The sequence below is a fragment of the Bubalus bubalis genome, chromosome 4, assembly GCF_019923935.1.
Source record: "Bubalus bubalis isolate 160015118507 breed Murrah chromosome 4, NDDB_SH_1, whole genome shotgun sequence".
Lineage (NCBI taxonomy): Eukaryota > Metazoa > Chordata > Mammalia > Artiodactyla > Bovidae > Bubalus > Bubalus bubalis.
The window spans coordinates 64,848,376-64,992,554 of record NC_059160.1 but is presented as its reverse complement, the minus strand read 5'-3'; the positions used below and the strand labels follow the sequence as shown (position 1 = coordinate 64,992,554).

Genomic DNA, 144,179 nt, shown 5'->3' with positions numbered 1-144,179 from the left:
CTGGAAAAGTTCCCGATCACCAACCCTCAGCACCATCCTCTGGCACAGTAACCTAAGTTGTCTCCCTGCTCATCTCATCCTGCCTCCCATTCACTGAATCACCCATTGTATTAGTCTGCTCAGGCTATCATCACAAAATATCACAGGCTGGGTGGCTTAAATGACAGACAGATACTTTCTCACAATTCTGGAGGCTGAAAGACCAAGACAAGGATGCCAGCATGGCTGGGTTCTGGAGAGAGCTCTCTCTTCAGGTGGCAGATGGCTGCCTTCTTACCACGTCCTCCAGTGGTGAAGAGACACCTCTGATGTCTCTTCATCTTCTTATAATGGCACCAGTTCTATCAGATCAAGGTCCCACCCTTGTGCCCTCATTTAAACAATCACCTCCTTACAGGCCCTGTATCCAATGCAGTCACACAAGGCCTGGGACTTCCATATGTGAATGGGAGGGGGATACAATTCAGCTCATACCTCCCGTGGCCTGGCATCCTTAATTACAATCAATACCCTGAGTGGGGAGATTGGCTGGTAGGTAGCAAGGCTCAGCCAACTCATCATTTTTGCCATTTGGCTCCTGAAGTAACTTCTCCAGGTGGCCCCTTGCAGAGACCAAGACAAATTTCTCAGGGAAATTGTAAGGGTTGATGGAGTATGGAAGGTGTCAGTTAGCCAAAAAACTTAGCCGTGATTATCTGAGCAAAAAATGGCTCTGATTGTGCTCTGACTGTGGAAGGATGAACACAGGGTTACCCTTCAGAGTGGATTGTCACCTGCATCCTAAGATCTGAGAAGCACTGGAAACGTCTTCTAAAAACGTTTATCTCATTGGCCTGATGCTTTCACCATTAGAGATGCATTCCATTGGCTTAAGGAAAGGAGGCCCAATGTAGCTCTCAGTTAATAGAACATGGAGGGAGAAGAAGAGACTGTTTCTTAATTGGGTCTTTTTGTTTGTTTGTTTTTGTTTTTATTGTAAGAGCTTCTAGGGAAGGAACAGCATTTTGCTCACTTTGAGCCTTTACTTCACCTACCATGGTGACTTGCACAAAAATGGTGCTCATTAAGTATGTCTTGAGTGACTGCATATTACCCTGAAGGAATTGAATTTCTTTCACTTCCACAAGCCAAGTGCTGAGTAAAAACTATTCTCTTCATTGTTCTCTATGTCTCTGAATATATTTGCCCATTTCATTTTCACTTCCTGAGCCAAACTGAGTGTGAATGCCATACAAGGTCAAGCAATAAAACAACCTAAGCAGTTACATATTAATACTCACTTATTCCTAGACTTCTCCCCCACTTTGTGAGTATGTTAAATAGAACACAAGTTAGTTCCTACTTGGTGTGCATCTGTATAACAGGAAGTCATTGTGGGCCACAGGATAATCACAACCAATATGCCATTCACGTTGCAAATAAATCTACTCTTAAGCATTCTAACCACTGATTCATTTATCGTATTTTCTGGTTGTTTTTATATCTGACAGCTAAAGTTTCTGCCTTCTTCAGTTTGTGGCATTAGAAAAATATTTCTGTTTTGATATTGCATCTCTTAGCTAGAGGAGTTGGCACTAAAAGAAAGGACACGTTAACATGGCCAGAAGAAGGCCTTGCCCCCCAAAGGCACAGACTCGGTGCTTCTGACAAGGAGGGGGCAGCAGGAGAAGGTGTCAGGCCATGGCCAAGGTGAGGCGATGCTCAGTGACTTGGACCCCACATCGAGCTCTTCTCTAAATGCTAGTTTTTGACCCATCTGGTTGAGAAGAAGGAACAGAATCTCCCTCAAATTAGCATAAGAAAAGCAGCTCTGTTCAAAAGGTATATCTCTTGGGGAATCCAAGGACAAAAAATAGGAAAATTGGAAAATCAGGACAAAAATAAAAACAGACCTCAGAGGACAAAACCAGAGCTTGTTGGGGACCCTCTGCAGCACAAGTTCCCTGACCTTTACACCAACACCACAGTAAAAATGTCTGGGCTCTTACTTCTGTCTGTCTCTGTGACTTAGTCCCTTCAATTGCTAAGTGTGGCCCTGGGACACGCATCATTGCATCACCTGAACTTGTCAGAATGCAGAATCTCAGGCCCCACCCCAGCCCTACTGAACCAGGATCTGCCTTTTAGCAAGATCCTTGGATGAGGAGAGAGAGATACATAGAGAGATAGAGAAATGATAGAATAGGTGGGCTCCTTGGCAGTGGACTGACCACCCCTGAGGCAAGAGGTCACACTTGATTGAATTATCTTTAGGGTATATAAACCAAAGGCCATGAGCGAGAAGAAAAGTGACGTATGTCAGGTAAATTGGCTTACCTGCATATTTGAAATGTGTTTCTGAGCTCAGCGGAGCCTGAGTACATTTTGAGTGTTTCGCCCCTGCAAGAGTCTCTACTGTGGGCTGTTACCACCTTTGTGCCCATTTCCTGAATTAGGCATCCCTGTTTCTCGGGTGACAAGCAATGTCAAGTGTCATTAGCAGAGTGAATGTTTGTGAGCACTGCTGTCCCACCAGAAGAATGCGCTCAACGCACACAGAAAATGAAAGAGAAAAGGGAGCTCTTTATAATTCTCACCACTTCAGTGATGCAGTAATGAGCTCTCACCACCTCTCTTCTTTTCTAAAATCCGAATCCTTCCAAAGCAGGATGTGCACTGATGCTTTCATCTTGGGTGGTGGTTTCTATACCTGCAGGTACAGAACAGAGCTCCATGTCATTTTCTCCTCAGGATTTAAACCTAACTTGAGGAGGCAAGCCTGTGGGTAGCTAATTAATAGATTTTTTTTTTTTTTTTACAATTGCATGTATCTGGAATTTTCTGATTAAATTTCTGAGCCAATTAAAAATGAGACCAAAAGATTAATAAGCGTTTTCTTCCTGCCTTGTGGAGTTGAAAACTGGCTGGGGAAGCCCCCAGGCAAACTCCTGAGTTGGGAGACACACCATAATAGAGTGGAAGATTGTGGGCACAAGGGTTCAAAATAGGCACTGTTTCTCCTCTTTCTCTCTCTCTCTCTTCCTCTCCCTCCCCTCTCCCCCACTCAGTAAAGCACTAATCTCTCTGTATCTGTGCTCTAGTTTTCAGCACACAGAAGCTTTTTTCTTATCTACTAACAGCCAGAAATACAGAACCCTCCCGGCGTCCCAGGATCACAGGATTTCTACTATACCCCAAAATTCCATTTTCTGTGTCCTGCCAGTCAACACATTCAATGGGTCCTGCTCCCTGGGGACAGACAGCCTGCATCCTGCCCTATCCTCCTGGGGCTCCTGCCCTGAGCACACCCTCTCTTCTTATCAGAAGAGGCATTGGCAACTCACTTTTGTTAAGAATGTTCAGAAGGAACCATGCGCTAAAGGGAGATTAGGACCTAACAGAGGCTCTCTCTGTGATCTCATTTTTATAAATATAAGGAGTCAGAGGGAAGAGAGCTTCAAAGAAAAAATGTACTAAAATGATGCCCAGAACAGCATCTGCAGGTTAATACTTTTTCAAACCGTGTAGTTCTAGTGGGTGTTTCCAACACATCCCAAGAGGAGGGCGCCTGACCCAAGATGGGCCAATCATAAAGTCTCAACCCTATCACTGGGATTGGCCCAGGAATAGACATGTGACCCAAGTCAAGCCTATCAGAATTTTACTCTGGATTTTTTTCAAACCTGAGAGGTGGAAAGAGTCTTTCCTCTCATCTTGGAAATGTAAATATGCCAGCAACAGCATACCCCAGGCACATGAGAAGCCAGTCTGAGCAGATGCTCAAAGGTGATGCTCAAAGAAGCCAAGACAAGCAATGAAGAGCAGGAGAGCCCTTACAATGCCCAAGTCCCTGGTGCCAGTTTTCCCCAATGCCCACTCTGGCCCTGCCCTTGTCTACTTTCCCTAGTTCAAGTTCAGTTTCTTTCATTTGCCACCAGGAGAGCACTAGCTAATAGGTCCAGGACCTCCACTGCTGCTATAGATGCTCTCAGTGAAACCCACTACCTCCCTTTTAAAACAGAAATGCTACCTTATGAACAGGCAGAATTGATAGAGTTGTGAAGATTCACATCACAATGCAACCAGAAGATTTAAAGGGATAAGAAAAGATGAAGAAAAAACAAAGACAACTGTCCAAGCATTTTATGTCAAGATCTAATTGCCATTTTACACAAGTCTCTATCATTAATGGAATATTCCTAGATTTTTCTATTTATATGGATTGCACACAGCACACTCACACTCACATCAACAGAGAGCATTCAGTAGTGAAAGTGTGTTTTAGTCGTTCAGTTCCGTCTGACTCTTTGCAACCCCATGGACTGTAGCCCACCAGGTTCCTCTGTCTGTGGGATTTCCCAGGCAAGAATACTGGAGTGGGTTGCCATGCCCTCCTTCACGGACTCTTCCTGACCCAGGGATTGAACTCAGGTCTCCTGCGTTGCAGGTGAATTCTTTACCATTAGGTCCTTGCCAACGCAGAGGATAGAGGACTAAACTGAACATCCCTTGAGTTCAACAGAGACGGTGAGTCAGCAGAGAACATGTGACTTTGGTGACCAGTCGCTTAACTCTGGGACTCTGTTTTCTCATCTGAAAAAGAACTTTAATAAAGAAGGAAATTGGGGGTGGAGGGGGTGGGGGGGCGAGCTGTTAGAACTAATAAACAGGGACTTCCTTGGCAGCCAGTGGTTAAGACTCCACACTTCCACTGCAGGGCCGCAGGTTCAATCCCTGATCAAGGAACTAAGATCCCACATGTTGCATGGTCCAGCCAAAAAATAAAAAAATTAAAAATAATAAAGTAAATTTAGAAAAAACTAATAAACTCAGCAAATAGCTGGATATAAAGTTAATACACAAAAATCGGTTGCCATTTCTGTACACTAACAGTGACCAATCTAAAAAGGGAATTATAAAAATAATTTCATTTAAAATATTATCAAAAAATAAAATACTTAGGAACTGATCAAGTAGGTAAAAGATTTGTACGATGAAAACTACATAATATTGCTGAAAGGAATTACAGAAGACATGAATAAATGAAAATATCCTTTGGATGTGATAAATTCATGGATTGGAAAACTTAATGTTGGAAAACTTAATTTTAACAAAAATGTCAGTATTACCCAAAGCCATCCACAGACTCAATGCAGTCCCTATCAAAATCCTAAAGATATATTTTTAAGAAATAGAAAAATCCATCCTAAAATTTATATGGAATCTCAAGGGAGAGTAAACCAAGGTTCATGCATTCTCAGGTCAACTCCAAGTCAGAACAAGCCCTTTGACAAAAATTTCTCAGGGACCTACAGCAAAGATGTCTAGGACTGTTTAATCCCAAGCAGGCATCACAATTTATTGTAAAACCAAATTTATTAAAACAGGATGGCACTGGCGTATGACTCAAGATAAATCCATAGTTTCGAGTAGAAAACTATGAAAAAAATCTTAAATAAAAGTTAACGTAGAGACTTCCCTGGTGGTCCAGTGGTTGAGAGTCTGCCTGCCAATTCAGGGGACACAGGTTTGATCTCAGTTCCGGGAGAATGCCACATGCCATGGAGCAGCTAAGCCCGTGTGTCAGAGCTACTGAGCCCATGTGCTACAGCTACGGAGGCTGACAAACCTAGACCCCATGCTCCGCAGCAAGAAAAGCCACTGCGATGAGAATCCAGTGCGCAAAAGTGAAGACCCTGTGTGGCCAAAAATAAAACCAAATAAATACAAATAATTTTTTTTTAAAGAATTCATGTGGCTTATTCCATAGACTTAGGTATAAATTCAGTTACAGCTCTTCTACTTGTCTAACTAATTGCTCAAGTTTCCCACCTTAGTAAGAAATTAGTAAGAAATTCATAATCTTCAGATTTTCCTTCATTCCAGCCAAATTGCTCAGGAACTGCAAGGGCCTATAGCATCCAAGAGAATTGGGGTTCAGTCTGCCACCCTCATCCTAGCAGAATGGGAACTGGATCTAATCAAGTCACTGTTTCCATTGTTTCTCATTGTAATACAGTAGTCTTACTGAAAAAAGGATCCTATCTATTTTGCCAGCTGTTGCTAACCCACTGCTACAATAAGATTTTTGTGGATCCAGGTTTCTGCATAGGCAGCTTCTTCAAGGAATACTCTTTGTGCTAAGTTCAGTCAAGAGCACCAAACTTCTTGGGGCTCTCAAGATTGCAGCTCCTAGTGGTCTGTTTTCTCCATTCCCCTTAGATCCACCTTCCAGGGTACCAGATAAACACTTAATAGAGTAGAAGGAGGCCAAAGGAGGTAGTAAATAATAAAAGACTTTTGCTGGCTTTTGTCCCCAATTTCTAGGAGATGGCCTCCTAAATCTTCAGAATTTCCTGATGATAGGAGTGTCTTTGGTATTCATGGTGGGTCCATCAGACCACACATCATTGTTTATGCTAACAAAGTGATTCCGTGGACCTCTAAGGTGACTGAGAATAGGGGCTGGCCATACCAGAAAGAACCAACTGTGTGATTAGAGGGCTGAGCTTTAAAACACATGCTATTAGCCCAATCTCTAGGTAGGGAAGGGAGACTGGAGATTTAGCCACATGCCAATGATTAAATCAACCATACCTATGTATGACACGTTGATAAAAACACCAAAGCATGGTGAGAAATGGCCATGGGACCTCTGAATTTGCAGCTGGCGCTTGAAACTGAGGGCACTCTTGTAGGTGACTGTGCTTTTCCCTCAAATAAATAGAGGACTTAGAAGTAACGCAGGCAAGAAAATGTGGCAGTAAAGATGGACAGTAGTGGACAGGTTCAAGAGACAGAGTGAAATCAATAGGACTTAATGATGGATATTGTCATACACAATCCTAAAATGCAAATTTTTAAAAAACAATGAGCTATCAATCTTACTGTTACAGAAAAATTTTTAAATAGGAATTATAAAAACATGATTTTTTAAATCATAACCAAATAATACCTATATGTATCACTGCATAATAAGGATAAGGAAAAGCAAATAACTCTAATCTTTATTTTCATGTGCACTATTTCACACAAATCACATCAGTCAGGGACTAATAGATATAACTTCAGGGAAAGCAAACTATAAACCATAATAGAGATTTGTTATTTTTTAAGTCATTAACATTATAATCTCGTGTCATCTATCAAAAGACTTGTCACTATCATACAAGCCTCAGAACTGTGCCTAATTGACTGAGTAGAAAATAGCTTTAAATTTCTATCATCTCCCTTTTTCTGTGGTTGAAATTTAAATCAAGCCAGTATTACAGAGCTCATCAATGAGTTTGCCCAAAGGAAAAACCTTAAGAGAAGCTTATATAATGAAAGAGCGAGCACAAGAGCCACTGCACACCACCCCCTACAAATGAAACCTGTAACAGGGGCTCAAGAGCTTGCTTTGTACTGTGAAGTTGCAAAAAATTGAGGACATAAGGTCTTTAAGCTGCAAAGGTCCTGGGACGCCCCCTGGTGGTCCGGTGGCTAAGACTCCACTCTCCCGGTGCAGGGGGCCTGGGTTCAACCTCTAGTCAAGGAACTTGATCCCACATGAGCAACTGAAGATCTCGCATGCTACTGCATGCCACAATGGAGATTGAAGATCCTGCATGCCACAAGTGAAACCCCAGGACAGCCAAAGAAGTAAATAAATATTGTTAAAAACACTCTACTTCTGCCAAAATAAAATCAAAGCTAATAGTCCTCAATGGCTTTGAGAATCAACTGGCCAAAGAGGCAGATGATCACATGTGTCGATATCCCATGGATAACAATCAACAGGAAAGACTGGAAAGGTAGGCACTTGAGAAATTGTTTCTCCACAATTAGGGGTATGGGGAACTGTAGGGAAAATGAAATGTTCCCTGTGCAGCTTTCTTTAAACATCTTTATTTCTGTCCCTGAGTAACCTGGATGTCTGCAAACCACACCAGCCCATGAGGTCACAGTAACAACACCCACATGTTGCTGTTTCCTAGCCTAGTGCTATTAGGCTATGCAGCTGCCACTTCAAAGCCTCTCCCATTCTGAGACTCTCCGCGTGTTGTTATGCTCAGACAGAAGTCTGTTCATATCCCCTGCTCCAAATGTCCACTGTCAAAGAGCCACTTGAGGGAGGTGTCCTGACCCTGCCACAGCTGCCCATGTCCTCATACTCTGAGGGCCACCCTGGGAGAATGGCCTCATGCCCAGTGCTGACACCCAGATTTCCAAGCAGGAGCAGCTGGTTCGCCAAGGCTCACAACATCCTTCATCGAAGTGATCCCTTCTCTTCTGCTGTCTCCCTCCACTGCTGCCTAAAATACATTTTACTTACTCTCAGAGTCAGACCAACAGCAACAGATGGTCATGCCAATCCCAAGCCACAAATCCCTCGGGAGCCCAAGCAGGGCTCAGTTCTGTGCAGACATGGGGAATAAACTGAGAGAGAGAGGGATGCAGTAAAGTATTAACACTTGATGAACCTGGAAGACAAAGCTTATACATCTATTCATTGTTCTAGGATTTCCATTTCTCTGTAGATTTGAAATATTTCAAAATAAAAAGTTAAAGAAACAATTTAAAAATAAAAGGACTACAGAAGATAGAAATCAAATTGCTTTAATGATTACATCCTAAATATGGTTCAATATATAGGGCTTCCAAGGTGGCTCAGTGGTAAAGAATCTGCCTGCAATGCAGGATATGCAGGAGACATGGGTTCAATCCCTGGGTCAGGAAGATCCCCTGGAGGAGAAAATGGCAACCCACTCCAGTATTCTTTTTTTTTTTTTAATTGAAGGATAATTGCTTTACGGAATTTTGTTGTTTTCTGTCAAACCTCAGCATGAATCAGCCATAGGTATACATTTATCCCCTCCCTTTTGAACCTCCCTCCTGTCTCTCTCTCCATCCCACCCCTCTAGGTTGATACAGAGCCCCTGTTTGAGTTCCCTGAGACATACAGCAAATTCCTGCTGGCTATCTATTTTACATATGGTAATGTAAGTTTCCATGTTACTCTTTCCATACATCCCACCCTCTTCTCCCCTCTCCCCATGTCCATAAGTCTATTTTCTATGTCTGTTTCTCCATTGCTGCCCTGTAAATAAATTTTTCAGTACCATTTTTCTAGATTCCAGATATATTGTTAGAATACAATGTTTATTTTTCACTTTCTGACTTACTTCACTCTGCATAATGGGTTCTAGGTTCATCCACCTCATTAAAACTGACTCAAATGTGTTCCTTTTATGGCTGAGTAATATTCCATTGTGTATATGTACCACAACTTCTTTATCCATTCATCTGTCCATGGACATCTAGATTGCTTCCATGTTCTAGCTATTGTAAATAGTGTTGCAATGAATAATGAGATACGTGTGTCTCTTTCGATTTTGGTTTCCTTAGGGTATGTGTCTAGGAGTGGGATTGCTGGGTCATATGGTGGTTTTATTCCTAGCTTTTTAGGGAATCTCCATACCATCTTCCATAGTTTACATTCCCACCAACAGTGCAAGAGCATTTCCTTTTCTCCACACCCTCTCCAGCATTTATTGTTTGTAAACTTTTTGATCATGGCCATTCTGACCAGTGTGAGGTGATATCTCATTGTAGTTTGGATTTGCATTTCTCTAATAATAAGCAATGTTGAGCATCTTTGCATGTGTTTGTGCTATCTGTATGTCTTCTCCACTCCAGTATTCTTGCCTGCAGAATCCAATGGACAGAGGAGCCTGATGGGCTACAGTCCACGGGGGTCACAAAGAGTCAGATGCAACTTAGCAATTGAGCGTGCACCTGGCACACACATATAGTTCATAATCATTAAAACGAGAATGGTGATGGCCTGGGCTAGGGCAGTGACAGTTAGCATAGAAGCTAGGTTTGAGAGAGAGATGTCTGGCTGGAAACAAGAGGATATGTGGTATGAGGGAGGGAGGAGTCAAGGGTGACACTATGATATACAGGTTGGGACAGATGATTCAAGAGGAGGACAACACATGTGGACACGGAACAGAGGAAGAGGGTGGGATGAATTGGGAGACTGGGATTGAGGTCTGTGCAGTGTCGTGCACAAAACAGATAGCTAGTGGGAACCTGCTATATAGCACCGGGAGCTCAGCTCGGTGCTCTCTGGTGACCTAGAGGGGTGGAATGGGGGACGGGGGGGCCCAAAAGGAAGGGACTACATGTATACATGTAGCTGGTTTGCTTCATTGTGCAGCAGAAACTAGCACAGCATTGTAATGCAACTGTACCCCAATCAAAAGTTAATAAAAGAAGAGGACAAGAAATCAATTCTGTTTGGACAGGACATCCAGGTGGGGATGGTCACAAGGCACACTGGACCATGAACAGAGCTGAATTTATGAGGAGTTAGGAGTCAGTAGAAGCTGGAGCCGGTGCATGCATCGGGTCCTCCACAAAAAGTAAGGAGAGAAGAAAGGGAACTGAGGACAATGCTCAGAGAGGCTGAGGGGAATCCCTCATTTCCAAGACAAAGCGCTCCATGTGAATCCCGCACTCTATGTTGTCTCCCTGTATAATTCATTCCTGGGCAAATTCCGCTCCTCATTAACATTTCTTCTTTCCTTAGATTGTTTTTTATTATTTCAGTTTTATTATGCTGGTACAAAAGCCAAGTACTCCTCCTAATAAATGGCCTTTTTCATCTGTTATATCACCCAAATGAATTCAAGTGCTTATAATTAGCAAGGTTTACATAACAGGTATAATTTCTTGATAATAAAGTCAGGCCATTATCGTTGGTTTTTCTTAATGGGAGCATTTTGTTTTTGAAATAAACAGCAGGCATTAACCAAAGATATCTGGATAGTAATAATATCCAACTCTGATCATAACCCGTTTGCTACTCTCTTGAAACTAATCATAATTCTACAACAAAATAAAAACATTAGGGGATTAATAAAAGCCATTTTATCAGACAAGGCTCATTCTTTCTTTAGTGCTATATTTGTCACACAAGGGAAAATTACTTTATTACATGGATAGCAATGCATTTATGACAAGGCACTTGAAAAATAAGTCTGACACTCATTTTGAAATGAAATTCCATTTCTTAGTAGTCAAAAGCCATGTAGTCATCAAAATCCCTTAAAGAGAAGAAAAAAAAAACTGCATGCTTTTAGTGCTTTTAAGGGCTTTGTTCTTAAATAAAAGGACTTAGTAGGTGCAAGAATTAACAGTTTAGACTGTTGATATATGGTTTAAGTTAAATCAGAAATGAAATTCAGTACTATGGTCATACCATATCAAAATAATTAGCAAAAGAAAGGATTTTTTAATTAATCAGTAATTTTATATAGGCAAGCAGATAATTTCAAGGAAGGGGGAGGGGAGAAAAGCCACTTCTTCACTTAGAAGATAAATGGATAAATCACTGGTCTTGTCACCTGTGTGTCACTGGCTTACCCCACCAGCCACTTAGGAAACGCCAAGGTTCTGCAAAGTATCAGCTACCCCACCCCAGTTCCACCCCTGCACAAGTATGTCTAATCAGGGTGGAAGAGACTACCCATCAGAATGGTCTCCCATTTCATAATACAAAGTTGTAACTGGAAAGCATCTGCCCAGCCTGGAAAACCCAGTTCCCACTCCTTTTGCACCTAGGTAGAAACTCATAACCCATTCTCACCGTGAAGTGTGCCACTTCTGGACCTGGGCTTTTAAGAAGGCAGGCATCTCTACTCCAGACTCTCTTTTTTCCCTCCTCCACCAGCTCAATGCAGATGACAACTAGGTCCAAGAGAACTGCAGAATCTCCAGGTGGCAGTCTCCTGGGCCCCTGAATCAACGCATGGAGAACCATCCACTCTCCACTGGCCTGCATGTGAACAAAATATAAATTCTTATTGCATCTGAGCCACTATGCATTTTGGGTATATATGTTGCAGCAAGTTATCCTTTGTAAGATACCAGAGATGACATGTATGTGCTGCTCATAGACAAGTCAAATCCACTGTCCAGTCAGCTATTGTGTACCATAGCTTTTTTCTATTTTCTGCCCTATTCCTTGAACATGAGGCATCCCATTGTCAACTAGGTACCACTACATCTACTGGGCTTCACTCTTCATGACCTCAGTCAGCAACATGTGCCGCTTCTGTTGGGATCACCAGACTGGCTGCCACAGCCACTGAGTACCCCTGCCTCCACTGGTACTTCTGCATAATCTGGGTACCGCATATGCTCTGACCTGACACCACCACCCTTTCTGTATGCTGCTACCTCTCCAGCTAGAGCCCATAAAGTACTGAAACGCCTCCAAGTTCTGTGAGGAAAAATAAGTGAGAGGGGTTTTGCAGGTGGCTCAGTGGTAACGAGTCCACCTGTCAATGCAGGAGATATGGGTTCAATCCCTGGGTCTGAAAGATCCCCTGGAGAAGGAAAGGGCAACCCACTCTAGTATTCTCACCTGGAAATCCCATGGTCAGAAGAGCCTGACAGGCTAAGGTCCATGAGGTCGCAAAGAGTTGGATACGACTTAGTAACTAAACAACAACAACAATGTAAGTGAGAATGTCTCTCCGTTTCAAAGTCATTTGGCTCCAAGCAACTGAAAGAGAAAACCCAGTTCATGGTGGCTTAAGCAATAAAAGCATTTTCTTACCTCATGTGACAAGAAGTCCAAATATGCTGAACTCCAGATTGGGTGCACAGCTCCCCAACACCATCAAACATCTTACTTCTTTCTATCTTGACTTTGTCATTCTCCTCCGTCAGCTTCTCATTCTGAGTTATCCCAAGATAACGGCCACCAGCCCAAGCAGTATATCCCCATACAACTACAGTTGGGTAAAACAATAGGAGACGTTTTTCCCAGAAGCCCAACTGCAGATATCTCCCACCATAACATTGGCCTTACATACATAGCCACCCTGACTCCAGAGAGCACTGGAAAAGGAAAACCCTGTTGAAAGGAATGAGATTGCCAAGGAACTTCCCTGGCAGTCCAGTGGTTAGAACTCTGGGCTTCCAATGCCAGGGGCACAGGTTAGAACCCTGGTCCAGGAACTAAGCTGCTGCATGCCCCACAGCTCAAGTGAGAAATTTTTTTTAAAAAAAAGGAATGATATTGCCATTCATGACTAAAACCCATCATGATTTTAGTCCCTAACTTGGTGCTGCCGGCCCCCCGCCAAAAAAAAATTGTGTTTACCATAAAGGAGAGAAATGGCTATTGGGGGTGGAGAGGCAACCCACAATGGCTGCCAGATTCCAATACCACCACACTGCCTCCCACACAGGCAGAGCAGTTGAAAGCTTCTCTGCCTTCTGTGTCCCACACCTGTGCCCCTGGGGAACCGGCCAGGTACAAGGTTAAGTGGGAGACATCTGCCCTCTAAGTTACACACGCACATTTGCTGGGTCTATGGCTTTGATAGTGGGTCAACCATTATTAAGCCTGTCTCTCTCTTAATATGATCGCTCACCTAGTCATAAAATGGCTTCCTCGCAGTGGCACCCCTCCAGTTTGAGAAATGAGCTCACCATACCTGTGTATAGTACACCTCATAATAGTCATCATTTGGCCTCAAGCCGCAGATTACCAGCTCAGTCATATCACTTCTCATTTTTGCCTTGACACAGCTGGGCTTCGAATTGACAAGCACATCGTTTTTGATACACAGAAAAAACACTGGTCAGAATGTGTTAGAAAAAAAAAAGAGCCTTCTCCAAAAAGAAAGTATCATTGGTGTTCAAGTCGCCTTAACAATAAACACTAATAATGACAACAAATTGTTTGTTCAATATTAACTGCATTTAACTGTGAGACAAATCAAAGATCGCCATAGGGAACACACGACTTGCTAGGAATGGTATGTTTTAATAATTCTGAGAGAAAAATTCTAATTCATCCACAATGTCAAAGGGTAACATTTCCCAGGGGAAATGAAATTGATCATAGCAAAGGAAAATGCAACTGAGTTAAATGCATTTTTTTTATGCTATTAATACTTTTATTCTACTTTTCTGAGTGAATTCCCAAAGTGATGGGCTCTTGTTGGCAAAAAACTCCAGAACAATCCGAGATGAGGCTTTCTGATCACCCACGCTTCATATCTGGGCCAATTCACAGCCTTTGAGACAAGACAGACAGCGCCGCTGACGCTAGGTTTCCAAAAGAGAGAGTGAATTCTTTAAAGCACATTATCTGTCGAGGTGGTAACAGGTAAGATGTCTTCGGGGCTTCAGTTTAGGTCGGTGATTTCTAATCTACATAAATTTCCTTGGAACTGACTGTAAACTAGTTAAATGGTTGGCTGGTGACAAAAAGATGAGGAAAATAATGCATGCATATAAAGCAGCACTAAAGCTTTGGAGGGATTTGTATCTGTTCTGTAATTATGTTGGCGCATGGGAAATTAAAATTCTTATTGGCCTCTCCCTTAGCTTTCTCCCTCCCTCCAGGCCCCCTCATCTTGTCCCCGATAAATGAGCTCTTGGAGGAAAAGGTAGTTTGAGGTGGAAGAAAGCAAAGAGAAAGATGAGAGAGCAGGATGAAAAGACAGCCCAGCGAGGGCCTCCCTGTTCCCCAGTGAGGCACGGGGCTCTCACACAAGCAAGAAAGGCTGTTTTAATTAAAACCTGTGGTCGGTTCAAGGAAGAAAGTAGTTCAGATGAATAGTTTTCCTCATACATCCCTCATTACAGCTTGCACTTTGGGCTGTTTATGTTATTTCTTTAGACCAGGGGTGAACAGGGATAAATCTAGCCCAGCACCTGTGTTTGTATCACCCTCAAGAATGGTTTTTACATTTTTTACGTAAATATCTACATATTACTCCCAGTTTTTCCTCTTAGCCTGCCAAGTCTAAACACTCTCTGGCCCTTTAAGAAAAAGGTTTCCGCTCTTTCCTCTAGTTGAGACCTCCAGGGGGCAGCACTGCTCAGTACATTCCTTTTCCTTTTTTTTAATCTCTTGGATTCTATAATGCCTGATGGTTAGATTTTTTTAAAGTTCCAAAAGAGAATCCTAAATGCAGGAAGACATTTAAAAAAAAGAAGAAGAAGAACCTAAGGCTTCAGTTCACTTCAGTCGCTCAGTCGTGTCCGACTCTTTGCGACCCCATGAATCGCAGCACGCCAGGCCTCCCTGTCCATCACCAACTCCCGGAGTTCACCCAGACTCACGTCCATCGAGTCAGTGATGCCATCCAGCCATCTCATCCTCTGTCGTCCCCTTCTCCTCCTGCCCCCGATCCCTCCCAGCATCACAGTCTTTTTCCAATGAGTCAACTCTTCACATGAGGTGGCCAAAGTACTGGAGTTTCAGCTTTAGCATCATTCCTTCCAAAGAATCCTAGGCTGATCTCCTTCAGAATGGACCGGTTGGATCTCCTTGCAGTCCGAGGGACTCTCAAGAGTCTTAGAGGTGCTAATTGGCTGGTCAAAAGTCGGTAAAGGGAGACACAGCAGACTCCTACCTCGGAAGAATCTGTGTCCCAACTTGGAGAGGATAGTAAGAAGTTTTATAGTAATGCTGCAAAGAGGGTGTAATCAGCTTGTGGACATACTTCTGATGGATTGGTGGTGAGGTAAGTAGGAGCCAGCATCACCAACCTTCAGGTTCCAACTGGTCTGGGATCTTGAATGCTTGTGGGCAGAGTACCATCCTTAATCCGTAAACTTCTCCCACCTGTAGCGGGTTTCAGAGATATTATAGTTCAGCTGCAAAACAGCTCAAAGATATTGCTGTGTGTATCCATTGATAGGCAAGGGCTTCCCTGATGGCTCAGTGGGTAAAGAATCTGCCTGCAATGCAAGAGACACAGCAGACGTGAGTTTGATCCCTGGGTTGGGAAGATCCCCTGGAAAAGGAAATGGCAACCCACCCCAGTATTCTTGCCTGGAAAATCCCATGGACAGAGGATCCTGGCAGATGGGCCACAGTGCAAAGGGTTGCAAAGAATAGGACACAGCTTAGCAACTAAACACACTTTCTAATAGGGAACCAAGACCATGCCCTAGAGTTGCACTGTTGTTTCTCTTGACTGTTTCTCCCTGGTCTCCCTCCCTTCCCTAATTAGCAACTGCTTGAATATGCCCATTGGATTCAGGGAAGGTCGTGGAGGCTGATTTTCCAAAAATCAAAAAAACAATGGACACAGGAAGGCTTTGTGCCCAGGAACCCCACAGGACCCTGCAAAGGGTACCTTGATGGAGAGAGGCCAATGCGTTTTTTAAAAAAGCAAACAAACAAACTAATCTTATTCCTAAGGAGAGGTACAGTTTGAGACTCAATCCCTGGGTAAGTGACAATCCTGACATTGTCCTAAATAATATATTTATGATTATATGGGCCTTTGGTGAGGCACTGAAAAACATGCTTATTGTGAGGCTCAAAACTGATTTATGATGTACTTAATGGTAAACTGAGAGAGGAGAAACACATTGAGAAAATAAAATAAATTTCTTTCATTATGTTTACTAAGATTTGCACCAGGGAGAACATAATTTGCTTGGTACATTTTATGCCCATTTTGAATGTCTCAAGTGATAAGAGTTTCTGACTCTTTCCTTGGGGGAGGTAGGGACTATCCCTAAGCTAATACTTTTCATTGTCATTCATGTTTTCCAGGCAATAGCTCAAGGTATAATAGGTTTACTCACCACTCTACACAGATGCTGAATTGAAACCTTTCTAATAATACCCAAACTGTATTCTAATTTTTTGCTATGCTTTCAAAAGCTTGGGGATATAAAACCTTGATGTGTACATTTTAACAAATATTGATGCTTTCTTTGGAATTTGGGAAGCAAGTGTCAATGGATTGGATATAACTAAATGAATTGGATAGAACTAAACACTTTGACCTGTCATCTGGGCAGTTGTGATTAGCCTAATTCTATTGCATAGGTGAACTGTGCTTTTATGTTATCTAGACAGTGTTAGAGAGAAACCCTTCATTCCTCTCCCGAGTGCTCTTTTGAAAGTCTTGCTGCTCTAGTTAGTTCAATGCTATTTATTTTTACTTGTGTTCATTACTTTAGTCCTCAGGAGTAATGTTCAGTGTTTAGCAACAATAAATTTTATTTCCCACGTGACAGCCTGGTTACAAAGCTGATACAAATCCCTCTAAATCTTTTGTGTCGCCTAGTATGCATTCATTATTTTCTTCATCTTTTTGTCACCAGCCAACCATTTAACTCGTTTACAGTCAGTTCCAAAGTAATTTATGTAGATTAGGAATCAAGAGTAGGCAAAGCCCTCCAGGCATCTCACTTGGCCCTCTCAGCTGTGGATTGGGGTCTTCCTCTATCAAACCAACCCCTCATCCAGCCTCTTCAGAGCTGCGATGCTGGCTTATTTAACTTCCAACTTCAGAACACACGCTCTCTAATCATAATCAATCGACCAACAATTATTTATTTCTATCCATGTAATGCTCTCCTAAGGAGTTGCTCCGGGTAAAAAGATCAATAAATAAAACCAAAATAAATGACAACAGATGGCAAGAAGGCAATATGAAACAAGTGATTTTTCAGAGTTGATTTAAATGCTTAGCTAAGCATTCCAGGAAGTCTTGTCATTTCAAAAGTGAGTGTTGTACATACAGGGTAGAGGGAATCAAGTGGTCCTCAACTAAAATGTCTCTCAGTGTTAATTTATCAAAGGGTGGACCAAGACAACCTACATTAAAATATACTTTGACTATTCAAGCTGTTTGGGACAGTTTATAAATATTAAAGTAAAAGTCAAAATGGAATTAGTATTGCTAAGAGAGCTCTCTAAAATAGAGCTGAGAGGCCACTAAGAAAATGTGCATGTACACATCTCGACTGGATGGTATCTGACCTTTTTTTTAATCAACAACTTATATTTCAAATCGCATATCTCATAGGAAAAAAGAACAGGGCATCAGGTCAGGCTGTATGAAAAATAATAAAATGCAGGTTTGTCCTGGTTGCTCTGTTAACACCTGGGACAGGCTCTCCCTGACATCAGGCACCACAGCAGCCTTGTCGGCTGCCCCTTGCCAGAAGCGCCCTGGGCACAGTCGGCACATCCAGGGGCCATCAGGAGCAGCAGCTCTTCTTGCAGGAGGTGTATCTGCAGGTTTCACAGCTGCAGGAGCAGTTGGGGTCCATTTGGAGGACAGGTGAGGCTGGGGGTGCAAAGCCAGAAAGCAGGCTCACTTGTCTGGTGGGAGGTGTGTTGGAGCCAAGGAACCCAGGTGCCCTAAAGGAATCGGACCTTTAGGCTGCATCATCTCATCACTGGCAACCAGACATCTACCCAGTGTTCCAGAGACTCAAGATATGTATAAGACCTTGACTGTAAAACAGCTCGTGACAGCCAATTTACTGCATCCTTACCCTGAAACAACTCATGGTAGCCATCCCTTAAGGACAAATATTTCCTTCCCTGTGTCAGACACGGTTTTCGGCTTTGTAAGCCTCTGACTCTTTCTCTTCCCCAGAATGTTTTCATTTTTACGTAAATCTGTGCCTCCAGAATTACAGTTCTTGTGATTCCAGATAAAGCTGTTTTCTTATTTGCAGCCTTCTGCACTGGGGGATGGGGTTGTTGCTATTGTTGACACTCCAATACAAAAAAATCTCCTTGTCCATTTAGGGTATATCAGAAATGGACAATGCAGTTTCTCTAAGGTAAAGTCGATCATCAAATATTTATTGACTTCAGGTCAGTTCAGTTGCTCAGTCGTGTCTGACTCTTTGTGACCCCATGAACCACAGCACACCAGGCCTCCCTGTCCATCACCAACTCCCAGAGTTTACCCAAACTCATGTCCATTGAGTCGGTGGTGCCATCCAACCATCTCATCCTCTGTTGTCCCCTTCTCCTACTGCCTTAAATCTTTCCAAGTATCAGGGTCTTTTCAAATGAGTCAGCTCTTTGCATCAGGTGGCCAAAGTATTGGAGTTTCAGCTTCAATATCAGTCCTTCCAATGAACACCCAGGACTGATCTCCTTTAGGATGAACTGGTTGGATCTCCTTGCAGTCCAAGGGACTCTCAAGAGTCTTCAACACCACATTTCAAAAGCCTCAATTCTTATGCACTCAGCTTTCTTTATGGTCCAACTCTCACATCCATAGATGACTACTGGAAAAAACCATAGCCTTGACTAGATGGACCTTTGTTGGCAAAGTAATGTCTCTGCTTTTGAATATGCTATCTAGGTTGGTCATAACTTTCCTTCCAAGGAGTAAGCGTCTTTTAATTTCATGGCTGCAGTCACCATCTGCAGTGATTTTGGAGCCCAAAAAAATAATCAGCCACTGTTTCCCCATCTATTTGCCAGGAAGATGTGACCGGATGCCATGATCTTAGTTTTTGGAGTGTTGAGCTTTAAGCCAACTTTTTCACTCTCCTCTTTCACTTTCATCAAGAGGCTCTTTAGTTCTTCTTCACTTTCTGCCATAAGGGTGGTGTCATCTGCCTTTCTGAAGTTATTGATATTTCTCCCAGCAATCTTGATTCCAGCTGTGCTTCTTCCAGCCCAGCGTTTCTCATGATGTATTCTGCATATAAATTAAATAAGCAGAGTGACAATATACAGCCTTGATGAACTCCTTTTCCTATTTGGAACCAGTCTGTTTTTCTATGTCTATTTCTAACTGTTGCTTCCTGACCTGCATACAGATTTCTCAAGAGGCAGATCAGGTGGTCTGGTATTCCCATCTCTTTCAGAATTTTCCACAGTTGATTGTGATCCACACGGTCAAAGGCTTTGGCATAATCAATAAAGCAGAAATAGATGTTTTTCTGGAACTCTCTCACTTTTTTGATGATCCAGCGGATATTGGCAATTTGATCTCTGGTTCCTCTGCTTTTTCTAAAACCAGCTTGAACATCTGGGAGTTCATGGTTCATGTATTGCTGAAGCCTGGCTTGGAGAATTTTGAGCATTACCTTACTAGCGTGTGAGATGAGTGCAATTGTGCGGTAGTTTGAGCATTCTTTGGCATTGCCTTTCTTTGGGATTGGAATGAAAACTGACCTGTTCCAGTCTTGTGGCCACTGCTGAGTTTTCCAAATTTGCTGGCATATTGAGTGCAGCACTTTCACAGCATCATCTTTTAGGATTTGAAATAGCTCAACTGGAATTCCATCACCTCACTAGCTTTGTTGAGAGTCACTGTTTACTCTGTCTTATGTTGAGAGCTGTAGAGAATGTCATAACTGGACTCAAAGAAGTGATGATTGAAGACCCCTTAATACAAAGTTGTCAACAAGAAGGCCAAATCCAAAAGGATGGAAAGTGTGGAGGGAAAGAGAGGTGTATCTATATATCCCTTTCTTCTCCCCTTTTATCCCAAAGCTTTCCCAGCCACCACCCATCAAATTAAACTTTATGTATTAGGACATGGGTGCCATTAGACCTTTTAAAGCAGGAATAGAATAAAGCCATTTTCATACCATTTTTTCATGGGGTTCTCAAAGCAAGAATCCTGAAGTGGTCTGTCATTCCTTTTCCAGCAACAAAACTAAGACACTTACACCTTGGAAGAAAAGCTATGACAATCTGAGAGAGCATATTAAAAAGCAAAGACAAAGTGATGTATAGTCAAAGCTAAGGTTTTTCCAGTAGTCATGTACAGATGTGAGAATTGGACCATAAAGAAGGCTAAGCACTGAAGAATCAATGCTATTGAATTATGATGTTAGAGAAGACTCTTGAGAGTCCCTTGGACAGCAAGGAGATCAAACAAGTCAATCCTAAAGGAAATCAGTCCTGAATGTTTATTGGAAGGACTGATGCTGAAGCTGAAGCTCCAATACTTTGGCCACCTGATGTGAAGAACCAACTCATTGGTAAAGACGCTGATGCTTGGAAAGATTGAGGGCAGGAAAAGAAGGGAGAGACAGAGGATGAGATGGTTGGATGGCATCACTGACTCACTAGACATGAGTTTGAGCAAACTCCAGAAGACAGTGAAGGACAGGGAAGCCTGGCATGCTGCAGTCCACAGGGTCGCAAAGAGTCTTAAATAGCATGAACAAGAATAAGGCCATAGAAACAAGAGCAACCAACTTTTCTTGTAAACAAGTTCTGGATGGCATTTGCAAAGCTCTGCCCAAATTTTTTATGGCTCTAATGAAGTAAGCCACACACACACAAACAAAACCCTGCCTCCAAATGAGACTGTATCTAGACCATGTTCAGCAGACTTATGCTTTATTTATGCCTTTTTAAAATTACATTATTAAAGAAAAAAATCTTTGAAAAGGCCAAATTTATAACTGTGTCCTTGTAGAAATTAGATCATGAGAAGTTGAGTCAAAACAAAAGATTTAAGACTGCCCAATCCAAAGCAATACAACCAAAACCTTCATCAAGGGTAAAAATTCACCCAAACAGAATTATGGTGTTGGGAAGATAAAACCTATATATCAAATTTTCTTACTGAAACAATTAGGATGTTTTGGAATTTTATTATATTTGACCATCTAGTCATTAGTTAAATATGTAATTTTTTAATCCACCATTATTTTACCATGCCTTCAAGTTTAAAAAAATATTGTGAGTCATGGTTTTCTTTTGAGTTAGTAATTAATCTGTTCCTATTGAAGCTGATTTTCCACACCTCTTTTCATACTGGAAGTTTCTTTCCAAATTATTTCATCTTCTGGACCATTCTAAATGGCAATTTGCCAGCCTTCATTAATAAACACCTAACAGTTCTCTCACCTCTTCATCAGGGATGCTCAGGGTCAGTGTCAGGAGAATGTGTGCAGTCTTTCCCCAGCTTCTGTGCTTTGATGGTGACTAGAAGCAGGCAGACTCCCTTGGCTAGTTTGCATGTTAAAGGTAGTACTGGCAGGTGTCTGGTTGAAGATCTAAAAGCTCCTCTCTTGTGTGTGCAAGGGCAAACTCTCTTCAGTGACATGAATTGACAATAAGAAGCATATTCAATAAACTTCAATAACCCTTTGTACCCACTTTTTTAAGCCAGAAAACCTGTATTAGAGAAAGTTTGGACCTAATGTTTTCTACCATGTCACTCTGCCCAACTTGCCTTAGTTGTCAACATAAAAGCTTTTAATGTGTCCCTGCTTCCTGATTCTACCAAACAGAGGCAGAAAACTCCAAGTCTGGTTTTTTAATTGTTTTTTCAATTCTTTTCAATTTCTAATTCCACTTGCAGATCACTCACTTGTTTTTTATACAGAGCAGAAGTGCTTGAATTATGCATAAAACCTTTTAAAAGGCATTTCTTCAGATAAAACACTTTGTATTATTAAGCATTGTAAAATTATTATTGCACATCACTTTTATTATGTAGCTCATTTTAAATGGGCCAGAATATTTTAATCATCCAAGAAAAGCCATAGTTTATAGCTTAAAATTGAAAATATATCTGCACATTTTTTCCATAAAATATGCATGCATGATTTTCAGCTCCATTTAACTAATGTGTTTTGGAAATATGTTACAATAGTAAATGCAACAAATCTCAGTTGAGGGAAAAAAAGTAATATAAAAAGTGTGATTAATAGCAATGTATACTTTTTTTCATTTTACAGAAGTCCCTATTTTGAAATATGAATCATTTTACATAGATAACCTCTGTATTTCTGTGCCGTTTATCTAAACTGTAGTATATTACAACTCTGGGTGCAGAATTGCAAATTACGTCAAAGAAACAGTCAAAACAACATAAATTACCCATAATGCACTTGCAAAGAAAATGTTGCAACTGTTAAAGAATTAAAGAATAATCCAAAAAAATCAGATCATGCCTACAGCCTGGATATAAGTAGGATCAGAAATGTAATACATTTGCAATTATATTATTGAAAATTATTTCTTAGTTGAACTAGTGATGTAAAAATGGAAACTGTGAGGTTATTTGGATTAATGATCTTCATAGTCAGATCCTGGTAAGCATCTAAAACATGTATGGCCCTGTATGTAAAACACATTTCCTAGATGGCATCACTTTTCTCAGATGTAACTTCACAGTAAAACTGAGCCAGTCTTTAAAACATGTATTAAAAAATTTGTATGGGAGCACATTTCCGTAAGACAAAATTGGTTTGTGGTTTCTACTGTAAGAAAGAGAATTACTGTGCACAGTATAGGAAGTCTAATTTTATGGTCTGCATGACTGGGTAGTAGCTAGAGTTTTCAGCTCCACCACACATGTCATGAATAACAATATGTTGAATTTACATAGCTATTTCCTCAGTGGAATTCCAAGACCACATAATCTCATTTAGACTCATAACATCTCTCCCAGGAACCATGAAGTAAGAAATATCTCCATTTTAAACAATGGAAAAGGAGGAGGCATATAGAGATTGAACCACATCTGGCACCAAAGAGATTAAAAAATATAATATTTTCCTAATAATGGCAGAACTTCCAACAATCCACTCAGAGAGATTCCAAGAGTGCAGACCCTGCTGACCACGCACAGGTGCCACACTTTCACAGTGGCCAACTCAGACCACTGCTGTAAAACAGACAAGCCTCAGTATTGGGAGAACCAGACTTACCCATTTTCAACACTGACCCCACACCTTTTTACACCCAGACCACTACCAACTACTACCACCACTCACACCACCTGTCCCTACCTCAGGATTGTGCTTAGTCGCTTAGTTGTGTATGACTGTGACCCTATGGACTGTGGCCTGCCAGCCTCCTCTGTCCATGGGGATTCTCCAGGCAAGAATACTGGAGTGGGTTGCCATGCCCTCCTCCAAGAGATCTTCCCAACCCAGGGATCAAACCCAGGTCTCCTGTACCGCAGGCAGATTCTTTACCATCTGAGATACCAGGGAAGCCCTGTGCCTTCTATTAATAGGGCCGAGCACTCATCCCTTAGTTCAGCCCTTAATGGCTCTGGTCTTCCTAGACTTTGGCTTCTGCAAACTAGATCTTGTTCCCTGCTCTTACTATTGATTAGCATATCTAAACACAAGACTCTCCTCCTCACCTTGGACTTCTGGGCCTCAGGTCTCCTTCCTGACTTCTCCTTCCACATGGGAGCTGTTGATCATCTTTCAGCCCAGCCTGAGACTCAACATTCCCACACATTACTCCATAGGCTAGACGCTAGCCAGCCCACCCTACAGTCTGGATCTGCATGGCCCCAGCTACCACTTGAGGGCAAGCGGTTCCTGTAGCAGTGGACTCTAACATACTTCTATATGACTGATGGCCTGAACACCGGGGTAAGGAGGACAGAATCGCAGACCTAGACCACAGGCAGCCTTTGCCATTCTGTGGCCATGGGTGTACTGCCCAGTGACCAGCCAGCAATGCTAGTCATCTTCACGTTCTTCAACACAGAAGGGACGTGAAGGCAATTAGTGGCTGGACAAACAGCTCCAAGAGGTAGGTTCTGCAAGCAATGAAATGTAGCAAAATATTAATACAATCTTCCTAGGAGATGCAGCATTGGGTAATTGTGGTCTTCTTGCTCAAAATCTAGCCCCAGGCCTGTATTGCTCTTGTAATCATTTACATCACCACCAAAACAAAACAAAAAACTAGCAGCATGGGGGGCTTTTCTGAGAAACAGACCAGTTTCCTAAGATGCTCATCTGATGTCAGTGAGCAACCTGCAAACCACTTTGGGACAAGCAGGATACTGCCTCTTGGGAAGGTAGAAAGGTCACTTTGACCGTTTGACTTGGCCTTAAAAATTATGCCCCATAAGTGCTGATATTTTTCTCTTGGTGCTGATCCTCCCTGGCCATTTCCTGACTTGGTTCCACCGTGTTCTTATAGCCTCTCACCATCACTCCAGACACTGCTCTGCAGCGCTGGTTACCAGTGAGCCAAGCCCCAGGCTGAACCAATTAGTGCCTCATCCATCTGAATACACTTAAGTTCAATGCCCTAGTGCCCTGGTCAGTAGCCTCTCCCAACTGAGCAATTGGTTTAAGTGATTTTCAATCATCACTGTCCATTTACACTCACTCCTGACCTCTCCAACCAAAAAGCAAAAATCTAAGAATTGTATGTTTCTTATATATTTTTCACTGAACATCTTATATATTTTTTCACTTAATATCCATTTCCCTTATTTTTTCTTTGGTACATAATTTTGTTCAGTATGGAAGTGAACCTAGCTGAAAAATTCTCCTTCCTGGACTCCCCTGCAGTTAGAGTGGCCCTGAGACACAGTTGCCTTTTTTTTTTTTTTTTTTTTTTTTGGCTGCACTGAGTCTTCATTATTGCTCAAAGGCTTTCTCTAATTGCAGTGCACGGGGTCTACTCTCTACTTGCGGTGCAGGGGTTTCCCATTGTGGTAGCTTCTCTTGTTGCAGAGCACAGGCTCTAGAGTATATGGGCTTCAGTAATTGTGGCACACAGGCTTAAGTTGCCCCCAGGGCATGTGGAATCTTCCAGGACTATGGATCAAACCCATTTCCCCTGCACCCACAGCAGAGTCTCAATCACTGGACCACCAGGGGAGTCCTGAGACCCAGATCTTAACTCTAGATGCAGAAGGAAGTCTTTGGAGAAAGCATCCCTTTCCAAACACCAAAGATAGAGGCAAACAGGCTGGGCGCTTCTTCCAGTATAGAATGTGTAGTTGGAGCCAGAGATAGAAAAGCGAACTCACAATCATTAGGCAACACACCTGAAGACAAACACTAAGGATGAAGAAGGAGTTGGGACTCTGATGCATTGTGTGGGTGCTTCCCCAGCCATGGACTGCCCACCTCTGGACTTCTTATAAGAAAAAATAAATAAAACCCCTGTTTGGTGAAGGCACTGCGGTCAGATATTTCTATTCTTCTATTACTTGTAATCAAATGCCTTCCTACCTTATACTTGCTTTCTTCTTTGCCCACGGAATTTCTACTAGACTGGTCTATAATTGTCACATCCTAATAGCCAAAGCTCAGGTCTTATTTTCACACTTCCTGGCTTTTTACTTTTTGGCTAGAAACATATGCAACATTTGACCTATAAGACTAAAGCCCCTTCATCTTTTGCAAAAGCACAATAATGATGAAATAAAATAATATTTAAGCATGAATACTTCAATTATACACCCTGGCTTAAACCAAGGGAACTGAAGTAACAAAGAAAGCAAATCATTTCATCAAGATTTAAAGAAGAGAAGATCAAGGTTTACATCTTCTCTTCATTATTCACTATTTGTACAGACATGAGCTACCCACTTAACTCTCTCCAAGCTTCAGTTTGTCTATAAAATGGAGATAACAATAATGTCTACCCATATAGTTGCCATCACTCAATGAAAAAGCAGACATATGAACAATAATAGTTATTATTGACTGTAATAATTATCTAAGAGTCTTTTCATCATGTGAATAAAAATGCATTTTGACCTATTTTCTTTTCTGAACATATTTTCTACAATTTTTATAATACCCTCCCCACCATTTCCAGAAAAAAGGATACGGTAAAGGAGTTAGAAGCTATCTTTCCTGTGAATGCTCAATTCTAATTAGAATCCTAAGAAGGATTCCTCCAGCTGTGGATTGGATGCATTGATAACACAATGCATCTGGGACACATTGATAATCCAGCCCATACCAGTGAAGCGCAAAAGAGCAGATACCCTCCCCCATGTATGACGTAAAAACCAAGCACCCAAAGCCACTAAAACTCAGAAAATTAGAAATTTTCTAGTGAGCACATTTTTTTCTAGTAAGCACATTCATTAAGAGGGGATTCTTTCCCTTTGTATACCATGAATTCATCTATTCTTCACCATGCCTTAAACAGAGATTATCCTTTATGTTATATGAGTGTGTGCCATATTACTACAATTTTTTGGAAACTATAGAAAAAGCAAAACCTATCTGTAAAATTTGTCTTCTTTCTCTTCCTCCTTTCATTTTTCTACTTATAAATAATTGACCATAAATATCCAGAAACTATAAAGATTCAGTTAGAATTTGATATATGTCTTATAAATTTACAGAAGAAAGTACCTGAAACCAAGGACAAAGGGATTCTTAAGGATGCTGAAAAGCAGTGCATGTTTCTAAGAATCTTCTCACAATGACAACAGCTCTCCTCAAGTTGTCATTGTCATTTCCATAATGCTTAGATCCTGAGATTTTAAAGTGCATGTATTGTCTGCAATACACAGCACCAGGCTGACGAGGGCTACAAACGTTTCCTTGTAGAGTTTGGGCTTTTGTCCCTTCTGTCAAGGTTGGTGAGTGTCACTGTCTTCCTTGCTGCCTGCGTTTCATGCAGATCTGGACATTAACTTCTGTACCAATTTCTATGAATACTCATTGCAACCTTGTTGATCATCAAGCCTGACAAGGTTAAACTTGAGAACGTGCAAGTCGGCTGAAAGCAGACTGGAGAAGTGTGCTCAGAGAAGTGTCTGGATGTTCCCAAGCCCGGGAAGAGAAAGTGTTAGTGCCTCTCCTCGCATCCCTGAAGCCTGAATCGAGCCCCTTGGACCTGGTCCCCAGCTCTGTTCCCCCTGGGGAACTGGCCCCGATTCCAGTCTTGTCACCTTTCCTGCCACTGAGTCACGAGCTGTGTGAAGGAAAGCAGGTCATTTGGAGTCTCGGACAGAGAGGATATTTGTGCAACTGCTTACCTTCTCTAAAATGCCATTGCTTTTTCTACTTAACAGCTTTAAAATGTAAAAATTAGTAACAATGTATGGGTACCTTCTCAAGTTTTTGGGCTAGGGGATAGAAGAAGCTAAACAGAATGACTCCTCCCCAGACCAATTTGTTATCAAGAGCCTTAAATATCTAGATCCTTCAGCACGACCGTCTCCCACCTCCTCCACCTCCTCCAGTTAGTGACTATACTTGCCTGTTTTCTTGATACCAGTCCCTGGGTGAAACAGCTGGTGTACTATACTACTGTACTTTTCAGAGTACTGTGCTGTACTCTGAACCCCATTATACATGGGGTTTTTTTGTTGTTGTTTATTTTTATATTTGTTTGGTTTTTATGTATTATTTGCATGAAAAGTATTGTAAACTTATTACAGTACAGTACTATAAAGCTAATTGTGTTAGTTGTGTACCCAGGCTAAACTTTGTTGGACTTACAAGCAAATTGGACTTAGGAATGTGCTCTTATTTGTTCGTATGTTGGGGACTACTATAATTATCATCCCCATTTTATAGATGAAAAGCTAGAGAGGAAAAGCAAATGCTTTGCCCAGGATTCCACAGCAAATGAACTACTAAGTGGCAAAGCTGGGAGTTGAACCTCAGTAGTCTGCTCTGACTCTCCCCAAGCGAGCCCCATGATCTTGGAGACTGTGGGGGAGGGGAGGTGACAAGCTTTATGAGTCCATTTGGGTATACATTTCAAGCCACTTTCACTAACCGAGCTCTAAGAATAATGAAGTTATTTGGTTACTCCAATCAGACTCCTGTGTCTATTTCTCAATTGTTTCAGAATTTAGATGGAAAGGGTTGCAAATTGCTTGCTCCCTCAGAAACCCCAACACTGACCTTGTCCACTTTTACTGAAGTAGGATAAAGGATTGAAATTAGATAACCCCGTCTTTCCAATTTACTCCAAACTGGGGACACTTAGCTCAGTTAGGGAGCATTCATGCTTCCCCTGTCCAGTGACTAGACTTTCTTCCTCAACACTTGGATCATCACTATATCAAGGACTCCCTAATTTCCCTGGTCCTCCAGCAGCCTTAGCCACAGCTCAAATTTCTTATATAATCTGAGTTTCCTTCCACTATGACTAAGTAGAGGAGGTGGGAGTCCCTTATTGATGGGTTAGCCCAGGTTCTCTGAGGGTCCACACACCCAATTACACATCTTACCCACCATTCAAGTTCCAAGTGCACTCCTCTTACTCCATGAGCACATGGCAGCCCCCTCTGTCCTCTCACCCCACTTCACATGTGTGTGTGCATGCTTAGTTGCTCAGTTGTGTCTGACTCTGCAACCCCTTGAATTGTGGGCTGCCAGGCTCCTCTGTCCATGGGATTCTCCAGACAAGAATACTGGAGTGGGTAGCAATTCCCTTCTCCAGGGGATCTTCCCAACCCAGGGATTGAACCTGGGTCTCCTGCATTGCAGGTGAATTCTTTACCATCTGAGCCACCAGGGAAGCCCACTGTAAACTTATAATCTAAAGCAAAAGCTTTCAACAATTATTTATTGGATACCATTGCACCTTGGAAATACCATTTGAAGTACCATTTGCTCTTTGGAAGAAAAGTTATGACCAAATTAGACAGCACATTAAAAAGCAGAGACATTACTTTGCCAACAAAGGTCAATCTAGTCAAAGATATGGTTTTTCCAGTGGTCATTTATGGATGTGAGTTGGACTGTGAAGAAAGCTGAGCACCAAAGAATTGATGCTTTTCAACTGTGGTGTTGGAGAAGACTCTTGAGAGTCCCTTGGACTGCAAGGAGATCCAATCAGTCAATCCTAAAGGAAATCAGTCCTGAATATTCATTGGAAGGACTGATGCTGAAGCTGAAACTCCAATGCTTTGGCCACATGATGTGAAGAGCCCACTCATTGGAAAAGACTGTGATGCTGAGAAGCATTGAGGACAGGAGGAAAGAGGGCAACAGAGGATGAGATGGCTGGATGGCATCACCAACTCGATGGCCATGAGTTCAAGTTTGAATTTGAGTTGGTGATGGACAGGGAGGCCTAGGGTGCTGCAGTCCATGGAGTTGCAAAGAGTCAGACACAACTGAGCAACTGAACTAAACTGAACCATTTGAAGTGAACTGAAAGTTGCTCAGTCATGTCCGACTCTTTGCAACACCATGGATTGTATAATCCATGGAATTCTCCAGGCCAGAATACTGGAATGGGTAGCCTTTCCCTTCTCCAGTGGATCTTTCTGACCCAGGAATCGAACAGGAGTCTCCTGCATTGCAGGCAGATTCTTTACCAACTGAGCTATCGGGGAAGCCCAAGTACCATTTATGCACCTAGAATTCAGCAGCAAAGAAGAGACAAATGTGGCTTTTCTGTGGCTGGCCTCACTTACAATTCATTCAGCCTGAGTTAAACAGCTGTAAGGGTATATGAATCTATATTTTTCTTCTCTAAGTTCCAGAAAAGCTGAGTGCCACTCAGGACTAAGCCAGAAATTTTTGGAAAAGTTTATTCTATGTTCAAAAATAGGAAGGCCCATACAATTATCCAGTAGATAATGATTTCGATTACAGATTTTGCCTTAGCTCTCGGATAGCTTTCATGGTGCCTACAAATCTTCTGATGTTGTTTGCAAATTTTTTGTGCATATACGTATGTGCATTTTACTCTGGAAAGGGTCTTTAAAATCTCCAGACCTCCATGAACCAGATAAGGTTAAGAAACCATTGCTTCAGAGCAACTGTGATGAATGGACTCCTAAGGGAGAATCTGGTAGGATTTCTTCACACTCTGAGTCCTGGGGCTCTGGTCATACCACTAAAGAGACATGAAGTCAACTTGATGCCAGGGTACCATGGGTACAGAACGTGCAACACTCTGGGTACCAAGCCAGGAGCACTATGGATACTGAGCCCACAGGGTCTTCTGTCTGTCCTTCTGCACAGCAACTACTGAAGGCATTTCTCCCAGGCTTTCTCTCCCTCAAAACTCCTCTTTCTGCTCTTCAATGTAGGGGAAGAAAGAGGTAGACAAGACATCACACACTGAGAGCATAAAAATCTGTGATTAAAATCTCTCCAATCAAAAAGAGGTTAAGTTTCCCTTTCACTTTATATTTTAATTTCACAAAATAAAATTTCAAAACCTTAGTGTAACTTTATTATAACTTAACTTGTAGCACAAAAATAGTAAAGAGGCAATGAAACATTATCAGTCTCTCAGTTTGGAGAGTCTTTTTTCAAATATCCTGGAAAGTTGTGAGGCCATATAAAAATTCATAATATAATGATAAACTCATCATAGCTACAACAAGTCATACCTTTGCTAAAATAAGGTGCTATATTCAAGTTTGGATAAATTTAAAAAATAACTCTCTTTCTGGCTTACTTCACTCTGTATAATAGGCTCAGTAACTAACGCATATATATGGAATTTAGAAAGATGGTAACAATAACCCTGTATACAAGACAGCAAAAGAGACACTGATGTATAGAACAGTCTTTTGGACTCTGTGGGAGAGGGAGAGAGTGGGATGATTTGGGAGAATGGCATTGAAACATGTATAATATCATATATGAAATGAGTCGCCAGTCCAGGTTCCATGCAGGTTACTGGATGCTTGGGGCTGGGGCACTGGGATGACCCAGAGGGATGGTACGGGGAGGGAGGAGGGAGGAGGGTTCAGGATGGGGAACACGTGTATACCTGTGGCGGATTCATGTTGCTATATGGCAAAACCAATACAATATTGTAAAGTTAAAAAATAAAAATAACTCTCCCACTTTCCTCAATTTTCTGTATTTTTCACCTCCTTCTTTATATTTAAATACCCACCTTGCTATACTTCTGTTGCTTTCTTAAATTGTATTTTTTAAATTGGTACATACATATATCTCCAAAGGGGAGAAAGACATGCTACAATTTGCACAGAATTTCACATGCCAAAACACAGCCTGGGGTTTCCTTTTTACTCTTAAAAAAGTGAAATATTAACTTTCTAAGTGAAAGCTTCACTTAGAAGGGTAGCTTGAAATTTATACACAATGACATCCTAAACAACCCACCAGGGTAAAAATGGTTGCAACCCACAGCTGCTACAAACTGCCTGCAATTCAAAACGTTCTCAAAGCTCTTCCTTCGCAGGACCTACATCTCCTAAAACAATCATTTTGCCAATCTTTCTTTTAAGGTTTTGGTTTATAGGATTGACTTAGAGTAAACCTGTGATAGGATGACAGAGAGTATGGTGTCCCTTTCCATTGAGAGCTAATGTAAGAGAGTTCACCATACGGAGGCGGGGGCACTGGGGGCACAGGCTGGCAGCAAACTTCCTCTTCAGGAGAAATCAGCTTTTCTCTGATGGGCTCTTTGGTTATGAAAGGGAAAGCACACAATAGCGTGATCAAGGACAAGACAATGAGAGAGCTGAATTGTTCCACACATTTTAGTGAAAGGAATGTTGAGTTGCCAGAAGCAAGGAGGGAATTGCAGATTAGAGAGGCAAAGAGAAGAGAGAAGGAGGAAGAGGAAACTGGCAGTTGGCAGAGGGCCAGGGCGCTGGACTTTTCAAAACAAGAAGGAAAAATAAGCAGTTTTAAGTCATCTGCTATAGGTATTTTGTTTCAATGCAATTCTCATTTTTAACCATAAAATTTTTATGAAATTCCCTGTTTTTGTGAGCAGTGTCTGAGGTAAATGAAGGCAAGTCCCCATGCTCTGCATTTTGATTGACTCAGGACATAAACAAGAGGACAGACACAGGAGTCGAGACAACAGTGAATTTAAAAATTCTGAGAAGCAGGAAATAGACCAATACATGACTAAGACCAAGTTCTCCCCTGGAAATTGTCAGAGGGATGCTGTGTCACTTGGGTTTTGTCAGACAAGCAGAACCACCACTTGGGATTTACTATGGGGATCGCCTCTTATACAGTAGTGGGAGCTGCTGAGGAATTCTGTGGAAGGCTGTTGGTCTCCTTGATTGTTGTGGGCCTGAGGTCTCTGTAGAGCCTCGGGACCATCGGTTGGAAGGAAGAGCTGGGCATGAAAAGGGGAGAGCAAGGACAAACTGGAGCCCTCCTGCCTTGTTACCTCTGACCTCTGACATAGGTGGTCTACAGAAGGAGCTGGTGCTCTTCACCACACATACAGAACCACACATACACCTGGCCAGGATTCCAAGAAACTGAAGGAGGTGATCCAGCAGGAGCTGGAGGAGCTATGGGTTTCGCTGCTGCCTTGTACTACCAAGATGTGCCAATAGATCAGTGACAGCATGCCTGAAACCCAAGGGTGACTGGTGGCTAAAGACCCTGATGCTAGGAAAGATTGAGGGCAGGAAGCAAAAGGGGCAACAGACGATAAGATGGTTGGATGGCATCACCAACTCAAAGGACAGTTTGAGCAAACTCCAGGAGATGATAAAGGACAGGGAGGCTGGGTGTGCTACAGTTGGTGGGGTCTCAAAGAGTTAGACATGACTTAGTGACTGACAACAACAATGATGGGCAATGGTGAAAGGAATCACTCCCAACCTTCACAGTGTTTTCCTGGACCCATGGATCCTAGTAATACAAGGAATAGCATTATACACTGGTCACTGATTTAAAGCATACACCACATCCTGGAGGGTTGGTGTTCTCCAGCTGTTCTCCAGCTGTTGCTTAACCTACAAGGTGTTGCTATCCAGCTGGCATGGAAAATAAATCAGCAAATGGCTAGTCTGGCATTCTAACAGACCAGTGACCTCTGGTCAATGAGAGACACAGTAAGATCAGTGAATTTCATTAGCATGAGTCCACGGCTGCACTTCAATTACTAGTAAATGAGTTCCTTGGTCAGGAGAAATGCTGTGGGAATACCTTGACATGAATCATACTCTGTAACTCCACAGATGGTGGTTTTGGCAAAAGCATTGACAGCAAGGAAAACAAATTCATATCAAGAGTGTCACTTCCAGTAAGAACCAAGTACTGCCTCTTCCAAGATGGATGTGGTCCAATGTACAATAATCAACCCATCACTAGGTCTCATCATCCTGGGGACTGGTGCCATGTAGTGGGGCTCAGAGTTGGTCTCTGCTATTGGCTGGTTGGGCACTCAGCAGTGGCTGTAAACAGATCAGCCTTAGTGAGCAGAAGTCCATGTCGTTGAGTTCATACATAACCTCCATCTCTGACTCCACGGCCACTTTGTTCATGAGCCCATTGGGCAAGGATGGATTGACTAGGGAAAGAACCTGATTGACGTCCACAGAGCAGGGCATCTTTTCCATCTGATTGTTAAGAGTCTCCTCTACTGAGGTTGCTCTTTCATGAACAGTCACATCTTCATGCCCTATGACCATTCAGAAAGATCTATCCACACCTCTCCTTGTCATCAATTTTCCGGTTGTGTTGCTTCTTAGGCAAACACATTCCAGCCCATAACGCTGACTGTCTTATCAAACCATTAGCCATGGTCTATGAATCAGCATGGATTTCCCAGGTGACACTAGTGGTAAAGAACCACTGGCAATGCAGGAGGCATAAAAAATGCGCGTTCGATCCCTGGGTCAGGAAGATCTCCTGGAGGAGGGGATGGCAACCCACTCCAGTACTCTTGCCTGGAGAATCTCATGAACAGAGATCCGTAGGGTCGCAGAGAATCTGACCCAAATGAAGGAACTTAGCATGTATGCATGGATCAGCAAAGAGCCATATCTCAAGGCATCTCTTCTTCCAGGAAAATAACTAGATGTACTCTTTGAATTACTGTCCAACAATAAGACTTTCCTTCACTACTGTACTTCAGAGCCACCTCAAGGGGGCTAGTAGTACTTACTGAGCTATCCGTTTTGGTTTGGGCCACACATCGTACAGATCTATAAACTGGGCCTGAATTTTATTCTTCCTCAGTCAACATTAGTCATGGGGAACTCCCTATGAGGCTATTCATATGAGTTGAGAAAACGGAAGCAAGATAGCAAGAGTGGGGGCCACGGGCATCTGTGCCACCTGTTCATTCAACTCACCTGTCCTTTAAGGACTTCTCAAGCTGTGCTGCAGGCCCAGCTTTATGATTTGGGGAGACAGCCAACACTCAGTTTATAACAGGCAGCTCAGGCTCATTTAATGGCCCATAGTTAAGTATTGAGTCGCTAGTAAGACCTAGTTATAAGCCATAAGCTGTTTCTCCAAAGAAAAACAGTCAACTACAAAAGATAGCAGAGTTTTGCTCCAAAATTCTGAAGGCAATATATGCTGTAGTTCACCTGTAGAGGCTGCCAAGGTGCCACATACATCTTGATTTATAGTTCAGTTCAGTCGCTCAGTCATGTCTGACTCTTTGCAACCCCTTGGACTGCAGCACACCAAGCTTCCCTATCTATCACCAACTCCCGGAGCTATGCCATCCAACCATCTTGCCCTCTGTTGTCCCCTTCTACTCCTGCCTTTAATCCTTCCCAGCATCAGGGTCTTTTCCCATCAGTCAGTTCTTCACATCAGGTGGCCAAAGTATTGGAGCTTCAGCATCAGTCCTTCCAATGTATATTCAGGACTGATTCCCTTTAGGATTGACTGATTGGATCTCCTTGCAGTGCAAGGGACTCTCAAGAGTCTTCTCCAACACCACAGTTCAAAAGCATCAGTTCTTCTGTGCTCAGCTTTCTTTATAGTCCAACTCTCGCATCCTTACCTGACTACTGGAAAAACTATAGCCTTGACTATGCAGACCTTTGTCAGCAAAGTAATGCCTCTGCTTTTTAATATGCTGTCTAGGTGGGTCATAGCCTTTCTTCCAAGGAGCAAGCGTCTTTTAATTTCATGGCTGCACTCACCATTTGCAGTGATTTTGGAGCCCCCCAAAAATAAAGTCTCTCACTGTTTCCATTGTTTCCTCATCTATTTGCCATGAAATGATGGGACTGGATGCCGTGATCTTAGTTTTTTGAATGTTGAGTTTTAAGCCAACATTTTCATTCTCCTCTTTCACTTTCACTGTAAAACTCTTTCACTTTCACTGTAGATCACTTTTTGATCTACAGAGACATGTCAGATACCATTGGATCCACTAGATCACATGGCAGAGTGCCCTACACAGCAACCTGGACTTATTTACAAAGATTTCTTTTTTGCTAAGGGATATTTTGGCCTATTTCTACAGTCACTTGAATATACACATGATACACAATCATTTGGGTTTTTTTCCTCCACTAATTTAAAACTTAAGTAAGGAAAAATGGACTCTTTGTTGTATGTTCCTCAAATACTCTAACATATGGGATGCGGGGACTCTGGCTTCTCTTATTTAAATAAGGAAAGGGCAGCTCCCTGAAGCAGGAGCTCTTCAGGACCCCCAGTGACACGTGTAAGATAATCTGACATGTGTAAGATATAGGTCCTAAAATGGAGGAAAGGGCTGAACCGTGAAGACCCTAAGACTACTTATCTGATGCCAACAATTTATCAGAAAGTAAAAAATTCAGTTAATTATCTCTTTGGTCTTTCTCACTGCACTAAGCACCCAGTTTGACTGATGGGCCCATCAGTCATTTTGGTCCCACAGCCTATAAATAACAATCCTATGCTTCCATGAAAAGAAGAGCCTTCCATGAAATGGAGAAACAGTTTGGCTGTGTGAACCCTATAATTTCAAACTCTTTGCTGCTTATCATATTTACTTTGTATTCATTGAGGCCAACCTGAACAGAAATGCTAATTTAACCCAGTTTAAAAAACAAAGTGGACAGAGATTTCACTTGAAACGGGATGATTTTTATTCTTGTCATCTCTGCCTCGGACACAAACATTTAATATTTAAATGTTACTCCGTGTGAGATCTGGACTTTCTGCATTTTGTGGCTATGACAGGATTCAAATTTGATTCCATCTTGTGTGAAAATATCATTTCAAAGTGTGTGCCCCAGGAGAATAACAAACCCAAGTCTTGGCATTTTTTAAAACGGACTTTTTTCAGAGGTCTCTTAAAATATGATTCATCCTGTCTCCTTCTAGACACCAGGAATTCAGCAATGACGCTTTTCATTTTCTCCAGAGCTTAGTTTGAATCTGTTACTAATGACTTACAGTAAGCAGAATGATTAATTACAAAATGAAGATTATTGTGTCTACATTTAACACATTAATTATAATATTTTATAATATGTTAACCTTGCCCTTTTATTCTAAATTTAAATGCTACATTAATTGTGTCTAATTATAATTAGACTAGTTAAAACCTATCTGTTGTTTTCCTTTGTTATTAGTATAATCCTAAAAACACCTGCCCACCATCTACTAAATACTAGGGTTGCAGTGATTAATAGTAACAAATCCTGTGAAATCACTTTTTATCCTTAAGCAGTCTGAACAAATTGGGCCATTAAAATATCTTCACTTAAATGCTACACTGCTCTGGAATGTTTCATAAGGTTGCATAAATTCTGTCACTTCATCCCATAATTCACATAACATGACAAATGCAGTGCAGGGTTTAACCACTTAGCAGCCGTGACTGACCATGGCTGGCAAAGCTTGGTGGTCATGTCGTTCATTTTAAAAATGTATAAAATTATGGTTTCTTCTATTTAAATATATTTTTTTTCTTAATTTTTACAATGCTGTGTTTGTTTCTGCCATACAACAACACAAATAAACCATAATTATACATACATCTCCCTCCCTAGCCTCCCTCCCCTGCCTCCATTCCATCCCTCCAGGCCATCACAGAGCACCAGACTGGGCTCCCTGTGCTACACAACAACTTCTCACTGGCTAACCATCTTACACCTGGTAGTGTATTTATGTTGATGCTACTTTCTCCATTTGACCCCCTAGCTCCTTCCCTCACTGTGTCCAAAAGTCTCTTCTCTACATCTGTGTCTCCATTCCTTCCCTACAAATAGGTTCATAAATATCATTTTTCTAGATTCCATATATATGCATTTCTACTGCTGCTACTGCCAAGTCACTTCAGTCGTGTCCAACTCTGTGTGACCCCATAGATGGCAGCCCACCAGGCTCCCCCGTTCCTGGGATACTCCAGGCAAGAACACTGGAGTGGGTTGCCATTTCCTTCTCCAATGCATGATAGTGAAAAGTAAAAGTGAAGTCGCTCAGTCGTGTCCGACTTTAGCGACCCCATGGACTGCAGCCTACCAGGCTCCTCCACCCATGGGATTTTCCAGGCAAGAGTACTGAAGTGTGGTGCCATTGCCTTCTCCGATATATGCATTAATATACTATATTTGTTTTTCTCTAACTTACTTCACTCTGTATAACAGGCCCTAGGTTCATCCACCTCACTAGAACTGACTCAAATTCATTCTTTTTTATTTCTGAGTAATATTCCATCGTATAAATATGCCACATCTTCTCTATTCATTCATCCGTCGATGGACATCTAGGTTGCTTCCATGTTCTGGCTCAAAATGGAAGACAATAATTGCAAAGTAAACAACTGACAAAGGATTAATCTCCAGAATATATAAGCAGCTCGTATCACTCAATATTAGGAAAACAAACAGCCCAATCAAAAAATGGGCAGAGGACCTAAACAGATATTTCTCCAAAAGAGACATGCAGATGGTCAATAAACACAGGAAAAGAAGCTCAGCGTCACTAATTATAAGAGAAAAAGCTACAATGAGGTATCCCCTTACACTAGTCAGAATAGCCATCATCAACAAATCTACAAACAATAAACGCTGGTGAGGATGTGGATAAAAGGGAACCCTCCTACACTGTTGATGGGAATGTAAACTGATATAGCAATTATGGAGAACAGTATAGAGATTCCTTAGAAAACTAGGAACACATCTACCATATGACCCAGCAATCCCACTACTGGGCATATACCCTGAAAAAAAACATAAGCAAAAGAGACATATGTACCCCAATGCCCATGGAAATAATAGTTTTAAGATTTTCCTTAAAGATGATTTTCTTTATTGATTCTTCCAATCCATGAACATGGTATATTTCTCCATGTGTCCTCTTTGATTTCTTTCACCAGTGTTTTGTAGTTTTCTATACATAGGTCTTTAGTTTCTTTAGGTAGATATATTCCTAAGTATTTTATTCTTTTCATTGCAATGGTGAGTGGAATTGTTTCCTTAACTTCTCTTTCTATTTTCTCATTATTAGTGTATAGGAATGCAAGGGATTTCTGTGTGTTAATTTTATATCCTGCAACTTTACTATATTCATTGATTAGTTCTAGTAATTTTCTGGTGGAGTCTTTAGGGTTTTCTATGTAGAGGATCAAGTCATCTGCAAACAGTGAGAGTTTTACTTCTTCTTTTCCAATTTGGATTCCTTTTATTTCTTTTTCTGCTCTGATTGCTGTGGCCAAAACTTCCAAAACTATGCAAACTAGTACAGCCACTATGGAGAACAGTGTGGAGATTCCTTAAAAAACTGGAAATAGAACTGCCTTATGATCCAGCAATCCCACTGCTGGGCATACACACTGAGGAAACCAGAAGGGAAAGAGACACGTGTACCCCAATGTTCATCGCAGCACTGTTTATAATAGCCAGGACATGGAAGCAACCTAGATGTCCATCAGCAGATGAATGGATAAGAAAGCTGTGGTACATATACACAATGGAGTATTACTCAGCCATTAAAAAGAGTACATTTGAATCAGTTCTAATGAGGTGGATGAAACTGGAGCCTATTATACAGAGTAAAGTAAGCCAGAAAGAAAAACACCAATACAGTATACTAACGTATATATATGGAATTTAGAAAGATGGTAACAATAACCCTGTATACGAGACAGCAAAAGAGACACTGATGTATAGAACAGTCTTTTGGACTCTGTGGGAGAGGGAGAGGGTGGGAAGATTTGGGAGAATGGCATTGAAACATGTATAATATCATATATGAAACGAGTCGCCAGTCCAGGTTCGATGCACGATACTGGATGTTTGGGGCTGGGGCACTGGGATGACCCAGAGGGATGGTACGGGCAGGGAGGAGGGAGGAGGGTTCAGGATGGGGAACATGTGTATACCTGTGGAAGATTCATGTTGATATATGGCAAAACCAATACAATATTGTAAAGTTAAAAAATAAAATAAAATAAATAGAATTAACAAAAAAAAAAAAAGATGATTTTCTTGTTTGGGTTGTCCCAGACTTTTTTTTATAGTCTCTATTGTAATAGTATTCAAATGACAGCCTGAAGGAGAAATGACTTTAAGCAAATCTACTGTGTAAGTTCTATCTTTTGACACATGCCAGAATGACCAGCTAATTCACACTTTAATTAGAGTTGGCTCTTTTGCTGTAGACCATTTATATGACTAAAAAGGTAATTAACAGAAATGTAGAAACATTAAGAAAAGCACTACTATGCCTCTATTTAGCTTTTGTTGTCAAAGTTTGTTTTGGTCAGAAACATAACAAACATTTCTGCTCTGTGCTAAGTAGTCCAAGACAGTGCCTAGAGCAAGATTTCTGGAATCAGACTAGATTTGAATCTCAAATTCACCACTTTACTTTGTGACCTTGAGCCACTTACTTAACCTCTCTGCTCTTAATTGTCTTTATCTGGAAATTGAGAAACATAAAAACACCTAGCTTGTGGGGTTTTTCTGAGGATGTAAGGCTTAGAACAATATTTGGCCTAAGGTAAATATTAATGTTAGCTAATGGCTCAGATCACAAACCCCTTATTGCCAAATTCAGACTTAAATTGAAGAAAGTAGGGAAAACCACTAGACCATTCAGGTATGGCCTAAATCAAATCCCTTATGACTATACAGTGGAAGTGTGAAATAGATTTAAGGGACAAGATCTTATAGATAGAGTGCCTGATGAACTATGGATGGAGGTTCGTGACATTGTACAGGAGACAGGGATCAAGACCATCCCCATGGAAAAGAAATGCAAAAAATCAAAATGGCTGTCTGAGGAAGCCTTATAAATAGCTGTGAAAAGGAGAGAAGTGAAAAGCGAAGGAGAAAAGGAAAGATATACCCATTTGAATGCAGAGTTCCAAAGAATAGCAAGGAGAGCTAAGAAAGCCTTCTTCAGCAATCAATGCAAAGAAATAGAAGAAAACAATAGAATGGGAAAGACTAGAGATCTCTTCATGAAAATTAGAGATACCAAGGGAACATTTCATGCAAAGATGGGCTCAATAAAGGACAGAAATGATATGGACCTAACAGAAGCAGAAGATATTAAGCAGAGATGGCAAGAATACACAGAAGAACTATACAAAAAAGATCTTCATGACCCAGATAATCATGATGGTGTGATCATTCACACTCACCTAGAGCCAGACATCCTGGAATGTGAAGTCAAGTGGGTCTTAGGAAGCATCACTATGAACAAAGCTAGTGGAGGTGATGGAATTCCAGTTGAGCTATTTCAAATCCTGAAAGATGATGCTGTGAAAGTGCTGCACTCAATATGTCAGCAAATTTGGAAAATTCAGCAGTGGGCACAGGACTGGAAAAGGTCAGTTTTCATTCCAATCCCAAAGAAAGGCAATGCCAAAGAATGTTCAAACTACCTCACAATTGCACTCATCTCACACGCTAGTAAAGTAATACTCAAAATTCTCCAAGCCAGGCTTCAGCAATACGTGAACCATGAACTTCCAGATGTTCAAGCTAGTTTTAGAAAAGGCAGAGGAACCAGAGATCAAATTGCCAACATCCTCTGGATCACTGAAAAAGCAAGAGAGTTCCAGAAAAACATCTACTTCTGATTTATTGACTATACCAAAGCCTTTGATTGCGTGGATCATAATAAACTGTAGAAAATTCTTAGAGAGATGGGAGTACCAGACCACCTGACCTGCCTATTGAGAAATCTGTATGCAGGTCAGGAAGAAACAGTTAGAAATGGACATGGAACAACAGACTTGTTCCAAATAGGGAAAGGAGTACGTCAAGGTTGTATATTGTCACCCTGCTTATTTAATTTATATGCAGAGTACATCATGAGAAAAGCTGGGCTGGAGGAAGCACAAGCTGAAATCAAGATTGCCGGGAGAAATATCAATAACCTCAGATATGCAGATGACACCACCCTTATGGCAGAATGTGAAGAAGAACTAAAGAGCCTCTTGATGAAAGTGAAAGAGGAGAGTGAAAAAGTTGGCTTGAAACTCAACATTCAGAAAACTAAGATCATGGCATCTGGTCCCATCACTTCATGCCAAATAGATGGGGAAACAATGAAAGACTTTACTTTTGGGGGCTCCAAAATCACTGCAGATGGTGACTGCAGCCATGAAATTAAAAAATACTTGCTTCTTGGAAGAAAAGTTATGACCAACCTAGACAGCACATTAAAGACCAGAGACATTACTTTGCCAACAAAGGTCAATCTAGTCAAAGCTATGGTTTTTCCAGTAATCATGTATGGATATGAGAGTTGGAATGTAAAGAAAGCTAACCACCAAAGAATTTATGCTTTTGAACTGTGGTGTTGGAGAAAACTCTTGAGAGTCCCTTGGACTGCAAGGAGATCCAACCAGTCCATCCTAAAGGTAATCAGTCCTGAATATTCATTGGAAGGACTGATGCTGAAGCTGAAACTCCAATACTTTGTCACCTGATGCAAAGAACTGACTCATTGGAAAAGACCCTGATGCTGGGAAAGATTGAAGGCAGGAAGAGAAGGGGACGACAGAGGATGAGATGGTTGGATGGCATCACCGACTCAATGGACATGAGTTTGAGTAAACTCCGGGAGTCAGTGATGGACAGGGAGGCCTGGTGTGCTGTAGTCCATAAAGTCACAAAGAGTCGGACATGAATGAGCGACTGAACTGAAGACAGATTGAGGGCAGGAGAAGGGGATGCCAGAGGACAAGATGGTTGGATAGCATCATCGACTCAATGGACGTGAGTTTGAGCAAGCTCCAGGATAGTGAAGGACAGGGAAATCAGGTGTGCTGCAGTCCATGGGGTCACAAAGAGTCAGACACAATTTAGCAACTGAACAACAATAAAGACAGTATGTGTGAAAAGTTTTGTAATGTGTAATAAGCTTTAAAAGTGTAAATCAATGTTAGTATAGAATTACCACTTTTATTGCATCTCTAAAACTGGGACCCTTGCCCTTACTTGGCAATAATAGAACAGAGTAGCCAGACTATGGCCTTTGGTGTCATGAAGACTTGGGTTTAAACCTGGCTCTGTCACTTACCAGCTGGGACCCTGAGAAAGGGTCTTAACCTCCCTAAGGCTCAGTTAGCCCATCTGTAAAAGGTAGATAATAAAACCTCTTAATAATACCTCAGAGGAGTCTTATAAGGATAAATGTATACACAAAGCATTTAATGGATGTATGACATTGTGTATTTTAGAAAGAGCTCAAGAAAGAGCCCATTATTACTTTTTATGACTTTATTTTTTACTTTTGTTGATGTCACACTTTGCTTCTCCTGGATCCTTACTCAATAGTCCAAGAAAATATACATTTCTGGGCAGCCAAGCACTCTCTTTTGAGAGTACACTTCATACAAGTGTTGTAGAAAGAGGTTTAGTTGACAAACAATAGGGCCTCTCAAAATATTAAGCTTCATCTATCTTGGAGAACCATTAAAAGCTAAGCAAGAAGCAAGGGTGATTGTATGAGTCCAGCCCACAAAGGGTCTCCAGCGCCCTGATCAACCTTTGCTCAACAAGCATCTGGCAGTTCCCAGCCTTATTACACCCACTGCCACACCCATTACGGATGACCTTCACGGGAGCACAAGAGTGAAGGCTTTGGCACAGATGGAATATGCTACACATGGTTTACATTCACCCTCCTCCAGCCCATATCATTACGTGAAGAAATAGTGAGTCCCACGTCCCTGTATGACCTCGTTGTACAGATCACTTTGAGTTTGCTCTAATTCCTAGTGAGTGATTCATTTTAAAACTTTTACCAGAACTTTGATAGGAACTATTATTAATCACAAATTGCCTGTGACCCACCTCAAAAAGGACAGATCTCTGTTGGGAACTGCTGCAGGTGAAGTGCTGCTCCAGGTGAGGAACACTGAAATCAGTTAAAAATATTGATGCTAAGTGTTATTAGTGGAAGTTGCAATAACCTTACTTAGCCTATCACCTGTATTCAGTTATGTTATAATTTCTAGTCCACTTTTTAAACTCTGTTTAACTACCTAAGTTTTTCCTTCAATGATCCAAAGTATTTAAAAGGACAGCATGTTTCAGAAGTAGTTTATTACATTTTCTTATCTCAAACATTCTTCATGGAGCTGCTCACAGTTATTTTGAATATCATGAATTAACTGCCACCAAGCTTTTATTAAACACTTTTCAGTAGGCATGATTTATAAAGCAACGTGTGTCAAAATATGTTCCCACTTTTTCTTCATGTAGTATAATTAAGATTGAAATATTATATTCACTCGCCAGCACATGTATGCTTATGGAGTTTATATTTGTGACTACTTCTAAAACACTTAGATGAGAAGGAAGTAAAAATGAAAGATACTTAATATAAATGGTTATTCTCAAAACATCGCCCATATTAAAGTGTCTGTAGATCTGGTGCTTATCTCAATGGGCAACCAACAGATGGAGTGTTCTGTCTGTCATATTAGTTTGGAGTTTCTAAACGTGCCTGGGGGAATTCCATTACTTGCACCAGCTGTACAGGTGACCTCCCTGCCTTCCACTTGCCAGATTCAGAATACAGGAGGCAATTTTAAGCATGATTTTAAAATACAACATATGCAAATATAACTGTACTTGACATATTTACTCTAGTGCCAAAAAAAAAGTTCTTTTCACTTTAACCCCTGGAATCATGGGATGTATGGTTTTCCATCTTCTGAGTCTTTCTGCAAAAAGCCTTTCTACGCTGGGAAAAATTTTAAAGATTTTTTTAATACCTATGGAAGGGGTTTTTTCCTGGTGGAAAACTTGATGAAGAGTTCTTATCAAACAGAATTAAATAATTAAAAAGTAGAATTTGGGAGACATCTGGAAGGCACTCTTAAGCTAGAAATGTCTTCCTTCAGAAGGCCTGAAAGGTCTCCATTAATTATGTGCTATTTGGGGTTCAGCAGTCTCTGTCTGGGTTCCTTTTTGTAAAATGCAAAAAGGAGAGCCAGGATTGAAACTCAGTTCCTTGCTGCAACACTCTTGCACTTTTCCCCTACTAAATACTGCTTCCATTACAGGACGGTCGAGGGGTTTTCCTAAGTGAGAGAAAAAAAATCAGTACATGAAAACACTGAGTCAGAAGAAAGGAAGACACAGGAAAAGGTGAAAGGACACAGATAAGGAGGCTGGGAGGTGTCAGAAGAATAAGGCCAGGATTTCCCTAGTGGTCCAATGGTTAAGAATCCACCTTCCAACGCAGGGGATGCAGGTTCGATTCCTGATGGGGAAACTAAGATCCCACATGCTGCAGGATCTGAGCTCCAAGCTGCAACTACTGAGCCCTCATGCAATAGACGAAGATCCTGCATGCCTCAATGAAGACCTGACACAGCCAAATAAATAAATATTAAAAAAAAAAAAAAAAATGACGTCAACTTCAGTTTTGCCTCGAGTGGGCCTTCACTTGAGTTTGACTTCTAAGAACTCTATCTACAATGTCACCTGGTAGTAACCCACTCCACCTTCGAGACCTCCTGTCTGAAATTTCAGTTCAGTGGTCTCTGTTTCTTTAACATGTATTACAATATGTCAGATCATATTAAATTAGAAATGGAACATCCAGCTATTTTTATTTGCTGCCTTATTGAGTAGATTATAAAATAACCTTCCAAAATATTGCAGTAGTGATGAGCACCCATAAAAGCAGTTTGTTTACCATTTCCCACTAAAAGGAAAAGGGCTTCTTGGATAAATTACTCATTCCAGGAAGACCGTTTTGATAGAAGCTTCAACAATGAATGAATGTGCATCACAGGTAAATAGAAGCCCTTAAATGCGTCCCCACTGGCTTAAAGGAAATCAGAAAAAATGGTAACTGTAATGGGTTGAAACTCACCAGTGCTAGGAAGCAGTGAAAAAGTGGAAATGCTGTGGAGAAACAAGGAGGAGGAAATGTATTTGTTAAAAGAAACCTTGTGAACATACAATCAAATGTACTGTTTTATCCTTGCTTAGCCCTTGTATCAAACAAACCAACAGCAAGAAGACATGAGGACAACTTGGATATGGACTGGACATCCGATGATGTTAAGGAATTGCTAATTCTACTGAGTGTGATCATAGCTCAGAGGTTATATTTTAAAAATAAAATAAACTTACTAGAAATGCAAATGAAAGTACAGGTGAAATGACCCAATTTCAGTAATTTGCTCTAAAATGCTTTAGCCAAAAAAAAAAAAAAGTTGTGGTAAAGGAAATAGATGAGGCAAAATTCACCACCTCTATACTTGTTGAATCTGGCTAATACGTATATGAGTTTCACTTTACTAATCCTTTACTTTTTTATTTAAAATACATATTTATACTTTTATTTAAATTATATTTAAATTAAGTAATTATTTAAATGTATTAAATTGTAGCTAAAGATTTACATTTTTATTAAAGCTTTTTACCCATTGTATTATTATACCCATGCCTACATAACACTGAAAAAGGGAATTGAGCAGAACTTTGTGGTTGCCAGCTTGCATGATGACTACTACTGACCCTTGCTTCCTGGTACTTACGCCCTTGCCCATTCCCCTTCCACATTGTTTCAGGGTTGGTCTGAGTGACCAACAGAACCAGTGTGATGCTGTGTGACTTCTAATGCTAGATAATAAAAGACATGTCTGCTTCTGCTTTGCTCCTTGGATCACTCACTCTGAGTGTCCTGAGGATACTCAAATGGCTTTATGGAGAGGTCTCTACAGCATGGAACTGAGGCATCCAGCCAACAGCCTATACCAGTTTGCCAACTGTATGAATGAGTCATCTTGGAAAAAGATCTTCCAGCCCCAGTCAAGCCTTGGATGGCTGTAGCACTGACCAACATTCTGACCACAGCCTCAGAAGAAACCCCAAGCCAGCACAGCCCGGCTAAACCGTTCTATAGAAGTCAGGGTTCCATCAGAGAAGCAGAATCAGTAGGCCATATATGGACTTAAAACAAGGCATTGGCTTATGAAATTGTGGGGGCTGGCTTAGCAAGTCTGAAGTCCATCGGGAAGGCAGCCCATCAGGAAGAAAGAGTCACAAGCAGACCTGCCGGGGTCCAGCCCTGGCTGATCCAGGGTATTCGAAGGGGAGATGGCGTCGGCGAGGATCAGGATACAATAGCTTCAATTAGATATTAATTAGAGATATAAAGAGTAATAGAATGAGGATAGCTCAGTAGGAAAATACAGTGGAGAAAAGAGGCTGAGTAGCTTGGTTTAAGCGGGAGACCAATAAAACGTCAAGACAAGAAGTTTGCACCACTTACGTAGGCTGCAGGCGTCCTTCCGTTCTCCCAAAGGAGAGGAGACACTGAGGCCTCCCCGGTCGGATCTTAGAAGCCCAGGCATAATTAGTAAGCATGGGGGGTTCCGCGCTCCTGATGGAGACTCAGCCAGAGTTTGAGAGAGAGAGAGACATGGGGAGACCAGTCGTTCAAGGAACTGATCCCAATTCTTTATTTTCCAGAGTCTGTTTTTATACACTGAGATGTTATACAAAAGTCACGCGGGGACAGCAGTCCTGACTTGTATTAAAGTCAGGTGCTTCATACAAATATATACAGAGGTCTTAGGGGTGTTACATCATCTTCTGGCCAGGGGGGCCTGCTGACAATTTATGACCCTCTCCTTGTGACAGTGGTCAGTCAACCAGAACACTTTTTTCTCCAAGGGTGATTATTCTTAAAACAGTCGCCACCCAAATAAAGTTACATTTCTATAGGATGAGGGTGTAGTGGGTTTTAGTTAAGGAAAGAATTTACTTAGCCTAAGGTCTAATGTGATTTATATCAAAGGTTAATACTTATTTCTTCTATATATTCATTAATGTGTGTAAGGGCAGGGGATGTGGAGTCTTAGCAACAAACATTGGCTCAACAAATGAAAAACCCTTCACCAATACAATTTCTAATCAGCCCACTATACTTATACTAATGGTTTTCTAACTTTTCTAAGGAACCTGTTTTTAGAAGGTTAAAGCATCTCGTGCCTCTCACGGTTGGGAGGCTGTGAGCAATCACATGTGGCCGGACAAGCCTGTCAGGCGGGCTAGAGAACCTTCAGAGGAGTTTGTAGGTTGAAACACTCCTGTCACGCCCAGAAATTATTATTAACTGGAGCTCTAAGTTAACTCCTTCTCCGAAAGAGGTGGTGGGGGACAGCCCCCCGTAAAGTCAGAGGTGTAGGTGAGAGCACAAAGTAGTAAAGTAGGCAGGCTCTGGTTATGGGGGTAGATGCTCGAGAATTTCCAGGGGGACTCCTGAGGCTCGATCCCGCCTTTGCGTAGGTCGAGCCTCCTTCCTCATGACCTTTGCCATGGGCGGAGTGCCTCACGCCGGCCCCCAACACAGACCGAAATCCCAGGCACACAGACCGAAGCTGTTCATTTACAGGCAGGAAGAGAAGATCAAAAGCAAATAGCAAGTAAGTAAGCAAAGCAAGCAAGGTGGAACTCCATGGATGCAGGCAGGGATGTCACCTACAGACGGAAGGGTCTCTCTCATGTTCATGTGGGCACACTCTCTCTTTTTCCTCCCAGCCCTCTTTCACCTAAGCCTCTTTTAAAAGGCCTTCCAACTGTTTGACTCATGCCCACAAAGGAAAGGATAATCTCCCTTCCAACTGCATAAATCAGGCCCACCCAAAATAATCTCCCTAACTTAAAGACAACCGATTAAAGACTTTAATTACATTGCAAAATCCCTCCCCAGCAGCATCCAGATTCATTCTATTAAATAACTGGAAGGAGGTGTATGCATGCTACAAAATGGTTATGCTTCTTCTCTATCCTCCAGCTCTCACAAGACAGCATTTCTACGTGCCCACCCTATCTGGAAACATACCAGAAAGGGAATTCTGAAGGACACAGTTTGGCCCAGCAAAGTCAACACACCCCAAACTCCTAACTCACTGAGACTGAGAAATATAATAAATGTTCATCATTGTTTTAAGACTTGGGTTTTGAGGTAAAGTGTTACCCAGCTGTTGAGAACTAATACTGGTTTGATGGAACAAGTTATTTGTAATCAAGTATAACAAGTGAAATGTCTAAGGTCAGCTGAGTTTTATTAGATTTGTACTTACTGAATTCACATAATATTTGCGAGTGGAGAATGTGCGGGGCAGTGATTATATGGGTCAGGTGGGTTTAGATACAGTCTTCATCAGAATCTGACCAGCAAAGTAACAAAGTACAGGAAGACATCTTGATTATCTCTAAAACATTTCATGAATCCTGAAAACTTGCTGGAGAATGAAGTAAAAAGACTTAGGAACCTACATTAATACAGCTTCTTTGACCCACAATGCCTCATCTCTGAAATGACCCTACAACTTCAGGGTGGTATTAAAAGGGCAGGTTCCATGGTCACACACATGTGGGTTCTTGCCTCAGCTCCATCCCTTACCAGTGGCCACTTTACCTACCTGCCTGCTATGGACTGAACTGTGTTCCCCTCAAATTATGTTGAGGCCCTAATCCCTCATACCTTAGAATGTGACTGTACTTGGGCCTTGACAGGGGTAATTAAGCTTAAAAGAGGCCATCAGGGTGGGCCCTAACACAGTATCACTAGTGTCCTTATAAAGAGAGAGACACCAGGGGCACATTCTCACAGAGGAAAGAGCCATCGAAAAGCCAAGGAGATAGGCCTCAGGAAAAACCACACTTGCAGACCCCTTGATCTTGGTCTTCTGTAAGAATTAATTCCTGCTTCTTAAGCCACCCTGTCTGTGGTCTTTGTTATGGCAGCCCTAGCAAACTAATACTGTATACTTCCTGAGCCTCAAATTCTGCATCTACAAAATAATACTTATAGCTCTAGGGTTTAGACCCGCCTTCAGCTGTCAGAGTCCTTGAGGGTTTGAAGACAGACAAAAATGTTTGGTCAAGAAGAACCTTAGGTTTTATTGAAAGAATAAAGACCAGCCTTGGGAGTCAGGCCATGTCGCAGAGGTTTTATAAGCCAGAATGTTATGATATTTTCCCAGTCTTATCAGAGAAAACACCCTTTCTCAACCGCTCATATAATAAAATGGGAAAGAAAAGAGGTTCCTGGGGATGTCTTGTCCAGGGGAGTTATTTTCTTTGACAGCCCATGATTTAAGAGAACCAATTTACATTCTCCATTGTTCTTTGAAGAAGGCAGTTACCTGTATTTTCCATGTTAGTGAGTCTGGTTCCTATCAGGGAAATGGGGGAAGAGGTTTTTGTTAATAAATAAGAAGGATTTCCTAAAGAAATTATTTGGAGCAACAGAAAGATAAAACAAACAGGCATTCCACCAATACCAGGCTATACATAGCTACGTAAGCCATTCTGCTCTGATGTCCTTAGGGGAAATGGAGAAAGAGGAAAAGAAAATTTTCCATCTATCAAATTCACTTCCAGCTCTAGTTTCATATTAAAATTTCTTGTGGGACTTCCCTGGCAGTGCAGTGGAAAAGAATCTGCCTGTCAATGCAGGGGACACAGGTTGATCCCTGGTCCAGGAAGATTCCACATGCCACAGAATAACTAAGCCCATGCTCTAGAGCCAGAGCACCATAGCCACTGAGCCTGTGTGACGCAACTACTGAAGCCCGCATGCCTGGAGCCCCTGCTCTGCCAACAAGAGAAGCTACCACAATGAGAAGCCTGCACATTGCAACAAAGAGTAGCCCCTGCTCATGGCAACTAGAGAAAGGCCATGCAAAACAACAAAGACCCAGTGCCACCCAAAGTAAATAAATCAATATTTTAAATTTCTTATGATTAAGCTCAACATTCAGAAAACGAAGATCATGGCATCCGGTCCCATCACTTCATGGGAAATAGATGGGGAAACAGTGGAAACAGTGTCAGACTTTATTTTTTGGGGCTCCAAAATCACTGCAGATGGTGACTGCAGCCATGAAATTAAAAGACGCTTACTCCTTGGAAGGAAAGTTATGACCAACCTAGATAGCATATACAAAAGCAAAGACATTACTTTGCCAACAAAGGTTCATCTAGTCAAGGCTATGGTTTTTCCTGTGGTCATGTATGGATGTGAGAGTTGGACTGTGAAGAAGGCTGAGCGCTGAAGAATTGATGCTTTTAAACTGTGGTGTTGGAGAAGACTCTTGAGAGTCCCTTGGATTGCAAGGAGATCCAACCAGTCCATTCTGAAGGAGATCAGCCCTGGGATTTCTTTGGAAGAACTGATGCTGAAGCTGAAACTCCAGTACTTTGGCCACCTCATGCGAAGAGTTGACTCATTGGAAATGACTCTGAGGCTGGGAGGGATTGGGGGCAGGAGGAGAAGGGGACGACAGAGGATGAGATGGCTGGATGGCATCACTGACTCGATGGACGTGAGTCTGGGTGAACTCCAGGAGTTGGTGATGGGCAGGGAGGCCTGGCGTGCTGCGATTCATGGGGTCGCAAAGAGTCGGACACGACTGAGCGACTGAACTGAACTGAACTGATTGCTTAATATCCACCACAGAGATTATTATGAAGATTAATACAGTAATATATAAAGCACCAAAAATATAGCCAATGCTAAGCAAATGCTCAGTCCTTTCTCCTTCTTAGGACAACAAAGTCAATTCCTTGTTCAAGTTTTTATATCCTCCCACCTTCTCCTATGTGTCACACACACACACACACACACACACACACCTCAGCCTGGTGTTTTTGAAGACTAAAAATGACAAGGCTCCACCAAGAAACTCTCTGAAGTGAGGGATTTCCAAGGGGCGTGTCTCTTCCCCCTGAAGGAATCCACCAGAAGTCTTCCCTGGAACGCCTGAATGACCCTGTCTCTAGGCTATGATCATTGATTTCGTTTCGATTCTGCTCTGTGGGAACTCTTCCCTCCTTTCAGCCCTGACTTGAGCAATGCCACAAAATGAGTCCTGCATGCTGCCCGTCCAAGCCAACAATGCTTCGATTAATATCTCACCGGTTTACCTCCAAATGCCTCTTTAGGAACACAGAAGCCTTTAAGCACTTTAACATTTGTTCTTTCCAGAGACCTGCTTGACAGACTTTTACAAGCACAGTTTAAATTAGGCAGGATCTTAGAGTCAATATTTTTTTCCCCTTTTCAGATAGGAGTCTTCTTTTCCTCCTGGCAAGGGAAAGGTTTGGGAACAATACATATTTGTTTGATCTAGGAGACAGAAGGGAATCTGAAATGTGTTTATGTCACCTTTTTATAAAAGCATTTAAACAAGGTGCTCAATACACAAAGAGATGCCTCCAGAAACTGAAGAGGGATGGATCTCAGCATATTTAATGTTAGAATCTGGCCAACAGTTCTAAAGGTTGATTTCCAAATCTCTGCCCGAGAATCATTTGTTTCTCTCTGTGCATGGATCCCATGAAGCCAGTGGACCAAAGAAGGTACAAGGATAATTGGGCAGCAGCACAACTCATTTCTCAGTTGGCAATATTTTAAGCCTTTAAAATCGTCAACAGCAACTGGCCTTTCCATTCCTCTTTTCCTCCTTCTGGCTGACGTCTGCACAGACTTTGCTGACTGTCCTGATGGGCCTAAAAACTCCATCCACTGCTTATAACCAGGAACAACACCCAGCGCAAACCATCTGAACATAAAAAAACCAGCCACCCAATAGCACGGGGTGTATTCTGGTAGCCAAGTTTCTGCCTAGTGGGAAAAACCTATTTTCAGCTTGTACTGCAATAGGGAGATTATTTATCTTGTGAAAGATGGTGAAATGAAACAGTCCTTCCATTTGGTCAGCAAGGAACCCTCCAAGATCTGAGCACTTAGGAAAAGACAGAACTCGGAGCTACACAAACAGTAGGAATTCCCAAGTTCAAAAGATTAAGAACACGCCTTTTGCAGAACTGCTTTTGAGGGAGTATATCCCCTTAGCAATACTGAAATGCAAACTTTGGCTTTTGAAACATTGATTCGCAGCTCAGGCAGCACATTACAAACTGGGGAGATTTTTAAATCTATATGCCTGGGACCCATCCCCAGAGATTTTACTGTTTAAAAAAAAAAGTCTCCACCAGGGATTCTGATACACAGCCAGAATTGAGAATGCACAGCCAGGTTTGAGAATCACTGACTTAGATTACGGAGAAAGTCTATAAACAGAGGCTGGATGGAGATCAGAACCCTGGCTGCAGGAAGAAACCTCCCAGAGCAGATCAGCCTGACAGGTCTGTAGAAAGAGAGCGTAGAAAAGTGGTCACCAGGTGCTGAAGGGTGGGGGATATATGGAGAGGTTGGCAAAAGGGTGGAAAGTTTCAGTTATAAGATTAACAAAGTCTGGGAATATAATGTATAACACGGTGACTACAGCTGATAACACTGTGCTGTATAATGAACATAATTGTAATTTTCTAAGAGTAGAATGTAAATGTTCTCACCAAAAAATAAGAGTTAACATGTAATTGATATGTTAATAAATTCAATGGGAGAAATCATTTTATGACATGTACATATATCAGATCTCACTTGGTATACTTTAAATACCTCGTGATTTTGTCAATTATACCTGAGTAGAGCTGAGGGAAGGGAGAAAAATAGCATACAGATACAATGGAATATTATTCAGCTATTAAAAAGAAGGAAACCCCACCATTTATAACAACATGGATAAGTCTTGAGGGCATTATGTGAAGTGAAATAAGTTAAATAAAGACAAATACTGTATGATATCACTTACATGTGAAGTCTAGGGGGGAAAAGAAAAAGAGAAAGAGAGTAGATTGAGAGTAGACTAGGGAATTGATAGCTTAAAAGTCATAAAAAGACACAACCAATGCAAATACATAGACCTGATTTGAACAAACCAATAGTTTAAAAAAATTTTACAAGGAAATGTGAATATTGCTAGATATTTGATGATATTAGGACACATATGTTACATTTTTAGGTCAGCAATCTTTCCAATAAAGGGCCAGATAGTGTTTTAGCCTGTTGCAACTCCTCAACTCTGTCTTTGCAGCCTGAAAGTAGCCAACAAAACAACACATAATAAATGGCTGAGGCTATGTTCTTCACAAAAATAGACAACTGCACAGATTTTGTCAAACTCTGTTTTACAGACGCATTCACAAGAGCTTCTGGATGAAAGAATATGATTGAAGAGGAGGGGAATGTGAGCAAGTGATATAAATGAAACAAGGTTAGTCTTGTGCTGATCATAAGCTGAGGACAGGTAGGTTATACCAGTGGTTCTCGAACTGTGGTCCCCAGACCAGCAGCAGCAGCATCACCTGCAAGTTTGTTAGAAATGCAAATTTCAGGCCCCACCTGAGACTTACTGAATCAGAAACTCTGGGTGGGGGTGGATCCCAGCAATCTGGTTTAACAAGCCCTCCAGCTGATTCTAATGCACGCTGCTGCTGCTGCTGCTAAATCACTTCAATCGTGTCTGACTGTGTGTGACCCCATAGACGGCAGCCCACTAGGCTCCCCCTGTCCCTGGGATTCTCCAGGCAAGAACACTGGAGTGGGTTGCCATTTCTTTCTCCAATGCATGAAAGTGAAAAGTGAAAGTGAAGTCACTCAGTCGTGTCCAACTCTTTGCGACCCCATGGACTGCAGCCCACCAGGCTCCTCTGCCCATAGGATTCTCCAGGCAAGAGTACTGGAGTGGGGTGCCATTGCCTTCTCCGCTAATGCACACTAACCGCTGCTTAATCCCAGCCACATTTCTGTCAGTAGCATTGAGAAGGGTGTCAAGCTGCTGGAAGTAGCTCAGGTGCCCGCTCAGAGCCTACCGCAGAGGCCCACCTCCCTGGCCTCTTGGGCCCTTGCTCTCCCCACCGTGGACACCAAAGGCACAGCCCAGGAAAAACCACAACTTCAGATCAGAAGAGGTGAGTGAAGATGCAATACTAAAGGTAAGGATGCAGTATCAGACCAAAACTGCCTCTGGGAATAGTCAGGGAATCAGGTCCTTGGAAAATGGGGGGAAGTAGGACAGAACACCCTGATAAGCAAGATTCAAGTGAAAGTCGAAGGTTCAGAAATCTTGGTTGAGACCTTCCGGGAGGAAGGACACAAGCGCCATCACACTGAACCTGTAGTAACAAGTGTACGCAACCTCTCTTGAAATGCTTCTTAGATTTATTACTTAACTCACAACACACGACTAGCACACACAGACATTTTTGTATAGTCCTGGGCTTTTTTGAAAAACATTATTATTAAAATAGGAGCTAACCCACAAAAGTTGTGGAAGAAACCGCCAGTCAATGCAGGAGATGCAAGAGATGTGAGTTCAATCCCTGAGTCAGGAAGATCCCCTGGAGAAGGAGACGGCAACCCACTCCAGCATTCTTGCCTGGAAAATTCCATGGACAGAGGAGCATGGCGGTTTACAGTCCATGGAGTCACAGTCAGACGTGACTGAGCACACACACACACACACACCAAAAGTTTATTTTATATGTACTATCAGCTGAACATCTTTATCAATTTTTCAGGGAAAAAAATCAGTTCTTTGATCTGAAAACACCTCTATTATCAAGAATGTATTATTTTGCAATATATACAAATATCAAATCATTACATTGTACACCTGAAACTAATATAATGTTATCTGTCAATTATTCCTCAGTAAAAAAAGAAGGAACATTCTTTCTCTAATACTCGGTTTTTTATAAGTATCAGGTTTTATTTTCCAGATTTTGTGACATTTCAACGATGATTCACATTATTTATCATGATGATGTCTTGAGTTAATTTGAGTTGGAAAATGTGCCAACTTTCTTAACCTTATCACCAGCAGATTTTTTAAACTTCTCATTAAGCCAGCAAATAGTTTGCTGTTGTTTTGGAGATGAGGTATGTGGAGCATGTCTCCACTATTCTTTAAAATTTATTCTAGCTATTATAGAGCAAAGATGCTCTCTGTGTGGCAAGACAGTCTGTAACATGCCATTTTGTTGCATAAATTCACTGCAGACTCGCGTTCCTCTACAACTAAGCTCTCCTATAATTGCATCTAAGTCTATCAATCACGTGTTCTAAAACTACTGGTGGTGACAAGAAATCTAGAGGAGGCATCCAAAATATAATATGTTGAATCTAATATAACTTGAGCAGAGACTACATCATTCCTACTTCTTGATCTCATGTGCCTAAATGCCTCTAGTCTAACAGGATTGAAATATACTATCAAAAGTTGTCATTTTATGTTCAGTATTCAGTATCTTTAAAAGCATATTTTCTACAGAATAAGTGATCTGGGCATATTATTTTCAACATGTATAATAAGATACAGATTCTCCTCTAATGATAAAATGAATTATTTTATCAGTTAAGATGATCTGTTAAGAAATAGAAATAATTTTATCAGTTAAGAAATAGAAACTGCCTGGGGAACTTAAACAGAAGAAGACTGTATGGGAAGAAGAGAGGGTAACTCACAAAATGAAACAAAATGTGGAATAAACAGATTCAGAAAGGGTAGGAACTAGCACAACCTCAGAGAAAACAGGAGCTAGCCAGACCTGATGATGGTCACTTTGAGAAATGCTGCAGAGGTAATAGTGTTGGCCATTTGGGGTCTTTATATCACTCTTTTCAAGAATGTAAATGCCTCCAGCCATCTGGCTTATGTCAGGAGTCATCATGTCACTAATCAATAGTCCATCAAAGCAAAGCTGGGGTGCTGTTAAGAAGGGAAATAGCAGATGGGGGCAAAAATGACAAACGTCTACTGAAATCATGAAATTTATTTATTTTTCTTTTTTTTTAATTGAAGCATAGTTGATTTTCAATGTTTTGTTAATTTCTGCTGTACAAAGTGATTCAGTTATACACATATGTACATTCTTAATATTACTTTCCATTATGATTTATCACAGGAGAGTGAACCTAGTTTTCTGTGCTATACCTTAGGACCTTGGTGTTTACCCATTCTACATTATAATAGCTTACTTCTGCTAACCCCAACCTCCCACTCAATTCCTTCCATCTTCCTTCTCCCCCTTGACAACCACTATGTCTGTTTTCTGTATCCATGAGTCTGTTTCTGTTGCACAGATAGGTTCATCTGTGTCGTATTCTAGATTCCATATATAAGTGATATCATATGGCATTTGTCTTTCTCTTTCTGACTTACTTCACTTAGCATGATAGTCTCTAGTTGCATCCATGCTGCTGCAGATGACATTGAAATAAGTCCCCTACATACAAATCTTCACATTGTGAACTTTCAAAGATGCAAACGTGTGTTCCATCAATGTCAGGTGTGAGTAAAATTGCAACTTGCCCTCCATCTCCTGTTGCTGATGATCCTTCAGCTCTACCATCTCCCACCTCCTCTCCCTCCTCTAGTCAGTAACTCTTCTTGCCCGTTCACTCGAGGCCAGCCCCTGTATGCCAGCTGTTGTACTGTACCACTGTGCTTTTCAAGGTACTGTTCTGTAAGATTAAAAATGTTTTCTTTATTTTTTGTGTTTGTGTTTTATATATTATTTGTGTGAAAAGTATTATAAACCTACTGTGCTTTGCTAAGTCACTTCAGTTGTGTCCTGCTCTGTGTGACCCTATGAACTGTAGCCTCTGAACAGGCTATGAACAGGCTCCTCTGTCCATGGGATTCTCCAGGCAAGAATACTGCAGTAGATTGCATTCCCCTCTCCAGGGGATTTTCCAGGCCCAGGGATTGAACCCGCATGTCTTACATCTAACCTGCATTTGGCAGGCAGTTTCTTTACCACTAGCTCCAAAGTGAAGTCGTTCAGTCGTGTCCGACTGAGCGGACACGAATCTTTGTGACCCCATGGACACCAGGCTCCTCCATCCATGGGATTTTCTAGGCAAGAGTACTAGAGTGGGTTGCCATTTCCTTCTCCAGGGAATCTTCCCGACCCAGGGATCGAACCCAGGTCTCCCACATTGTAGACAGACACTTTACTGCCTGAGCCACCAGGGAAGTCCCGGGGAAGCGGTATTATATAGCAAATTGTGTTAGCTGGGTACCTAGACTAACTTTGTTGGACTTACAAACATGCTTTTGGAATGGAACTGTTCTTATATAGGGGACTTTCTGTGTTTCATTCTTTTTTATGGCTGAGTAGTATTTCATTTCATATATGTACCACAACTTCTTTATCCATTCATCTGTTGATGGACATTTAGATTGTTTCCATGCCTTAGTAATTGTGAATAGTGCTGCTATGAACATAAGGATGCATTATCTTTTTTTTTTCACATGTGTTTTTTACAATTAAAGTTTTATCTGGATATATGCCCAGGAGTGGACATGGAACAACAGACTGGTTCTAAATAGGAAAAGGAGTAGGTCAAGGCTGTATATTGTCACCCTGCTTATTTAACTTATATGCAGAGTACATCATGAGAAACGCTGGGCTGGAAGAAACACAAGCTGGAATCAAGATTGCCGGGAGAAATATCAATCACCTCAGATATGCAGATGACACCACCCTTATGGCAGAAAGTGAAGAGGAACTAAAAAGTCTCTTGATGAAAGTGAAAGAGGAGAGTGAAAAAGTTGGCTTAAAGCTCAACATTCAGAAAACAAAGATCACGGCATCTGATCCCATCACTTCATGGGAAATAGATGGGGAAACAGTGGAAACAGTGTCAGACTTTATTTTTTTGGGGCTCCAAAATCACTACAGATGGTGATTGCAGCCATGAAATTAAAAGATACTTACTCCTTGGAAGGAAAGTTATGACCAACCTAGATAGCATATTCAAAAGCAGAGACATTACTTTGTCAACAAAGGTCCGTCTAGTCAAGGCTATGGTTTTTCCAGTGGTCATGTATGGATGTGAGAGTTGGACTGTGAAGAAGGCTGAGGGCCAAAGAATTGATGCTTTTGAACTGTAGTGTTGGAGAAGACCCTTGTGAGTCCCTTGGACTGCAAGGAGATCCAACCAGTCTATTCTAAGGAGATCAGCCCTGGGTGTTCTTTGGAAGGAATGATGCTAAAGCTGAAGCTCCAATTCTTTGGCCACCTCATGGGAAGAGTTGACTTATTGGAAAAGACCCTGATGCTTGGAGGGATTGGGGGCAGGAGGAGGAGGGGACGACAGAGGATGAGATGGCTGGATGGCATCACCGACTCGATGGATGTGAGTCTGGGTGAACTCCGGGAGTTGGTGATGGACAGGGAGGCTCGGCGTGCTGCAACTCATGGGGTCGCGAAGAGTTGGACATGACTGAGCGACTGAACTGAACTGAACTGATGCCCAGGAGTGGAATTGCTGGGTTATATGGTAATTCTATTTTTAGTTTTCTGAGGAACCTCCATAATGTTTTTCATAACAGCTGTATCAACTTACATTCCAACCAACAGTGTAGGAGAGTTCCCTTTTCTCCACACCCACTCCAGTATTTATTTGTAGAGTTTTTAATGATGGTCATTCTGACTGGTCTGAGGTGGTACCTCATTGTAGTTTTGATTTCCATTTCTCTAATAATTAGCAGCATTAAACTTCTTTTCACGTGCCTATTGACCATTTGTATTTCTTCTTTGGATAAATGTCTATTTAGATTTTCTGCCCATTTTTCAATTGGATTATTTGTTGTTGAGCTGTTTGAATTGTTTGCACATTTTGGAAATTAAGCCCTTGTGCATTATATCCTTTGCAAATGTTTTCTTCCATTCTGTGGATTGTTTTCATTGTCTTTATGGTTTCCTTCATTGTGCAAAAGCTTGGTAAGTTTGATTAGATCCCATTTGTTTATTTTTGTTTTTATTTCTATTGCCTTGGAGGCTGACCTAAGGAAACATTGGTATGATTTGTCAGAGAATGTTTTACCTACAATCACTTGTAGGAGTTTTATGATGTCCTGTCTTGTGTCCTGTCTTATGTTTAAGTCCTGAAGCCATTTTGAGTTCATTTTTGTGTATGGTGGGAGGGTGTATTCTAACTTCATCGATTTACATGCAGCTGTCCAGCTTTCCCCACACCATTTGCTAGGAAGAGGCTGTCTTGTATATTCTTGCCTCCTTTGTCAAAGATTAATTGATTGTAGATGTATGAGTTTATTTCTGGGCTCTCTTTTCTGTTCCACTGATCTACATGTCTGCTTTTGCGCCAATACCTTGCAGTTTTGTGAAATCATTAATTTTAAAATATAACTTAAAAGAAAGTCAACCACAATAGTTCCTCATTCAAGAAAAAGAGGCTGTCTATAATACTAAGTCTTTCATCTCTTTAATTCTGCTTATATAATTGAACAGACACACACACATACACACATACAAATATCTGTAAAAATTACAGATAAAGTGTGTTAAGTTTCTATTATATTTGACCTAATTATATAAGGAGTTCATCCATTCATTTATCCACAAATATTTAGGCACAATTCTAGGTACTGAGGATACAGGACTGAAAAAAAAAATGTAATCCTAGCCTCACTGTTGTGAGAAAGAGAGAAACAATAAACAAAATAAATAAGTAAATTTTGTAGCATCTTAGAAGTTGACACGTGAGGAATAAATAAGGAAAGGTTGATAGAGGATAGGGAGCGTCAGGTCAAGTTTCAAGTTTAAAGAGAGTGATCAGGAAAGGCCTCACTGGGACTTCCCTGATAGTCCAGTGGTTAAGATCCCACCTTCCTATGCAGGGGCACAGGTTCTATCCCTGGTCAGGAAACTAAGGTTCCACATGCCTCAGAGTGTAGCCAAAAGAATTTTTTTTTTTCCTTTAAGGAAAGGCTTGGACTTCCCTGGTGGTACAGTGGATAAGAATCCACCTGCCAATGAAGGGGACATGAGTTTGATCCCTGGTCCAGGGAGATCCCACATGCCGCACAGCGACTAAGCCCAGTGGGCTGGAACTAATGAGCCCACAGGCTGCAGCTACTGAATCTGTAAACCTAGGGCCTGTGCGAGAAGACAAGCCACCGAAATGAAAAGCCTGCATACCGCAACTGGAGAGCAGCCCCCGTTTCCACAACTAGAGAAAGCCGCGTCCAGCAAGATTCAGCACAACCATAAATATACATCTTTAAAAAGAAAGGCTTCACTGAGGTGACAATGGAGAAAAGCCTGGCAGGGAGTGATGAATTAAGTGAGCAGGTATCTGAGGAAAGTACCCCAGGAAGGAGCAGCAGGTATAAGACACTGAGGCAGGGGTACACTGGGGGCGTTCAAGGGCCACAAAGAAACCAGTGCCGCTGGAGCCCCTGGAGTGAGCCCTAGGAGAGGGGTTGCAGGTGAGGTCAGACTAAGAGTGTGATGGGGCCATGACAGGCCTTGTAGGCCACTGTGAAGACTGGCTTTTTCTCTAAGTGAGATGGGAAAATCACACTGAAGAGAATCAATGTTCCCACCTAAGAATTCATCTTCCCTCAAATCATTTTTCCATTTCAAAATATATCCAATAACAAAACATTCTTTCCTCCCTAGTTCTCAAAGCCTCTCTATACACATACTACAGAACTAAAAATCTCTGCAGTATCCAGGCACTGTCTCACTCCTCGAGCACTGCTACTCAACTGTATCTGTCAGTGTCCAACTGGGAGACAGAAATCACACAGTAATTTTAACAAGGAAAGTTTAACTGTAAGAGAAAATTAGAGCTGTAAGAGAAAATTAGAGTAATGGGGCATAACCAGTAAGCAGTGAAGGAAACTCAAAAGCATATAGGAATTGCAGGTATAAGGAGCAGTGACCATGCTTAGGGCTAAAATATAGGTTCCAAGGCAGAGCTCCCCTCCTCCTAGGGCTGAGCTGTGTATCTTGTCAGAAAGAGTACAGTCATCGCTCAATGGATTGAGAGGAGTTCCTGAGGGGCCGTCATTGTTGGAACTTGCTAGCAATCCACCCTCCAAAGTGCCAGAGGAAGCCATTCACAGGGAGGTGCAAAGCTGCGTAGGGAGCTCCCAGAGAAAGCTGCTGGATGCTGTTGGTTGTCATGCACTCATTGTGGAGCCAAGCACTGGAGGAATCATTCACTAAAGGAGCCTATGCTGGAGCAGCCACACACTGCGGAAACTGCATGCGTGCATACTCAGTCGCTTCTATCGTGTCTGAGCCTTTGTGACCCCATGGACTGTAGCCCACCAGGCTCCTCTGTTCATGGGATTTCCCAGGCAAGAATACTGAAGTGGGTTGCAATTTCCTCCTTCAGGGGATCTTCCTAACCTAGGGATTGAACCTGCATCTCCTGCGTTGCTGGCAGATTCTTTACCTGCTGAACCACGTGCAGAAACTGAGTACTGAAGAAAGCTGCACCCTGTGCTGCCAACCTGTAAGACAGAAGTCACAACGAGAGCAGACCCCTGCTGAGAGAACACTCTGGACCAGGACCAAAACAGAAAGAAGGAAGAAAGGGAGCAAAGAGGTGAGGAAGGAAACTAAAGGAGACAAACCTTCTCCCCTCTCCCCATCCAGTATCCCTCTAGTGCCCTCTACTGACAAGATTAACATCATGCCAGTTGGCACGGGAGAAATATTTCAAATATTTCCATGGTTTTTCCAGTACTCATGTATAGATGTGAGAGTTGGACCATAAAGAAGGCTGAACACCAAAGAATTGATGCTTTTGAACTGTGGTGCTAGAGAAGACTCTTGAGAGTCCCTTGCACTGCAAGGAGATCAGACCAGTCAATCTTAGGGAAATCAGTCCTGAATATTCATTGGAAGGACTGATGCTGAAGCTGAACCTCCAATACTTTGGCCACCTGACGTGAAGAACTGACTCGCTGGAAAAGACCCTGATGCCAGGAACGATCGAGGGCAGGAGGAGAAGGGGGAAACTGAGAATGAAATGGTTGGATGGCATCATTAACACCATGGACATGAGTTTAAACAAACTCCGGGAGATAGTGAACGACATGGGAGCCTGGCGTGCTGCAGTCCATGGAATCGCAAAGAGTTAGACATGACTGAGCAACTAAACAACAACTCCATTTTCATAGAGCAGGCAATAATGGATGGATTTGAAGCTGAAAAGCAATAAACTGATAACTGACACGCCCTCTCTTATGTGGCTGCAATATTCGCAGCATAACCTGTTGATGAACTGCACTACCATATTTTTCAAAGGGTTGCAACTTTCTAATGCAATGAACCCCCTCAACCAAAAAAATGTGAAACCATGTAAGTGTGGAACTCCAGGTTCTGAAAAATAAAGTATAGTCTATCCTTTCTGAAAACTTGGCACTTAGAAGATATCTGAATATCTATTTAGAGCACTAAAAGTTACCCCTGTTAAATAATGCCCTATATAAGTCTGATGCATGCTGTGGTATATAATCATACACTCAATTGATTTTATTCACTTTAAATTCTTGCCTCTTAGTATTTGCCTTTATTTCTTCTTTCTGAGATAAGCATGTAGTTATTGTTGTCCTCTTCTGCTTGGATGTTTTATGAATGAATAGCCTGGTAAGATATATCATAATGGAAAGAGCTTTGGTTCTCTTTGGGGCTGACCCAATTTTAAATTCTTGACTCCATTATTTTCTGGGTGTGTGGCTTTAAGCAGAACATTTAATCTCTAGAAGCTTCCATTTCCCCATCTCTAACTGGTACAATAACACCCACCTTGCAGAGTTTTAGAAAACTATCAGAACCATCTTCTAGAGTAATTGCCCCAGAAAAAGTACCTACTTTGAAATATGGCCTGGATCTATGATTTTTGCTGCTCTCATATCTTTAGAAATTTTATTCAACCACCCATGGTGAACACTGTAAGCATGCCAAGTTAATTCAAAGTTTCATTCCAAAGACAGTCACAAAGCATAAAATAAAGCTTTGTAAAATGGTCCACTAATTACTGCAGAATTTCTAAACAATATTCCAGAGTTGTTGAGGGGAAAAACACTAATAGGCAGAGACATCAAAGGTTAATAGATTAGATTCTCAGAAACATTAGCTGTCTTGCTGCCTCTCTCTGAATTTTGTTATTCTTTATAATGAGATATATTTTTAAGTGAAATTCACTGTCTTCTTAAATGTCTTGCTGTAATTCTATTCTCAACTTAAAAAGTCAAATAGCTTCTTTTAGGAAAACTATTCTTTTATAAAACTAACCACTTCTCTATTTAGAATGCAGCTGTTGACATCAGTTTAACAAATGGAATGAGATGCTGCTCTAAAGGACTGTGAAAATGAAAACCCAACTGGAGATCTGTACTCTTTGGGTGGAAACACCACGATGAACTCAGACTCAAGTTTCTCATTGCAATAAAGCTGTTAGAACTTTCATCTAGTTTAATCTAATCTCAATTTTCAAAAACCACAATGGACTTTCCAGACCATATGTTCCTTTGGTTCATTTCACATCACCACTTTCATATTCATCACCAGACATGATGCCAAATATTTTTTCTACTTTTTTAGAGTAGACATAGCCAGAGAGGAATGTAGCTCTTCCTTGGCAAAATGCTTCTGAAGTTTCCTCTAAGCCAGTTGAATTCTCAACACAAGATCTGACCTATGAGAATATAATGGAACCCAGGTGTTAGGCTAATTACTATTCAGCCATAAACGAAGAAAAGGGAAATATTAATCCATGATGCAAGTTGCTGTGTCATTACAGAATCCATCTTAATGAAGTTACGACCTCACTTTGCTCAGAGGTTAACTGTATGGATGGTCCCGTATTGACCAAATGTTAATGAGTTGTGTGTGTGGTAGCAGGTAAGCAGGAGATGGCAGAAGGAAACTACTATGATAGGTACATAATTACAATGGAAGTCATGTCTCTATAATGAACAGGATTCGTATCACATCTTCTCAGTCACAGCACAATTTCTCCAGCTCTGTTTATAGTAATCGGTGGGATTATTTGACAGCAAGATGACATTTTGACTTTGGAACAAATTTTTCTCATAGAAAGCACGATTACCCACTGATGTTGTGATATGCAATTAGACACAGCCATGCTGGGCAAGTTACATTGTTTTTAAATATGCAAATTGTAGCTATTCAGTCTTTATCTGTAGTCCTTAAGATCTAAATGCCATGGTCATATGCAATGGATGCATTTTGAATTTTTTTAATTGCCTATTATTTAAGTATGAAGTTTCAAATTTTTTATTATAGGAGTATTCTAGCTGCTAAAACTAATATCTGAGGTGGGTCAGATCTCTATTGTATACAGAGACTGTGTTTCAGAGAACATTATTTGGCTTATAGTCTAACTAAACCCATTTAACCAAAAAATCCATATTATAAAGGAATTTTATTACAGTATAAAATGTAATATGCTAGAAATACGTATGAATTCTTATGAGTCCAGTTGTTTTGTTTAAACTCACTGAGGCGTTAGTAATGTGCCATATTGAACATGTGAAAGACAGAAAACCTCCTTTTGTATGCTTTCCAGGCTTTACCAAATTCAGGAAGGGAATTCATTCTCTGGAGAAAGTGTGTGTGTGTGTGTGTGTGTGTGTGGTGTGTGTGTGCATGCACATGCATTCATATCTGTCTGCACATCACTGGCCCTTCCTCACAACCACCCTCCTTCCTTCTCAGAGTGTATTCAGGAGAAATCAGTACATTTTAACATTAAACAAAACACAATTAAATGGAGAAGTCTAAAATAAGTGATTTGCTATCTGCCATAGTCAAATAATTTAAGCATCTTCAGTGGGCTTCCCTGGTAGCTCAGACGGTAAAGAATCTTCCTGCAATGCAAGATATGCAGGAGACATGAGTTCAAGCCCTGGGTCAGGAAGATCCCCTGGAGAAGGAAATAGCAACCCACCTCATTATTCTTGCCTAGAGAATTCCACAGACAGAGAAGCCTGGCAGGTTACAGTCCATGGGTTTGCAAAGAGTCCGACACAAATACACAACTTTCACAACACAACATGAAAAATAAGATGAATGTATTTTCTTAGGACTTTTCTGGCAGTCCAGTGGATAGGAGTCTAATGCAGGGGGTGCCAGCTCAATCCCTGGTGGGGGAACTAAGATCCCACATGCCACATGGTGTGGCCAAAAATAAAGATAAATGGATTTTCCTTCTGTGGTTTAGGTGACATTTAAAATATCCTCAGAAAACACTGGAAATTTGTATTATTCTGTAACACATTACAAACATGCTGTTAGTCAAAAGCAAAAAAAATCCCACTAACTTCTTGGTATGAGAGTATCTGATTGCCAGAGACTGGAGGACTAAACTTCTGAAATATTCATCTGTAACAGGGATAATATAACTACCTCATGAGGTTTGCGCTTAGTCACTCAGTCGTATCCGATTCTTTGTGACCCCATGGACTATAGCCCTCCAGGCCCCTCTGTCCTTGGGGATTTTCCAGACAAGAATACTGGAGTGGGTTGCCATTTCCTTCTCCACCTCATGAGGTTTACTGTGATGATTTAATGAGATAAAGCAGGGGTTGATGAGCACAGTAAGGACCCTGAGTCCAATCTGGCCCACAATCTTTTTTTTTTTTTAACAGCCCACAACATAAGAATGGTTTTTACATTTTTTTTAAATTGGAGTACAATTGCTTTACAATGTTGTTAGTTTCTGCTGTACAACAGAGTGAATCAACTATATGTATACATATATCCCCTCCTTGTTGAGCCTCCCTCCCAGCTCAATTTTTGCATTTTTAAATGTTTTTATCCAAAGAATAACAGTATTTCATGATGCAAAAATTATAGAAAATTTAAATTTCAGAGTTCAACACATGAGCTGATATTGGAGCACAGAACTACTTGTTCATTTTGTATTGTCTCTGCTGTGTCCACACAACAGTAGAGCCAAATATTTGCAGCTGAGGCCTCACGGCCTGCACAGCCTGAAATGTTCACTGTGTGGCCCTCCGCAGAAGAAGCTGATTGACCTCTAAAATGAGCATGAAACTCACTTAGCACAGGGCACAATAGTAGGAGCTCAATAAATGACACTCACTGATATAAATATAGACTTGGCATATTAATAGTTATTATATAGACTAAAAATGTTTGGTTCCCCAAGTGCTGTTCATGTCTACAATATCCAGTGTAGAGTTCCAGCTCAAGAGAACAGCTGGTCTACATGGGACCCCTAAAACTTTCTCCATCCCTCCCCAATACCCCAGGACTTGCCCCTACTCACGTTATGAGCTGCAGAGTGGGTGGAGGGGCAGTTTCTGTGCACCCCACCTGCGGCTTTCTATGCTGGTTTGGATTGTTGCTCAGAACCCTTCCCTCCCTCCCCCAGCATCTCCACTGTGGAATGTACCTTGGAAACAGCCCTGTGACTCGCCTTGGAATAGAACATAAGCAGATGTATCATGAGCTACTACAGTCTTTGCTTTCAGAGAATTTACTCTAGACCTCAGTTACAAAGGGAGGAAAAGTAGTTAGAACCAGGAATAATCTATGAATGAACTGGTCACCTGTGAAATCCATCCCCAGTTCAAACTTTCCTCACCATTGGGGCCATTCCTGCCCATCAGATCATAACTTTGATCTCTCTCCACTGGCCAAGGTTTCCGTCTGATTAGGCCCAAGGTCAACCCCTCCAGCTCAGATGTCTGCAGCTCAAGTAGTTGCTGAGGTTTTATTTTTAGGTCTGCAAGAATACTGACATGGATAATTCACAAATAATAAGCCTCAGTTAAATGTATTCTTTCTGCCAGCTACATGGAAAAGAAAAGCTCTGGTGAAAACATAAAATGCAGTCAGCTAGGGTTACAGCTCATTTTTTGCATGGGATCAGCTTCAGAGTCTCATCTAGAATAGACTGCTCCAAATTCACACGTTTAAAAGTGAAGAAAGAAAGAAATTACATTCCTAGTCATTTCAGCAGTAAATGGTCTATAGACCCCCTTAACACTCTCTTGAGACCCCTAGGGTCACAGGCTCTAGGTAATTTAGAAGAAAAAAACTCAGATGGATGTGTTATCATTTATTGACACACTGGAGGGGGCCCACACATCACTCCAGGTAGGTTTCCTACTGGGCAGGGCATGTGCTCCTCACTAACATTTTTTAATAGCAAAAAATAAAGTATTCATGTCATTAAAGAACAGAGAATTCTGCTCAGAAACGACACTGCCTCTAAAGATTCCACACCACTAGAATTCTTGGCTCAATTAGGTAATGAAATTATCCAGATGCTTTTTACTAACACCACCTACCCTAATCAGACTTCCTTCATTCCTGGTTCATCTTTTAATAATATTTTTAACTTCTGTTGTTTTTTTTTTTAAACTTTTAATGTAAATATTCAAAGCCAATTCAAGTCCTATTTGGAAGTTACTTCTTAGGGAAGGGAGGAGCTACTTCTTTGCCAAGGGCACTTTGGTTGCTATTTTCTGTTTTCAAGAAAGGGTATATTTCCATGTCTTAGCAGTTAGACAAGCATAAATGAATAAATTAGCATTTGCCTACATTTAAATTTCATCATCTAAACTACTGGACAGCTGACTCCAATTGATTTATTATTGCTCAGAGTCACTGTTTGCCAATGGAAGCTAAATGTTATGGTAAAGGACAAACTACTAACCAAAAAAGTGATGCCTCTGTGCCCTGGTTTTGGAGCTTGGAACTCTTCCTGTGGCCTATGACTGAAAACTGGGTGATCCTGGCTTTCCTCTGCTGCAAGCCCTAATAAACCTGTATGGTAGCACAGCCCATTCTCAGCCATCTATTTGAGGGTTCAGGCTTCCATGGATTGTAAGACTAGGTTAGCCAAAGGCCAGATATGTCTGGGTATACTTTGCCAGCCCCCGAAAAAACTCAATGGCATCTCTGTTGTTTCTGAGAACAAAACCCACAATCCTTCACGTCACTCCTCCACTTTTGAGCAGCAAACCCAGCAGCCTGAATGTGCATGTGCTTTGATAGACTCTGCCCTTTCTCACCCACATGCAAATTTGTTGTTCTTCCTGGACATTCAGAAGATCATACCTCCCAGTCCTCTTGCAGTTAGATGGGGCTGTGTGAGTAGTTCTGGCCAATAAAATGTAAGAAGTGACTTGTGTCACTTGAAGGCTTAAGCAGTGAGTGACAAGACTCAGCAATCCTTCAGCCACTCTCTGCTCTCTCTCCTGTGCTGCGGGGCCAAGCTGAGTTTGTCAGACTGGTCCCAGAACCACTGTACGAGGCAGAGCTCCACCACCCTCCCCTACAACCTGTGCCCCACCACTGGCTACTCATGCTGGATGTGCTCCTTGAGCAAGAAAGAAGGCTTTCTGGGCTGGGCCCTGAGAATTGGGAGCTAATGAGTCACTGCAGCACAGCTGGCCTATCCTGACTAACAGGGTGCCAAAATAAAAGTTGCTCAATTTCAGCTCAATCCTCCCTAGCTGTTAATACGATAGCTACCACACTTGAGAGCTTTATCAGTGAAGGGACGTCTGTCTCAGGGGAACTTCTTTGTGTGATTCCTACATCAATGAGAAAAAAGTTTCCTTCACTTATTTCCTGACACTTAAGACTTGAGTTTAAAGGATAGATAGGATTTGTAAGGTGAAGAAGGCGAGTGAGCATGCCACACCAGAGAAACAGGATGACCATCATGGGAAATAGTATATTTCAATATGCACATTTCTTTGGTGAAAATAAAAGGTACTCAATTTCAGCTTAATCCTCCCTTCATAGTTGGGGGCAGAGGGGTTGGCATGTGAATAGTCACAAACCACAAGCATAGGTGCTCCATGGAATTACTCCTTAGAAAGAATTTCTTCCTTTCCACACTTGACTCCATCCAGCCAGGTTTCAAGGGTTTGTGTGAATGCCTACCCCCCAAAAGGGACTTGGATTAGGCCAAAAAGATCTGTTTCCCACTTGAATGGACCTATCCCTGGGCATCTACCACAAAGCTATCTGACAGTTTTGAAGGTGGAATAGAAACTTTTGAAGGTTGACAGCTTCAGTAATGGTTGGGGTGGAGGAAATGTGTTTTTGTGATGTGTGTGTATGTGGTGGTGGGCGTAAGCATATGTGTCATGAGAAACATCACTGTGATACTTGCCACTGTCTTGAGAGGAGCGATGGTGAGAAATATTGCATCACTCCTGAATTCCCTTAGGGGAAAAAAATCATATAACATTTTTTTAAATGGAAAAGTGTTAGCTTACATAGCTAAAGATAGAATTATATATAGAAAGAAATAAAACATTTTTCAGCACTTATTATGTTTCCGACACTATTCTAAGCACCTTCTATGCATTAGCTGATGGATTAGCTCATAACAACCACATGAGGTATGAGCTCTTACCATTATTTTATAAATTTCTAAAATCGAGGCATGGAGTGGTAAAGTATGTCACCAAGATCTCACGGTTTGCCAACTGGTGGAGCCAGGATTTGAACAGAGCAATCTAACTCCAAAGCCCACGCTGGTGTGAAGTTTGATACATACATACCTTGAGTTTGATTGATAGGTACAAACAATTGAGTTTCCCTTTGGTAACATCCTACCTCTGGAAATCATTCTACTTTGGCTACAGACAGCTTCTCTCCCTCAGGCAAAGGCTGAGTCCTCTACTATTTCTGCTATTTCTATCAAGCGTATATTTTGGAGGAAAAGTAAAATACTTTTTACTGTAAATGGTCTTTTTAAAAATCTTTATTATGAGCTCTTCAAATATCCAGAAAACTAGAGGAAGAGTACAGTGAACTCCTGTATGCCCATCATCACCTACCTCTTCACAATCCATTTTTCTCTCTCCAGTCCCTTTCCCCACTTGTTATGGCTTTTTTTTTTTTTTTTTTTTCCTTTTTTTTTCCATTCTGGCTTCTGCCTGCACCACACTGTGGAAACTCATCAAGGTTCCCAAAGACTTCCTTGAATTGCAGTCCAGGAGATGTTTTCCAAACTTTTTCAATGTCATCCTTCTGATTGACCTGAATCTCCAGACACTCCTGAGAAAATACTTCTTTTTTTTTTTTTAAATGTTAAACATATTCAATTTTACTTATACAGTAATAATACTATTTGAGAAGTTTGAGAAGCTCTTTTACTTACATTATCTGTTCCAAACAAAACTCTCAAACATAGCAAAATGCGCAGCTTTGAATCTTACACCATCAGACCAAACAGCTGCTAATGCCTCCTTGTTGGAATCAACCACAAACCCAGTCTTCCCTCCTCTTTATTCCTTGATGATTTTAACATCTGCCTCCCTGATGCTCTCTTCAGCCCTCCTCCTGATATAATTCTTGGTGATTTCAATATTCGTGTCAGTCCCTTGATCTTGATTGCTAATTTCATGGATTTCTTCCATCTGCATTTTCTTTTTTTTTTTTTTCATTTATGTATTCATTTATTTTTTTTTCATTTCATACATGATATTTTACATGTTTCAATGCCATTCTAATATATATTAATATGATAGCTACCACACTTGAGAAATGTATCTGTGCCAAGCACTTTTATACATCATTTAATCTTCAAAACAGTGTTGAGGTAGGTACTAGTATAGTCTCCATTTTCAAAAGGAGGAAACAGACTGGTAAATGTTCCTCACTTTGAGGAAATAAAGTGAGACATAGGAAGGCCAAATAAATTGACTGAGATTGCCAAAAGCTCAGCACTGGTGCCCAGTTGAATCTCAGAGACAGTTTTGGTGAAGTAGAAAAGAATAGCTTTATTGCTTTGCCAGGCAAAGGGGGACACAGGAGGCTCATGCCTCACAAAATTGTGTTCCAACCCAGGAGGATTTAATGAAGATTTTATAACAAGGATGGGGTTGCCAATAAGGATTAGGGTTCTACAGGACCTGCAGTCCCTAATCTCAGTCTCCTGAGAGACTGAGGAGTTTGGTCTCCTAATCTTGATGAGCTTCTCCAGTTCCTTTAATCTTGCCTCAGATGGTTTCTTGGCTGTTTCTCCCTTGATTAGTAATTGTTTTAATCTGCCCTTTGGAACTCGGGAATATGTCATAGAGGCTGGAGTCTTACCTACAAGAAATGGGAGACAAAAAGGCTTTCATGCCCAAGAGCCCCACAGGGTCCTGCTTGGTTTCAAGATCACACAATTAGCAATGATTAGAACATGGACTGGAAATGAGGGCTGTCTGACTCTGAAGTCCATACTGTTTCATACCATTCCGCTAGACCCTGAATCTCTCCCCTTCCTAGCTATAGGTATCACTGTCTCCTGGGGCTCTTTGTATCACTCTCATCTTCCTTTACTTTCTCCTCTATGGGCTTATCTTCTTTCTACCTTTGAAATGTTAGTGTGCCCTATGGCACCATCAAGCTCTTCTTCCTTACTTCTCTCATACTCTGTGATCTGAAGGACCTCATTCTTGCCAGTGCCACCCATATGCCAGTGACTTTCAATCTTTGATTCTAGCTCAAATATCTTGCAAAGACTCCAGTCCCAACATTCTCACTACTTATTGAACATCGCACATAGATGGGGAAACAATAGAAACAGTGAGAGACTTTATTTTGCGGGGCTCCAAAGTCACTGCAGATGGTGACTATAGACATGAAATTAAAAGATGCTTGCTCCTTGGAAGAAAAGTTTGACCAACCTAGACACCATATTGAAAAGCAGAGACATTACTTTGCCAAAAAAGGTCCGTCTAATCAAAGCTATGATTTTCCCAGTAATCATGTATGGATGTGAGAGTTGGACTATAAAGAAAGCTGAGCACTGAAGAATTGATGCTTTGAACTGTGGTGCTGGAGAAGACTCTTGAGAGTCCCTTGGACTGCAAGGAGATCCAACTAGTCCATTCTAAAGGAGATCAGTCCTGGGTGTTCATTGGAAGGACTGATGCTAAAGCTGAAACTCCAATACTTTGGCCACCTCATGTGAAGAGTTGACTCATTGGAAAAGACTCTGATACTGGGAGGGATTGGGGGCAGGAGGAGAAGGGGACGACAGAGGATTAAATGGCTGGATGGCATCACCGACTCAATGGACATGAGTTGGAATAAACTCTGGGAGTTGGTGATGGACAGGGAGGCCTGGAGTGCTGCGATTCATAGGGTCGCAAAGAGTCGGACACGACTGAGTGACTGAACTGAACTGAACTTCACCCAAATGTCATGCCTTCAATTTCTGAGCTAAATGAGAAAACAACTATTTTGAGTTGCTGCTTAGGCATTTTACAGTATTAATGACCCAGAGTCTGGACATTTAGATAAGGACCTGAGTTTAGAACTCCTGTGCTAAATTCCCTCTTGCTTTTCCTGAGGCACCTTTTAAAATGACTACTTGGAGTTAAACCCACATAAGGTTAGTGACCTGCACACCAACCGCCTTATACATCATAGTTTCTCACTGCCCTGTTCACGGGCTTCCCAGATGGCACTAGTGGTAAAGAACCTGCCTGCCAATGTAAGAGACACGGGGTCAATCCCGCGGTGCAGAAGATCCCCTGGAGAAGGGCATGGCTGCCCTCTCTAGTATTCTTGCCTGGAGATTCCCATGGACAGAGGAGCCTAGCAGACTACAGTCCATGGAGTCACAAAGAGTCAGACACAACTGAAGCCACTTAGCATGCATGCATGCATCCTGTTCACATGTGAACTGGGTCAGAGGGCTGCCCTTGCCCTGGCTCACTGCCTCCCTTTCCCTGTTCCTGGTTTCTGGGATCTGTAAGAAATCTTTCAACTTCCAAAAATTAAAAATAAAATACTGGTCACAGAGAGAGAAGGAATCATAACACAGCATCCACCCAGACTTCAATCAGTAAGACTTTACAATTTATTAGGACCAACTAGATGGGGATCCCTGAATTATTAATATGAAATTTATTGTCCTAAATACAATGACATCTAAGCACTAAGCATTGGCTTATCAATGATTCCAACATTCAGGCAAATGAAAGAATTAAAATATTATTTTAAAAAATTAAAAGATTTAGTTAAGAAATCAACAACATCTATGAATATAAAATCAAGTTTTTCTAAAAGATGTGACTCCAGTCCCAAAATAAATCATCAACTGTGAAACAGCCATAATACTGTTCCAACCAATGATTTTATGTTATCATAAAATCAAAAGAGAAGTAAGTACTTTTTAGGATAATAAGAAAATGTTAGCAATAAAGCATTACTAGAAAATATAGAATAGCATTCTGTTACCATGGGCTTTGTTTTTAGATCGATGATTTGATAAAAATTCATGTGTCCCTTTCTATTTAAAAAAAAAAAAGATAAAAAACCGACCACAGTAAAAAGCCTCTAGGTCCGTGCATTTTAGAAATTTTAGAAATAAAAATTTATTATCTAAAGGATGGCTACAGCCTTAGCCCATCCAAAGAGCTCCTCCTACTGTTTTTTTCAAAATATGAAAGGAGTCTGAAGAGAGGAACATTCACTAAAGAACCAGAGCATGACAAAATCGAGCAGCAAGCAAGAGCGTTCAAGCTTCTAAGTCAGAGCTACGTCTCCGATTCCTCAAGCAGAACAAGCCAGAGGCCAAACTCTGACACGGATGGAGCTCCCTGGGTTCCTCAGGGCCCTCCCTCTCCATAAGCTGCTTTGTTAAGAAACTCTGCTCACCTGCGACTTTACAGGGGCTTTCTGGCAATACTCCCTTAACTCCAAGAATGTGCCTACATGCTGAGTCATGTCCGACTCTTTGCCACCCTATGGACTGCAGCCCGCCAGGCTCCTCTGTCCCTGAGATTTTTCCCGGCAAGAATACTGGAGTGCCTCGCCATTTCCTCTTCCAAGGGATCTTCCCAACTCAGGGATCGAACCTGAGTTTCCTGCATCTCCTGCAAGCAGGCAGATTCTTTACCGATGAGCCACCGGGGCAGCCCCTAATTCAGCTCTAATAAGAAAATAGCATTGGACAGAGTTGTAGGAGATAATTTTTTAACAAAATCCCTCTTCTCATTGTCTCCAAACACTCCTTCAAGGGCAGTCTCTTTACTCTGCACACATTATCATCTTGAAGAAGAGACAAAGGTTGGATTCAGGCATAAAGCAATTATTTTTAAAATGAGTGGCCCCTAATAACTTTCTAATTTAGAATTAATTTCTAATTCTAATTGCTTAATTCATCTCTGACATTTTTGGTGAATGGGTAGTAGATTTTGTTTTTCAGCCTAAGAACCTGAGGACACACACCTGAACCATAAAGAATACACTGTAAATTTAGAAAATCTTGAGAAGGTGAGGAACAGGGGAGGAGAAAGACTATGAATGAAGACTTTTTCTCCTTACTTGATATAATTCTACATTTTTCAAAAATGTAAAGAATTTGAAAAATAAAAATGTTTTTATGTGTAACTTCTGAAATCTTATATTTTAAAGGATCGTCTAAAATTGTTTTCTGTGATCTGCTTACCTGTCTAAGTAGTGGCCTAGTTTCTCTAACTGGTCCCTTTCGTTCAGTCATTCCACACACCAGAGCCTTAGGTCAACTGTCCCCAGACCAGGCATTGCAAGGGCTTCACAAACTGTCCTCATAACAGGCAAACATTTGCAGAGCACTGACAATGTGCCAGGTACTGTCTCAAGAACTTCATCAGAACCATTTCATTTAATCCTCACCCAAGCATGTCAGTCCTAGGATGTACTTCCTCTCAAAGGAGGAAGCAAGGCCCAGAGAGATTAAAGAAATTGCCTGAGACTATTTAGCCGACAAGGATGGAGCTGAAATTCAGACCCAAGTAATATGGCTTCAAGCCACATCCCTAATCACTACACTCTGTTACCGCCCTAAAAATGAAAACACTTACTGAACCTGGGGGACTTACAACCTAGTTGGGTAGAAATGAAGGAACCCATCACAATACTATGTGATAAATGATAAGATAAAGATATACACAAATTTAAAAAGGAAGAAAACTTGACTGAGTGTTGTGGGGAGGGGTGGGGAGAGTCAAGGAAGGTTTTGTAGAGGAAGCCCCCAGCCCAGCCAAAGGCTGTCTCACCATGGAGCTAAAGGAAGGGAGAGTGACACACACCTGCTGACATCTGCCTTTGACCAGGCACCTGGTGAGTGTTCTACATGGTCATCTCACTCTACCCCACAATAGCCCCGTGAAATATGTGGTGTTACCCCGACTTCACTAATCAAGAGACTGATAGCAAAAAGGAAAAACAACTCACCTAGAATTGGACAGTTAGCAGGTGCCAGAGCCAAGCTAGCAACTCAGGAGATGCTCGTCCCACTCCCCACTCCCCCTCCACACACACACACACACACACACACACACACACACACACACACACACACAGCAGGAGAAGAAAAGGGAGGAATAGTAAGTACAGACCATGTGCAGACATACATTAACACATCCTTACACAGGGGAAACAGGCGAAGGGGGTCACCTGCACAGTGATGGATGGTACCAGACTTGTACCTACAAAGTGATCACTCCGTAATGTATGCAGATGGCAAATTATAATGGTGCACACCTGAGACATAAATCACATTTAAAATCCTGGCACAATAAATCACCATGTTCAAAGCCATGCAACTACGGACAGGACTCTCTTATAAACGGACTTGTGTCTGGAAAAGTTTGTGCAAATGTTGACATGTGGCTCCCCGTCAAGAAGGCATAAGGTGACAATTCAGACTACTGGACCTCGAGGGGCCCTTAAATCTAGAGAGAATATTATTTCTAGAGCAACTCTGGGTTTCCACAATAACGCAGGTTCTTTGAGAAGGTAAGTGTAGCCACAGAATGAAGTGTTGCCTTGTCTCCATGGCTACGTTGTCATTTCTTCAAAGACAAAGACTGAGTCTCGTCCTCTTTGTCATCCTGGCAAGGGCCTCACTCTTGTCAAGGTCACTCAGAATCTTTAAGAGACGAATCTAATGCTCATCTCTGTTCTCATCTCTCTCTCTCTCAGCAATAGGAGACACAGTGACTACTGAAGCCCATGCACTCTAGAGCCTGTACTCCACAAGGAGAGAAGCCACGGCAATGAGCAGCCCATGCGCTACAACCAGAAAGTAGCCCCTGCTCAACACAACTAGAGAAAGCCCATACACGGCAAAGAAGGCCCAGCATAGCCAAAAATAAACAAGTAAATAAATAAGATACTAGGACTTCAGCCATCATTTTCACCAGTATCCCAGCATCCAGAATGACGCCTGCCACATAATACGTGCTCAGTAGATATTCATTAGAGAAATGAATATAAATATTGAAGATAGGTTTGGGATTAACTGAAAGGTTTTGGTTAAGTGATGATTTCATGCTACAACTGGAGTTACAGGGGTTAAAAACATGAATCTCTGTTATAAACAAGTGATTACAGAGTCCCGAGTTGCCCAACTTGCTCTAACAAGTTTACATGAAATCTGGGACTGCAAGAGAGATGCTGGGAGAGATTGCAATCATTGACTCTGGATCAGCTCCTTCTCTTTTGCATTCTCAGTTTCTCAATGTAGGAAACAAGTTTAAATGATGAACTAGCCTGTTTCCTTCCGGCCCCCACAGTGCTCTTACATGAAACTCAGAGTCACCAAGGCAGACAGCCTGCTCATGGCACCAATTGGGACTAATATATGAATGATTCCATCTATATTGTCAGATATGTGTCATGTTCCCCTAGGATATGATGCAAAGTTATGTCATGAGACATACCAGTTATCATATGAAAAATACCCACATGGACATTCTCTGCAATTCCTAGCTCCATTGCAAGTTCCATTTCCATTTTCAGAAATGTCCACTATTTTTAGATATTAAAGCAAATCTCATAAGGAGGATTAAGGATTAGGGGTTATCAATGTAAAGAGAAAACAATCATTCTTAATCATGACTGCATTATGTGAAAAAATTACTTCCTTTCATCGGATTTTGGTTTAAACCGTTATACTGAAATTGGCTTCTGAAAAGTTGTCTTGGGTAACTTATTTATAGTCATGATATGGAAAAACACAATTTGCCTCTAGTATCCTATTATTTCTACATTGCTCTGTCATTTGTGACCTGAATAAATAAGGCTTGGCTGGTGATTTCATAGCATGAGAGGGCACTAAGATAGGTAGGGGCAAAAATAAAAGTCTTGCCTATTCTCTCCAAGATGATGAACTTGACTCGATGGAGATGCAAGTCATGGTACTTCCAAAAGCATGGCTATCCACCGGAAGCCTTTCCACATAGAGCCCTACTTCAAGGGATGTCAGGGTGAAGTAATGCAGCTGGCTTAACTAAAGGTGATTTGAAAGGAAAAAATCATTTTTTGTTATAGGCGTCTGCATACCTCAGGACAGTTTCCAGGTCATTTTTCATCATTTCACATTTCCCTTTGTACATCTTAACCACAAATGAACATTTCCTTTCCAGCTCCTCTATGAATGGTGCAACCATGAATGAGTTTCTCCCCTGCTGGTAGTATACCACATCACGTGAGAAGGCTTTAAAAGAGTCTTAGAGAAAAGGTGCCAGAATCCTGTGAACTGTCACATCTCTAGAGAAGAAAGGCTCCTGACAACTTGCCAGCCATCAAAATTAAAATTCCTGTATTTTGTAAACTCCAAATCATTTGACCAGCCCCCTGATATAGACATCTACATCCTTCATTTGCTTTGGTTCATCTCACAAATGACATGAAGATGAGATGCACTGATGAGCTGAAATTGAGTGTGTGTGTGTGTGTGTGTGTGTGTGTGTGCTTGCGAGTGAAAAGGAGAACATCTGTTTTCCCAGGGTGTGTCAAAGATGTATGATTCTTAACAACTTCTGCTAGGATCTGCTCATAATCAAATGTTTAAATGTCTCATCCTCCAAACATCTGAGCCATACTAAATTAATGAAAGAAGATGGTAATTGTTCGCTAGGGGAATGAAACAGAATGCCACATTAAGAAATCATTGGAAACCCTGTTATCCGTTAACACTATCCTAACTCCAAAAGTTGGCAAAACAATATCATAGGAATTCAAGCTATATTTTCATTCAAACTAAAGACATTTTACCTCCTGTCTAAACTGTAAAGTGTGAAAGTGTTAGTCACTCAGTCGCGTCTGACTCTTTGCAACCCCATGGACTATAGCCCATCAGGCTCCTCTCTCCATGGACTTCTCCAGGCAAGGATACTGGAGTGGATTGCCATTTCCTTCTCCAGGGGATCTTCCCGACCCAGGGATCAAACTCGAGTCGCTGCAGCAGGCAGATTCTTTACTGTCAGAGCCACCAGGGGAAGCCCCTAAACTGTAAGGTCCTCTACAATATGGTCTGAGTCATGTCTCTGGGTTCTAACCGAATGTCCTACAAACAGAAGGGGCTGGATACATGTTTCTTTAATATATTTTTTAAATTTATTATTGGCTGTGGTGGTCTTCACTGCTGCATGCAGGCTTTCTCTAGTTGCAGCAAGCAGGGCTACCCTCTGGTTGCAATGCAGGGCCTTCTCCTTGCATGGCTGCTTTTATTGTGGAGCACATCCGGGCTTCAGTAGCTGCAGCACGTGAGCTCAGTAGCTGTGGTACATGGGCTTAGTTGCCCTGAGGCATGTGAGATCTTCCCCGACCAGGGATGGAACCGTGTCCCCTGCATTGGCAGGCGGATTCTCAACCACTGGGCCACTCGGGAAGCCTGAGTATGTTTTCTGATGATGATAATAGCAATGATGAACTAACTCCCCTTAATTCCTGCCATGAATAATATTGCACATATTTACTCATTAGACCCATACTTCTCAAAACATGTTCCACCTGCCTTGTAATATTGATGGTTCTAAAAATGGAGGAACAGAAAGGGCTCCTTAGATTAATTAAGATTGTGAAATCTGGGACATCCCTGGCGATCCAGTGGTTAAGACTTTGTCTTCCAATGCATGGGGTGTGAGTTTGATGCCTCCCCGGAGAACTAAGATCCCACATGCCTCGGGGCCAAAAAACCAAAATATAAAATGGAAGCAATATGGTAACAAATTCAATAAAGACTTTAAAAAATGGTCCTCATCAAAAAAAAAAAGATTATGAAACCTGAGCTGGCACAAAGTTAAAGATTTTTCCTGCCACAGAATTTCTTAAGAAACTTTATAACACATTTGTGCATTGTGAAACTCTAAAAGAGGGTCAGAGTTAGCAATATTTTCCAAAACTGTTTAATGAGGAAACCTTATGAAACTTTGAAGGGCTCCAGTGTCTTTCAGAACAAAGTTTGGGAAATGCCGCCTTAGACTAATGTTCAATGAGTACTCACTATATGCAAGAATAGTGTCCATGGAAATCCATTCTTTCTCTCAGCCTCAGTTGTTGTTTTATCTGTAAAGAAATGATAATAACATCCACCGCACAGGGTTGTCATGAAAATAAAATCAAATCTATAAAAGGTCAAGTGAAGTGAAGTGAAGTGGCTCAGTCATGTCCAACTCTTCGCAATCCCATGGACTGTAGCCTACCAGGCTCTTCCATCCATGGAATTTTCCAGGCAAGAGTACTGGAGTGGGTTGCCATTTCCTTCTCCAGAGGATCTTCCCAACCCAGGGATCTAACCTGGGTCTCCCACATTGCAGGCAGACACTTTACCGTCTGAACCACCAGGGAAGCCACCTTACAAAAGCGCAAGCCTAGCCCAAAGCAGACACATAATGAGCGCTCCTTCTCTGTCGCATAGGCAGCACGGAGGGGAAATGAAATTGTCTTGAATTTAACTAGACCTCCGTACACCTTTTAGGTGTGTCCACATGAGGACAGAACTGTGACATGTGACACATTCTCTGGTTCAGGAGCCAAGTCAGGCCAGCCATGGCCATCTCCCACGCCAACTGGGATTTTCACATCCTTCACCTGATAAACCTCCACCTGCCACTGCCTTTGTTAATTAGACCCATTATTACTCACACAATCACACACACTTGCAGAGACCCGAGCATTCAAGCCGAAACAGAAAGCTCAGTACTTTCAATTGCCAACATGGGCTAAAGTGCATTGCTGTCAAGGATCTTGGGCAAAAGAAATGTATCATTTAGGGCTGAACAGTACACTCGTACTGCCTTTAGTTTCTAATCTGTATTAGCAACACTGCATGGCAAAGTGGACTGAAATAAATATTTAAATAAAATCAAAGTACCACAAAGCACTGCAAAAAACGAGCCTTTTATGAGTCGAAATTCATCCGTGATACTCTAGCGCCCTCTACTGACTATATTTTCCAACAGCTCAGACTGCTCCGGGCGGCTTTTTTGTGTTTTGCTTTGTTTTTTCTTGAGAACATGCGATGTTTCATTTTGATTAAATTCTTTTTACACATAAATTAGTAAAAAGTGTTAGTAAAATGGTACTTATCGTAGAATCGAAATACATGGAATTATTTAAAATTATTATCTCTTAACATTACAATCCTCACCTAAAGAGGTCAGTTCAGTTCAGTCGCTCAGTCGTGTCCGACTCTTTGTGACCCCATGAATCGCAGCATGCCAGGCCTCCCTGTCCATCACCAACTCCCGGAGTTCACTCAAACTCGTGTCCATCGAGTCGGTGATGCCATCCAGCCATCTCATACCTAAAGAGGTATCTTAATCAAAAACACTTAGAGATTTCCTGTTGAGCTGTAATCATGGAGTATATATTACTGCTGTTTAAATTGTAACGTATTCCATAAAGAATTTGTGTAGGCATCCTCTTGGCACCTCTATAGATTCTAATTTTTATTAATTATAGATGCAATTTTTGCCGCATTTTACATGGCCTATTGCTTTGGCTGCCAAATTTGGTAAATAAAAATATATCCCATGTACCTGCATGACATATACTGAATACTTACACTAAAAGTTACTAAATCACTGAGTAGAAAAGAATCCATTGTTTATCTGAAATTCAAATTTAATTGGGCTGCCTGTATTTACCCAAAGACCTTACCTATTTTCACATGTGCACTGAATTTCATAATTGAAATTCTTTTCTCTTGTGATACGCAGTGCTTATCCTACCATAATAATGGATAAAAGCAAAACATCTCTCTTTGTCTTCTATTTCTTCCCTTGCATTTTCTGAGATACTGAATAGGTTTTAACATATCAAAGCCTAAAGCAAAAGATTGCATTAGCAAGGTCTGCTAGGCATGACTGAAAACATTTGTTCTTTTTTTTTTAAGTTATTTAATTAGTAAATGGATTGAATGAAAAAAATTCTGAATTCCTGGATTTCTTTTATGCAGCAACAAAAAATACTGTATGAAATAAATAGAATATTTTGTTTTGCTTCATTTTCAGAATAATGAATTTGAAAATAAGGGCACCTAGATGCAACATGATTCTAAAGCAGGAAATCTCAAGCCTACACAGTAGACTCACCTGTGAAAGTTTTAAAACTGAAGCATACCCAGGTCCCACCTGCAAATTAATTAAATCAGAACCCTTGAGTTTGGAATCTCCAGGAACTTCATGGCTAAAAGCAGCTCTGGCAATTTTAATATGCAGCCAGGGTGGCCAACCACTGTCTTGAACCCATCGAGTCCCTTCAGAGAGGGCTTCTTGCCTTTGACTTGCATGTGAATCAATGCAGATTGATTTAGTAGAATCTGGGCATTTCTAATTAGCTTCCAGTTGATGAAGATGCTGCTGGGCCAAGGACCACACTTTGAGAAGCGAAATTTTAAGAGGCCACAGAAGAAAAGGGAATTTGTTTCAATATGGAACAACAGAATGTCTGTGTGAGCTGAAAATGCAGATTATTTACAACCACAACACCATGATGATAACCTCTGTAGAAACAAAAGAAGGAGGGCGGCTCAGAGAAAAACTTAATAGTTCTGCAGTAGGTTATTGTATCATCTTGAGTGATCTTCCTGTTTTCTGTCAGTCTCCCTCACTGCCCAAAAGGACTTAATATTTGCTCCCTACTACTGCAGAAATGCTATGAGAATTTGCTATGCAATAATTGAAAGCACACAAGTTTAGGTCATATTAGAATTTAGTTCATAGTTGAGTTCCATCAGACTTTTTTTAACCATTTTCATCTATTGAAGCAATATGCAGTCTGTGCAACCAAGTGAAGCTGATCAAATGAACCCTTGAAAGTATAATTGGTAAACCTCCTCATGAGCTTTTGAAAAATTAATCAAGACAGGTTTGGTGAACCTTGATGAGAGAGTCTCTTTAGGACCAATGATTTAGTTCCCAGTGTATTGTCATAAAGGAAAATTCCAGCAGCGAATCCCAAGGTGACCCATTCCTCTTGTTTGGGTAGAGCATAACGACTTCTTGAACACTACAAAGAATTCTGCTGGTTTAAAAATCAATTTGGTCAATATAATTAAATGAAACTGATCCTTCTGGTTCAAAAACCGTCGATTTGACTCACACGTTAACATTTTAATAAGGAAACAGCCACCATAATCTTCCAATGCCTTACAACAGAGTTCTATGGGGTGTATGGTGAGGCCACTCAAGAGGACTGTTCTCTCACTCTCTGTATATCCCCTGCTCGAACTATGCCAGCTTTCCCAACTCACATGACTAACATTCCTACCTACTTGCCCAAGGCCCCACCTAGTGACTGTTCTTATCAAAGGGGCTGTGAGGGGCATGCCCCTCTGCTGGTTTCCCTGGGAACTAATCAGCCAACCAGACATCAATTCCCCCAATGACTGGCAATTTCCCCTCCCCATCCAGCAGGAGGAAGCCTGCGGCCAGGTCCTGCCCGCCATCTGTCTGCCGCACACAGTCAGGTCCAAATCCAGGACCCTGCTTGAGACATGTAGGCCCTCTCATCCATTAAACCACTGATGCTCTGTTGCTGATTCCAGGCTCTTTCTTAGGCCTTAAAGCTGGGCAGGTACAGACCCTGTAAGCCTGTGGGGTGCAGCCCAAGGTTATGTTGTAGAAAGCAGTGCATACAGTGTTGTCTTTAAAATGTCTCCAGAACTAGTCATGGAAATTAGTATTGAAATATTTCTTCTGCAAGCACTCAAAGCCAATGCCTTCACAAGGTCTTTTGCACATATTCACCAGAGAAGGCAGAGGCATTACAAATGGTGCCTCAAATTCCACTGCACAGCCGATCTCCCCCACCACCACCTGCAAAGTTACAAAACCTACCTCGAGCACACAGACATGGTCAACGATACTTTCAGTTTTATTGAATTAACTCAATTCATGGTATGTAACCTAGTGATCACCTCTTGGAATTGTCTTCTGTTTTTCTGACAAGGTGCCTCGTCTACCTTTGGTCTTTTTCCCATGTCTCCATGTCTTCTTTCTCTGAAAAAACCTGAAATGCTGGTCTTCCCTAGCTCCTAATCCTAGCCCTCTGCCCTTCCCATTTATCTCCCTTCATTCTTACAGCTTCAACTATCGGCATAAGGTGACAGCTCCATCTGTAACTCCAGGCCTGGCCTCTCCTCTAAGCTCTAGATTCTTGCTGTTCAATAGGGCAGTTACTAATCACATGTGACTAAAAAATTTTAGTTAATTAAAATTAAATAAAATGTAAAATGTCATTCCTTTAAAAAAAACTCAGTGATTTTATTTATTTTGGCTGCATCACTTAGCATGTGGGATCTTAGTCCCCCTGTTCAGTGATCAAACCCACACCCCCTGTATTGGAAGCATGCAGTCCCAACCACTGGACCGCCATTCCTCAGTCTCACTAGCCACAGTTCAATCCTGAATAACCACATACATTTCATGTATGCCACACGGATAGTGCAGGTGAAAACAATTTCATCTCACAGAAAGTTCTATTGGACTTAGATAACAGCAGCTAGTAATACATATGCCAGTCATCCTTCTAAGTCTTTTATATGTAAACAAATCTAATTCTCACCAATGTCTTATCAGTAGTCAAAATCACAGAGACAAAAAGTAGAACAGTGGTTACTGGGGGGTCAGGGAGTGAAGACTGGGGAATTATTTAAAAGACATGGAGTTTCCATTTTGCAAGATGAAACAGTGCTGGAGATGGAGGATGGTACTGGCTGTACAATATGAATGCACTTATTACCACTGAACTGTACACTTAAAAATGGCTACGATGGTACATTTTATGTGTATGGTAGCGCAATGAGAACAAACAAACAAGGTTTGTGCTAGGTACTGTTAAGACTGTGGTGAAATTAGTATGCTGTAGCTTTGGAAACGGGAATTTGGGACTCCTCATTATCAAAGATAACTAATGCCAGCAATAAGAACCCTGAAAGAGAATTCAGTTAAAATGGGAGTTTTATGGTAGACATTTTCCAAAAAAGGTGTGCTTGGGATTATAGCTTGAAAAATGAAACTAATATGATGAAAATAAATTTATAATATATTTAACAACATTAAGGTTAACATTGCAATGATTTGCTCACACTTAGAACAAAGGCATTGGTTATACTGACATAAATTTTGAAAAAATTATGAATAAGTAAATGCACATTTAATTTTTTGGGTACTAGATGCACATGTACAAAATTCAAAAGGTTCAAAATCGTACACAGCAAATAGTAACATTTCCTCCCTCTCCAACATCTAGTTCACTTTCCCTGGTGGGGACTTTATTCACTGCGTGCGTGCTCAGTTGTGTCCGAATCTTTGCAGCCCCGTGGGCTGTAGCCCACCAGGCTCCACTGTCCATGGGATTCTCCAGGCAAGAACACTGGAGTGGGTTGCCATTTCCTTCTCCAGGGGATCTTCCCAACCCAGGGATCAAACCCATGTCTTCTGTGTCTCCTATATTTGCAGGCAGATTCTTTACCACTGAGCTACCTGAGATAGCTCATTGTATTTACTTATAGGAATATTCTAGATACCTGTATGTATATGTGTTCAATCACGAGGTTGGGAAGATCCCCTGGAGAAGGAAATGGCAACCCACTCCAGTATTCTTGCCTGGAGAATTCCCCGGACAGAGGATCTTGGTGGGATATAGTCCATGGGGTTGCAAAGAGTCAGACACTACAGAGTGACTCACACACACACACACACACACACACACACAGAGTTTCCACAGTGGCTGCACCAATTGAAATTTCCACCAATAGTGCACAAGGGTTCCTTTTTCTCCACATCTTCACCAACACATTATTTCTTGTCTTTTTTATAACAGTCATTCTAACAGGCAGGGGGTGATAATTTCACTGTAGTTTTGATTTGCATTTCCATGATGATAAATGATGTGGAGCATCTTTTCAAGTACCTGTTAGCCATCTATATGTCTTCTTTGGAAAACTGTCTATTCAGATCCTCTGCCTATTTTTTTAATCAGGTTGTTTGGGGGGAGGTACTATTGAGTTATAGAAGTTCTTGCTATGTTTTGGATACTAACCACTTATCAGATATATGATTTGCAAATATTTTCTACCATTCAGTAAGTTGCCTTTCATTTTGTTAGTGGTTCCCTTTGTTATGAAGAAGTACTTTAGTTTGATGTTTATTTTTGACCCTTGTAAACTTCTTAGGTGAAAACAGTATGTCATAGCTTGTACATCTCTTATTACGAATAAGGTCACATAAATCTTATACTTAAAGAGGTACCTATTTGTATTCTCTTCATGTTATTTGCTCATTTTTCTGTTGTTTTTTATATAGATGTAAACAGTCATCACTTTACTATAACATCTTTCATGGTACTGGGTTGAAAATATTTTTTGTCTTCTTTTTTTGAAGATTAAAAATGCTGTTAAGAGTATCGATAGCACCTTTTATGGCTTTGTAATTTTTGTGTCACTTTAGGCTTTCCCAATCTAAGATTATGTTTAAAATTCTCCCATGTTCTGGTATTTTTATGGCTTTCTTTTCTATTAACATCTTTGATATTTCTGGAACTTATTTGGGTATAGAAATAACTTAAGCATTTAACTTTTTTCCAGATGTCCAGTTTTCTCCAAACCACTTTCAGAATATTTCATTCTTTCCCACTGTTTACCTTTTCTGACACTCAGGTTACAGAGCTTCTCATCTCCCTGGGAATTGGGTACCAGTTTCCTTGAGAACCAGATACTTTATTCCACATTATCCCTTTCCACAACCTTTCTCTCACTGTCCCTGCCCCCTTCTAAGGCCTTCACACAGAGTTTCCTCTTGTTTGGAAGTCTCCTTCCACATCCCCTGGACTTGCTAACTCCTCCTCAAACTCAGGTCTCAGTTCAAATGTCACTTCCTCTAGGTTGGGTACCAAATTTTATAGCCCCAAACCACCCCACACTTCCTCCTCCTTGGTCCAGCTATTCCCCATGACAACAAAGATCCAATCCAAGTTGGACATTTCAGTATCCCTAGTGCCTGCATCAGTATATAGTAGACAGTCAGTACTTAGTAAATATTTACTGGGCCTTCCCTGGTGGTCCTGTGGTTAAGACTCCATGCTTCCAATGCAAGAGGCATGAGTTTGATCCCTGGTCAGGGAACTGAGATCCCACATGCCATGCAGCATGGCCAAAAAGTAAAAATTAAAATAAGAATTTACTGAAGTAATGCAATATCTATTTTTTCCCTCAGATTGACTCTCCTCCTCATGCCGTGATTGGGAAAATGGAGGGGAGGGGCACTGTGCTTCCCTTAGTGAGTCTTGAGTCCAGCCTCTTGACACAAACTCCTCAGGGCCTCCTACCAATAACTGGCCACTCCAGTGACCAGCCTGGCCCCTCCAGACACATCTGACTTTGACCCTGTCGATCCAGATTTGGAAGGGATATACATAAAGCTTTGGCCTTTGCTCTGGAACTCTGGGATTTACTAATTTGCAGAAAAGGAAACATTATGTTACGAGTTTTCTAGACCCAGTTTGATTTTTTCCCCATTATTTTACCACCTTCGATGTGAGGCAATATAAATGCAGATGGCACTCGGGATGTCACCAAGGATTAATTTTTTCCATTTATCTACTTATTTGGCTGCCTGGGGTCTTAGCTGCAGCGTTCGGGATCTCCGCTGTGGCATGCCGGCTTAGCAGTTGTGGTGCGCGGGTTTAGTTGCCCCACAACATGTGGAATCTTAGTTCTCTGACAAGGGATCAAACCCACGACCCCTGCACCTCAAGGCAGATTCTTACCCTCTAGACCACCCAATTTTTTTCTTAACTTAGCCTTAATGCCTGTTGAAAAAATATTATTATCTTTATAAAATCCCAGATACTCTACTTGCTAATTTCTATAGAACCAAATTCATTCTGCTTGGGAACTCTACCACCTGCATTATCAAAGCTAGCAGTAGACATCAGCAGGGAAAAGAAAAAAGAAAATGTGAGGGAAAAAAATGCAGGTTATTAGCAGAATATTTAGCTCTTGCTTCTCAAATATTTAAAATTCAGGGAAAAAGTTCCAAAATTCAAGTGCAATATTATCATCAACATAAATTAACATTTAATTAATTATTCACTCAGGGTATTGCTCTGAAGTGAGTTTAATTAACAAATATCTAGGTTTGGTAATATCTTGCCTGGATATCTCTATCCCCTTGAGGAGGTTGAATCGCTGAATAGTGTGGTCTGATTGCTGCAGACTAAGATTATCCTGTTTCATTCTTCAGTCTGCCCTTCCTTCTCTTTCCCAAGGGCAGGAATGAACAAAACAATGATTTTCTAATTGTTTAGCACTCAGTTTTCTGCCCAGCAAAGACTGTGTAGTTATACCAGTTCTCACTTTCTTTAAAAAAAATATATATAGTATTTAGAATTCAGTGCATATTAATCTTTAATTCATTTCCTCCACTTTAAAAAAAAGTGGAAAATTTTATTTACAAACTATGTAGAATTGTATAATGAATTCTCTCTATCAGTTTTGATACTTATCAACATTCTGCCATGTTGTTTAATCTATACCTCCACCCACTGTCCATGGGCTTCTTATTTTAAGAATTTCTTCTTTACTTATTTTTATTTTTGGCTGTGCTGGGCCTTTGTTGCTGTGCGGGGACTTTCTCCAGTTGTAATGCGCAGGTTTCTCGTTGCAGTGGCTTGTTGCGGAGCACAGGCTCTAGGGCACCGGGGCTTCACTAACTGGCACATGGGCTCGGGAGTTGAGGCTCGCAGGCCCTAGAGCACAGGCTTGATAGAGTTGTGGCCTTGGGGTTAGACGCTCCATGGCATGTGGCATCTTCCCAGACTAGGGATCAAACTGGTGTCCCCTGCATCGCAAAGTGGATTCTTAACCACTGGACCATCAGGGAGGCCCTCAATGATTTTTTAAGGTAAACATTACATATGTTGAGATGTCTAAGTATTAACTGAACAATTGTGACAGTGGATACATCTGTGTAACCCAGATCACAATGAAGATATAGAACACTTCCATCAGCCCAGAAAGTTCCTTCTCTCTAATCCCAGTCAATTCTCTGGCCTCTCCCTCACTCCAGGCAACCACTGTTCTGATTTTTTTTCAGCACAGATTACTTCTACCCATACTATAATTTCAGATACATGGAACCATTGAGTATGTACTCTCTTGTCTCATGCTTTTAATTAGCATAATGTCTGAGCTTCATCTAGCTTATTGTATATATCAGTGACTGATTCCTTTTTATTGCTGAGCAGTATTCCAGGGTAAAAATATACCATAATTTGTTTACTCATTCTCCTGTTGACAGACATTTCATTGTCTCCAGGTTTTAGTTATTATAAATAAGTTAATTTATTATATTGTAGACATTCTTATACAAGTCTTTTTGTGGATTTGTTTTCATTTCTCTTAAATAAAATGCCAAGTTCAGGACAGCACAGTCAAGGGATTGGTGAATGTTAACTTTATATGAAACTGCCAAACCTTTTTTTGAAGTGATATTATTTTACATTCCTACCAGTAATACATGAGAGTTCTGTTTGCACATCTTAACAAATATTGTCAGCAGTCTATTAAATTTTTGCTTTCCTAGTGGCTGTGTAGTGTGTAGTTTCTCATTGCAGTGTTTATTGGTCAATTATGTAGCTTCCTTTGTAAAGTGTCCATTAAGTGTTTTTGCCAATTTTTAAAATGGGTTGTTGTTCTATTCTTAAGTCATGCATGTGTGTGTATATTAGTCACTCAGTCGTGTCTGACTCTTTTCAACCCCCATGGCCTGTAGCTCACCAGGCTCTTCTGTCCATGGAATTCCCCAGGCAAGAATACTGAAGTGTTGCCATTCCCTTCTCCAGGGATCTTCCCAACCCAGGGATCAAACCCAGGTCTCCCACATTGCAGGCAGATTCTTTACCATTTGAGCCACCCCTATCTTGAGTCATAGAAACTCTATATTTTCACATCAGAGTTGTCAGATAAATGAATACTTTCTTCCAATCCATGGTTTGCCTGATTTTCAGAGTTATTCTCGTTAAATTTTTATTTTATATTATAGTTGATTTACAATGTTGTATTAGCTTCAGGTATAGCAACATAGCATCACCAACTCAATGGACATGAGCAAACTCCAGGAGACAGTAGAGGACAGGGAAGCCTGGCGTGCTGCAGTCTGGGGGGTTGCAAAGAGTCAGACATGACTTAGCAACTGAACAACAACACAGAGCAACGTGATTCAGTTATAAATATACATTTTCCATTCTTTTCCAGATTATTCTTCTGTATATGTAAGTTATTACAGAATAAAGAGTTCCCTGTGCTATACAGTAAGACCTTGTTTATTATCTATTTCATATATAATAGTGTGTTTATGTTAATCCCAAACTCCTAATTTATCCCTCCCAACTTTCCCCTTTGGTAACCATGTTGGTTTTTAAAGTCTATGGTCTATGAGTCTGTTTGTAAATAAGTTCATTTGTATCATTTTTTAGATTCCACATATAAGTGATTATCATATGATATTTGTCTTTCTCAGATTTACTTCACTTAGTATGATAATTTCTCAGTCCATCCATGTTACTGAAAATGGCACTGTTTCATTCTTTTTTATGGCTGAGTAATTTTCCATTGTATGTATGTACCACATCTTCTTTATCCATTCCCCTGTCAATGGACATTTAGGTTGCTTCCATGTGTTAGCTGTTGTGAATAGTGCTGCTATGAACATGGAGTGCATATCTTCTCAAATTATAGCTTTCCTTGGATAGGAATAGGATTGCTGGGTCACATTGCAACTTTTTTTAGTTTAAGGAAATTCCATACTGTTTACCATAATGGCTGTACCAATATACATTCCCACCAACAGTATAGGAGGGTTCCCTTTTCTCCACACCCTCTCTTAGCATTTATTATTTGTAGACTTTTTTGATGATGGCCACTGTGACCGTGTGAGGTGATACCTCATGGTAGTTTTGATTTGCATTTCTATAATAATTAGCAATGTTAAGCATCTTTTCATGTGCTTTTTGACCATCTCTGTCTTCCTTGAAGAAATGTCTATTTCGATCTTCTGCCCAGGGTTACACGTTTTCTTGATATTGAGCTGCATGAGCTGTTTGTATATTTTGGAAATTAATCCCTTGTCAGTCACTTCATTTGCAAATATTTTCTCCGATTCTGTGGTTGTCTTTTCATTTTGTTTATGGTTTCCTTGGATGTACAAAAGTTTTTTTAAGTTTAATTAGGCCCCATCTGTTTGCTTTTATTTGCATTACTCTAGGATGTGGCTCCAAAAAGATACTGCTGCAATTTACATCAAAGAGTGTTCTGCCTATTTTCCTCTAAGAGTTTTATAGTATCCAGTGTTATATTTACATCGTTAATCTATTTTGAGTTAATTTTTGCGTATGGTGTTACAGAATGTTCTAATTTCATTCTTTTACATGTGGCTGTCCAGTTTTCCCAGCACTACTTAATTTGGGACTGTCTTCCCTCTATTATATATTCTTGCTTCCTTTGTTGTAGATTAATTCATCATTGGTGCATGGGTTATTTCTGGGTTTTCTATCCTGTTCCATTAGCCTATACCTCTGTTTTTGTGCCAGTACTGTTTTGATGACTACAGCTTTGTAGTATAGTCTCCAGTCAGGGTGCCTGATTCTTCCAGCTGTTTTTCTTTCTCAGGAATGCCTTGGCTATTTGGGATCTTTTGTGTTTCTATACACATTTTAAATTTTTTTGTTCTGGTTTTGTGAAAAATGCAAATGGTAATTTGATAGGGATTGTACTGAGTCTGTAGATTGCTTTGGGTAGTATAATCATTTTGACAATATTGATTCTTTCAATCCAAAATTATGATTTATCTTTCATTTGTATTATGTTTGATTTCTTTCATCAATGTCTTATAGTTTTCAGAGTATACGTCTTTTGTCTCCTTGGCAAGTTTGTGTGTGTGTGTGTGTGAGTCTCAGTCGTGTCCAACTCTTTGCAACCCTAGGGGTAGTCTGTAGTCCCCCAGGCTCCTCTATCCATGGAATTCTCCAGGCAAGAATCCTGGAGTGGGTTGCCATTCCTTTCACCAGATCTTCCCAACCCAGGGATAGAACCTGGGTCTCCCGCATTACAGGCAGATTTTTTACTGTCTGAGGCCTGGGTAAGTTTATTCCTGGGCATTTTATCCTTTTTGATGTGATGGTAAATGGGATTGTGTCCAAATTTCTCTTTCTGACTTAACTTCATTGTTATTGTATAGAAATGAAAAAGATTTCTGTGTATTAATTTTATATCCTGCAACTTCACATAACTCATTGATGAGCTCTAGTTGTCTTCTGGGAGCATCTTTAGGATTTTCTATATATAGTTCATGCCTTCTGCAAACAGTGACAGTTTTATTTCTTTTCCAATTTGGATTCCTTTTTATTTATTTTTCATCTGATTGCCATGGCTAGTACTTTCAAAACTATGTTGAATAAAAGTAGCAAGAGTGTACATCCTTGTCTTGTTCACTGTTGAGTACGATGCTAGCTGTGGGTTTGGCATATACAGCCTTTATTATTTTGAGGTAGGTTCCCTCTGTGCTCACTTTCTGGAGAGTTTTTATCATAAATGGGTGGTGAATTTTGTCAAATGCTTTTTCTGCATCGATTGAGATAACCATGTGATTTTTTTCCTTCACTCTGTTAATGTGTTATAATCCACTGACCAGTTTTCATATGTTGAACCATCCTTGTACCCCAGCAATAGTCCCACTTGGTTACAGTGTGTGATCCTATTAATATGCTGTTGAATTTGTTGTATTTCTATACACTAACAATGAACTATCAGAAAGAGAAAATAGGAAAATAATACCATTTATAATTACATCAAAAGGAACAAAATACCTAGGAATATATCTAAGGAAGTAAAAGACTTGTACTTGGAAAACTATAAGATGCTAATTAAAGAAATTGAAGGTGACACAAACAGAGGGAAAGATATACCATGCTCATGGATTAGAAGAATCAATATCGTTAAAATGACCATATTATCCAAGGCAATCTACAGATTCAATACAATCCCTATCAAAATACCAATAGTATTTTTCACACAACCAGAACAGTGTTCTTGCCTGGAGAATCCCAGGGACAGAGGAGCCTGGTGGGCTACCGCCTATGGGGTTGCACAGAGTCGGACACAACTGACGCGACTTAGCAGCAGCAGCAGCAGAACAGCAAATAATTCTAAAATTTGTACAGAAACACAAGAAACAATAGCAAAAACAATCTTGAGAAAGAACAGAGCTAGAGTTATCATGCTGCCTGATTTCAAACTATACTACAAAAGCTATACTAATCTGAACAGTAATGGCCCTGGCACAAAAATAGACACATAGATTAATGGAACAGAATAGAGCCCAGAAATGAACTCACACTCATATGGGCAACTAACCTATGACAAAGGAAGCAAGAATACACACTGAGGAAAAGACAGTCTCGGCAATAAATGGTACTGGGAAAACTGAACAACTACATACCAAAAAAAAAATCAACCTGGACTATTTTCTCACACAATGCACAAAAGTAAATTCAAAATGAATTAAAGACTTAAAAGTAAGACCTGAAACCAGAAAACTTCTAGAAGAAAACATAGGCAGTAAACTCTTTGTCATCACCCTTAGTAATTTTTGTTTTGATGTTTCCTCAGGCAAGCAAAAGAACAGCAAAAATAAACAAAAGGGACATCAAACTAAAAAGCCTTTGCATAGCAAAGGAAACCATTAACAACATGAAAAGGTCACCTACTAAATGGGAGAAGATATTTGCAAATAATATCTGATAAGGGGTTACTTTAAAAATATACAAAAACTCATACAACTCAACATCAAAAAACAAACAACCTGATTTAAAAATGGGCAGAGGATCTGAAGACATTTTTCCAAAGAAGACATACACACCACCCAAGGGCATACTTCACAGGTTTCATAATCAAGTATTAAAATAATCACATATAATAAAAACAAATCACTATCATAAAAACAAAACACAAGTAATAACAAGTATATTGTAGAAAATTTTAAATGAACAATTTATTTGCTTTAGTTACCAACTGGTAAATAAAGATCCAAAGCTACAAAGATACAATGGTTGCCTTTGCGTTTAAGGCAATTTCATTTCTCACCACAGTTACTTTTTCTGATGTTAGAATCAGCATCTTCTGTGTCTTCCCTGTATTTAATTGATTGTTTATGTTTGTCCACGTAGAAACCATACTTTCTTCATGATCACTGAAGCTCTATAGTATAAAATATCATTGTCTTCATATATTTGAGTAGTATCGATCACGGTTTTGAAAGTCTCTATGAGCATATCTTGCATAGGTCTTATTATGAGGGATCCTTCCAAAAGGTTCATGGTCATTGAAACAAGACTCAAAAACTTCATCAACAGCTTTCTGAGCTACTTCTTTGCTAATGTTCCTAACAGCCAGGATAGAACGAATGGCTCTGTCTCGCACACAAGTCTAAGGAGCAAGAAAGTATATAGCGTTAATCTTATATGAAAATTTACTCATGAAATAGTAACACTTCACAAAAGGTCTGAACCATGGTCAAAATTAATTTTCTCTCACGTTATTTTATTCATTTCCATCAGTCCAAAAAATAAAGATGCAATTACGGAGCATGTTTAGCTCAATCTAAAATTATTTAGGTATAAAAAAGATCTCTTCCTCTCCTCCCTTCTTATCTTTCCCAATGATGATAAGTTCCAGGAAATGTCTGCTAAACAGTAACTCCCAATTTGAAAAATCATAAAAAAAAGTCTATAAATAAGGTTCTGGTTGAATTTTTTTTAACTTGAATAAATCTGAAATATACTGCTGTGCCTCTCTCTCTCTCAATTTTTCATAACTGACCATTGCTGGATAACTTTTCCTTTGAGAGGGGCATCTCCCCTGGAGACAACAAGAAACCACACACAAAATTTGAAGGTTTTCTAATTTTTCAGGGGGAAAAGAAAAATCAAACAACTTTTTTCTTGGGCACATGCTATACAAAAGCTAGGCCTCTTCTCCCACTGCCTCCACTTATCTTCATCCTATTGCCCGCTGTATTCATCCACTGCTACTTCCAGCCCAAGGTAAAAAGAGGAGAGATTTCTTTCAAAGACTCTCAGCCCCGGATCACATGCCTTATGTGCATTAGCCTCTTCTTGGGGATGTGCTGAGTGTACCCTGCTTCCGCTCTTTCCACTGAGAGCCAGAACACACGACCCATTCAAATGCTGCCTGAGCTGACTTCACCAGAAGAGCAGGGATTGGAGGGCACAGATGCCATGTGGCTCAGGACAAGTCAGCGGCACATCACCAAGTGGACTTGGCACAGGCTGAAAGCGTAACAGGCTTATCTGTGCAGTCACCCTTCCCAGGCCCCAGGTTTGCCTTCTAACTCCCATTCACTGAGTTCACAGTTTCTCTTAGTTCACTGTGACATTCCACCTTCCTCCCCAGAGCTGAGTTGAGTTACTCCACCAAGGACCTTCCTGTTGTTGTTCCAAGCCTGTCCTTTCTACATCTGGTTGAAACTGCTATCTTGATACCCATGTACGTCACAAATTGGTCCAGCAACCTCTTCCCATAGAAAAGCTCCGACCAGCCTTTCTCCTCAGTGTGGACACAGAGCCCCTTGGTTGCTGTGGGAAGAACCGCTCACATTCTTCACCAGTCCATCAGTTCTAAAGTTCCTCTCCCCATGTCCATTTATCAGTGACCTTAAAAGCTTTCCAGCAGGACTGATCTTGCCTATAGTTTTCATTTTGTTTTGTGTACAAATCTCTCAGCTCAGTTCTTCGTAATTAAGTCTGTGCCGATCCACAGCTTTGCTGTCACATCACACAGCCTTTAGAAAGGTGCACTAATACACACTGTGCTGCAAAGCAGGCTCTGTTCTCACAGGTATTACTTTTTTGTCTCAAGAACAATGATAGTTTGAAAACAGAAGTCCAGGACTGTTAGAATAGAAGTAAGACAGGATGTGATTTCATTTCTATTCATTATCTACCCCCATCCAAAATGATCCCATGCGAGATATCATAGCTCTTTCCACTGTGAAAATCTCCCAGTCACAGAGCTTCCCCATAATTATAAAAACATAACTGAATTCCCTCTGTTGGCTTAAGTGATATACATGTTGTATTCTTTTCAAATAATAGTTCTTTCACATTTCAAATACTAAATGTACTTCTCATTTTTCTATTCATTATTTCCACTCATAGCACTCTTGACAGTTAAGCGATTTCATATGTTAGTTTTTACCTGATGGTGTTGTTTTAATCCAAAATGCAACCTGAATATTTCATTTAAAAGTGAGCAGTCTCCACTAAGGTTAGCAGCTCGAACCTGTCACAAAGACAGAAAGAAGACAAAAAGAAAGTAAGCACTTGTGCTCTATACCTTTATATCAACTGATTTTTTTATTATAAAAGAATATAAAATTGGCATATTTTTCTGAGGACAGAGTATCTGTAAGATCTTTTCAACGCGACTGACTTAAGAAGTTCTTAAGAAAAAGAGCAAAGGGCTTCTCTGGTGGCTGAGTGCTAAAGAATCTGCTGCCAATACAGGAGAATGGGTTCGATCCCTTGTCCAGGAAGATCCCACATGCCGTGGAGCAACTAATCCCATGCGCCACAATTACTGAGCCTGTGCTCTAGAGTCCAGAAACCGTAACTACCAAGCCCCTGTGCCATAACTGCCGAGGCCCATTCTCTGCAACCAGAGAAGCCGCCACGATGAGAAGCTGGTGTACCGCAAGTAGAGTTTAGCCCCTGCTGGCTGCAGCTAGAGAAGAGACGGCATGGCAACGAAGACCCAGCACAACCAATAAATAAACAAATAATTACTGAATCCAGAAAAGCATTTAAAAAAAAAAAAACAGACAACTATGAGCTATGCTACAAAACACCAAATATACTGGGGGGAATCACCTATTCAAAAGGAATTTTCAAAATGTTTCTCTGGAGCCTTAATGACAGAACTAATTTCTTTTGGAACCAAAAGTCAGAGTTGGACTTCTGAGTTAAAGATTATGGTCTCTACAATCTTTACAGATACTCTGTTCTCACTTCTAGAAATGACCAAAAGGACTTCAAGAAAGCATTCTTCCAAAGACCTACAAACTGATTTTCAATATGCTCATAAAACAGAACAGTACCTAAGACACTCAGGCACACAAACCTCCCAGGCCTCCTAGCCCAAACCACTGAAACTCTCCTGTACCTTCCCTTAAACCCATGTAAGTTCATGACCTTCCTCCAAGGCCTCAATTGGCCTATGAAAAATTAATGGGTACAAGAATCAAGAACATTCCAAACTGGTCATGCTATGAATATGACCAGTTTGGAAGTTGGCCTGAAGTTAGCACATATTTTCTAATTTGCTGTATCTTTAAGGTAAGAAGCAGCTTTGTGTACGTGCTCAGTCATGTTTTCCGACTCTTTGCAACCCCATGGACTGTAGTCCACCAGGCTCCTCTGTCCATGGAATTTTCCAGGCAAGAATACTGGAGTGGGTTGCCATTTCCTACTCTGAAAAGCAGCTTTAATATGTGAAACAGTTGTGGAACTACCCACATTCTATAGCCAGCCTGGCCACAATTTTGCTCATTCACTGCAATCAGATAGCCCACTTCTTGTTACTCCTATAATAACATAGCTTCATTCCTCTGAGGAGCTCAAAGCACTTAACACACTTTAACTAGCTAACAGGCATTAATTCTTGTAACACCCAAGAGAAAGAAATATTCAAAAGCTCAGGTTTCAGTCTTTTTTTCAAATCATATGAGTTATAATCAGATGCAGTGAGGCTGCTTATTAATTTCAAGGCAAAGAGAAAATAATCTAAGTTATGAAATATAAGCTTGAAATTTATATTAATTTTTTTTAGCTTCTCAGCACATTGCACTCTTCAATTAATGAAATGCAAGCATGAAATACAAATGTCTTTCTAGGAGCATATATATATGTATTTCTGAAAGCAATCCAATCAACATAGGAAGGTAATAATAAATAATAAATATCTTCCTATGTTGTATTTTTCATACTGTTCATGGGGTTCTCAAGGCAAGAACACTGAAGTGGTTTGCCATTCCCTTCTCCAGTGAACCATGTTTTGTCAGAACTCTCCACCTTGACCCATCCACCTTGGGTGGCCTAACACAGAATGGCTCATGGTTTCACTGAACTAGAGAAGGCTGTGGTCCATGTGATCAGTTTGATTAGTTTTCTGTGATTGTGGTTTTCATTCTGTCTGCCCCCTGATGGATAAGGATAAGAGGCTTATGGAAGCTTCCTGATGGGAGAGACTGACTGAGGGGAAAACTGGGTCTTATTCTAATGGGCGGGGTCATGCTCAGTAAACCTTTAATCTAATTTTCTGTTGATGGGCAGGGCTGTGTCCCCTCCCTGTTGTTTGACCTGAGGCCATAGTTTTGAGGCCAAAACTATGGTGGAGGTAACTAAGATAATGGCGGCCTCCTCCAAAAGGTCCCCTGCAGGAGCAGGGGCTCTGGGTGCAGCAGCCAGTATGGCATAAGCCCTCTTGGAGGAGTTTGCCATTAATCCCATCATAGAGCCGCCAGAACTTACACAGGACTGGGGAAATGGACTCTTGGAGGGTACAAACAAAACTTTGTGCGCACCAGGACCCAGGAGAAAGGAGCAGTGACCCCACAAGAGACTGACCCAGACTTGCCCATGAGTGTCCAGGAGTCTCTGGTGGACGTGTGGGTTGGCGGTTGCCTGGTACAAGTGCAGGCCACTGCTGACCTGTACCTCCACAGGACACACTCAAACACCACAGGACACACTCAAACATTTAATATCATCTTGAAAGTGAAAGTGAAGTTGCTTAGTCGTATCCGACTCTTTGTGATCCCCACGGACTGTAGCCTGCCAGGTTCCTCTGTCCATGGGATTTTCCAGGCAAGAATACTGGAGTGGGTTGCCATTTCCTTCTCCAGGGGATCTTCCCAACCCAGGGATCAAACCCAGGTCTCCCGAATTGCAGGCAGACTCTTTACCATCTGAGCCACCAGGGAATCCTATATAGCTACTAGCAGGCTGCAGATGAGAGAAAGGAAATGTCTCAAAACTCAGAGATTGGCACCGGGGCCCTCACCCACAACATGCATTTTGAGATAACACCAGCACAAGGTGAGTTCTCCCGGGCCATAAAATGATTGACATGAATCTTGAAGAAAGGCAGGTTTCCAAGCAAAGACATGCAAACACTCAGGGGCAGGTCTGGCTCAGTCTCTGTGGAGTCTCCTGGTGTGCACGAGGTTTTGTTTGAGACCGCCGAGCGTCTCTGGCAGGTATGGGGTTTGATTCTAAATGCAATGTGGCCCCTCCTACCGTCTTGCTGGGGCTTCTCCTTTGCCCTTGGACATGGGGTATATTTTTTGGTGGGCATTCTCATGTCGACAGTTGTGCAGCAGCGAGTTGTAATTCTGGAGTTCTCACAGAAGATGAGTGCACATCCTTCTACTGCGCCATCAAAGATAGGCAAAGATAGGCAAAAAGATAGGACACTGAAAGATGAACTCCCCAGGTCAGCAGGTGCCCATATGCTACTAGAGAACAGTGGAGAAATAACTCCAGAAAGAATGAAGAGACAGAGCCAAAGAAAAACAACACCCAGTTGTCGATGTGACTGGTGATGGAAGTAAAGTCTAATGTTGTAAAGAACAATATTGCATAGGAACCTGGAATGTTAGGTCCATGAATCAAGGTAAATTGGAAGTAGTCAAACAGGAGATAGCAAGAGTGAACATTGACATTTTAGGAATCAGTGAACTAAAATGGACTGGAATGGGTGAATTTAACTCAGATGACCATTATATATACTACTGTGGGCAAGAATCCCTTAGAAGAAATGGAGTAGCCTTTACAGTCAACAAAAGAAATGCAGTATTTCGGTGCAATCTCCAAAACAACAGAATAATCTCTGTTCGTTTCCAAGGCAAACCATTCAATATTGCAGTAATCCAAGTCTATGCCCCAACCAGTAATGCCAAAGAAGCTGAAGATGAACAGTTCTATGAAGACCTACAAGACCTTCTAGAACACACACCTCAAAAAAATGTCCTTTTCATTATAGGGGACTGGAATGCAAAAGTAGGAAGTCAAGAGATACCTGGAGTAACAGGCAAATTTGGCCTTGGAGTACAGAATGAAGTAGGGCAAAGGCTAATAGAGTTTTGCCAAGAGAACTACCTCCTTTTCCAACAACACAAGAGAAGACTCTACACATGGACATCACCAGATGGTCAACACCAAAATCAGGTTGATTATATTCTTTGCAGCCAAAGATGGAGAAGCTCTATACAGTAAGCAAAAACAAGACCAGGAGCTGACTGTGGCTCAGATCATGAACTCCTTATTGCGAAATTCAGACTTAAATTGAAGAAAGTAGGAAAAACCACTAGACCATTCACGTATGACCTAAATCAAATCCCTATACAGTGGAAGTGACAAACAGATTCAAGGGATTGGGATCTGATAGACAGAGTATCTGAAGAACTGCGGATAGAGGTTTGTGACATTGTACAGGAGGCAGTGATCAAGACCATCCCCAAGAAAAGAAATGCAAAAAGACAAAATGGTTGTCTGAGGTGGCCTTACAAATAGCTGAGAAAAGAAGAGAAGCTAAAGGTAAAGGAGAAAAGGAAAAATATACCCATTTGAATGGAGAGTTCCAAAGAATGGAAAGGAGAGATAAGAAAGACTTCCTCAGTGATCAATGCAAAGAAACAGAGGAAAACAATAGAATGGCAAAGACTAGAGACCTCTTCAAGAAAATTAGACATACCAAAGGAACATTTCATGCAAGATGGGCACAATAAAGGACTGAAATGGTATGGACCTAACAGAAGCAGAAGATTTAAGAAGTGGCAAGAATACACAAAAGAACTATACAAAAAAGATCTTCATGACCCAGATAACCATGATGGTGTGTATACTGAAATGCAAAGTCAAGTGGGCCTAAGGAAGCATCACTACGAACAAAGCTAGTGGAGGTGATGGAATTCCAGTTGAGCTATTTCAAATCCTAAAAGATGATGCTGTGAAACTGCTGCACTCAATATGCCAGCAAATTTGGAAAACTCAGCAGTGGCCACAGGACTGGAAAAGGTCAGTTTTCATTCCAATCCCAAAGAAAGGCAATGCCAAAGAATGCTCAAACTACTGCACAATTGCACTCATCTCACACACTAGCAAAGTAATGCTCAAAATCCTCCAACCCAGGCTTCAAAAGTACATGAACTGTGAAATTCCAGATGTTCAAGCTGGATTCAGAAAAGGCAGAGGAACCAGAGATCAAATTGCCAACATCCGCTGGGTCATCGAAAAAGTAGAAAAACATCTACTTCTGCTTTACTGACTACATCAAAACCTCTGACTGTGTAGATCACAACAAACTGTGGAAAATTCTTAAAGAGATTGGAATACCAGACCACCTGACCTGCCTCCTAAGACATCTGTATACAGGTCAGGAAGCAACAGTTAGAACTGGACATGGAACAACAGACTGGTTCCAAATCGAGAAAGGAATACATCAAGTCTGTATATTGTCCCCATGCTTATTTAACTTATATGCAGAGTACATCATGCGAAATGCTGGGCTGGATGAAGCACCTGAAATCAAAATTGCCATGAGAAATATCAGTAACCTCAGATATGCAGATGACACCACGCTTATGGCAGAAAGCGAAGAAGAACTAAAGAGCCTCTGGATCAAAGTGAAAGAGGAGAGTGGAAAAGTTGGCTTAGAATTCAACATTCAGAAAACTAAGATCATGGCCTCTGGTCACATCACTGCATGGCAAATACATGGGGCAACAATGGAAACAGTGACAGACTTTATTTTGAGGGGCTCCAAAATCACTACAGATGGTGACTGCAGCCATAAAATTAAAAGACACTTGCTCCTTGGAAGAAAAGCTATGACTAACCTAGACAGCATATTAAAAAGCAGAGGCATTACTTTCGCCAACAAAAGGTCTGTCTAGTCAAAGCCATAGTTTTTCCAACAGTCATGTATGGATGTGAGAGTTGGACTATACAGAAAGCAGAATGCCAAAGAATTGATGCTTTTGAACTGTGGTTTTGGAGAAGACTCTTGAGGGTCCCTTGAACTACAGAGATTCAACCAGTCTATCATAAAGGAAATCAGTCCTGAATATTCATTTGAAGTACTGATGCTGAAGCTGAAGCTCCAATACTTTGGCCACCTGATGCGAAAAACTGACTCATTGGTAAAGACCCTGATACTGGGAAAGATTGAAGGTGGGAGGAGAAGGGGACGACAGAGGATGAAATGGTTGGATGGCATCACCAACTCAATGGACATGAGTTTGAGTAAGCTCCCGGAGTTGGTAATGGACAGGGAAGCCTGGGGTGCTGCAGTCCATGGGGTCACAAAGAATCGGACACGATTGATTGAACTGAACTGATGTTGCATTTTTGAAATGAACTGTTTTATTCTATGGAAAGCTAGCAACTTTTCCTGTGGAAGGCAGCACAGCAAACCCATCAAGAACCTTGATTGTAATCTTGCCTCTGCCACTTACTAACCATGGTATCTAAACAAATGCCTCACTTTTCACATAAATAAAATGGGAATAACAGTATCTACACCTCAAGGGATTGTTGTGAAGATTAAATAAGAATCCACAAACAGAACAGTGTTAGAATACAGCCCTCAGTAAATGTTTATATAAATTTTATAAGAAATGTTTATTCCATAGGAAAAAATGTTTTTTTATATTATAATTAGTCATAGTCATATAATAGTCAAATCACTATTATTAGGATTTCAGTTCAGTTCAGTTCAGTTGCTCAGTTGTGTCCGACTCTTTGCGACCCCATGAATCGCAGCACGCCAGGCCTCCCTGTCCATCACCAACTCCCAGAGTTCACTCAGACTCACGTCCATCGAGTCAGTGATGCCATCCAGCCATCTCATCCTGTCATCCCCTTCTCCTCCTGCCCCCAATCCCTCCCAGCATCAGAGTCTTTTCCAGTGAATCAACTCTTCGCATGAGGTGGCCAAAGTACTGGAGTTTCAGCTTTAGCATCATTCCTTCCAAAGAAATCCCAGAGCTGATCTCCTTCAGAATGGACTGGTTGGATCTCCTTGCAGTCCAAGGGACTCGCAAGAGTCTTCTCCAACACCACAGTTTAAAACCATCAATTCTTTGGCGCTCAGCTTTCTTCACAGTCCAACTCTCACATCCATACCTGAACACTGGAAAAACCATAGCCTTGACTAGACGGACCTTTGTTGACAAAGTAATGTCTCTGCTTTTTAATATGCTATCTAGGTTGGTCATAACTTTCCTTCCAAGGAGTAAGCATCTTTTAATTTCATGGCTGCAGTCACCATCTGCAGTGATTTTGGAGCCCAAAAAAATAAAGTCTGACACTGTTTCCACTGTTTCCCCATCTACTTGTCATGAAGTGATGGGACCAGATGCCATGATCTTCGTTTTCTGAATGTTGAGTTTTAAGCCAACTTTTTCACTCTCCTCTTTCACCTTCATCAAGAGGCTTTTTAGTTCCTCTTCACTTTCTGCCATAAGGGTGGTGTCATCTGCATATCTGAGGTGATTGATATTTCTCCCAGCAATCTTGATTCCAGCTTGTGCTTCTTCCAGCCCAGTGTTTCTCATGATGTACTCTGCATATAAGTTAAATAAGCAGGGTGACAATATACAGCCTTGATGTACTCCTTTTCCTATTAGGATTTAAAGGTTATATTTAAGACAACAATTGTATTCAATAGTTAAAAATGGAAATCGAAGACTAACATGGAATTATGACAAGAAAACAAATATGTTTAAATAAATCATACTTGAATAAAATGTTCAAACACACAATGTTCAGGGTGGGGGGAAAGTATCTTCTACAATAAAACTTACCTCAGAGCAGGCCAAATGTCTGACATTGGTGAACCAATTGACGTGAGCACGACAATGATCGAACGCGTGAATGAGCTCGTGGGTGACCACTCTGTTCATATGGGTCTGATTATGGATATTATTCTGGCACAGAACAATCTAAGAGGCACCAAAATGAGAGAAGTTCAGTTATTTCTAAGAGCTACTCTCATTTCATAAGATTCCACCTTCACTCTCACCTGAGGGGGCTCACTGCATGGAAAGCCTCACTTACTCTTCTCTATCGAGCCCACACCCACCCCACCATCAAGGCCCAGTCTTCTCCATACATGCCAGGAAGCCTTCCCCAAGGGCTCTCCTCTCCTTGGACTGCACAGCACTTAGTTTAAGGACATTTATTCACATACCATCCTCGCTGGGTGGACTGTACCAGCCTGTCTTGGACTCTTAATAATATTTAACCATGGACGGTGGAATGAGGCAGAGATTCAAATTCCAGCCCCACTCCTTACTAAGTCAGTGACCTTGGGCAAGTTTCTTAAGCTTTATGTGCCTCAGTTTCCTCAACTATTAAAAGTAGATGACTTACATTACCTACCTCATAAAACTGTGAGAATTAAATGAGAATATATGTAAAATGCTTCTTATCAAGTTTCTGAATGAGCAATGAATCAACAATGCATGACCACACTGTCCCATTCTACTAGAATTGTCAGAAAAAGTCCTCAGAAAGACCTCAGAAAGAAGTGCAAAAAGCCAACAGCACACTGAACAGGAGGACCCTGTAAGAATAACAAAGACATGAGGGGTCCTAATAATAATAGTTTCTACTTACTCCGTACTTACTATGTGCCAGACACTGGGACATGTCCCAGGTATTTTATATACATTCATTCAGCATTCATTTATTCAACTAATATTTATCAAGACCTATTAGATTTACAGTCTACAAATGGAGATAGAAATTAATCAAATATTTACCAAAATGCTTGAGCACATGCAATAACAGCTGTTATGAGTACATACAATGGAGTACCAGACCTGATCTGCAGAGTTGGGAAGTGGTTCTCTGCAGAAGGAATGTTAAAACTGGGATCTAATGGATGGATGAACAGGAGTTAAATTGGAGGAGAGGGGAAGGGAGCATTCCAGAGAGAGAATAATACACGCAAAGGGTAGGGGGAGGGTTGAAGGACAAGAATGTTTGAGAAGGTGAAGGTAGGCCTATAGGACTGAAGCACAAAGTTGGAGGTGGTAGGCATGAGGTAGGGCTGGTGAAGTCATCAGGGCCAAGTCACTCTTTATCCTGACAGCAATGGGAAGTCACTGACAGGGAACAGTGAAACAGGGGGTGTTTTATTTTGCTTTCATCCTTTTGACCACAGTTGGAAAAAGAGACATAAGATGATCCAAACTGGATGCAGAGAGACTAACTAAATGAGAATAAAGTATTCTAGGCAAGAGATAATAGTGCCCGAGCTAGGGTGGTGGAAGCCTAAAAGGTATTTAGGAGGTAGATTGCACAAAATGTGGTGCTGGATAGAAAAGGAGAAGGGAATCAGAGGTATCAAGGATGACCCCTAAAGTTCTAGCTTGGGTAATAGGATGGATGGTGGTACCATTCACTGAGATATGCAAAACTAAAAGACCAGGTTGGGTGGAGATGGAGGATGGTAAAAATCATCAGTTTGGATTTGGACATGTCAGGTCTGAGATGCCTTTAAAACTTGCAAGTGTAGGTGTGCAGTGAACACTTGGCTCTATGGATGTGGAGTTCAAGACAGAGTTCTGACCTAGCAAAACAAATGAGATCACCTTGGCAGAGTGCCAGAGAGAAAAGAAGGGGCTGTAACACTCTGGATTAAGGGACCTCAACATTTAAGGGCTGGTACAGGAAGCTGAGGACCAAAGGAGCAACTGCAGGAGTGCTGCATACCAGAAACCATGGCAAGAAAAGTGGCATTAGCTGTTCAAGTCAAGTGAATGCATGAGATATGAGCCAGCAATCCACTCTTGGCAGAGACCCTATAATAACTCCTGCCTGTGTGCTTCAGGAGAGAAGGTGAGGAATTCACAGCAGCATTGCTTATAACAATACAGTTGGAAATGACATTAGAGAGAGTAAACTCTACTACAGACATCAAATCAGATCAGATCAGTTGCTCAGTCGTGTCCGACTCTTTGCGACCCCATGAAATCGCAGCACGCCAGGCCTCCCTGTCCATCACCAACTCCCAGAGTTCACTCAGACTCACATCCATTGAGTCAGTGATGCCATCCAGCCATCTCATCCTCTGTCATCCCCTTCTCCTCTTGCCCCCAATCCCTCCCAGCATCAGGGTCTTTTCCAATGAGTCAATTCTTCGCATTAGGTGGCCAAAGTACTGGAGTTTCAGCTTTAGCATCATTCCCTCCAAAGAAATCCCAGGGCTGATCTCCTTCAGAATGGACTGGTTGGATCTCCTTGCAGTCCAAGGGACTCGCAAGAGTCTTCTCCAACACCACAGTTCAAAACCATCAATTCTTCGGCTCTCAGCTTTCTTCACAGTCCAACTCTCACATCCATACATGACCACTGGAAAAACCATAGCCTTGACTAGACGGACCTTTGTTGACAAAGTAATGTCTCTGCTTTTTAATATGCTATCTAGGTTGGTCATAACTTTCCTTCCAAGGAGTAAGCGTCTTTTAATTTCATGGCTGCAGTCACCATCTGCAGTGATTTTGGAGCCCCAAAAAATAAAGTCTGACACTGTTTCCACTGCTTCCCCATCTATTTCCCATGAAGTGATAGGACAGGATGCCATGATCTTCATTTTCTGAATGTTGAGCTTTAAGCCAACTTTTTCACTCACCACTTTCACTTTCATCAAGAGGCTTTTTAGTTCCTCTTCACTTTCTGCCATAAGGGTGGTGTCATCTGCATATCTGAGGTTATTGATATTTCTCCCAGCAATCTTGATTCCAGCTTGTGTTTCTTCCAGTCCAGCGTTTCTCATGATGTACTCTGCATATAAGTTAAATAAGCAGGTTGACAATATACAGCCTTGACGTACTCCTTTTCCTATTTGGAAGCACTCTGTTGTTCCATGTCCAGTTCTAACTGTTGCTTCCTGACCTGCATACAAATTTCTCAAGAGGCAGATCAGGTGGTCTGGTATTCCCATCTCTTTCAGAATTTTCCACAGTTTATTGTGATCCACACAGTCAAAGGCTTTGGCATAGTCAATAAAGCAGAAATATATGTTTTTCTGGAACTCTCTTGCTTTTTTGATGATCCAGCAGATGTTGGCAATTTGATCTCTGGTTCCTCTGCCTTTTCTAAAACCAGCTTGAACATCAGGAAGTTCACGGTTCACATATTGCTGAAGCCTGGCTTGGAGAATTTTGAGCATTACTTTACTAGCGTGTGAGATGAGTGCAACTGTGCGATAGTTTGAGCATTCTTTGGCATTGCCTTTCTTTGGGATTGGAATGAAAACTGACCTTTTCCAGTCCTGTGGCCACTGCTGAGTTTTCTAAATTTGCTGGCATATTGAGTGCAGCACTTTCACAGCATCATCTTTCAGGATTTGGAATAGCTCAACTGGAATTCTATCACCTCCACTAGCTTTGTTAATAGTGATGCTTTCTAAGGCCCACTTGACTTCACATTCCAGGATTTCTGGCTCTAGGTCAGTGATCACACCATCGTGATTATCTAGGTCGTGAAGATCTTTTTTTTTTTTTTTTTTTTTTTTTTTGGTGAAGATCTTTTTTGTACAGTTCTTCTGTGTATTCTTGCCATCTCTTCTTAATATCTTCTGCTTCTGTTAGGTCCATACCATTTCTTTCCTTTATCGAGCCCATCATTGCATGAAATGTTTCTTTGGTATCTCTGATTTTCTTGAAGAGATCTCTAGTCTTTCCCATTCTGTTGTTTTCCTCTATTTCTTTGCATTGATTGCTGAAGAAGGCTTTCTTATCTCTTCTTGCTATTCTTTGGAACTCTGCATTCAGATGTTTATATCTTTCCTTTTCTCCTTTGCTTTTCGCTTCTCTTCTTTTCACAGCTATTTGTAAGTCCCCCCCCAGACAGCCATTTTGCCTTTTTGCATTTCTTTTCCATGGGGATGGTCTTGATCCCTGTCTCCTGTACAATGTCACGAACCTCATTCCATAGTTCATCAGGCACTCTATCTATCAGATCTAGGCCCTTAACTCTATTTCTCACTTCCACTGTATAATCATAAGGGATTTGATTTGGAATAATATACACCAACAGTGACACTCAATAAACCAGGGATGCATACAAGACAGAAGAATCTCACAATGTTGTACAGAAGAATTAAGTTACAGAGGACTATATCCTGTATAATTCCATAAAATGACAGAGTATTACATATGACCCCAAGTATATATAAAGCTTAAAAGCAGGCAACAAAGGACTTTCCTGGTGGTCCAGTGGCTAAGACTCCACGCTCCCAGTGCAGGGGTCTGGGGTTTGATCCATGTTCAGGGAACTAGATCCCACATTCCACAGCCAAAGGTTTTATGTGCTGTAACTAAAGACCCCACATTTTGCAATGAAGATGAAAGATCTCACTTACCACAACTAAGACCTGGTGCAGCCAAATAAATAATTTTTTTTTAAACTTTTTTAAAAGCAGGCAACTACACAACACAATGTTTGACTATATACATAGATGTTAAAACCATTCGGACAAGCAGGGAATGGTTATTACGAAAGTCAGAAATAAGGAAGGGGGCTATGATCCAAGCAGGGACACACAGGCTTCTAAGGTCCCAGCAAGGTTTTATTCCTCAAATCTGGGTGGCACTTACACAGATGTTAATTTTATTATGATGACTTAAAGCACACATATAGGTTTGTTATTCTTCTGTACGAATGAGTTACTTCACAACAAAAATTTTAATTAAAAAGAAAAAAGAGTTCCCAACTGTGTATAACACTGCTGAGAAATAAGATGAAGATTCAAAAGATGTACTCTATTTAACCCCAAAAGGGAATGAACTCACCAGGACCCACCTGGAGAGCTATAGGTGTTACAGTTATCAATTTACAAATGAGGAAAGGATAAGAAAACTGTAGTGCATATACACGATGGAATACTACTCAGCCATTAAAAAGAATGCATTTGAATGAGTTCTAAAGAGATGGATGAAACTGGAGTCTATTATACAGCGTGAAGTAAGTCAGAAAGAAAAACACCACTACAGTATACTGATGCATATATATGGAATTTAGAAAGACAGTAACAATGACCCTATATGCGAGACAGCAAAAGACACACAGATGTAAAGAACAGTCTTTTGGACTCTGTGGGAGAAGGTGAGGGTGGGATGATTTGAAAGAATAGCATTGAAACATGTATATTATCATATGTGAAACAGATCGCCAGCCCAGGTTCGATGCATGATACAGGGTGCTCAGGGCTGGTGCACTGGGATGACCCTGAGGGATTGGGATGGCGAGGGAGGTGGGAGGGGGGTTCAGGATGGGGAACACATGTACACCCATGGCTGATTCAAGTCAGTGTATGGCAAAAACCACTACAGTATTATAAAGTAATTAGCCTCCAATTAAAATAAATAAATTAATTTTTTTAATTTACAAATGAGGAAACTGAGAATAAAATAAAGAACTTGCCCAAGTCCCACAGCTAATAAGCAGGGGAATAAGGATTTGAACTCAAAGTCTATCTGACTCCAAAACTCAGACATCTCACCCCTCTGCTATGTTGCTCTTTCCATGATCTCCCTGAAACAGCTATAAATAACCAAAATACACATAATGTCCCCTAGCAGGAAACAATTAAATGTAGTTAATGTGTTATATACTCATGATGGAATCAGTGACATACAACACTTATATTTACCCTCATCACATGACATATCCATCTACCACCTCAAGACTCTGTCAGAACCCCCCACTGACTTAAAACTAGCATGTTGACTTGAGTGTACTTTACAAGAGAAATCTCATTTAATTCTCATAACCGTTCTGTGAGATAAATACAATCACTACCCATATATTACAGATGAGAAAACTCACTCTCCTTATCAAAAATTCTCAAAGATGCATCACTTCCCTCTGTGTAAAGATGAAACTCTTTATCCTGACATTCAAAGCCTCCCACCATATAGCAGCTGAACTGTACAACATCCCCTATGGTAACCACACCCACCTCCAAGAATTTAACCTGCCTCAAATTCTATCATTGTCTGCAGTCACGTCTTGTCTCCCCTGTGAGATGTGAGGACCTTAAGGGTCAGAATCGCCACTAACTCATTTTTTTTTAATCCTGCACAAAGTCTACCAAGTAGAATGCCTGGCATGTGGAAGGGACTCAGCAAACATGAGGAGAACTGGAGGAAAGAAAACAACTGGGTGAAACGCCTACCTGAGACACTGAAGAGTCAAAACCTCCACTGACATTTCCATTACAATCTTCACAAGAAAAGTGTCTGTCTTTGTTAACAGCACTAGAAGGCAAGAATGGATTAAAGAGACCACGTCCAGAAGCAGTGTCCATGGGGCACAGCCGTGGGCCAGGAGACCCGGATCACCCACATCTCCACCACTGCCACACAGGACACCTCGGGAAGGCAACTGAACACCTTCAGCATTTAGTTCTCTCGTCTGTAAAATAAGGAAACTGTCTTTGCAAAATCGATCCCAGTTCAAATGCTATGCCGTGAGTCCATAAAGCATTGGCTCGACTAATGAAGACCTCATTGGAAATATGCTGGAGTTTCTGCCCTCGGGCCAGAATGTTAAGAAGGGGAGCTCAGAAGTCACTTTTTCTGATCCCCTCAAAGTTGAACAACACCCGGAAGGCTACTGCATGCATAACAAACTGAGACTTCTTCTCTATTAAGGATAATGCTGAGACTGGCATAGTGAAAAAACCAGGTTTGCTAATCAGTTACGATAAAGATTTTTAGTATTGTCTTTACTAAATACCTGAGGTGAATGGTGGAGCCAGAGATGTGGAGTTAGGGCAGAAGAGGTCTGGAGAGAACAAGGCCTGCCTGGAGAGAATGCGGCCAACCACCACCAGCACCACCTACCATATGGAAAGGGCTTTGTGGCCTGAAGTGAAAAATCTGAAGTAGTTCCAGTTTGTGGGGGATGGGGGAGAAAGGGGTGGTTTGTTTTCAGCAGTCAGAATATAGAGGAGCACTTTAAAAAGATTTACTTACCAACCTGAATGCTTCATGGCATCAAGTAGAAGTTTGACATATGGATCTAGAAAGATATTGATTCAATTACATATGGTAATTGGAAAAAAACAGCAGCAATTAAATTATCCAAATATTATAAAAGAAAAAAATACCTCTCAAATCTTAGTGAAGTAATACTAATATCTAATTTTAAGTAATACTAATTAGTAATTAGTAATAATTTAAGTAATATTAATATCTTAAAATTGATTTAAAAATAAATACAAAAAGATAAGCTTAAATTAACATAACAGCAGGTCTTTAATGAAATGAAACACTCACAGAAATACCAAAGTGTTCCATCAAACATCTTAGATAATATCAAATGTTTCTCAGTTAAATGCTCAAACACAATGTGTTAAAATATATACCAAAAGACATATGTATAAAATATACCAACATGACTGTGGTCATAGCCACAGAAATGAACAGCAGCACAGTATCCAGATTAGAGGAAGGCAGTAAGTGGCCCCACTGTGGTCTGCCCTCATCTGTACACAGCATCCCATTCTGAGTACCACACTCTAAACAGGACCTGCCAACCAAAGCTGTTTCACAGGGGAAGGTGACTGGAATAGTTCAGGGCTTTGTTCCACAGGAAGCAAGAAAGGGATTTGTAGATTTGGAAAGGAGAAAGAAGATATACAGATGGCCAACAGGCACATGCAAAGAGGTTCAACATCTCTAGCTATTAAAGAAATGCAAATCAAAACTACAATGAGATATCACCTCACACCGGTCAGAATGGCTATCATCAAAAAATCCACCAACAACAAATGGTGGAGAGGGTGTGGAGAAAAGGGAACCCTCCTGCACCATTGATGGGAATGTAAATTGCTACAGCCGCTATGGAGAACAGTACAGACAGTTCCTTAAAAAACTAAAAATCGAGCTACCACATGACCCTGCAATCCCACTCCAGGGCACACAACTGGAGAAAACCATGTTTCAAAAGGATTCATGTACCCCAATGTCCATTGTAGCACTGTTTACAAGAGCCGAGACGTGGAAGCAACCTAAACGTCCATTGACAAAGGGATGGATAAAGAAGATGTGGTACATATAGACAGTGGAATATTACTCGGCCACTAAAAAGAATGAAGTAGTGCCATTTGCAGCAACATGGATGGACCTAGAGAGTGTCATACTGAGTAAAGGAAGTTAGAAAAGGAGAAGTACCATATGACATCCCTTATATATAGAATCTAAAAAGAAACGATACAGATGAACTTACAAAACAGAAAGAGACTCACAGACAGAAAACAAACTTATGGTTGTGGGCAGAGTGGGGGTGTGGGAAGGGATAGTTAGGGACTTTGGGAAGGTCATGTACACACTGCTGTATTTAAAATAGATAACCAACAGAAACCTATTGTAGAGCACATGGAACTCTGCTCACTGTTACTTGCCAGCTTCGGTGGGAGGGGAGTTTGGAGAATGCATACATGTATATGTATGGCTGAGTCCCTATGCTGTCCACCTGAAATTACCACAACATTGTTAATAGGTTATACCTCAAAACAAAATAAAAAGATTAAAGTTAAAAAAAAAAAAGATTTAACTAAGGCCACAATAATTTCAAGTATCTGAAGGGGTGTCATGTGAGAATAGATTCTGCCAACATTTCTTCAGAGAGCAGAGCAAGGACCAAAGGGCAGAAGTTACATGGAGCACATTTCAACTCAGCATGAGAAAAGGTTTTTCCAACAATTACAGCAGTCGATACAAGGGCCTGGTAGCCTCAAAGGGCTTCAAAGATAATCTGTTCCAACAGAGCTCTAAAACACTCTGGTCAATTGATGGCACAGAGATTTCTGGTCAGTGATGGGGGTGAAAAGGCCTAGACAACTCCGGAGCCCCCCACCACCGCTTCTAAAGAATCTATGAGCCTGTTAAAATTACAGGAAAATATAAGGAACCCAAGTGCCTCTAACATCAACTTTTCACATAGATGTCCTGAGAATATAAATGCACAGCAAATTACATGACGTAAGCAAAAAAAAAAAAAAAAAAGATATTAAGGTTTTCAAAGGCTGAAAGCAAAAACAGGTAAGTAAAAGTATTGTTGGATGAGAAAGTTAGGTACTGGTTACTGCTTTTCTAACCTGACCCCTCTTAAAGAGTGTTAACAGTAAAACAATTATTATTAATAAATTCTACTTAGTGTCTATCAAGTATCAGGCACCATACTAAGTGCAGTATTACTGAAGCACCTGAGAGTTTTACAGAACTGAAATGGGTTCAAAAGTCCAGTGTCCTCTTTAAAAAAAAAAAAAAAAAAAATTGCTGGGAGCACATTGGTTTGGTTCTTCAAAGAAGGACCTACAGTATTTAGAATGGATGTGCTTTGGAGAAAAATAAAACAAATGTCTCCCTTGAGGCCTGATCTCTTTCATCACACCCATCCCAGGGATAGGATTTTAAAGCTGCAGGTTGATGCTTTAATACACTAACAGGTTCTCCAGCAGCTTTCCCCTTGGAAGGTTGAAGCAGGTTAATTCTATTGGGACTCAAGTTCAGCACCTGGCCCTTCTCACTTCCTATCTCAACTCTTCCTCCACTTTTTGGCTCTTCCACTGTAAAAAACAGCTACAGTTTCTTTCTTCAGCTCCTGATACACTGGCTCTTTACACTTATAAAACCTATTCCTCACAACAACCCTAAAAGAGGTACTTTCACCCCTTCCCAACTCCCTTTTCCTTTCCCTGATAAAGACAGACAGGATCAGAGAGTTAAATCACTCTTCCATATGTAACAAGGAAAGGGATCAAAATTTAAACCCACTTCTAAATCTGCAGCCCATGTCCTTTCCACTGCATTCCACTTTGGAACACTTCAAAGGCAGGGTCCCAACTACTCTCTGTATTTGCCCAAAGCAGAATCTAGGAGGCATTTGATACATATTTGCAAAGTAAATACAATGTCATCATTCCCCTCTACTCCCCTTTCTCTTCCCCTGATTCCTGGAGATGCAGGTAATCTCAAGAAGGATGGAAAACTCACTGAGTGGTTGACTTTTGAACTGTCACTGGCCAGCCATAAAACAGTAGTCTTGTTTTGGGACAAACAAGTTTGTCTTTGATTCTCTTAATGTATCTAAAGTAAACTCGGGAAGTCTCAGTTCAGTTCAGTCACTCGGTCGTGCCCGACTTTTTGCCACCCCATGAATCGCAGCACGCCAGGCCTCCCTGTCCATCACCAACTCCCAGAGTTCACTCAGACTCACGTCCATCGAGTCAGTGATGCCATCCAGCCATCTCATCCTCTGTCATCCCCTTCTCCTCCTGCCCCCAATCCCTCCCAGCATCAGAGTCTTTTCCAATGAGTCAACTCTTCGCATGAAGTGGCCAAAGTATTGGAGTTTCAGCTTTAGCATCATTCCCTCCAAAGAACACCCAGGACTGATCTCCTTCAGAATGGACTGGTTGGATCTCCTTGCAGTCCAAGGGACTCGCAAGAGTCTTCTCCAACACCACAGTTCAAAACCATCAATTCTTTGGCACTCAGCTTTCTTCACAGTCCAACTCTCACATCCATACATGACCACTGGAAAAACTATAGCCTTGACTAGACGGACCTTTGTTGGCAAAGTAATGTCTCTGCTTTTGAATATGCTATCTAGGTTGCTCATAACTTTCCTTCCAAGGAATAAGCGTCTTTTAATTTTATGGCTGCAGTCACCATCTGCAGTGATTTTGGAGCCCCAAAAAATAAAGTCTGACACTGTTTCCATTGTTTCCCCATCTATTTCCCATGAAGTTATGGGACCAGATGCCATGATCTTCGTTTCTTGAATGTTGAGCTTTAAGCCAACTTTTTCACTCTCCACTTTCACTTTCATCAAGAGGCTTTTTAGTTCCTCTTCACTTTCTGCCATAAGGGCGGTGTCATCTGCATATCTGAGGTTATTGATATTTCTCCCAGCAATCTTGATTCCAGCTTGTGCTTCTTCCAGCCCAGCGTTTCTCATGATGTACTCTGCACAGAAGTTAAATAAGCAGGGTGACAATATACAGCCTTGACGTACTCCTTTTCCCATTTGGAACCAGTCTGTTGTTCCATGTCCAGTTCTAACTGTTGCTTCCTGACCTGCATATAGGTTTCTCAAGAGGCAGGTCAGGTGGTCTGGTATTCCCATCTCTTTCAGAATTTTCCACAGTTTATTGTGACCCACACAGTCAAAGGCTTTGGCATAGTCAATAAAGCAGAAGTCTAGGGCCTTGTAAAAAAGTTAAGAATCTCTAGGGCAATGTCCCTGGATTTAGAAACTGGTCAGCAGATGGTGTCCCTATGTAACCCACAGCAATGGTTCTTAACCTTTTCAGGTTCATGGGCATCTCAGAACATCATGGGGCTATGAACTCTCTCCCCAGAAAAATGCCCTTAGGAGCATACAAACAGGAGTTTCATAGTACATATCAGAAGTTTCCACATTCTGAAGCCCATCCGTGTATGAAGGTTAAGAACCCCTTTCAACAAAGAGTAGGACTGCAAAACTGTCTTTGCACTGCCAGCAGCAGTGAGCCAGGACAAAACAGGGCAGGACACAACCCTTAAAAAATGACAGAGCTGTTGTGGACATGACATAAAATGGTTAGAACCAATTAGGCCCAAGACAGCAGAAGATCCAACTTTCAGTAGATCTTGAGCCTCATTATATACTCATTTTAACTTATCAGCATGCTAAATGACACATCCCACAGCAGTTCCGAGGCTAACCATAAAAGGCCAAACAGTGGGCTCTGGCCCCAATCCTGGAAATCCCCACCTTGTCTCCAAAAGAGTTGGAATAATCCTCCCACTCATTAGCCTATGAAATTATCCAGCCCATAAAAACTAACCAGCCCATATATCCAGGCCACCCTCACCACCTAAGACAGACCACCTTCTGTCTATGGTACACGGATCTCCCAGGGCCTCCCTTCTGAGACAGCCCACACTGTCTATGCAGTTTGTATCTCTCTCAATAAATCTACTTCTTACCTATCATTTTGCCTCCTGCTCAACTCCTACTGCAGTGAAACATAAAGAACCTGAACTTCCTGAGACCAGGTGTGCGATTTCAATTAAGACAGCAGGTTCCGGTCCCAGCCTGCAGGGCTTAAGTCCCAATCTGAGTTTTAGCTGGGTTCAAATCCCATCTGAGTTGCGCGGTTTCAGCAAGTAAGCTTTAATTAACGTAGCTCTTTAAAACTCTGCTTCACCTGGACTCTCCAGTCCCCATATTAATGCACAATTTACCTATGAAATGAGAGGATCTGTCGGAGTGTCACGGAAAGGGCTAACTCCTAACCCGACTCCTCATTCACGCCACAAGCAAACAGTCCTGAAGGGGGCCTCAGCGCCTTCTCTGATCGAAACTGAGGCTCAGCCCCCCACACCCACCCCACGATGCCAAATCTGCCTTAGCTCTTTCCTTGGGGCCAGAACCCGGCCCCCGCCTGAGCCGAACCCGGAGCCCCCTAGCGGAGGGGTGCGGAGGCCCCTCCCTGCCAGCCCGGTCTCAGACCCCACCCTGAGACGCCCAGCCCCCGGGTCAAGGCTCCTACTTGTGGCCAACGTCTTTAAGAGCATAAGCTGGCACTTCTGGTTGTTGGTGAAGAAACTGGAGAGGAACCCTTGCTGTGGCTTCCCCTGAGCCAGCCGCTCGGAGAAGACTTGGCACCCGACGTGTTGCTGCTGCTCCCCTGCCACGGAGCCCGGCTCGTGCTCATCCGGAGCTTCTGCCATGCCGCCCACGGACTTTGCCGCGGCTTCTTCCTCCCGCTTCGGGCGGCGGAGGGCGAGAGAGGGAAAGGTAACCTCCCTCCTACCGCCCAGGCCCTCCCTCTGCCAGGTCGAACCTGCGCCAGCCCGGCCGCCGTCGCTGGGCGGGGCCAAGGACGTTCAGTGGCTGGGGTCTGCAACCAGGGACACGGACGGAGTGCCGGGCAAGAAGCGCGGGGCGGGGCGACGGTAACGGGGCGGGACGGCGAGTGCTGGGCGGGGCGATGGTTGCTGGGCAGGCCTAGAGGGGCGGGGCCAGGCGCCAGCTGGCTTGAGCAGGCCTGTACCCTCGCAGGATGCAGCCGGCCTGTTGTGGGCTTCGCCGCTGTCCCTCGGCGTGCTTGTGCGATCCCCACAAGCCTTGTTCCGAAGCCTCGCTTCCTCGTGCACACTCCTTCCTTACCTCCTGACCAGTGCTGGCCATTAAATACCCTTCTCCCCGTGAAGGTTTTTGCCATCTTCCGACTTCCTGCTTTATCCACCAGCAGGCTAACTGCAGTCTCTGGTCCACCTCTCTCTTGACGCCCCAAGCCATATTGAAAGCACTGTTTCCCGGAAACATTTGAAAACTGCCATTATAACGATTGGTCACGCTAAAGTCCTCAAAATATAAGACCAAACTCCTTTTTTATTTTGCCTCATTTAGGCCATTCGCCCACCCTATTTTTTTGCCACCAAAAATAACTCTAATTGATGAAATAAATTCATATTTTACAGCAGGACAAGAATAATTTAAACATAAATTTTTTCTCTGCCAGATCGAGCCTTTTCCCTCCCCCTTAGAGTGTATTGTGCATCTGCATTAACCAGAGCTTATAGTCCTTCTCAATCTTGTAGTGTCAGGATGATCCACTACTTTATAACTCCTTGAGAGATAACCTTCCTTCTGTCAATAATTCATTTGATGTATAACCCTTTATCTCAAAAACTTCTGTAACTGTGCTGTGACCTCTAAGGGGTGGGGCAGTCCTCAGCTTTCTGAAAGACTGTCTCCCAGGTTACAAACCTCAGGTTGTCTCAAATTAAATATTCCATTTCTTTCTTAGATCAACTATTAATTTTTTCATCAACATAACAAAACACAACATTTTAACTTATACCTCCAAGCCTTAACTCATACTTCCATCCTTAAGCCCTCATCCTCGGTCCTTATGGAGAAGGAAATGGCAATGTACTCCAGTATTCTTGCCTGGGAAATCCTGTGGACACTGTCTGGTGGGCTACAGTCCATGGATCACAAAGAGTTGGACACAACTGAGCATGCACACATACACACACACACCCTCAGTCCTTGAATTCCAGGTCCTGATCAAATCTACCTAATCCACAGGGCATTCCCAGATACCTTAATCAAAATCAATCTCTCCTGATTTCCCAATGCACAAAGTACTTTGTACCTATTATGGCTTCATCAATACCTGACAGGTTTTAACTAACTTGTGTTTCTCTTTTTCCACAAAATTTACTCAGTTCAGCTCAACATTTATTCAGCACCTTCTATGATGTGCCAGGCATGGCAGCAGAAACATAAGAGAACTTTTGAGGTTGAGAGGAGCATATGATTTATGTAAGAAAGGTATCTAAATCATAAAGATTCAAGAGATATTGAGGAATAAGAACAGTACCTATGTGTCAAAGGTGCTCAATAAATAACTAAATTCATTGAGATGCTCAGATTACTCATTCACATGAAACAACATTATGAACACCTCCTATGTACATAGACTGCTAAAGCTATACGAAAAAAGCTACTTTTTATTAAGCTGAGATACGTTATTTGTTATCCCTACCACAACCCTGCAAAATAAATATTATTATCAGTATATTTTGCAGATAAAGAAAGTGGGCTCAACAAAACTGAATAATTTATCCAGGACCACACAGCTAGCTCTAATGTAGTTAGAGAACTAAAATATACAAATATGGAAAACTAGACCATTATGTTGTTGTTGTTGTTGTTCAGTCGCCCAGTTGTGTCAGACTCTGCGAACCCATGAATTGCAACAGTCCAGGCCTCCCAGTCCCTCACCATCTGCCGGAGTTTGCCCAAGTTCCTGGACTTTGCATCAGTGATGCCATCCAGCCATCTCATCCTCTGATGCCCTCTTTTCCTTCTTCCCTCAATCTTTCCCAGCAACAGGGTCTTTTCCAGTGAGTCAGCTGTTCATATCAGGTGACCAAAATACTGGAGCTTCAGCTTCAGCATCAGTCCTTCCAATAAGTATTCAGGATTGATTTCCTTTAATATTAACTGGTTTGAACTCCTTGCTGTCTAAGAGACTCTCAGGAGTCTTCTCCAGCGCCACAGTTCAAAGGTATCAATTCCTTGGCATTCTGCCTTCTTTACCGTACGGCTCTCACAACCGTATGTGACCACTGGGAAGACCATAGCTTTGACTATATGGATCTTTGTCAGCAGTGTGATGTCTCTACTTTTCAACACACTGTCTAGGTTTATCATAACTTTCCTGCCAAGAAGCAATCGTCTTCTGATTTCATGGCTGCAGTCACCATCCACAGTGATTTTAGAGCCCAAGAAGAGAAAATCTGTCACCGCTTCCACCTTTTCCCCTTCCATTTGCCTTGAAGTAATGGGGCCAGATGCCATGATCTTAGTTTTTTTAATATTTAGTTTTAAGCTGGCTTTTTCACTCTGGAGGAGAGAATGGCAAACCACCCCAGTATGCTTGCCGTGAGAACCTAGACCATTATAAGTTAGTGTAATTAGTCTGGAATTCTCAGTGAAGGCTAGATAGAGAAGATGGGGCCTGAAATGGACTATAAAATGTGAACTTCTGAAATGCTATTCAGCTACATGAATAAGCAAAGAAATACAAATTAAAAGGTGTCATTCACCCCACTATATTACCAAACATTTTTCTGATGCTCATTGCTGAAGGCAACAGAGAGAAAACTAGAAAACTGTATACCAAAATATGATCAGTAGTTGTCTACATATCAGAATATTTTTATTACATTCATCCACATTTTCCTAATGTTCTACAGTAAATATGTATTACTTTTATAATCAGAAAGATAAACTTTTAAAAATTGAGTAGGCTTTGGATGCCATATGTGTAATTTCATCCATTTATACTATAAAGACATGAGTGGAATGGGAAGGCATTTGAAAAAGAGGAAGTGCAAACACAAATTACTAAGTTAAAAAGAGAAAAATAATTACCGCAAAGAAATGAGAACTTAGGCAAAGATTTAGCTATAAGGATTTTCATTTCTCCATTACAGTACTAATTAAGAACAGAAAGAAGGGATTTCTCTGGTGGCCCAGAGGGAAAGAAGTCACCTTGAAGTGCAGGGGATGTGGGCTCAAGGGACCTGGGTTTGATCCCTGGTCAGGGAACTAAGATCCTACATGCCGTGGAGCAACCACTGAGTCTGAGCGCTGCAGCTACTGAAGCTGGCATACTCTGGAGCCCATCCACAACCAGAGATCTTGCATGCCGCAACTAAGACCCAACACAGCCTCAACTAAGACCTAATACAGCCAAATAAAATTTTTTTAAAGGATAGAAACTGTTTTAACAAAAAATACAATTGAAAACATACAACCATGTTGGTTTTTAAATGAAATGTTTACAAAAGCTTTTTAGATTACAAAATAGCATGTACAATGTAATTACAGCTTGAAACATTATATGCATAGAGAGGATCTGGAAGACTGCTCCAAAGTGTTTCCTGTGGTTGTTTACCGGTGAATGTTTAACCAAGCAGGACTCTATAGGGCCTTTCCAGGACAGACCCCCATTCTCCCATAATCCCTGCTGTAGCTCCTCTCTGAAATACCAAGATAATAGTATCTGATACATACTTCCTGAATTACAGATACTAAAACCACCACCAAATGGGAGAAACTATCTGACGATCATGAGCCCCCAGACCCCATAGACGCCTTAGGACTGACACTGTTAAATGCCCTATTATCTCAACATCAACCAGAGAATTGTGCAGGAGATAATTAGTACCCTGCAACCAGCCCCCCTCACCCAGCTTTTAAAAATCCTTTACTGTGGGCTTCTCTGGTGGTCCAGTGCTGAAGAATCTGTCTTACACTACAGGTTCAGTCCGGGGAAGATCCCACACAGGGGAGCAACCGAGCCCTCAAACCTAGAGCCTATGCTCCACAAGGAGAGTAGCACCGGTCCACTGACACTAGAGAAAGCCCCTGAGCAGCAACAAAGACCCGCCACAGCCAAAAAATAAAATAAAATAATAAATCTAAAGAAAGAAATGCTGTGCTGAAATCCTTCAGGGAATTTGGGGTATTTGAGCCCCAGCTCCCGTCTCCTTGCTGGGCCCGGCAAGACACTTCTCTGCTTCAAACTTCCACATTTTGGCTTGGGCTCACTGTTTAGAGGAAATTTGGCGGTTTGGTTTTGTTTGCGCCTGTGTGTGCTTGCCTTCGTTTTCTAAAGCAAAAATAGTTGTTTTATAGGAAGTTGCGTAAAGCTGCTTAAAATACCACAGCAACAAATGAAGTTGCACATAAGCTTAAAGCACTTTCTAGCTTTTTTTGCAACTAATAATTCATTTATCGAGGGCCACCAAAACTTCGGTGAAATTCGCCTTTCCTTAGCGATCCGTTTCGAAGGCAGAGAAAGAACAAAACAGTCTCCACCACCCACTGCAGGAATACGACACACCCAGAGCCAGAAACCCCAACGCTAACATATACAAACCGACCGACTGGAGGAGTCAGGCCTCCGCACCCGGAAGTGAATTAGAGAAGGCGCGCGGCGTGAATTAGAGAAGGCGCGCGGCATTCTGGGAAGACTTATGCGAGCTTGGTTGGTGTGGCTGGCTGTTACCAGGGAAACCGGAGGCGCTCGACGGTCACCAATGGCTGGGCGCCTTTAGTGGGAGAGTCTGAGACGCTCAATGATCATTTGGAAAGAGCGAAGAGGGAAGGAGGGCCCTTTGAAGAGGCAGTTGTCCTGCCAGGTTATCTAGTCGTGCCGGCAGGCTGAGCGCCTGCTCTGGGAATCTGGGTCACTCCCGCTTGTTCTTTGAGCCTTTCGGCCAAATGAAGTGGCCCTGCGGCTCTTGACAATCATTTCTTTACTTTTCTGCCCCTTCTTAGAAACTGTAAGTTGAGAATTTGTAATTAACACTGTAATGTGTTCTAATATCAACGATAATTCTTGTTTATAAAATTGAGGACATTATGGGGGACCACAAATTGAGAACTTAAAATTCACACGCAAACTGTAGACTGCCCATTGAGATATGGTAAGGGCATAAGGATTTTAGATCAAGAGAAATGTTACTTTTCCCAAAGGGAATTGTTTAATTCCATTAGGAAAATAAACAATATGAATATTTTTTCCCATGCGTTGTGCAGAAAATAGAAAAGTGTGAGATTAATCCGTTGTGTTAGCGATCAGAATGTAATCCTGGCCACAAAGGGATATTAATTACCACCCTCCTCCTCCTCCATGCTCAACTCCCCCCTTTATGTTCCAGCTAACTTTAAACTTCTGCAATACTGTGATTTTTCAAGTCTCCTCGCTTTGCAAATGGTAAGAATGATTCCTTGCCTTGATTTTCTTTGTTCAAATCCTCATTTAGTTATTATGTCCTTCCCTGGGATATTTGTCCAGCTCTCATTCAAGACAGAAAATACTCTTCTTTATGAACTTTTGAATATTTATCATAATAATTGTGATTCATTTAGAGACATCTGGTCTTCCAGCGTTAGAGACCTTCCTGTTGGCAGGGCATATTTTATATTCACCTCAATTGCTTTGATGCTCTGGCTCATTTGGTTCTCAACAGATATTTGCTGGATAAATGTGAACTGTGTTAACTGGAGTCTAAAGGAAAGTGAATTAAAATGAAATAAATGAGTGGTCACTGAAATAATAAATAATTGACTTTTTTTTTAAAGGAATAAAACTTACCAGTCATAAGAAGTAACTTAAAATTTTCATGTATTACATATAAGTTTTTTCTCTACATAAATATTTTTGGAATAGTTGAGTATATTTGGAGAAACCATTTTATGTCCTGCTTTTTTCACATGTATATAATATACTTCTGTTATTAAAATCTTAACAATAAAGACAGCACTGAAAATGTAAATCTGTTTGTAGTGAGTTGAAACAGATGAAGTGGATGTAGCATGTGAAGACAATTCTTCCAAGAAGTTTGGCTGTATGGTAAAGGAGAAAGGTCAGTAGTCAAAGCAGAATGGCAAGTGAAAGAGAGATTAGAGTTTCTCTGTAAGGAAAAGAGACTTGGTGATGTTAATAGTATAAGATTAAAGAGTAGTAAGAGGATAACTGATTGAATGATTCCCTAAAGAAATAGAAGAGAATGAGATCCATAGATCAGGCACATAGATAGGAGACAGAACTAGAAAGGAGGATGTCAAAGTGGGAATGGATAATAATAAGTTTAAAACTATTGAAAATTGGCAAAAGAATAACAGAAATCTGTCAAAAAGATACATTGTGTACATGTGTGTGCTGAGTCACATCAGTCGTGTCTGACTCTGCAACCCTATGTACCATAGCCTGCCAAGTAAATAGGTCCATGGGATTCCCCAGACAAGAATACTGGAGTGGGTTGCCATGCTCTCTTCCAGGGGATCTTCCCAAACCAGGGATTGAACTCCTGCATTGGCAGGCAGGTTCTTTGCCACTGGTGCCACCTGGGAAGCCCAAAGATATATTCAGTTCAGTTTAGTCGCTCAGTCGTGTCCAACTTTTTGCAACCCCATGGACTGCAGCACACCAGGCCTCCCTGTCCATCACCAACTCCCAGAGTTCACTCAATTTCATGTCCCTAGAATCGGTGATGCCATCCAACCATCTCATCTTCTGTCGTCCCCTTCTCCTCCCTCCCTCAATCTTCTGCAGCATTAGGGTCTTTTCAATGAGTCAGTTCTTCGCATCAAGTAGCCAAAATATTGGAGTTTCAGGTTCAGCATCAGTCCTTCCAATGAATATTCAGGACTGATTTCCTTTAGGATGGACTGGTTGGATCTCCTTGCGGTCCAAGGGACTCTCAAGAGTCTTCTCCTATACTGCAGTTCAAAAGCATCAATTTTTTTGCCACTCAGCTTTCTTGATAGTCCAACTCTCACATCCATACATGACTACTGGAAAAACCATAGCTTTGACTAGACAGACCTTTGTTGGCAAAGTAATGTCTCTGCTTTTTAATATGCTGTCTAGGTTGGTCATAACTTTTCTTCCAAGGAGTAAGCGTCTTTTAATTTTATGGCTGCAGTCACCATCTGCAGTGATTTTGGAGCCCAAAAAAAATAAAGCCTCTCACTGTTTCCACTGCTTCCCCATCTATTTGCTATGAAGTGATGGAACCAGATGCTGTGATCTTAGTTTTTTGAATGTTGAGTTTTAAGCCAACTTTTTTACTCTCCTCTTTCACTTTCATCAAGAGGCTCTTTACTTCTTCGCTTTCTGCCATAAGGATGATGTCATCTGCATATCTGAGGTTATTGATATTTCTCCTGGCAATCTTGATTCCATGTTGTGCTTCATTCAGCCCAGCATTTTTCATGATGTACTCTGCATATAAGTTAAATAAGCAGGGTGACAATATACAGCCTTGACGTACTCCTTTCCCTATTTGGAACCAGTCTGTTGTAAAGATATATTAGGTTGATGCAAAGGTAATTGTGGTTTGGACCATGAATTTTAAATCATTATAACTAAGCTCAAACACATCTTTATTAGTCAAAATAGGAACCGTTATAATCAACACATTTTGCTAATGAGAAATGAGTTTGTTAATTCCCATAGCATAAAAATCCATGCCCGAACTCTTTGCATTTTCTGCCTCCTGCAGCTTGTGGAAACGTTTTCCCTATAAAAAATTGTCAAAATACTTGAAGAAGTGGTAGTCGGTTGGCAAGAGGTCAAATGAATATTGCAGATGAGGCAAAACTTCATAGCCCAGCTCATTCAACTTTTTTTTTTTTTCATTCAACTTTTGAAGCATTGGTTTGCAACATGTAGTGAGCCGTTATTTGGAGAAAAATGGGGCCCATTCTGTTGACCAATGCCAGCTGCAGGCGTTGCAATTTTCAGTGCATCTCATCAATTTGCTGAGCATACATCTCAGATATTATGGGTTCGCTGGGATTCAGAAAGCTGTAGTGGGTCAGACCAGCAGCAGACCACCAAACCCTTTCTTTTGTGCAAGTTTGGCTTTAGGAAGTGCTTTGGAGCTTCTTCTTGGCCCAACCACTGAGCTGGTTGTCACCAGTTGTATACAATCCACTTTTCATCACACATCATAGTACAATCGAGAAATGGTTCATTGTTGTGTAGAATAAGAGAAGATGACACTTCAAAATGATGGTTTTTTTATTTACAGTCAGTTTATGAGGCACCCACTTATCGAGCTTTTTCACTTTTTCAATTTGCTTCAAATGCCAAATCAACAATGAGTTCTTCAGCAACTTCTCATGTAATTACTAGAGGATCAGCTCCGATGATTGTTCTCAATTAATTGGTCATTGTCAACTTCTGATGACCGGCTACTGCACTCCTCATCTTCAAGGCTCTTGTCTTCTTTGCCAGACTTCTTGAACTACCCCTACATTGTAAGTTCATTAGCAGTTGCTGGACCAAATGTGTTGTTGATGTTGAGACCCGTCTCCACTGCTTTGCGACCCATTTTGAATTCGAATAAGAAAATAGCTCAAATTTGCTTTTTGTCTAACATCATTTCCCTAGTCTAAAATAAATATAAAATAAACAGCAAGTAATGTCATTAGCAAAAAAAAAAGTGAGAAATGTACATTAAAATGATGTATAACATAACCACATTTAAGAATTATTCCAATATTAAATAGCAAAGTTCAACAATGCAAAAAACACAATTACTTTTATACCAACCTAAATATGTAAAAGTGGCCAACTGGTACATCTCCACCTTTCCAGTCATTTTAGAAATATGTATCAAAATTCTTAAATGCTTTGACTAAATAAGCATGGGCTTCCCTGGTGGCTCAGATGGTAAAGAATCTGCCTGCAATGCAGAAGACCTGGATTTGATCCCTCTGTTGGGAAGACTGCCTGGAGGTATACATGGCAATCCACTCTAGTATTCTTACCTGGAGAATCCCCAAGGACAGAGGAGCCTGGCAGGCTACAGTCAGTCCATGGGGTGGCAAAGAGTCAGACATGACTGAGCGACTAAGACAACCAACAAGTATATTCTAGGATGTTTTCAAAAGGAAATAATCAAAACTGCATATGTATGTTAAGCTTCACTTCAGTTTCTCCACCAAAAAACACAGGTTAAATATTATTACATACTTGTTAGACATGGATAACGTGAATGCAAATAAGAGACGTTCACTCATATCAGTTTAAGTAAGAGCATTTGCAGGTTTTCTAGGAAGGGCATGTAGAGCTGCAGTTTGACTAGCCTAATACACAATTATGGGATGCTTTGAACCATTTAAAATGACAATGTAGAAGACTATTTAATGATAAGGAAAGATATATAAGAAAGAAAAGTGGGTTATGAAAGCAGCACTATGTAGTTCTAACCACGTGGTGGTTTAACAGACAAGGAAACAGACTTACAGAAATAAACTGTCCTAGGTCACCTGGCTGGTAAAGGACAAAGCCTAGATTTCACACCAAGTCTGTCTCATGCAAACCACCTTCTTAACTACTGCACTTCAAGGAGGCAGGTAGACTTTAGAGGATGGAAAAAATTATATCAGGCAGGCAGAGACTAGGGAAGGATAATCTAAGTAGGAAAGAATAGCACTAAATTGAACGAAAAAGATTGGAAAGAATAGGTATGTTTCAGAACACACACACACACAGAGGAATATGAGATATATGCAGGTAAGCACTAGAGAATAAAGCAAGAAAGACTGGGGATAGATTTTTAAGATAAATAACCTTCAAAAACCTCACAGAAAAGTGGCCTCACTTAGGACATACCTTACAAAGGTCTTGGGCCTCAGAGCCTGATAAAGCAAGAGTTGTAAGCATAGAGCTTTTGAACCTGAAAATTCTATGGGAGGGCCCTGGGTGGGGGGTTTGGGGGACAATGGGTCCAGATTATGGATTTTCCCCAAAGTGAGGAAGGGGTCTAATGGCATCTAATAGAACCCTGTGAGACTGAGTTCTATACAGTTGTATAAAATTGGTCAGGTGATGTTAAGTTCTTTGAACCTCAATTTCTCCATCTCTTACAGGATAGAAGGTGGAAGAGGCTATTACATAAGATGATCTTTTAATATCTCTTCCTGTACTGACATTCTGTGATCTTATATGCCAAAGATTACAAATTCAAATGCCTCAATTAAGGATGAAGTGCTGCATGCGTGCTCAGTCACTCAGTTGAGTCTGATTCTTTGCAACCCAATGGACTGTGTAGCCTGCCAGGATTTTCCTGGCAAGATACTAGAGTGGGTTCTCGTTTCCTACTCCAGGGGATCTTACTGACCCAGGGATCGAACCCACGTCTCTTGTATTGCAGGTGGATTCTTTACCACTGAGCCATGAGAAGAATGTTTCATAAATGAGGAAATGAACTGAATGTAATAAAAATAAGAAGTGGTAGAGACTGGAGTCAATCCTAAAGGAAATCCATCCTGAACACTCATTGGAAGGGCTGTTGCTGAAGCTCCAATACTTTGGCCACCTGATGCGAAGAGCCAACTTATTGAAAAAGACCCTGATGCTGGGAAAGATTGAAGGCAAAAGGAGAAGGGGGCAGCAGAGCATAAAATGGATAGATAGCATCACCAACTCAATGGACACGAACTTGAGCAAACTCTGGGAGATAGTGGAGAACAGAGGAGCCTGGAGTGCTATAGTCTATGGGGTCACAAACAATTGGACACAACTTAGTGACTGAACAACAACAACAGAGATTAGAGTAGTATTTCAGATGTCTCATCTAATACTCCAGTCATTCTTCCATGAATGAGGAGCCAGTGTTGCCTGATTTTCCAGCTTTTCAAGAGAAACAGGAATATCATATTTGCTTGGTGGCTCAGACAATAAAGAATCTGCCTGCAATGCAAGAGACCTGTGTTCAATCCCTGGGTTGGGAAGATCCCCTAGAGAAGAGAACAGCTACCCACTCCAGTATTCTGGCCTGGAGAATTCCATAGTCCTTAGAGTCGCAAAGAGTCAGACATGATTGAGAGACTTTTGCTTTCACTTTCCTTTCAAAAATATGCAGACCAAACAAAACACCTCTACTGGCTAAATACTAATTTTCAATTTCTTATAGATAAAAAAAAGGCCTAACAAGAATGATAAGTGTTTGAATGAAAATAATTAAGTATGAAGAAAGAGGAAGAAATCAAAGAGAATACCAAGATTTCCCCCGAGTAATGAAGAGGAGGTGGTGTACATTAAATACTAAAGTCAGCAGAAGGTTTAAAGACAGAAGGTGTTTGTGAGTTTTGTTGTTTTGTTTTTTTTAACACTGGACAAATTTCTCATTTATAGGTGTCCACAGCACATGAATCAAATTCAGCTTTTGAGTTTGAGAAATCTATGAGATTATCAGGGAAAGGGTGCAGGAAGTGTAGGACAGCAGTTTGGGGAGAGAAGATGAAAGAGGAGTTCAAGATGCAAGAGTCATTCTCTCAAAGTTTCATTAAATCTATGTCACAGTATGTATTTGTTATTTCATGAGACTAAAATCCTATGAGAGCAGAAACCATAAATGTATTTTTTACTGCCTAGCACAGTGCCTAGATAGTAGTTGTCTTAATGTATGTTGAATAAACAAATAAATAAATACAAGACAATGTGTCTCACAGTTAAAGAAATGCAGGGTTGAATTCAAAAATGTTCTTAAAGAAGCTTATAGGCCAGAAAGTAAGACAAGTCTTATATAGAAGTAACTAATCCATGTTTGAAAAGTTCAGTTCAATTCAGTCAGTCAGTCATGTCCAAATCTTTGAGACCCCATGTACTGCAACACGCCAGGCCTCCCTGTCCATCGCCAACTCCCCGAGTTTACTCAACCTCATGTCCATTGAGTCAGTGAGGCCATCCAACCATATCATCCTCTGCTGTCCCCTTCTCCTCCCGCCTTCAATCTTTTCCAGCATCAGGGTCTTTTCTAATAAGTCAGTTCTTCACATCAGGTGGCCAAAGTATTGGAGTTTCAGCATCAGTCCTTCCAATTAAAGTAGTTTGAAAGAGTAGTTTGAAACAAAATAGTTGGAAAAAAAAAGTTTGAAAAGTTGAAAAAAAGTAGTTTGAAAAATAGTGTTATTTAAAAAAAAAAAAAAGTGGCACCAAGAGATTCAGGAGAGAAAATTTGTTTTAGAAGAAGTAAACCCAGGCTTTGATAATGGATGGTTAGGATTGGATCATGAAGATTTGGGGAGGAACTGATCGGAAGCAGCAAAATAGAAAGGCTCATCCTTTCTTTAGAAAATAGGCGAGTGTTTGAGACTGCCAAGACAGTGAACAGAGAAACCAAAAACCTAGAGAATCATCTACACGTGAAGAAAACAACCAAGTAACTAGGGAAGAAGTCTCAGAAAGATAAAAGGAGCATTAGGAGAGAAAGTTATAGAAACTACGAATTCATGCTTCAAGAAAGAAAGGTAGTCCAAATACTGCAGAGACACGAGGCCATCAAGGAAAAGGATCTAAACCCATGGGATTTGGTGATTAAGGAAATCATTGATGACTTTCAACTAAACAATTTCTTTATAGTTGACCAAGGAATATAAGGAGAGGAGCTTAAAAGACCAGTAGAAATAATCGGCTTTTGTTTATGGAGGCAGGAAATGTAGTTACTTTGGAGGAGGGAAAAAAGAAAAAAAACTAGAAGAGAAGTAGAGGATTATGTTGGAAAAAAGGATAATTATATGAAGCAAAATGTTGGAGGATCTAAACAGTAATGAGATCAAGAAAGGGGAGATGAGTCATTTGTCAACAATCAGCATTATAAATTCTAACAAATATTATTCAATAACAAAGGTAATTTTTTTAATCTCTCACCATATTTTCCTACTCCATTCCCTGGTTTCTTTCCACTTTTATAGCCTCAGAGTAACTTTTGATATGCTGAAAAATAATATTAGAACTTCAACTTAGTAGTATTTCTTTAATATCCTCATATAAATCAATGGGTATTATAATACCAAAACCTCCTACATCTGTGGTTATGCCTCATCTCTTCCTTTCAAGTAACCACCCCTCCCCATTTGTAGCCTGGCTGGTTTAAGTGAGGCTGAGTACTAATTCCCCGCCCTGCCCCCGTGAGTGTTTAATCCAGTTCTGGCCAATAACAACTATCACCAATACTTTTACTGACACAGTAAGGAAAAAGATTCTTCCTCTGCTGTTGCAGGTGCTGAAGCCCATATAAGCCTGGAAGAGACAAACCACCTTTGTTACCACTTGGGGGCTTGCCTAAAACTGAAACTAAAAAATCCAACCAACCCGGGAGACAGGAAACAAATCCTGGAGATGTTATTTGAGCCCAGGGATCCAGACATGCCTAAAGACTAGCTTTACCACTGAACTCACTAGTTAAATGAGCCAATAAATGCTCTTTTATGCTTAAACTTGAGTTTTATATGGATGTTCATCATTTACGACTCAAAGCATCCTAATACAGGTATACATCATTAAAGTAATGTTATTTTTGTTTCTGTACCCTATTTTAAATGTGTTACTCTATAAGATATTCCATAGTTTTCACAAAATCATCCATAAATTTAATACAATCCCAATTTTACATCCCAATAGCAGCTTAAGAGCTTTTCCTTTTTTTAATTTTAGAAATAAGCAAAATTACTTCAAAATTCACTCAGAGGGGGAAAAACCATAAATAACAAGAAAATAAGGGGGAGATTCATAAAGAAATTATGTAATCAGATATTAAAATATAAAGCAAAAATAATAAATATAGGATGGTAATAGAGTAAAAATAAACATCATGGAACAGAATTCAAAGCCTGAGTAAATATAGGAGTATTTCCCATACTTAAAATATGGTAAATCAAGAAAAGATTAGTTCAATCAAGTAAGGATAATGAGCTAGAAAAATCATTAGAATTTTACCTTACTCATCATCCCAGAACAAATTCCAAGTGGATTTATGATTAATTGTAAAAATTGAAGCCAGGTTTTCAGTATATATTTGTTAGCTTATAATTGGGATAATCTCTAGTAATCTCTGCTAAAATTTTAAATGTTAACACCTTTTGATACAGCTTTTTAATTCTAGAAATTTATCCTATAGAAATGAAATATATGTATAAAGATAAATATGGATAATATTGCATTGGAATGTCAAAAATTATATACACATGTGGAATAACGAATAAGGAATGGAATACCAGGTATTCTCAAAGGAGTGATATCACAACCAAGGAGGTGAAAATTGGTTCCTGAGGAGACAAACCATTTTTATGTATAAAGCACAAATATGCATAAGGCATATAAACAAGTATACAGTATATATGTGGTATTGAAATTTCATGAGGCAGGTGATGATTAAGGGGTAAAAAGTCTTAGGTGGATAATGATGGAAAAAAGACTGAGGAAAACTGATCTATACAATTTGTTACTGTGCAACTGTTGAAAAAAGAATGAGGTAGATGTATGTATATTGACAACAAAGGATGCCCAAGATGCATGATGCTTTACATATATATATAATATATAGTGTAATATACAAAGTATAATATATTTGATATACTTATATATTTATAATTATGTGTATACTTCCTGTGTTACATATAAGGTATTGATGGTGTTTATCTTTGGGGTAAAAATTACAAGAAATATTCAATTCTGGACTTCCATAGTGGTACAGTGGATGGCAATCCACCTGCCAATGCAGGGGACACAGGTTCAATCCCTGATCCAGGAAGACTCCACATGCTTCAGAGCAACTAAGCCCGTGGAACACAGCTACTGAAGACTGAGCACCTAGAGCCTGCTCCACAACAGATGAGAAGCCCGTGCGCTGCAGTGACAAGTAGCCTCCGCTCACCACAGCTAGAGAAAGCCCGTGCACAGCAATGAAGACCCAGTGCAGTCAAAAAATTAAAATAACTAACTTTTTAAAAAGAAACATTCAGTTCTATGTTCAGTATTGTAATATTTACCTTTTTACAACAGTGTTTTCATAAAGAAAAGATAAGCTGTAAGAATAAATGAATATTAGAGTGAATAGTTTTATAGTCTTGTGGTGAGAAAGGACTTTATAAACATAACCCCAAAGCCCAAAACTATTAAAGCTTAAACTATATAAAGTTAAAATTACTGCATGAAAAAAACAACAAAAACAACCCCCTACATATACTGTAGTTGAAGCAATAACAGAATAGAAAATATTTGCAACATCTATGATAAAAGGTGTATGTCATTATATACATGTAAGAGCTCTTACATGTCAATAAAAAGGTTCAACACCATAACCAGCAAACCTGGTAAAGAACATGAACAAGCAAGTAACACACACACTGTGCAAATGATTAATAAGCATGTGAGAATGTTTTTATCATTGCCAGTTAGGAAATACAAAAAATCCCAACAAAGAGAGAACGTTTTCATTGGATCAGCAATGTAGCAACACCTACAAAGGTTGGTGTTGGCAGAGAAGTGAGAGGGTCCTGCAGGGATATGAACAGGTTCAGCCTTTCTGAGTGCAATCTGACAACATGTACCAAAATGTTAAGTACATATACTTTGAACCAGAAGTGATACTTCTAGGAATGAATTCAAAGGTGATAATCAGATAAATGAGAAAATTATTTGTTATATTAGCTATTAAAAAATTGGAAACAACTTATTGTTTAAACAAAGTTATTAAAGAGACTAAATACAATTTTGAGTGAAAAGAGCATGTTACAAAGCACCAGGTTCATTGTGATCTTATTTATATAAATTGGTAAACACATATAGAAATAATTTTTAACAAAATGTTAGTAGTGGAAATCTCTGGTGGGAGTGCAAGTAAGTTTCAAGATTATGCAAAAGCAATACTAGCATGAATTCTTGTGTAACCCCACTCAGCTTTTTTATTTACAGGAGTTCCCCGGTGGTCTAGTGGCTAGGATTTCAGGCTTTCACTCATCAGGGAACTGAGATCCCACAGGCTGCAACAGAAAGTTGTTTTAGAATAATAACATACCCATCAGATAAACGTTTATTGCTAGTTAATAGATGTAGCCAATATTAATATATGAAAGATGCTGATAATTGCCTACCAGTTCACATCTTCTTCTAAAGTAACTTGTTTTGAACACAGATCTTTTCCCTAAAGGACCATTTACTATACCATATACCTACTATCACCATCACTGATGGGGCCAGACAATGTAGCATTATACCCAATAGCAGTCCCCCTTCTCCCTTCTTCCATTCTCATAGAAAATTTTATTTGTCTGATACCTAAACAAAGTAAATTGTTGTTGTTTAGTCGCTAGGTCATGTCCGATTCTTGCAACCCCATGGACTGTAGTTCACCAAGCTTCTCTGTCGATTGGATTTTCCAGGCAAGAATACTGGAGTGGGTTGCCATTTCCTTTTCCAGGGGATCTTCCCGACCCAAGGATCAGCCCCATGTCTCTTGCATTGGCAGGTGGATTCTTTACCACTGAGCCACCAGGGAAGCGCAACAACATCCAAATGCACTACACTTCCTCCTCAGCCTAAGAGGATTAATCTTGATTGTTGTAAATCATTCATGATAATTGCCGTTTCCCTTGCCAACTCTGCCAATGAGATGCCAAGGAAAGTCTGCTGGAGGCCTTCTGGGAAAGTTGCTCTTTAAAAGGAACAGATGAGAGCTTCCCCGGCACAACTACTGAAGCCCTCTTGCTGCAACTACCGAAGGCCCAGTGCTCTAGAGCCTGTGCTCTGCAACAGGAGAAGCCATCCCAATGAGAAGCCTGCGCACCACAACTGGAGAGCGGCCCCCACTCCCCACAGCTAGAGAAAAGCCCGTGAGGCAACAAGGACCCAGCATGGCCAAAAATAATAACATTAAATAAAAGGAACACATGATAGGCACAGTTCATGTCCTGTTTCCTGCTGTTGTCACCCCCTGAAACTGTGGCAGACATCTTAGAACAGCGAAAGAATCATCAGCTTCGGAGGAAAAGCCAACGTGATGAGGATGGCAGGATGGAAAGATGGAAGGAACCTAGGTCCTTGAGGCACTGAGCTCAGGCCCTATCTCCATATCGTTATACAAAGTAGTAAATGTTTGAGCAAGTTTGAATTGGATTTTCTTTTACTTTCAGCCAAGAGCATCACAACTGATAAAAGCGCATTTCGGACTCAAGAGTAGCCAATCTCTCAGCTGACCAGTTGAACACAGAAAAACACAAAGTGTCCATCACATTAATGCCAAGAATGGAGCTAAAGTCCCCACACTTCTCCTTAAATTTGGAAAAGTTAGTACCTTGGAAAATATCCCACTTCCTTAAAGAAAGATATAGACCTTGTCACCTTGAGCCTAAATAGCATAATAGATGCTTTACACCTCGTATTACCTGTCTGGCTACCCCTATAATAAATTAAAGAAGAAGCCCCCAAAAATCATAGCTCTAAAGTCATAAATATATGCAAATGCTTACCCAGAGAAGTGTCATCATCTCTTGTATCCCTCCCACTCTGTTCCCACCCTCCCTCTATAGGTAAGTTTCATTCATTTCTGGTTTAGTCTTCCAATGTATCTTTTTGTGAAAAATGAGCAGATACAGGTATATTATATCTCCTTATTTCCTACCCCAAATGTATCATACTGTTTATTCTTTTTTGCTCTTTGCTCTATTCACTAAACAGTAAATCCTGAAAATCAGTCCACAAAAGCTGCCTCATACTCTATTATGTGCATTCGATCTGTCGCCTATGTATACATATTTACGTTAGCTCCAACGTTTTGCAATTACAAGTACACTGAGATATATAATCTTACACATGTGTAGTTTTGTATTGTTAGAAATGTTTCTTCAGGATAAATTGCTAGTGAATTGGGTCTAAGGGTAAATTCATATGTAGTTTTCTTAGACATTGGCAAATCCCCTTCTACAAGACCAGTACTATATGATTTCATTCACATGCAGAATCTAAAAAAAGACAAATGAACACATATAACAAAACAGAAACAGAATCATAGATACAGAGAACAAACAGGTGGTTACCAGAGGAGAAGTGGGTGGAGGGAAGAAAGAAATAGATGAGGGAGATTAAGAGGTATAAACTTACAGTTGCAAAATAAATGAGTCATGAGTATGAAATGTACAGTGTGGGGCATACAGTCAACAACTAAAGGCTATCTTTGCATGGTGACATATCATAACCAGGCTTATTGTGATCATCATTTTGAAATGTACAGAAAAAAATCACTATGTTGTGAAATGGAAAAATATAATGTTGTGGGTCAATTATACTTCAAAAGCAAACATACAAACAAACTTATAGAAAAAGAGATCAGACTTGTAGTTACGAACTGGATGAAAGCAGTCAAAAGGTACCAATTTCCAGTCATAAGATAAATTGGAACAAGGGATATAAGGTACACCAAGATAAATACAATTAGCACTGCTCTGTGTTATTTGAAAACTGTTGAGAGTAAATCCTAGTTCTCCTAACATATTTTTTTCTTTTTTCTATTTAATTTTGTACCTATCTGAGATGATAGATGTTCATTAAACATATTGTGATGATCATTTCATGATATATGTGAGTCAAATCATTATACCTTAAACATATATAGTGCTGTGTGTCAGTTATTGGGTTTCCTTTGTAGCTCAGATGGTAAAAAAAAAAAAAAAAAAAAAAAATCTGTCTGCAATTCAAGAGACCCTTGTTCAATCCCTGGGTTGAGAAGATCCCCTGGAGAAGGGAAAACTGGAAGAAAAATTAAAAATAAAAATATAATCAGTTATGATGTTAAATTAGCTAATTAATTAAAAATTTAAAAATACAACAACCATAATCATCATCCATGTCTATTTTTACACCCTAAAATTGATACTTTTCCCAAAAGAATTTTAGGTGGAAGCCTACAGAACTATATACAACCTTGGCTTTCATGGTTTTCATAATGTGGATTTGGAACCAAGTGGATTTTCTATTGGATTTTCCCTTTTTTTTGGCAGCTATGCTTTGGAACAATACGGTTGAAAACCTGCAAAAAGGCAAGGTGCGTGTCCAAAACATGTAGTCAGTCTGGCTGTCACCCTGAAGCAGGCAGGCTATAGCAGAGATATGCCCTGAGGATAACCACTCAAAGTTAGACCCACACATCCCTGTCATTATATTGTCTCAAAGACTGGCTGTTGTGTTTATCTTCCCAAAAAAGCATGTCTTAATTTCATTCACATATTTTCATTCTGTAAGAAAATAATTTCCACTTTCGGAAACTTTGGCACAGAAAAACAAGGAAATACTAAATCTATGGGTGTGAAACTAAATGTCACCAAGAGATACATGCAAGAAGACAGTATACTGCAGATGTTTCCTGGGTCTGATAAATGCATGCTGCAAATCCCGAGAGGTTCAAGGATGTTGAGTGAGCAGAGTGAATAGAAGGCATAAGCCCTTTTTTTTTTTTTTCTCATAGCTTCATTTTATTTTTTTGTTTTTAATTGGAGAATAATTGCTTTACAATGTCATGTTGGTTTCTGCCATATAACAACACCAATCTGCCTGAGAAAACCATAACTCGAAAAGACACATGTACCCCAGTGTCCACTGCAGCACTATTTATAACAGCCAGGGCATGAAAGCAACCTAAATACCCATCAACAGAGGAATAGATAAAGAAGGTATGGTATATGTATACAATGAAATATTACTCAGCCATTAAAAGGAACAAAGTTGAATCATTTGTAGTAATGTGGATAGACCTAGATTCTGTCATACAGAGAAGTAAGTCGGAAGGAAGGCACAGGCCCTTTAACCTTCACTGTGTTCTTACCATCCTCAGAATCCTAGGCAGCAAAAAGCACATCTGTCAACGAACAAAGGGCGGGCTAGGCACGAGTGGTAAAGAACCCACCTGGCGATGCAGAAGATGCAGGAGATGTGAGTTTGATTCTGAATCAGGAAGATCCTCTGGAGAAGGAAATGGCAACCCACTCCAGTATTCTTGCCTGGGAAATCCCACGGACAGAGGAGCCTGGCTGGCAGCAGTCCATAGAGTTGCAAAGAGTCGGACACAACTGAAGCAACTTAGCACACACACTATGAACAAAAATTGTGGAACCAGCCACAAGGCATAGCTCCTTTTTGAAGGAATTGAGCAACTAATCAGTGTCTTCCTCTTCCACCTCCTCAAAGCCACTTGCCTGGCTGGTTGTCAAGGAAGGGCCTCCAAGCCACCAACCAGGACAGGTGGAAGAAATCGCCCTGCTGTCATCCGACCACCTTTCCCTGTGTGTGCCACATCTCTTCGGTCTCTGCTCTCTCTCACTTTTGACCCCCACTTCCATTGGCTGGTATTTCCCCAAGCCCGCTTGGTCCTCTCCTACCCAGGCTGACACGCTGGGTGGCATACTGGAAACAGCCAGCCTCTGGACTGAAAAACGTAGGTGTTGGCTCTTGGCTCTGCATTCATGAGCTTTACAACTTTGTACATATCATAATAGTCCTTCCAGCTCTCAGTTTTGTCATCTATAAATGGGGATAATAAGACCTACTTTGTAGAGTTGATGTAGGATTAATAACAATGGTTTTGGTATCTGACACATAAGTAGCTCAATAACTAATAGCTGGTAGTAATGGTGGTAATGGAAAGAAGAGAGAAAGAGAGAAAGAACTTCAGCTTCCTACCTCAAAGGGCTACCCTGGTGGCTCAGTGGAAAATAATCCGCCTACAATGCAGGAGACACAGGAGATGTGGGTTTGATCCCTGAGTCAGGAAGATCCCCTGGAGGAGGTCATGGCAACCCACTCCATTATTCTTGCCTGGAGAATCCTATGGACTGAGGAGCCTGGTGGGCTACCATCCATAGGGTCGTGAAGAGTCAGACATGGATTAGTGAGTGATCACACAGGTGCATAAAAGCTCCAGAAGACTGGAAAGTTATCTTTATACTTTCTATTGTTTTATCTTCTAATCTGTGCTTTCTCGATTTAAAAAGGAAATTATCTTAAAGGTCTTTTCCAATATTAAAATTGTAGTTTTAATGGCAAAAATTAAACATATGTCTACTAAAGGCCTTTTATGTGCAGAGACGGTCACTTAAAATTTCTCTAGGTGAACCAGATTAAATTAAAATCTGCTGGAAAAAAATAATCTTTAGATTTTCATTTTTTTCCTTCCTTCATACTTTCTTGCCAGTGGCATCACTATGCATATGATCCAAAGGAGGAGCAAGTAACAACCATGCATCTATGTAATAAGTATTTGGTCCATTGAGGCTCTTTTCACATATGGACATTAAATAATGTTGATGCCTCAAAATTTTTATTTCAATGCTTCATTATTCTCTAAACCTTTGGCCGTTCCTCAAATCACTAGGTTTCAGTAGCTATCTGATTAAGACTGTCACTTTCAACAGTGCACCCTCATTCCAAGGAGCTCATCAGTAAAAGAGCAGGCTGAGATGGTTGCCTTCTAGCTTTAGTATCTAGGAAATTCATTTAACTGAAATGGACTGAGTTCAATGTAACCCAGCTAAGTGCTCTCCTGAGTACTGCAATAGCTTTTTGTGAGAGATAACAAGGCTGTCACTTCTACTCTGCTTGTCTCCACTGAACATTACCATCTGCAAAGGTTTTTAACCTGGACCATGAGATGTGCTCATGAACCTCTTGAAATTGTGTTCAGTTCTGTGTGTATATGAATTCTTCTAGAGAGAAGACCTGTGGTTTTCATCACATTCTCAAAAAGACCCTCAGAAAGTGAAACCACTGATATAAAAAATTAAGTACTGGGAATTCCCTGATGGTTCCATGGTTTAGACTCTGAACTTGCACTGCTGGAGGCCTGGGTTCAATTCTTGGTCAGAGAATTAGTGTCCCGCATCCCATGCAGTGTGGCCAAAAAAAGATATGAAATTGGGTGAATTTCGCTGGACTTCGCAGGTGGCTGAGTGCTAAAGAATCGCCTGCCAATGCAGGAGATGAAGGTTTACTGCCTGGCTGGGAAGATCCCCTGGAGAAGGAAATGGCAACCCCCTCCAGCATTCCTGACTGAAGAATCCCATAAACAGAGGAGCCTGGCAGGCTACAGTCCACGGGGTTGCAAAGAGTACGACATAACTTAGTGACTGAACGAGAACAACAAAATATGAAATTAAACAGTGGGAATTAAGTAGTGCCCAAGCAATGGCACCCCACTCCAGTACTCTTGCCTGGAAAATCCCATGGATGGAGGGGCCTGGTAGGCTGCAGTCCATGGGGTCGCTAGGAGTCGGATACGACTGAGCGACTTCACTTTCACTTTTCACTTTCATGCATTGGAGAAGGAAATAGCAACCCATTCCAGTGTTCTTGCCTGGAGAATCCCAGGGACGGGGAGCCTGGTGGGCTGCCATCTATGGGGTCACACAGAGTCAGATACGACTAAAGCGACTTAGCAGCAGCAGCAACCTGCTGTATTAGTTTTCTATTGTGCTGTGTTGAGTTTAGTCATGTCCAACTCTGTGTTTTTCTATTGCTTCAGTAACAAATCACCAAAAATTTAGAAACTTAAAGCTAATTATCCTCCAGTTCCATCTGACATGGTCTCTCCAGGTTAAATGAAGGCATTGGCAAGGCTGCAATCTTTTCTGGAAGCCCTAGGGGAGAATTTGTTTGCTTGATCATTTCGGTTGGCAGGACCCACTTCCTCGTGGTTGTAGAACTGAGGCCCCCACTTCCTTGTTGGCTGTCATCTGGGTGCTGTTCCCAGCCTCCAGAGGCTGCCTCTTGGACGTGGCCCCCTTCCTCCATATTCAAAGCCAGGGTCTGAGTCCTTCTCAAGCTTCAAGTCGCTCCTGCCTCTTCTTCAGTCGCATCTCTCTGACTCATTTTCCTGCCTTTCTCTTCTCCTTTTAAAGGCTCATGTGATTACAATGTGATTACATTAGGTCCATCTGGATAATACAGGATAATCTTCCTATTTTAAGGTTCATAACCTTAATTCCCTCTGCAAAGTCTCTTTCACCACATAATTTAACATATTCACAGACACCAGGGATTAGGGGGTCATTATTCAGCCCATGACACCTTTCCACCCAACATTTGTGCTTCTTTTTTTTTTTTAATTATTTATTTTAATTGGAGGCTAATTACTTTACAATACTGTAGTGGTTTTTGCCATACATCAACATGAATCAGCCTCAGGCACACATTTGTGCTTCTTGCCCCATTCCAGTCACAGAGAAAGAAGGACTGGTGACCGGCCCCTGTGCAAGGTGTCCTTCAGCAAAAAGTGTGTGATGCTCTCCTCAACAGCATCCACAGTCTTCTTTTAGTTACTAGTTGATGAAGTACCACCTAAGCCCCCTGCCAAAAGATTCAGTGGACTTAGGCCCCAGCAGCACCCCACTCCTCTTTCTCCGAATGCCAGGTTAAGACATCCAAATCTCTACCTTTTCTCCTCTTAAAAAAATAAAGTTTCACTATACTGTCCAGAAAAAATATCTAATAACATAAATTCCTTTTACGGTCCAGCGGTTAAAAATCTGCCTTCTACAAGGATGGGATGATTTGAGAGAATAGCATTGAAACATGTATATTACCATATGTGAAATAGATGACCAGTCCAAGTTCAATGCTTGAAGCAGGGCACTCAAAGCCGGTGCTCTGGGACAACCCAGAGAGATTGGATGGGGAGGGAGGAGAGGGAGTGGTTCAGGATGGGGGGGAACACATGTACACCCGTGGCTGATTTATGTCAATGTATGGCAAAAACCACCACAATATTGTAAAGTAATTAGCCTCCAATTAAAATAAATAAATTAATTTTTTTTTTAAAGCTATTGCCAGGGGAAAAAAAAGAATCCACCTTCTAATACAGGGGACATGGTTTCCATCCCTGGTTAGGGAAGGAATGTCCCACGTGCCTTGGGGCAACTAATCCTGTGCATGGGACTATTGAAGCCCCAGAGCTCTAAAGACCACGCTCCGCAACAAGAGAAGCCTACATGCTTTAACAAAGAACCCACGTGCCACAACAAACATCCAACTGCAGAACCCCTCAAAAAAGTCCCTCTAAATTGTTCAAAACTAATAAGCAGTCACTCTTCTCTAATAACATAGAGCAAAAAAAATAGAATTGCAGAATTATTCAAATCACATAGAATTTATTACTAAATGTGGATTGCATTTAAGCTGTGCCAGAGGCCCATTAAATGCTTCTGCTCAACCTCGTCCTCCTCGTTTTGTTCTTATCGTCAGCAATCAACCCCAATCACTTGGTTGTACCTTGGGGACTATCATTAATGCCCTCTCCCTTCTAGGGGGTCTCACCTTTTGATCCAGACCATCAGCCCCAGCTCAGCTCACTGTCTCCAAGAGATCACCATGTGTATGCCTACTGTTAAGCTTATAGACCTCCACGGAAGGAGTTTGCATTACAGAGAGATACCAGTGGCCTAGACCACTTTCAACTATCTCCTTTATATCTGGCCCAGGTACTGTCTCCCAGCATCCTTGGTTTTTAGAAATACTCAATTTTTAAAAGGTATTGGGAATAATCATCTGCACAGAATAGATGTGAAGATGTGTTTTCTCTTTATTTAAAACAAGATTTAGCAGCCCATCTAAAAATTTATGAAGAAATAAAATCATTCCGATATTGAAGACTGACTTGCTCAAAAACTCTGTCCTCTCCCTCGCTCACAAGTGTGTGCACGCACACACATCCCTTAAATATTAAAAATGTTTTGTTGCTGATAGACTGTTTCAAAACTCAAACGTTTCCAGATGTTTCTTTCATTAAACCATCTCCTGACACAATGGACAAGACACAACCCCAGGTCCTATACGAAAACTCGCTGTGGTGGAAAGGGACATCATATTTCATCAGGGCTATTTTGATGTGGAGTTGTTTTCTCTTTTAAATCTGAAAGACAACGTCATTTCTCCTCATCCTCTCTCCCCAGCCCCTTCACTTTGTATCCTCAGGTCCTGTGCAGCATCCACATCCTTCTCCTGGTCCTCATCTCCCAGCTCTGATCCCTCCCTCATCCCTCACCCCACACCCTAGTCACCTCCAAAGGTGATTCACAGCAAAGCTAAGGGAGCTTCAGCCTCAGGGCCTCAACCTGTGAGGCCTCTGGGTGTGCAGGGTCCAGATGGAGAGGCCAAGGAATCAGAAGGTACTTCTTTCCTTCTTTTTTTTTTTTTTTTTTAACTTTTTGTGTCGGGGGGGATTCCTTCAGGTTTCCATATGTAACATCATGCTGTCTTTGAAGGGAGATAGCTTCACTTCTTTATTTTTTCATTTAATTTTCTTTCTTTGTTCATTTATGTATTTTGGGTTGCACTGGGTGTTCATCGCTGCACTCGGGCTTTCTCTAGTTGTGGAGAGCAGGGGCTGCTCTCTAGTTGCCATGCATGGGCTTCATACTGTGCTGGCTTCTCTCGTAGTGGAGCACAGGCTCTAGAACTTGGGCTCCAGAGTTGTGGCACACGGACTTAGTTGCTCCACAGCACGGGGAATCCTCCTGACTCGGGGCTTGAACCTGTGTCCCCTGCACTGGCAGGTGTACTCTTAACCACTGGACCACCAGTTAAGTCCCAGGAGGAATTTCTATGTGAGCAATTCTACTAAACTGCCTAAAAAGAACCATAAGAAAGTATTCTGAGTCCCCAAGGCATCAATCATTTATTGTGATTTATTTCTTTATCCTAAATAAGTATCTAAATAGGCAATTTTCTACATACGTCTGCCTGCTTTTTAAAAATATATATATTTATTTTGCTGCACCAAGTCTTAATTGTAGCACATAGGATCTAGCTCCCCATCCAGGGATTGAACCCAGGCCCACTGCATTGCCAGCACAGAGTCTTAGCCACTGGACCACCTGCATCCTTTTTTTTAAGGAGCCCCCCAAATTGTAATTTGCCTGCAATGCAGGAAACCCTGGTTCATTTCCTAGGTTTGGAAGATCCCCTGGAGAAGGGAACAGCTACCCACTCCAGTTTCTGGGCTGGGGAAGTCCATGGACTGTATTCCATGGAGTGGCAAAGAGTCAGACACGACCGAGAGACTTTCACTTCACTTTCCAAATCGTAGAAACTTCAGCCCCACAGAACTTGGTTCTGCCTCTGCTCACCTTATCACAGGCCCTCACTGCATCCACCAGCCTTACTTCATTCCTCACCCTCTCCCCAGCCCTCCTTCAGCTGTGGGAACTGCAAGGGTGATAAATCAATTTAAATACTATTTCTAGCATTTATTAGCTATGTGGCTCTGAGTGAGATGTTTAAATTAATTGGACTTCATATCTTTCACCTGTTTTTGAGGATCAGAAATTTTTGAGGATCAGAAATAATGGGTGAAAAAAGCCCACCGAGTTGCTGGGCAGTGGGCACTGAATTTACATCACCTAAGACTTTCAACTGTGTGGTGAATGGAGGCAAGGAATACAGACTGCACTCAAGCCAAGTAAGTTCCACAAATAGCTCTAGTCATTACACTTACCTGTCACGACTTATACATCATCAAGCTCTTAGCAGAATATTGCTTCAGGTTGGACCCTCATGTTAACCATCTTAAATCTGTTAGTCACCCAGTCATGTCCAACCCTTTGCAACCCCACTGACTGTAGCCCACCAGGCTCTCCTGTCCATGGAATTCTCCAGGAAAGAATACTGGAATGGGTTGCCACTTCATTCTCCAGGAGATCTTCCCCACCCAGGGATTGAACTCGAGTCTCCTGCATTTCAGGCAGATTCTTTACTGTCTGAGCCACCCGGGAAGCCCATGGTAACCATCTCTGGGCCCAGTTCTGAGAGTCTCACCCTTTAGTAATCCCTAGATCAATTTCTTTGCCTTTTCTGCAGGTACCCAAACTCTTCCTCAAAGGACTGCCCCTCCCAGGGCCTCTTTATAGAGTGCTTCTGCCCCAAACCTGTATTTTTATAGCTTGGGAAAAAATACTACTTTTGCTGTTCCACCATGTCTTCACTTGTTAGGACTATTATAACAAAATATCACAGACTGAGTAGTTTATTAACAACAGAAACTTATTGCTCACAGTTCTGGAAGCTGGAAAATCCAAAATTAAGGCACAAGCATGGGTGAGTGAGGGCCCTTTTCCTGGTTCACTCTGTCTTCACATGGTGGAAGGGGCTAGGAATCTTTGTGGAGTCACTCTTTTTTATATATATAATTTTATTTATTTTTGCCTGCACTGGGTCTTTGTTGTTGTACAGCCTTTCTCTAGTTGCAGTGCACTGGGGATACTCCCTAGTTGAGGTGCTCGGACTTCTCATTGCAGTGGCTTCTCTCGTTGCAGAGCACAGGCTCTAGAGCACAGCTCAGTAGTTGTGGCACATGGGCTTAGTTGCTCCTCAGCATGTGGGATCCTGTTGGGCCAGAGACTGAACCTGTCTCTCCCAAATTGGCAAACAGATTCTTTACCACTGAGCCACCAGGGCAGTCCTGGAGCCACTTTCATAAGGCATCAATCCCATGTAAGAGGGCTTCACCTTCATGACTTAAGCACCTCCCAAAAGCTCTACCTACTAAACTAATGGGCTTCCCAGGTGGCTTA

At 41.1% G+C, this 144,179-nt stretch overlaps 1 protein-coding gene and 2 long non-coding RNA genes across 9 annotated transcripts; 1 reads left to right on the top strand and 2 right to left on the bottom strand.

Annotated features, from left to right (window-relative positions):
* Window positions 1-70,572: 70,572 nt before the first annotated feature.
* Window positions 70,573-81,495, bottom strand: LOC123465648. The gene is made up of 3 exons (XR_006640901.1): window positions 79,890-81,495; window positions 79,597-79,658; window positions 70,573-71,417 (listed from the first exon to the last, which is right to left on the bottom strand). It is a non-coding gene; the product is annotated as an uncharacterized LOC123465648 (long non-coding RNA).
* A 12,126-nt stretch (window positions 81,496-93,621) lies between these two features.
* ATP23 (ATP23 metallopeptidase and ATP synthase assembly factor homolog) lies at window positions 93,622-121,279 on the bottom strand. Of its 6 annotated transcripts, none has more exons than XM_044941571.2 (6): window positions 121,211-121,279; window positions 110,723-110,768; window positions 109,921-110,002; window positions 103,538-103,675; window positions 95,872-95,955; window positions 93,622-94,080 (listed from the first exon to the last, which is right to left on the bottom strand). In XM_044941571.2, exons 2-6 carry the CDS (start codon window positions 110,737-110,739, stop codon window positions 93,877-93,879), a joined length of 525 nt encoding a protein of 174 aa, XP_044797506.1. In that variant the 5' UTR covers window positions 110,740-110,768; window positions 121,211-121,279; the 3' UTR covers window positions 93,622-93,876. The 6 variants fall into 6 exon arrangements, with proteins under 6 accessions (XP_044797506.1, XP_006077995.3, XP_044797505.1 ...); XM_006077933.4 differs by lacking the exon at window positions 121,211-121,279 and adding an exon at window positions 116,293-116,693; XM_044941570.2 differs by lacking the exon at window positions 121,211-121,279 and adding an exon at window positions 116,587-116,683.
* Window positions 121,280-121,341: 62 nt separating this feature from the next.
* On the top strand, window positions 121,342-131,679 carry LOC112584557. 2 transcript variants are annotated; one of them, XR_003108840.3, is made up of 6 exons: window positions 121,342-121,612; window positions 121,991-122,046; window positions 122,620-122,698; window positions 127,763-127,924; window positions 129,851-130,120; window positions 131,316-131,679. It is a non-coding gene; the product is annotated as an uncharacterized LOC112584557 (long non-coding RNA). The 2 variants fall into 2 exon arrangements; XR_003108838.3 differs by having other exon boundaries at window positions 121,347-121,612; window positions 127,763-127,930.
* Window positions 131,680-144,179: the final 12,500 nt, after the last annotated feature.

Excerpts from the sequence above, each read along its gene's own strand:
- ATP23 (XM_006077933.4), bottom strand. The coding sequence starts at position 116,473 with ATGGCAGAAGCTCCGGATGAGCACGAGCCGGGCTCCGTGGCAGGGGAG. Across the intron at positions 103,676-109,920 it reads TTGACTCTTCAGTGTCTCAG|ATTGTTCTGTGCCAGAATAA; the intron begins GTAGGCGTTTCA and ends GGTGCCTCTTAG. Across the intron at positions 94,081-95,871 it reads GATTAAAACAACACCATCAG|ACTTGTGTGCGAGACAGAGC; the intron begins GTAAAAACTAAC and ends CTTGCTCCTTAG.